Source organism: Magnolia sinica, chromosome 5 (assembly GCF_029962835.1).
Source record: "Magnolia sinica isolate HGM2019 chromosome 5, MsV1, whole genome shotgun sequence".
NCBI lineage: Eukaryota > Viridiplantae > Streptophyta > Magnoliopsida > Magnoliales > Magnoliaceae > Magnolia > Magnolia sinica.
The window spans coordinates 1,599,280-1,743,458 of record NC_080577.1 but is presented as its reverse complement, the minus strand read 5'-3'; the positions used below and the strand labels follow the sequence as shown (position 1 = coordinate 1,743,458).

General features: G+C 41.6%; 5 protein-coding genes across 13 annotated transcripts; 1 reads left to right on the top strand and 4 right to left on the bottom strand.

Moving 5' to 3' along the window:
• The first annotated feature begins 68,338 nt into the window (after nt 1-68,338).
• Nucleotides 68,339-72,226, top strand: LOC131245073 (plastid division protein PDV1-like). The gene is made up of 2 exons (XM_058244270.1): nt 68,339-68,694; nt 71,312-72,226. The coding sequence occupies exons 1-2, from the start codon at nt 68,464-68,466 to the stop codon at nt 71,840-71,842; spliced, it is 762 nt and encodes a 253-aa protein (XP_058100253.1). The 5' UTR covers nt 68,339-68,463; the 3' UTR covers nt 71,843-72,226.
• A 2,235-nt stretch (nt 72,227-74,461) lies between these two features.
• Nucleotides 74,462-86,623, bottom strand: LOC131245072 (plastid division protein PDV1). Of its 3 annotated transcripts, none has more exons than XR_009170769.1 (4): nt 86,097-86,623; nt 82,293-82,821; nt 75,924-76,035; nt 74,462-74,942 (listed from the first exon to the last, which is right to left on the bottom strand). XR_009170769.1 is itself a non-coding variant. In XM_058244269.1 (2 exons), exons 1-2 carry the CDS (start codon nt 86,373-86,375, stop codon nt 82,294-82,296), a joined length of 807 nt encoding a protein of 268 aa, XP_058100252.1. In that variant the 5' UTR covers nt 86,376-86,622; the 3' UTR covers nt 82,121-82,293. The 3 variants fall into 3 exon arrangements, 1 of the variants encoding a protein (XP_058100252.1); XR_009170770.1 differs by having other exon boundaries at nt 75,950-76,035; XM_058244269.1 differs by lacking the exons at nt 74,462-74,942; nt 75,924-76,035 and having other exon boundaries at nt 82,121-82,821; nt 86,097-86,622.
• Nucleotides 86,624-90,705: 4,082 nt separating this feature from the next.
• Nucleotides 90,706-93,711, bottom strand: LOC131247176 (mavicyanin-like). The gene is made up of 2 exons (XM_058247605.1): nt 93,433-93,711; nt 90,706-91,166 (listed from the first exon to the last, which is right to left on the bottom strand). Exons 1-2 carry the CDS (start codon nt 93,611-93,613, stop codon nt 90,850-90,852), a joined length of 498 nt encoding a protein of 165 aa, XP_058103588.1. The 5' UTR covers nt 93,614-93,711; the 3' UTR covers nt 90,706-90,849.
• A 5,731-nt stretch (nt 93,712-99,442) lies between these two features.
• Nucleotides 99,443-103,420, bottom strand: LOC131247175 (mavicyanin-like). The gene is made up of 2 exons (XM_058247604.1): nt 102,929-103,420; nt 99,443-99,969 (listed from the first exon to the last, which is right to left on the bottom strand). Exons 1-2 carry the CDS (start codon nt 103,104-103,106, stop codon nt 99,767-99,769), a joined length of 381 nt encoding a protein of 126 aa, XP_058103587.1. The 5' UTR covers nt 103,107-103,420; the 3' UTR covers nt 99,443-99,766.
• Nucleotides 103,421-112,925: 9,505 nt separating this feature from the next.
• On the bottom strand, nt 112,926-139,415 carry LOC131245071 (uncharacterized). 7 transcript variants are annotated; one of them, XR_009170768.1, is made up of 9 exons: nt 139,258-139,388; nt 137,689-139,066; nt 137,515-137,580; nt 123,286-123,430; nt 122,979-123,197; nt 117,633-117,849; nt 117,358-117,556; nt 117,042-117,220; nt 112,926-113,502 (listed from the first exon to the last, which is right to left on the bottom strand). XR_009170768.1 is itself a non-coding variant. In XM_058244265.1 (9 exons), the coding sequence occupies exons 2-8, from the start codon at nt 138,843-138,845 to the stop codon at nt 117,103-117,105; spliced, it is 2,121 nt and encodes a 706-aa protein (XP_058100248.1). In that variant the 5' UTR covers nt 138,846-138,944; nt 139,258-139,415; the 3' UTR covers nt 112,926-113,518; nt 117,068-117,102. The 7 variants fall into 7 exon arrangements, 4 of the variants coding, with proteins under 4 accessions (XP_058100248.1, XP_058100249.1, XP_058100247.1 ...); XR_009170767.1 differs by having other exon boundaries at nt 112,926-113,518; nt 117,052-117,220; XR_009170766.1 differs by having other exon boundaries at nt 112,926-113,496; nt 117,052-117,220.
• Between the last annotated feature and the right edge of the window lie 4,764 nt (nt 139,416-144,179).

The following is a 144,179-nucleotide window of genomic DNA, read 5'->3' as shown; positions in this document are numbered from 1 at the left end:
GGATCTGCCACGTTTCGACAGTACGCTCGTCCTACAACGTGTTGTGTGGAGCCCATGTTTCCCACACCCTATCCACTAATAAGGTGGGGCCCTTGAACTTCATTCCCTATTCTATTCTACGAATTAATCAGATCGAAACAAAGGTGGGTCCCACCATAGGGAGCCGTTAGGATGGTGGCATCCACCATTTAAACCTTCCCGAGTGGCCCACCAAAATTTATACATGCTGTCCATTTCCTTTTGCAGATTCTTCAACGGACGGCCATTCCCAAACTCAAATGGCCCACACCACGTGATTTTAAAATTTTCAGGCATATTTTAAGGGTTGTGATTTTTTGTCATTAGGGGGCAGCACCTGATGAACGGATTGGATGCCATACACACATCATAGTGTAATGTGGGTCCCACACACCACGTTATAACAAGGCATTTTCTTGAAACGATGTAGATGAACCGGCTGATTTATTTGATTCCAATCGAGGTTTGCTCACATACAACCCATGTATTGTAATGCAGTACGTATGGAATTTAGCCTTTGAATCTAGGCCATCTCCCAACGATCCAAACCGTTTATAAGACGAGTCTCACGTCGTACGGTGGAAAGTCAACAAATCAAACTTCTCAATTGGATGATTTCAACCGTTGGATAATTTGGCACTTTTGCATTGAATATGAACGGTCACCATAACAGTTGCATAATCAAAGGGCTGAAATATTCATCCTGAGATTATTTTTTTTACGCCGTCTCCTATCCAAGGAAAGCCCTATGAAACAAACGGTTTGGGTAATTTCAGAAACGGAAGCGGATTGCGTACTGAGTAAACTCTGTGGAGCCCACCGTCATTCATGCATTGTATCAACTCCGTACATCCTCTTTATCATATAATTTTAGGGCTTATAAACTAAAATTAATCATATTCAAAGTTTCAGTGGACCACACCATCTGAAATAGTGTGAATTTAAGTCTACCGTTGAAAAGTTCTTGGGGGCCCACAGAAGTTTTAGATCAAGATGATATTTGTGTTTTCCATTCATCCATGTCTGCGTGAGCTTATGAACAGTTTGGATGACAAATAAACATCACTGGGGGCCTTAGAAATGTTTCAACGGTGGAAATCAATACTTCCACTGTTTCCTTTGGTATAGTCTACTTGAGCTTTTGATACACTTCAGTTTTGGGCTCAACCACTAAAATGATCCGGAAAAACGTATGGACGGTGTGGATAAACCACATGAATTCACATTGGGCCCAACAGAGTTTACTCGGTACGATAAGAGCGTACCGAGTAACTCAGTACGCAATCGGATTTCTTCAGAAACACCCAAATCCAAGGACGGGGCTTGGCTACCGGCAGTCTGAGTAGCCACTTGCTATGGACGGTACTTTGTGGGCCCTACTAGGATGTATGCATTTTATCCACGCCGCCAATCTATTTTTATAGATGATTTTAGGCATGATACTAAAAATGACAAAGATTAAAAAATTAGATAGACCACATCACAGGAAACAGCAGTGATTGAATGCCTACCGTCAAAAACTTCGTGGGAGTCGCGAAAGTTTTGGATCAAGCTTATATGTGTATTTTCCCTTCATCCAGTTATTTATGACCTAACCAACCGGTTGGATGGAAAATAAACATTACAGTGGGCCCTAGGAAGTTTTCAATAACCACTGTTTTCCTATGGTGTGGCCCACTTGAGACCAGGATATATTTCATTTTTTGAGCTTATGCCCTAAAATAATAATCCGAAATTTATGAATGGCATATATATATATATATATATATATATATATATATATATATATATATATATATATATATATATATATATATATAGATATATATATATATTGTGGGACCCACAAAGCACCCTCCAGTAGCAACCTTGCTACTGACAGTGTCAGTACGCAATCCGCGTCCCGAATCCAACGGCTAGAATCCCTAGATAGCATGAGACGGATCGGAGCAAAGCTCATTCAAATATTCTTCCGTGTGACACGAGATTGCATGGAAAGGTAAAGAAGCGCACGCGTACACGCGCATGAATAGTAAAAGGAAGTAAGAAAAAGGAAAAATGAAAAGCCTTATTATATTCCTTTTTATTTCATTTCTTTATTTTTCTCAGTAAAGTAGAGTCAAAAAGCTAACTATAACACCGCTTTTGTTTTTTAAAGGCTGATTTTGGCAATTTGCTTTGTTGGTGAACGGTCAGCATTTTCACATAAAATCGGCAAAAGGGTAGTTATTTGATACTCTGGAAGAGTACGATGGTCGATACGCTGGCTTAACCATTTCAAAAGTAGATTGATTGAATTATTTTAACTTTTGATTAATAGACATTTTATTTTCATTTCAACTGTTATCTAACCATCCACCAATTGATGTTAGATAGTTAAATCAGTGAATGTTTCATTTTATATGAGTTGTCCACTTTGGGGGTAAGATAAAGAAAATTTCTTTTATTTAGTTTTTCCCTTTTTGGAGAATTTACAGCCGGAGCTTGAAAGTATTTGGGTGGAAAATACTCCCTACGAAAGTGATATTTTCTCCGAAGCGGATTGCGTACTGAGTAATTCATTACCCTTAGCGTACTGAGTAAACTGTGTGGGGTCCACTGTTATTTATTTATTTTATCCACTCCGTTAATCCATGTTAACAGATAATTTAGATCTTAATCCCAAAAATGAAGCAAATTAAAATTTCAAGTGGACCACACCACAGGAAACAGTTTGATTGAACCTCTACCATCGAAATTTTTTTGAAGTTTTGGATCAAGCTGATGTTTGTGGTTTCTCTTCATCCATGTCTTTGTGATCTTATGAACAGGTTGGATGACAAATAAAAATTACTTTAGACCCTTGGAAGGTTTCAACGGTGGAAATCATTATTCCACACTGTTTCCTGTGTAATGGTCCACTTGACATTTGGATTTACTTCAATTTTGGGATCAACCCCTAAAATTAGCATTAAAAATGGATTGACGGTGTGGATAAACCACATACATTCACAGTAGGCCCAACTGAGTTTACTTAGTACGATAAAAGGTACTGAGTAACTCAGTACGCAATCCGATTTCTATTTTCTCTAGGTTAAGAACTCATTTATGGGTAGAGGTGTACACAAACCGGGCTAGCCCGGTTAACTCGCTCGACTTGGCCCGAAAAAGCTCGACTTGGCCCGACCCGGAACTGAGTTCAGGTCAGGACGGGCTAGTTTCTGCAGCCCGAAACTGAGTTCGAGCTGAGTTCGGATACGTCCAAGTTTGGCCCGACTCGGTCCGAAACCCGACTCGACCCGTCCCCACTCGCTATATGTATATATACCCCTAAAAAAAAATCCCTAGGTCGCTTTCCCTTTCCCTTTTGAGAAAACGCCCGACCCCAGCCGTCCCCACCAAACCCTCTCCCCTGCTCGCTCTCTCCCTGCCCGACCCCACCAAATCTCTCTCTCTCTCTCTCTCTCTCTCTCTCTCTCGTCCGACCAGTAGAGGCCATCCGCCTCTCTCTGATCGTCCGACCAGCAGAGGTCGTCCGCATCTCTCTGCTCGTCCGACCACTAGAAGTCGTCCGCCTCTTTTTGCGAGGCCGTCCGCCTCTCTCTGATCGTCCGACCAGCAGAGGCCGTCCACATCTCTCTGCTCGTCCGACCACCAGAAGTCGTCCGCCTCTTTTTGCGAGGCCGTCCGCTCTCTCTGATCGTCCGACCAGCAGAGGCCATCCGCCTCTCTCTGCTCGTCCGACCACCAGAGGTCGTCCGCCTCTCTCAGTCTCTACTCGTCCGACCACCAGAGGACCTCCGCCTCTCTCTGCTCGTCTGTCCGTCCAACCACCAAAGGACCTCCGCCTCTCTACTCTTCTCGCCATCCGTCCAGCAGAGCTCGCTCGTCTTTCCATCTAACTGCAACGAGTATGATTTCTCTCTCTCTCTCTCTCTCTCTCTCTCTCTCTCTCTCTCTCTCTCTTTTTGGTGTTTATTTCATAATAATAGGAGATTCTGAATCCAAGATGCCAAACACGGCATGGCCGTTCATCGAAAGCCATGGTAAAACATCACCTTGATTGGATGAGCTTAACCCTTTTGAAGTGGGCCATCTTTTACAACCATCCATTTTTAGGTGTTATAGATCGGATGCATGGCATGATCAAATCTTGCTTCTTTTGATATATAGAATAGACATTTCAAGATGATGATTGGAACTATTTCATTTCTTTACTTGCTAGTGACTCCATTTTTTCATGACGCTAGGACTATTGTATAGCATGATTTTTACAATCTAACATTTGTCCCAGATGAATGAATGAATAAACGGTTGAAATTGATGACTGATCATGACACATGTCACATAAAAACATTAAGATATTGTTAATCTCTGATTAAAGAGGGGATGTTAGCATGTTTCATATTTAATAAATATAATAATATTATTAAAATTACTGACCCAACTCAAACTTGACTTGACTCGATTTTTAGCAGGTCAGAAAGGTGAGACCTGACTGACCATATTTTCTTAATGGGTGAAAACTGGACCCATACTTGTTAAAATCAGTCGGGTCCACCTGAACCCATGGGCCACAATGTTAGAAGCAAATGTGCAGAATAGGGGAACTTAGCCTGCTTGATAAGTGGGCCAGGGCATCTCCACAGTGGACCTACATCTGCATCAAACGTCGGATGATGATGATGCTAGAGTATCAAATAAAAGTAAATATTGTAGGAACGTAATTTAATATCATATTATTAATAATCAGGAATATTTGATTAGGCAAAAGAAAGAGAGAAAGAGAGATAATCTCTTAAAAAGGAAGTATTGAAAATCCTACTTTATTCACTAATAGATAATTGCACCATGCATTCTCTCCACAGCCAATTGTAGAACTCAGTGTAGTGGTGTAGTGCGGTCCACAGAATGAGTGAATCATATTGATTTTGAATATTATTAGATTTTCACAAGCATCATTCATTTTACAAGGATTGGATTTTACATACACGTGACATGCTAACACAAAAACAATGGTTGTATCATAAACTCTGCTGTAGCAGCTGTTTTTTATTTGTAGCAGTCCCTCAACTGCCTTATCTGTCGCGAATCCTGTCACCGAAAGTCCCAGAACTGAAAAGGACGGAGCATGCCCCAACGTTGATCTATGTTGAAAGACTCAAACCACCAATACGGGATCTTGTTGAGTTGAATGTGAACCGTTATTGTATTTCTCTTCTTAATCGTCTAAATGGTGGCCATAAATCAAAAGGTTAAGATTTTCCTATAGCACAGTCCATTCACGGTGAGAAAACCATGTGTCCCACTTGTGATTGTCGAGAATCCGAGTTTGTGAATCTGGACCGTCCAACTGAGCCAGCCATATGGATGTTCCGAAAACACCTTCTATACCATACAGACGCACTCAGCTTCTGTATGCATCACACACATGTACCTAAATCCAAACCGTCTAAAAAATTGGATCTACGCTGGATGGAATGTAGCTTGGCTTTCTTTTGCTTTTAAATAGGACTTCATGTATGAGTATATAGTATATACTAGAAAGCTCCACATGAAATCTTTTATCACAAATGTTTTCTGTTTTTGTTAGTTAGTCTTAATCTATGCTTATACCAATTGCCTATTAGATACATTTTTATTTTTTTGTTCTTGTTGTTGTAGTATAGGATAATCAATTGCCCATTTGAGGATTTCTATATTACCAGACATAAATTGAGTGTGTTCATGGATGCATAGAAATTCTCAAATTGTCCCTTTTTGGACAGTTCAATGTTGGATAGATAATAATGTTTTCATTTATTCTAATTTAAATGCACATGCTTGTTTCGGTTCGTCTCTCCTAATTCTCTCTGGATATATTTCTTGTATTTGCTTCTTCATCAAATATTCACACTTTATGTAGATAGTTGATGTGTGAATCAAATCCAAGATTAATATATTCTGGAGAGATAAGGGGAGATGCTGCCGAAATTTTGGCGTGACATTTAAATTGAATAATGAAAGCATTACTATCTATTCAACATTGAATGGGTAACTGATTTAATTATTTTTTATATTTTTGTTATAATATAGAATAATCAGTTACCCATTTGAGGATTTCTATGTTGCCAGACATAGATTGAGTGTGTTCATGAATGCATAGAAATTCTTACGTAATTGTCCCTTTTTGGACAGTTCAATATTGGATAGATATTAATGTTTTCATTTATTCTAATTTAAATGCACATGCTTGTTTCGGTTCGTCTCTCCTAATTCTCTCTAGATATATTTCTTACATTTACTTCCTCATCAAATATCCACACTTTGTGTAGATAGTTGACGTATGAATCAAATACAAGATTAATATATTCTGGAGAGATAAGGGGAGATGGTGTCGAAATTTTGGCGTAGCATTTAAATTAAATAATGAAAGCATTACTATCTATCCAGCATTGAATAGGTAACTGATTTATCTGCTTAGGAAATTCTTTACTAAGGTATAAAGATAAATGAAATTGTTTCATATCTTTAGATATGGCTAGTGAGGATGAAGTCCAACCTAACCCTAGTGCCGGTGCCGGTGCGTCAGCCACTTCACCACTTGTTGTTGAGGGAGAGGGGTCTTCAGCTGCAAACAAAGGAAAGAAACGATCAGCTGTCTGGGATGATTTTGAAGAAGTAGTAGTTAACAATGTCCCCAAGATTAGATGTATGCACTGCAAAAGTCTATATACCAAAAGTGTCGGGGGGTCGACGTCTCATTTAAACAGACATAGACAAAGCTGTGCAAGGAAACCTAGACTTCCACGTTCAGGCCAACAATTGCTATCGTTTACAAAGTCCAAAGGATCTGCTTCTGAAGGTACGCTTACCACTTATAAGTTTGAAAAAGAGAAACTAAAGGAGTGGTTTGCAAAGCTTATTATCATTGATGAGCAGCCATTTAAGATGGTAGAGAGTAAAATATTTATGGGATACAGCAATTACCTTAATCCTCAGTTTGAGAAGGTCTCCCATATAACTGCGAAGAGAGAGTGCATGAAGATGTATGCCAATGAGAAAATGAAGCTGAAAGCAGTTTTAGATTCGGTTTCAAGGGTAAGTTTGACGTCTGATATGTAGACGGCGCAAAATCAAAGAAAGGGTTACATTTCATTGACTGCACACTATGTTGATGAAAATTGAAAACTCTGTAAGAAAATATTGAACTTTTGCCACCTTCCACCTCCCCATTCCGGTCTGGTTATTTCAGATTGCATTTACAACTGTCTACGAGATTGGGGCATTGAAAAAAAAGTCAGTTCATTAACTTTAGATAATGCTTCGACAAATGACAGTGTCATACAATTCTTACGTAACCAGTTCAAGGCAACCGACAGTTTATTTTTTGAAGGAAAAATATTTCATGTTCGATGTTGTGCACACATTCTCAACTTAATTATACAAGAAGGGTTGAGATCAATTGACCAAACTATAGAGAATGTGAGGGAGAGTGTGAAGTACATAAGAGGCTCGCCGTCAAGATTGAGTATATGGAATGACATCGTCCAACGTTTGAATTTGACGTCTCCAAAAACGTTGAAGCTATATGTATGCACGCGTTGGAATTTCACTTTTGAGATGTTGAATTCAGCTCTGGAATTAAAACATGCTTTTCCAGAATATGCAGCGCGTGATAGAACATATGCTTAGTTGCCTACTGATGATGATTGGAGCAAAGCAAAAGAAGTTCACAAATTTTTAAAGGTTTTTTAGGATTATACGAAAATATTTTCTGGCAATAAGTTTCCTACAGCAAATATGTTTCTTCCATCTGTGTAGAGGATCAAGGATGCCCTGAAGAAAGCTGCTGATGACGGTCCATTTTTTCTCCAAATCATGACAGGTGGTATGCAAATGAAGTTCGATAAGTACTGGGATGATTGTCACCTGATAATGTCTTTAGCTGTTGTTCTTGATCCTCGGCGCAAGATGAGTTATGTTAAGTATATCTTCACGAGGATTTATCCTACTGAAAAGGCAATATCTGAAACCTCGAAGGTTCGTGACGCAATCGAAGCATTGTATAACGCGTACATAACCACAGTGTCCACACTAAGTGTTTCTCAAGTTAGATCGCAAGTTGCTTCAAGCTTCGACGATACTGATTTCATGTCTTTCTTAGAAAAAGAAAATATAGACACAAGCACGAAAGAATCAGAGTTAGATATGTATCTTAAAGAGTCGGTCATACTACGGCAGGATTCAGAGTTTGATGTTTTGGAGTGGTGAAAATTGCGAGTTAGTGAAGGAAAATATCTTACACTATCGACGATGGCACGAGATATTTTATCAATTCCTATTTCAACAGTGGCATCGGAATCTGCGTTTAGCACAGGGAGCAGGGTCGTGAGCAAGACTAGAAGTTCCCTTGCACCAGATACAGTAGAAGCATTAATTTGTACACAAGATTGGTTGCGTCCGAGTCTAGGAGGTGATCTTGATGAGGAAGATGAGGAAAATGTGAATGAAGCCACAACACATGAAACAACAGCAATATGATGGATGTTTGGGATGGATGTTATGATCTTGTTAGTTTATTTGAATTTGTAAATGTTGTAATGGGTACTCTTTTGACTTTTATTTTTATTTATCTGTTATGTTGAAGGATATTATGCAAGCTGCGCAATGCATTTCTACATCTGTCTGCTGACTTTTATTTTTATTTATCTGTTATGTTGATGGATGTTATGCAAGCTGCGCAATGCATTTTTACATCTGTTTACTGACTTTTATTTTTATTTATCAGTTATGTTGACTTTTATTATTTTTTAATCCATAAATTGCTTTTATCTTATGTCGATATTTCATTATTGTTAAAAAGCCTAAAATACTTTTCCAACACAATATGTAGATATGTTTTCAAGCAAACCATCGGTTAACGTTTGGGACTATGGTTCCTTAGTCCATTCTCCAAAGTCTGGAAAGTTCAAGATTTTGTGTAATTTGTGTGGAGCCAAGTTTGTTAATAAAACTAATCGGCTTAGATTACACTTATCCTGTCGGGGTGGAGATGCAAGACCATGTCCTAAAGCCTCAAAAGAAATCCAAGTTATTTTCCAAGCAGTTCTTGATTAAAACAAAAAAGCTTCCACTCCTCAATCCAAACTTTCTGAGGCAGAGAAGGAAGCTAAACTATTAGCATTGGAAGAAGAACAATTTCAACTCACCTTAAAGCGCAGTATGAAAGAAGCTTCTACACATCAGCGATGTCCTCCAAGACCACATGATGTCGAAGCAGGTTCAAGCTGCACGGGTAAAGAGAAAAATAGTAAGAATTCAGCTAAGTTTCTCTCTAGTCTGGGTGCGTTTTACAGGACGTTGGGAACTACGTATAAATCTTCTCACAAATATAGTTTGAAAAATCTAATTCAAACTATACAAGAGGAGGGCAATAAAAAGCTATCTCCACCTTCTGAAGAGGGAGAGGTGAATGAGTACGTATATGAAAATTTATGTAGCAGCTCGGGCTTAGATGAATCTCCTCGACAGTAGTTAGTAGTGTATTCAGTTTATATAAAATGTTTTATTTTATGCTTTGTCAAATGTATGTAAATGTAGTAAAATTATAATATATCTTCTCTCTCATGAACTTGTAAATTGTAATGGGACGCGGATTACCTACCAAAGCCCTTCCCATAAACTTACCATAAGGTTCGAAACTGGCTCGAACTCAAAGGTTCGAAACTGGCCCGAACTCGCCCGATTGCTGCCGGGCCGGGTTCGGGCTGGTGATGTTGGCCCGGTGACCAGGCCGGGCCGGGTTCGGGCCTGGTGCGGCTGTTGAACAGGCCTGGACGGGCTGAGGCCAGTTCGACTCGGCCCGACCCGTGTACACCCCTATTTATGGGTAAAAGGGCATTTTCCAAAAATGAATTTTTATAAAAATAAGTTTTAAAATAATTTCTAATAATTTCTTCTTTTTTTTTCTTTTCAATTGCCTTTTAGAAAAATAACTTTGAAAAAAAATATCACTTCCTACTTTTATACTCTAAGGTTGGGGACAGGAGATATGAGAAGTATCGCAATGCTTAATGGATTAATTCGGACGCGGATTTCTTTAGCAGGAAGTTCAAGCGGCGGAAAACTAGGTGGGGCTCACCGTGTTGTTTGTGAGAAATCCATCTCGTCCATTAGCTTTGTGAGATCATTCTAAAACTTGAGACCAAAAGTGAACAGAATCCAAAACTCAAGTGGGCTGAACTGAAGGAAAAATGGGCAGGGAAATTTCTACGGCTGAGACCTCCCTAGGTCGACCGTGATACTTAAATGCCATCCATACCGTTCATAACTTCATTCCTATTAGGATGAATTTAAAACACAAATATTAGCCTAATTCAAAACTTTTGTGGCCTCATGAATATTTCAATGGTGGACGTTCAATCCTAACGTTTTCAGCCCACTTGAGTATTGGATCCAGCTCATTTTTTTAGTTACGCCCTAAAATGAGCTTACAAAACGGATGAATGAGGTAGATTTCTCATAAACATCCCATTAGGCCCTACCTAGGTTCAGTGTGTAGAGAAAGGCTTTAGCAGGAAATCCGCGTTCGATTAATTGAATATTTTTTACGAGAGCGTCTGCCAGCTGGACTACAATTTGTGGAACTCATTTTCAGTGGCGTCCAAACAGAGTCTTTAAGGTCTCAAAATATCTAAGTTAGTTGTACAATTTTAATGCATTTTTTTTTTCTTATTTGTAGCTGAAATTGACAATAACCGCCCCAAATATCTTAATAATAAATAATTTTAAAATGAGGTCTCAACTCTCAAGTCCATCCCATTGGACCATTAAAAATAATAAAAATAAAAATAAAAATCCATTTGACAATAAGTTCCCATGCACCCAGTGGATAAAATCCAACCCGTCCACAACCTTTTGTAATAATCGGACACATTGGGCCATACTTGTGTTTGGTTATTTATCAATAGCTAGAAATTGTTTTCTATAATATGGCCTATCTGATGAGTGGACGGAGCTGATTTTTACACAAGGTAATCCTCATGGTGGGGCCAACTACATAGAAGACCTGGATGCAGCAGGTACATGATAGGTTTGAAGTTAGTTGTTGACATGAATTAGGGCGCGGATTATGTACTAACCCCACCTGTTCAGAGCTTGAGACAGGCTGAGGCTCCGAGTGCCATTGAGGCGCCACTCTGATGTTTGAATTTTATCCAAACTGTCCATTCATTTTTTTTCATATCATTTTAGAATAATCGACCAAAAATAATGAAAATCCAAAGCTTATGTGGACCACAACACAGGAAATAGCTTTGCTAGGGTCCACCGTGTTTTTTTATTTCCCATCCAACATGTTGATACGATCACATACACCTGGGTGAATTGAAAAAACAAATATCATCTTGATCCAAAACTTATGTGGTCTCCAAGAAATTTTCAACGGTATAAATTTAATCACCAACATGTGCTCCATTTGAGCCTTGTATCTTCTCAAATTTTTGGTTCATGATTTAAAATGATATAGAAAAATGTATGGCTGGTGTGGATAAACTTAAAACATCACAGTTGCCCCTCAGTGGCATTCATAACCTCCGCCAACCGGGGGTAGTACCTAATCCGCGCCCGTTCTCTTGCAATTTTCTCTTGACAGGTAGAAGCATATCAACGGCTAGAATTGAATATAAGACTGTGGCCCACTTAAGTATCCAATGTGGCTAAAAGTTAACCCTATAGTATTTTTCAAAGAGTCTGATGAATGGTTGGGATTTAAAAATAAAAATAAAAAAAATCGGATACTTTACCATGTGTCCGAGAGGTCGACATTATGGCCCACTCAAGTATCCATAGGCCTGAAAGTCAGGCCCAACACTGGCCCATTGCAGATGTAAAAGGGCCTAGCTCTGGGCTTGATCATGGCCCTACATAAAAAAATGTTCTTGGTAACGGCCCATATTTTGGACTGGTCCAGTTCGGCCTATCAGCCATTTTGCCTGGCCTAGGCCCAGCCATTCGACAACCTAAAAAATTACGTGGTAACCACGAGATCAGGGCTCAGACCATGATGTGGCCCATTAATGTCATCATCTAATTCAAACTCAGAACCCTATGTACACAAGGCTTCGGTTGCAGAATCCAACGGCTAGAACTTATGCAATAACATTAAATCGTAGTCTCACCAATGGCCATTGGTTTCTAGTTACCCATGGGGCCATTTCTTTGAGTGCGTGGGATATCTAACAAAAGCAAGTGGGCCCCACCATATGATGACCATTCAAGTCGAGGGGAATGGTGTTGACCAAATCACGACCGAAACCGAGTTAACTCGGATGAGTTAGATACGACTTAGACTGATGGCCAACCTGCAAATGATAATTCCATGGAAGAGTTGAGTCAGCTGACCATTAATCCTTTTTCTTTTACACACGCACACAGACCCCACACACGCACGCTAGTGGAATTTCACCACTCTGGATGCTCGAACCCTTAACCGGGTGTTGAAACTCTTAAGAGTCTACCACCCGAGCAAGAGCATGGATCCAGCTAATCATCAATTTTCAATTTTTTATTTGTATTTTTTTAAATAACAAAACACAAGTATGGCCCATCTGATGAGTGGACGGAGCTGACTTTTACACAAGGTAATCCTCGTGGTGGGGCCAACTACATAGAAGAGCTGGATGCAGCAGGTACATGATAGGTTTGAAGTTAGTTGCTGACATGAATTAAGGGGCGGATTATGTACTAACCCCACCTGTTCAAAGCTTGAGACAAGCTGAGGCTCGAAGTGTCATTAAGGGGCCACTGTGAAGTTTGAAATTTATCCAAACTGTCCATTCATTTTTTTCATTTCATTTTAGAATAATGGACCAAAAATAAGGAAAATCCAAGGCTTATGTTGACCACAACACATGAATTAGCTGTGCTAGGGTCCACCGTGTTTTTTATTTTCTATCCAACATGTTGATACGATCACATACACCTGGGTGAATTGAAAAAACAAATATCATCTTGATCCAAAACTTATGTCGTCTCCAAGAAATTTTCAACGGTATAAGTTTAATCACCAACGTGTGCTCCATTTGAGCCCTGTATCTTCTCAAATTTTTGGTTCATGATTTAAAATGATATAGAAAAATGTATGGACGGTGTGGATAAAATTAAAACATCACAGTTGCCCCTCAGTGGCCCTCATAGCCTCCGCCAGGCGGGGGTAGTAACTAATCCGCGTCCGTTCTCTTGCAATTTTCTCTTGACAGGCAGAAGCATATCTACAGCTAGAATTGAATATAAGACTGTGGCCCACTTAGGTATCGAACGTGGCTAAAAGTTAACCATGTAGTATTTTTCGAAGAGTCTGATGAATGATTGGGATTTTCAAAAAAAAAAAAAAAAAATCAGATACATTACCATGTGTCCGAGAGGTCAACATTATGGCCCACTCAAGTATCCATGGGCCTGAAAGTCAGGCCCAACACTGGCCCATTGCAGATGTAAAAGGGCTTAGATCTGGGCTTGATCATGGCCCTCCATAAAAAAATGTTCTTGGTAACGGCCTATATTTTGGATTGGTGCAGTTCGACCTATCAGCCATTTTGCCTGGCCTAGGCCCAGCCCATCGACAACCCAAAAAATAACATGGTAACCTAGAGATCACGGCTCAAACCATGATATGGCTCATTAATGTCATCATCTGATTCAAACTCAGAACCCTATGTGCACAAGGCTTCGGTTGCAGAATCCAACAGCTAGAACTTATGCAATGACATTAAATCGTAGTCTCACCAATAGCCATTGGTTTCTGATTACCCATGGGGCTATTTCTTTGAGTGTGTGGGATATCTGACAAAAGCAGAAGGTGGGCCCCACCGTATGATGACCACTTAAGTCGAGGGGAATGGTGTTGACTCAATCACGACTGAAACCGAGTCTACTCGGACTGATGGCCAACCTGCAAATGATAATTCCATGGAAGAGCTGAGTCAGCTGACCATCAATCCTTTTTTTTAACACACGCACACAGACCCCACACACTCACGCTACTGGAAGTTCACCACCTCTAAATGCTCAAACGCTTGACCGGGTGTTGAAACTCTTAAGAGTCTACCACCTGAGCAAGAGCATGGATCCAACTGATCATCACTTTTTTTTAATAACAAAACACAAGTATGGCCCATCTGATGAGTGGACGGAGCTGACGTTTACACATGGTAATCCTCGTGGTGGGGCCAACCACGTAGAAGAGCTGGATGCAGCAGGTACATGATAGGTTTGAAGTTAGTTGCTGACATGAATTAAGGCACGGATTAGGTACTAACCCCACCTGTTCAGAGCTTGAGACAGGCTGTGGCTCGGAGTGCCATTGAGGCACCACTGTGATGTTTGAATTTTATCCAAACTATCCATTCATTTTTTTCATATCATTTTAGAATAATGGACCAAAAATAAGGAAAATCCAAGGCTTATGTCGACCACAACACAGGAATCAGCTGTGCTAGGGTCCACCATGGTTTTTTATTTTCCATCCAACATGTTGATACGATCACATACACCTGGGTGAATTGAAAAAACAAATATCATCTTGATCCAAAACTTACGTGGTCTACAAGAAATTTTCAACAGTATAAATTTAATCACCAACGTGTGCTCCATTTGAACCCTCTATCTTCTCAAATTTTTGGTTCATGATTTAAAATGATATAGAAAAATGTACGGATTGTGTGGATAAAATTAAAATATCACAGTTGCCCCTCAGTGGCCCTCATAGCCTTCGCTAGGCGAGGGTAGTAACTAATCCGCGTCAGTTCTCTTGCAATTTTCTCTTGAATGGCAGAAGAATATCAACGGCTAGAATTGAATATAAGATTGTGGCCCACTTAAGTATCCAACGTGGCTAAAAGTTAACCCCATTGTATTTTTCGAAGTGTCAGATGAATGGTTGGGATTTTCAAAAAAAAAATAAAATCGGATACTTTACCATGTGTCTGAGAGGTCGACATTATGGCCCACTCAAGTATCCGTGGGCCTGAAAGTCAGGCCCAACACTGGCCCATTACAGATGTAAAAGGGCCTAGATCTAGGCTAGATCGTGCCCCTACATTAAAAAAAAAAAGTTCTAGGTAACGGCCCATATTTTGGACTGGTCCAGTTCGGCCTATTAGCCGTTTTGCCTGGCCTAGGCCAAGCCCCTCGACAACCCAAAAAATGATGTGGTAACCTCGAGATCAGGGCTCGAACCATGATGTGGCCCATTAATGTCATCATCTGATTCAAACTCAGAACCCTATGTGCACAAGGCTTCGATTGCAGAATGCAACGGCTAGAACTTATGCAATGACATTAAATCATAGTCTCACCAATAGCCATTGGTTTCTGATTACCGATGGGGCCATTTCTTTGAGTGTGTGGGATATCTGACAAAAGCAAAAGGTGGGCCCCACTGTATGATGACCACTCAAGTCGAGGGGAATGGTGTTGACTCAATCACAACCGAAACCAAGTCGACTCGGATGAGTCAGATACGACTCGAACTGATGGCCAACCAGCAAATGATAATTCCATGGAAGAGCGGAATCAACAAACCATCAATCCTTTTTTTTACACCCGCACACAGACCCCACACACTCACGCAAGTGGAATTTCACCACCTCTGGATGCTTGAACCCTTGACCAGGTGTTGAAACTCCTAAGAGTCTACCACCTGAGCAAGAGCATGGATCCAGCTGATCATCACTTTTTTTCTTTTCTTTTCTTTTTAATAACAAAACACAAGTATGGCCCATCTGCTGAGTGGATGGAGCTGACTTTTACACAAGGTAATCCTCGTGGTGGGGCCAACTACATGGAAAAGCTGGATACAGCAAGTACATGATAGGTTTGAAGTTAGTTGCTGACGTGAATTAGGGGGCGGATTAGGTATTAACCCCACCTGTTCAGAGCTTAAGACAGGCTGAGGCTCGGAGTGCCATTGAGGGGTCACTCTGATGTTTGAATTTTATCTAAACTATCCATTCATTTTTTTCATATCATTTTAGAATGATGGACCAAAAATAAGGAAAATTCAAGACTTATGTCGACCACAACACAGGAATTAGCTGTGCTAGGGTCCACCGTGTTTTATATTTTCCATCCAACATGTTGATACGATCACAAACACCTGGGTGTATTGAAAAAACAAATATCATCTTGATCCAAAACTTATGTGGTCCCTTAGAAATTTTCAACAGTATAAATTTAATCACCAACGTGTGCTCCATTTGAGCCCTGTATCTTCTCAAAATTTTGGTTCATGATTTAAAATGATATAGAAAAATGTACGAACGGTGTGGATAAAATTAAAACATCACAGTTGCCCCTCAGTGGCCCTCATAGCCTCCGCCAGGCGGGGGTAGTAGCTAATCTGCGTCCGTTTTCTTGCAATTTTTCCTTGACAGGCAGAAGCATTTCAACGACTAGAATTGAACATAAGACTGTGGCCCACTTAAGAATCCAAAGATGGCTAAAAGTTAACCCCGTAGTATTTTTCAAAGAGTCTGATGAATGGTTGGGATTTTCAAAAAAAAAAATCGAATACTTTACAATGTGTCCGAGAGGTGGACCTTATGGCCCACTCAAGTATCCATGGGCCTGAAAGTCAGGCCCAATACTGGCCCACTGCAGATGTAAAAGGGCCTAGATCTCGCCTTGATCATGGCCCTATATAAAAAAATGTTCTTGGTAACGGCCCATATTTTGGACTAGTCCAGTTTGGCCTATCAGCCATTTTGCCTGGCTTAAGCCCAGCCCATCGACAACCCAAAAAATGACATGGTAACCTCGAGATCAGGGCTCGACCATGATGTGGCACATTAATGTCATCATCTAATTCAAACTCAAAACCCTATGTGCACAAGGCTTCGGTTGCAGAATCCAATGGCTAGAACTTATACAATGACATTAAATCATAGCCTCACCAATGGCCATTGATTTCTGATTACCGATGGGGCCATTTCTTTGAGTGTGTGGGATATCTGACAAAAGAATAAGGTGGGTCCCACCGTATGATAACCACTCAAGTCGAGGGGAATGGTGTTGGCTAAATCACGACCGAAACCGAGTCAACTCGGATGAGTCGGATACGACTCGGACTGATGGCCAACCTGCAAATGATAATTCCATGGATGAGCTGAGTCAGCTGACCATCAATCCTTTTTTTTAACACACCCACACAGACCCCACAAACTCAAGCTAGTGGAATTTCACCACCTTTGGATGCTCGAACCTATGACCGGGTGTTGAAACTCCTAAGAGTCTACCACCCGAGCAAGAGCATGGATCCAGCTGAGTATCATTTTTTTTCTTTTTTCTAATAACAAAACACAAGTATGGCCCATCTGCTGAGTGGACGGAGCTGACTTTTACACAAGGTAATCCTCGTGGTGGGGCGAACTACATAGAAGAGCTGGATGCAGCAGGTACATGATAGGTTTGAAATTAGTTGCTGACATGAATTAGGGTGCAGATTAGGTACTAACCCCACCTGTTCAGAGCTTGAGGAAGGCCGAGGCTCGGAGTGCCATTGAGGGGCCACAATGATGTTTGAATTTTATCCAAACTTTCCATTCATTTTTTCATATCAATTTAGAATAATGGACCAAAAATAAGGAAAAATCCAAGGCTTATGTCGACCACAACACAGGAATCAGCTGTGCTAGGGGCCACCATGTTTTTTATTTTCCATCCAACATGTTGATACAATCACATACACCTGGGTGAATTGAAAAAACAAATATCATCTTGATCCAAAACTTATGTGGTCTCTAAGAAATTTTCAACGGTATTAATTTAATCACCAACGTGTGCTCCATTTGAGCCGTGTATCTTCTCAAATTTTTAGTTCATGATTTAAAATGATATAGAAATATGTACCGATGATGTGGATAAAATTAAAGCATCACAGTTGCCCCTCAATGGCCCTCATAGCCTCCGCCAGGCTGGGGTAGTAACTAATCTGCGTCCGTTCTCTTGCAATTTTCTCTTGACAGGCAGAAGCATATCAACGGCTAGAATTGAATACAAGACTGTGGCCCACTTAAGTATCCAACGTGGCTAAAAGTTAGCCTTGTAGTATTTTTCGAAGAGTCTGATGAATGGTTGGGATTTTCAAAAGAAAAAAAAAACTGGATACTTTACCATGTGTCCAAGAGGTTGACATTATGGCCAACTCAAGTATCCATGGGCTTGAAAGTAAGGCCCAACACTGGCCCATTGCAGATGCAAAAGGGCCTAGATCTATGCTTGATCATGGCCCTACATAAAAAAATGTTCTTGGTAACAGCCCATATTTTGGACTGGTCCAGTTCGGCCTATCAGCCATTTTGCTTGGCCTAGGCCCAGCCCATCGACAACCCCAAAAATGACATGGTAACCTCGAGATTAGGGCTCAGACCATGATGTGGCCCATTAATGTCATCATCTAATTCAAACTCAGAACCCTATGTGCACAAGGCTTCAGTTGCAGAATCCAACGGCTAGAACTTATGCAATGACATTAAATCGTAGTCTTAACAATAGCCATTGGTTTCTGATTATCCATAGGGCCATTTCTTTGAGTGTGTGGGATATTTAATAAAAGCAGAAGGTGGGCCCCACCGTATGATGACTACTCAAGACGAGGGGAATGGTGTTGACTCAATCACGACCGAAACCGAGTCGACTCGAATGACTCGGACTGATGGCCAACCTGCAAATGATAATTCCATGGAAGAGCTGAATCAGCTGACCATCAATCCTTTTTTTTTACACAAGCACACAGACCCCACACACTCACGCTAGTGGAATTTCACCACCTCTAGATGCTCGAACCCTTGACCAACACAAGTATGGCCCATCTCTTGAGTGGACAGAGCTGACTTTTACACAAGGTAATCCTCGTGGTGGGGCCAACTACATAGAAGAGCTGGATGCAGCAGGTACATGATAGGTTTGAAGTTAGTTGCTAACATGAATTAGGGCACGAATTAGGTACTAACCCCACCTGTTCAGAGCTTGAGACAGGCTAAGGCTCGGAGTGCCATTGAGGGGCCACTGTGATGTTTGAATTTTATCCAAACTATCCATTCATTTTTTTCATATCAATTTAGAATAATGGACCAAAAATAAGGAAAATTCAAGGCTTATGTCGACCACAACACAGGAATCAATTGTGCAAGGGTCCATCGTGTTTTTTATTTTCCATCCAACATGTTGATACGATCACATACACCTAGGTGAATTGAAAAAACAAATATCATCTTGATCCAAAACTTATGTGGTCTCCAAGAAATTTTCAACGGTATAAATTTAATCTCGAACGTGTGCTCCATTTGAGCCCTGTATCTTCTCAAATTTTTGGTTCTTGATTTAAAATGATATAGAAAATGTACGGACAGTGTGGATAAAATTAAAACATCACAATTGCCCCTCAGTGGCCCTCATAGCCTCTGCCAGGCGGGGGTAGTAACTAATCCTCGTCCGTTCTCTTGCAATTTTCTCTTGACAGGCAGAAGCATATCAACGGCTAGAATTGAATATAAGACTGTGGCCCACTTAAGTATCCAACATGGCTAAAAGCTAACCCCATTGTATTTTTCGAAGAGTCTGATAAATGGTTAGGATTTAAAAAATAAAATAAAATCGGATACTTTACCATGTGTCCGAGAGGTCAACATTATGGCCCACTCAAGTATCCATGGGCCTGAAAGTCAGCCCCAACACCGACCCATTGTATATGTAAAAGGGCCTAGATCTGGGCTTGATACATGGCCCAACATTAAAAAAAAAGTTCTAGGTAACGGGCCATATTTTGGACTGGTCCAGTTCGGCCTATCAGCCATTTTGCCTAGCCTAGGTCCAGCCCATCCACAACCCAAAAAATGACGTGGTAACCTCGAAATCAAGGCTTAGACCATGATGTGGCCCATTAATGTCATCATCTAATTCAAACTCAGAACCCGATGTGCATATGGCTTCAGTTGTAAAATCCAACGGCTAGAACTTATGCAATGACATTAAATCGTAGTCTCACCAATAGCCATTGCTTTCTGATTACCCATGGGGCAATTTCTTTTAGTGTGTGGGATATCTGACAAAAGCAGAAGTTGGGCCCCACCGTATGATGACCACATAAGTCGAGGGAATGGTGAAGACTCAATCACAACCGAAACTGAGTCAACTCGGACTGATGGCCAACCTGCAAATGATAATTCCATGGAAGAACTGAGTCAGCTAACCATCAATCCTTTTTTTTACACATGTACACAGACCCCACACACTCACGCTACTAGAATTTCACCACCTCTGGATGCTCGAACCCTTGACCGGGTGTTGAAACTCCTAAGATTCTACCACCCGAGCAAGAGCATGGATCAAGCAAATCATCACTTTTCTTTTCTTTTTTTTTCATAACAAAACACAAGTATGGCCCATCTGATGAGTGGACGGAGCTGACTTTTACACAAGGTAATCCTCATGGTGGGGCCAACTACATAGAACAGCTGGATGCAGCAGGTACATGATAGGTTTGAAGTTAGTTGCTGACATAAATTAGGGCACGAATTAGGTACTAACCCCACCTGTTCAGAGCTTGAGACAGGCTGAGGCTCGGAGTGCTATTGAGGGGCCATTGTGATGTTTGAATTTCATCCAAACTGTCCATTCATTTTTTCTAATCAATTTAGAATAATGGACCAAAAATATGGAAAATCCAAGGCTTATGTCGACCACAACACAGCAATCAGCTGTGGTAGGGTCCACCGTGTTTTTTATTTTCCATCCAACATGTTGATACGATCACATACACCTAGGTGAATTGAAAAAACAAATATCATCTTGATCCAAAACTTATGTGGTCTACAAGAAATTTTCAACGGTATAAATTTAATTGCCAGCGTGTGCTCCATTTGAGCCCTGTATCTTCTCAAATTTTTGGTTCATGATTTAAAATGATATAGAAAAATGTATGGAAGGTGTGGATAAAATTAAAACAACACAGTTGCCCCTCAGTGGCCCTCATAGCCTCTGCCAGGCAAGGGTAGTAACTAATCCACGTCCGTTCTCTTGCAATTTTCTCTTGATAGGCAGAAGCATATCAACAGCTAGAATTGAATAAAAGACTGTGGCCTACTTAAGTATCTAACATGGCTAAAAGTTAACCCCGTAGTATTTTTCGAAGAGTCTGATGAATGGTTGGGATTTTCAAAAAAATAAAATAAAATCGGATACTTTACCATGTGTCCGAGAGGTCGACATTATGGCCCACTCAAGTATCCATGGGCGTGAAAGTCAGGCCCAACACTGGCCCATTGCAGATGTAAAAGGGCCTAGATCTGGGCTTGATCAAGGCCCTACAAAAAAAAATGTTCTTGGTAACAGCCCATATTTTGGACTGGTCCAGTTCGGCCTATCAGCCATTTTGCCTGACCTAGGCCCAGCCCATCGACAACCTAAAAAATGACGCGGTAACCTCGAGATCAGGGCTCAAACCATGATGTGGCCCATTAATGTCATCATCTAATTCAAACTCAGAACCCTATGTGCACAAGGCTTCGGTTGCAGAATCCAACGGCTAGAACTTATGCCATGACATTAAATCATAGTCTCACCAATAGCCATTGGTTTCTGATTACCCATGGGGCCATTTCTTTGAGTGTGTGGGATATCTGACAAAAGCAGAAGGTGGGCCCCACTGTATGATGACCACTCAAGTCGAGGGGAATGGTGTTGACTCAATCACAACCGAAACCGAGCTGACTCGGATGACTTGGATACGACTCAGACTGATGGCCAACCTGCAAATCATAATTCCATGGAAGAGCTGAGTCAGCTGACCATCAATCCTTTTTTTTACACACGCACACAGACCTCACACACTCACACTAGTGGAATTTCACCACCTCTGGATGCTCGAACCCTTGACCGGGTGTTGAAACTCCTAAGAGTTTACCACCCGAGCAAGAGCATGGATCCAGCTGACATCACTTTTTTTCTTTTTTTTTCTTTTTTTTAATAACAAAACACCAGTATGGCCCATTAGTTGAGTGGACGAAGTTGACCTTTACACAAGGTAATCCTCGTGGTGGGGCCAACTACATAGAAGAGCTGGATGCAGCAGGTACATGATAGGTTTGAATTAGTTGCTGACATGAATTAGGGCGCGGATTAGGTACTAACCCCACATGTTCAGAGTTTGAGACAGGCTGAGGCTCGGAGTGCCATTGAGGGGCTACTGTGATGTTTGAATTTTATCCAAACTCTCCACTTATTTTTTCATATCATTTTTGAATAATGGACCAAAAATAAGGAAAATCCAAGGCTTATGTCGACCACAACATAGCATTATGCTGTGCTAGGGTCCACCGTGTTTTTTTATTTTCCATCCAACATGTTGATATGATCACATACACCTGGGTGAATTGAAAAAACAAATATCATCTTGAACCAAAACTTATGTGGTCTCCAAGAAATTTTCAACGGTATAAATTTAATCACTAACGTGTGCTCCATTTGAGCCCTGTATCTTTTCAAATTTTTGGTTCATGTTTTAAAATGATAAAGAAAAATGTATGGACAGTGTGGATAAAATTAAAACATCACCGTTGCCCCTCAGTGGCCCTCATAGCCTCCGCCAGGCGGGGGTAGTCGAATACTTTACCATGTGTCCGAGAGGTTGACATTATGGCCCACTCAAGTATCCATGGGCCTGAAAGTCAGGCCCAACACTGGCCCATTACAAATGTAAAAGGGCCTAGATCTGGGCTTGATCATGGCCCTACATTAAAAAATGTTCTTGGTAACAGCCCATATTTTGGACTGGTCCAGTTCGACCTATCAGCCATTTTACCTGGCCTAGGCCCAGCCCATCGACGACCCAAAAAATGACTTGGTAACCTCGAGATCAGGGTTCAGTCCATGATGTGGCCCATTAATGTCATCATCTAATTCAAACTCAGAACCCTATGTGCACAAGGATTCGGTTGCAGAATCCAATGGCTAGAACTTATGTAATGACATTAAATCATAGTCTCACCAATAGCCATTGGTTTCTGATTACCCATGGAGCCATTTCTTTGAGTGTGTGGGATATCTGACAAAAGCAGAAGGTGGGCGCCACCGTCGGATGACCACTCAAGTCGAGGGGAATGGTGTTGACTCAATCACAATGGAAACCGAGTCGATTCGGATGAGTCGGATACAACTCAGACTGATGGCCAACCTGCAAATGACAATTCCATGGAAGAGCTGAGTCAGCTGACCATCAATCCTTTTTTTTTTTTACACACGCACACAAACCCCACACACTCTAGTGGAATTTCACCACTTCTGGATGCTCGAACCCTTGACCGGGTGTTGAAACTCCTAAGAGTCTACCACCCGAGCAAGAGCATGGATCCAGCTGATCATTACATTTTTTTTTTAATAACAAAACACAAGTATGGCCCATCTGTTGAGTGGACGGAGCTGACCTTTACACAAAGTAATCCTCATGGTGGGGCCAACCACATAGAAGAGCTGGATGCAGCAGGAACATGATAGGTCTGAAGTTAGTTGCTGACATGAATTAGGGCACGGATTAGGTACTAACCCCACCTGTTCAGAGCTTGAGATAGGCTGAGGCTCGGAGTGCCATTGAGGGGCCACTGTGATGTTTGAATTTTATCCAAACTGTCCATTCATTTTTTCATATCAATTTAGAATAATGGACCAAAAATAAGGAAAATACAAGGCTTATGTCGTCCTGAACATAGGAATCAACTGTGTTAGGGTCCACCGTATTTTTTATTTTCCATCCAACATGTTGATACGATCACATACACCTGCGTGAATTGAAAAAACAAATATCATCTTGATCCAAAACTTATGTGGTCTCTAAGAAATTTTCAACAGTATAAATTTAATCACCAACGTGTGCTCCATTTGAGCCCTGTATCTTGTCAAATTTCTATTTCATGATTTAAAATGATCTAGCAATATGTACAGACGATGTGGATAAAATTAAAACATCACAGTTGCCCCTCAATGGCCCTCATAGCCTCCGCCAGGCGGGGGTAGTTACTAATCCGCGTCCCTTCTATTGCAATTTTCTCTTGACAGGCAGAAGCATATCAACGACTAGAATTGAATATAAGACTGTTACCCCTCTTTAGTATCTAACGTGGCTAAAAGTTAACCCCATAGTATTTTTCGAAGAGTCTGATGAATGGTGGGGATTTTCAAAAAAAAAAAAAAAATCGGATACTTTACCATGTGTCCGAGAGGTCGACATTATGGCCCACTCAAGTATCCATGGGCGTGAAAGTCAGGCCCAACACTGGCCCATTGTAGATGTAAAAGGGCCTAGATCTGTGCTTGATCATGGCCCTACATAAAAAATTGTTCTTGGTAACGGACCATATTTTGGACTGGTCTAATTCGACCTATCAATCATTTTGCCTGGCCTAGGCCCAACCCATCGACAACCCAAAAAATGACATGGTAACCTCGAGATCAAGGCTCAGACCATGATGTGGCCCACTAATGTCATCATCTAATTCAAACTCAGAACCCTATGTGCACAAGGCTTCTGTTGCAGAATCCAACGGCTAGAACTTATGTAATGACATTAACTCGTAGTCTCACCAATAGCCATTGGTTTCTGATTACCCATGGGGCCATTTCTTTGAGTGTGTGGGATATCTGACAAAAGCAGAAGGTTGGCCCCACCGTATGATGACCACTCAAGTCAAGGGGAATGGTGTTGACTCACTCACGACCGAAACCGAGTCGACTCGGATGAGTCGGATACGACTCGAACTGATGGCCAGCCTGCAAATGATAATTCCAGGGAAGAGCTGAGTCAACTGACCATCAATCCTTTTGTTTTTACACACGCACACAGACCCCACACACTCATGCTACTGGAATTTCACCACCTCTGGATGCTCGAACCCTTGACCGGGTGTTGAAACTCCTAAGAGTCTACCACCAGAGCAAGAGCATGGATCCAGCTGATCATCACTTTTTTTTTAAAAATAACAAAACACAAGTATGGCGCATCTGTTGAGTCGACGGAGCTGACTTTTACACAAGGTAATCCTCGTGGTGGGGCCAACAACATAGAAGAGCTGGATGGAGCAGGTACATGATAGGTTTGAAGTTAGTTGCTGACATGAATTAGGGTGTGGATTAGGTACTAACCCCACCTGTTTAGAGCTAGAGACAGGCTGAGGCTCGGAGTGCCATTGAGGGGCCATTGTGATGTTTCAATTTTATCCAAACTGTCCATTCATTTTTTCATATCTATTGAGAATAATGGACCAAAAATAACGAGAATCCAAGACTTATGTCGACCACAACACAGGAATCAGCTGTGCTAGGGTCCACTGTGTTTTTTATTTTCCATCCAACATGTTGATACGATCACATACACCAGGGTGAATTGAAAAAACAAATATCATCTTGATCCAAAACTTATGTGGTCTACAAGAAATTTTCAATGATATAAATTTAATCACCAACATGTGCTCCATTTGAGCCCAGTATCTTCTCAAATTTTTGGTTCAAGATTTAAAATGATATAGAAAAATGTACAAACAGTGTGGATAAAATTAAAATATCACAGTTGCCCCTCAGTGGCCCTCATAGCCTCCGCCAGGCGTGGGTAGTTACTAATCCGCGTCCGTTCTCTTGCAATTTTCTCTTGACAAGCAGAAGCATATCAACGACTAGAATTGAATATAAGACTATGGCCCATTTAAGTATCCAACGTGGCTAAAAGTTAACCCCGTAGTATTTTTCGAAGAGTCTGATGAATGGTTGGAATTTTCAAAAAAAAAAAATCGAATACTTTACCATGTGTCCGAGAGGTCAACATTATGGACCACTCAAGTATCCATGGGCCTGAAAGTCAGGCCCAACACTAGCCCATTGCAGATGTAAAAGGGCCTAGATCTGGGCTTGATCATGGCCCTACATAAAAAAATGTTCTTGGTAACGGCCCATATTTTGGACTGGTCCAGTTCGGCCTATCAGCCATTTTGCCTGGCCTAGGCCCAGCCCATCGACAACCCAAAAAATGACGTGGTAATCTCGAGATCAGGGCTCAGACCATGATGTGGCCCATTAATGTCATCATCTAATTCAAACTCAGAACCCTATGTGCACAAGGCTTCGGTTGCAGAATCCAACGGCTAGAACTTATGCAATGACATTAAATCGTAGTCTCACCAATAGCCATCGGTTTCTGATTACCAATGGGGCCATTTCTTTGAGTGCGTAGGATATCTGAAAAAAGCAAAAGGGGGGCCTGTAACACCCCGTACTTTCAGTACTCAGGTGTTACCTTTTAAACCCACACTAAACTAAAAATTATTTGGGTTAACCAAAATGTGAACTCGACATACGCAGGATGGGGATTCCCATCGACATTAGAGCCATCCATCAGGGCCTCCAGGAGCCAGAATACTCTCTATGACAATCAGGAAGGTGAGACCACTTGAAACTCTCAAAGTTAAAGCCATTATGCTAGTTAATTCTGGTGTAACACACTTGTCACTAACACTTTAGAATTCGTTAGCTACAAACGAAGCATTCATCATAAGTAATATCCTATATTAACTGTTGAAAAAGTCTATCAGGCCCACCTGATCAATGGATCACGACCTATGGGCCAATGATGGCCCAAGGATGTATGTAACAGGCCACCCAGGACTCACTATCAACCCAAAGTGAACCAGGATCCCTGGGTACTGTCCCCCAATGCAAATGAACGGAGTAGATCATGGTAATCACATTTCAGCAAACCCCTACACAATGCATGTACACAAAGGGTGCTTGGGCACGAGGTGTACTAAACCCAATGCTCGGTCAAACTAGCTCTGATCGAGCATTTGGTAAATATCTTCCGCTCTCTGTTTCAAATCGACCGACTTCAAGCCTGTAAGTGGGCCACCACAACCGTTTTCCGAGCATTATAAACCATTCAAATCTTTCATGGGACCCACACGATCAAAACGGTATAGCCGTTTGATCATTTGTAAACGAACGAAGGAGATTGAACGCCACCGTCCAATCCATGCCAAAAACAGTCCGACCGAGGGCCTGTGAAAAGAGGGAGAGAGAAGCCGACTTCCTCTTAGGGAAGGCCAAAGCTCGGCCGTCCACTGTGAGGACAATCACAACCGTCCGTCCCTCTCTCACTGGCTATAAAAGGAGGGCACTGTAGCCCTTAAAATCTATGCCAAGAGAAAGAGAAAGAGATTGTAAGAGAAACACGGAGTTGGGAGCTGAGTGTGTGAGAAGGTGAGATAGGCTACAACCATTCCGGGGGGAAAACATTTTTGCCTTGTCCATTTCTCATTTCCTGATAGCTTTTCCTTAGGTTGTTTCTCATTTTTTTCTCCTTTGTAGCATTAGCTAGTAGTGATGCACACCTGGAACCGAACGATGGCTGTAACTCGGGTCAGAGATTAGCCAAGTAATGGCTAAAATCAGACCAAGAGATAGGCTAGAAGACAACCCAGTCTCAGACCCTGATCAAGCCAATCAATGGCTATGGAATGGTCTGAGGAAATAGTGATGTTGGGTCTCTGTTTTGAACTAGAAACTGAGCCAACCCACGGCCCTGTTCCGGGCTGAAATCCAACCCAACTGAAACCCTGTTTCAAGCAGGAACTAGGCCAATCAATGGCCTTGGTTCTGAGCTAAAACCAGGACCAAATGTTAGTCATGCGGAGCTCTGTTTTTGAACAGGAAGCGTGCTTCAAACAGGCCCATTTGGAGCTTTATTTTGAGCTCTCTGTAGAGCTTCGAAACTAGCTCGGGTTCGGGTTAGAGACCAGCCAATCAATGGTTGTGAAACAGTTAAGAAAAATAATAGGATTGGTCTCTGCTTTGGGCTGAAGACAGGCCTCATGGCGACCCTGTTCAGGAGCTGGAAACAGCCAAACAATGGTTGGGTTTCAGACAGACTACGGGCCTTGATGGCAGTGGAGAATGAAGCCTAGCAAGAGCCCTGGTTGTGTGAAGACAAGCCAAGCAATGGTTGTCTTCCCAATTGAGCAATCATGGCTCGCCAATGGTGGTGAAGATGGACTGAAACCAGCTCTTTTAGCTGCTGCCGAGTTGCACTCCAGATAAGGTTTTCATCAGGCCCTGCTTGAGGCCGATCCACGACCCAAATGGTCCCAGCTTGGGATTGAATAACGGTCAAGATCGGACCACGTTCATGCTGAAAATCAGGGCTAGGAACCACTCCAACAACATGCAGGTGGAAGACGGTTTCCACGTCTGAAGGCTGTTAGGCTGTCTGGCGTTGGGCCCTGCAAATTGCAGGTGGGCCTCACCCAAAATGACAGTGGGCTGCACCAACCAGGGGCCCTATGCTGACTGTAGGCCCCACCAATGTACTGATAGCTTGCACTGGTCATAAACCCACCCTGAGGTCAGGATCCACCCCAACCATCCATCAAGGGCATTGCAAAGATCCCTGGGCTGGACGTCCCTCAAAAAGCCCACCTATGAAGTGCATAAGTGGTGTGCGTGCACCAGAACTGGAAGCAGAGGACGTCGAACGCTCCTCTGCCAATTAGTTCACGTAAACTGATTTGTAAAAAGTGAAGATCTCATCAGCTATGATGAGTCTGGGAAATCCGAATGGTCTACATGAAGCAGCACCTCATAAAACCCCCTGGTTCCCATTTTTACGTTGAACCGAAACTTAGGTGGGCCATGGTTAATGCAAACAGTTTCTTCCCTTGAAAGTGCATTTATCTTTGCTATGGCCCACCAGAATCTTAGATCAGGATGAAAATTTACCTCCCAGGGTTTCTTGGGATTCCACATCTTATGGATCGTTCGGATTCAGAACCCATGTCACAAGTGTGAAGGAACGCACGTATATTCATATTTGCATGGTGAATCCTACATGTGTGGGACCCACTTTTGTGCACGCTGGATACAGACCGTCCCGGGGTATGTATGTGGTGTGCCTGGACACACATCCACACCGTCCACACAGAACTCGTGTGATACATGTATAATACACATATATATGTACGTACGTACTGTAGGTTTCAATATCAAATACATAACGGATATAGGGATACATTGTGTGATGCATATGTACTGTATACAGTGTGTACATGTATACCACGTGAGATGTTATGTATGTGGTGTATACATTATATGCCATGGATACATACCTCGGATATATAGGGTATGCATATATATATGTATATATACATACATACATATATATATATATATATATATATATATATATATATATATATATATATATGCTATGTGCTACGTATGTAATGTATACATGTATACCGCATGATGCAAATATATTGTACATAATGTATACACAGATATACCATGGGATGTATATAGTGGGCAAGCTCATCTATATGGCAGTGGGCCACATATGGGGGCCCCTCCATGATATAAATGCTTATCTGCCCATCTTGAAATGGACCCCACCAACTAGGTAACTGTATCTTGTGCCCACTTATTGGGACAAGTATTATTAGGCTTGTACCCTCTCAAATAAACACCAAACCATCATGATTTGGGCCATTCGACCAACCAGGGCGTCCTAGAATCTTAGAACTTATTAGCTAATGTAAGGGATTTTTCTAGGAATCTGTTCAAGTGGCGCAGAGACGCTAGCTTCTCGAGAGGGCTCACACCAAAGGATGCCCTACAACTTGTCTGGTGATGATTCTTCCCTTTGAGCTTTCCATCTTCTCATTAACTTAAGTTATAGTTGTTATTTAAATTCATAATTAATATCTCTCTTTATAATCACATGTGTTAGCTAGTGGAAATTGAATTGTTGTATTATATGCTTTATGATTATCCTGTATAATTGTTCATGCTTGTGGATTACTTATGGAACTTAAACTGGTACATTAGTGGAAAATTCCCATATATGAATGTACACCCATACTTGGGATGTAACTTGACAAGTTGTGATCGTAATGGACCTTCGACTTGGTGGTTATTGAGCAGTGGTCTAGATGGACCATTGATGTGGGCCTACCATCCAGGGTTGTTGTGCCTAATGGTTTTTAAGGATGGTATTTATCGTATGGTTTTGATATCGGCCCTATGTGGCCTACTTTGACATCGCCCTATGTGGCTTTGTTCTAGTATTTCCCTATATGGGTTCGATGTTTTATTCTGTGCAACCATGTGATGGTAAGTCCCATATATTGTAATGTGATTGGTCACTAGTCAATGGGGTTCCATTAAACATCCTAAGGTGGTAGTCTCATGGGCCGGAGATGGTGGCAATGGGACACTATGCCCGAGCCGTCGGCCTACGCTAGGCCATGTGCTCCCCGTAGTGACCTTTGAGCTTACCTAAATTGGCTGGTTGTAAATGGATTAATAATGACTTGGCTAATCATGCATACATGGCATATTTCGATGACTTGGATCACTCTACCCTGCGATTACACTGAATGTTGCGCTTATGACCAGTCATTCGATGACGATATTGACTTGGATCACTCTGCCCTGCGATCACGCTAAATGTTGCGCTTATGACCAGTCATTCGATGATGATATTGACTCGGATTATCATGCCCTGCGATTACGCTGAATGTTGCACTGATGACCAGTCTTATCCCTGGGTGACGACCCCAATGTCCGTCCGGATGTTTTTCCCGGGACATTGCCTGTCTGGATGTTTTACCCGGGGCACAGACCATCTGAATGTTTTACCCGGGTCGATCATTACATTCATGCATCCATGCATCTAACAAGACTGCATTTACTCTGTTTTGGCTGTCTGTATGTTTTATATTATTTCTTACCTAATGCGGCGGTGTGTAATCTTGAGGGGAATTCACACTGAGTTGGCCACTCATCCATCAAATATAAAATCGTACGGGTAGTACAGGTGGCTTAAGTGATATGCATGTTCAAACTTGATAAGGAGCAGGGTACGATCACCAGGAATGTTTGACTGTATGCTTGGAGGAGCTGTGTAATCTTGCAGCTTATATTTATATGCTTTCTATTATTTTCTCATATATCAGATCATGTAATTCTTGTATTTGTAAATTTTGGAGACATTGGTTTGTATAAGTCATTATGGGCAACTTCTTGTAAATTTGAATGATAATGAAATTTTTCTTTATGTCGATTTGTCCACACTACACTCATTTGCTTACTCTGATGAAAGAAAAAAATATATATACTCGAATTTGACCATCCTTTAAGGTTAACACTCAGGTTTTTAGGAAACGGGTCGTGTACTCGGGTCCTGAAAAGTCGGGGCGTTACAGGGCCCCACCATATGATGACCACTGAAGTCGAGAGGAATGGTGTTGACTCAATCATGTCCGAAACTGAGTCGACTCGGATGAGTCGGATACGTCTCGGACTGAAGGCCAACATGCAAATGATAATTCCATGGAAGAGCTGAGTCAGCTGACCATCAATCCTTTTTTTTTTACACACGCACACAGACCCCACACACTCACGCTAGTGGAATTTCACCACCTCTGGATGCTCGAACCCTTGACCGGGTGTTGAAACTCCTAAGAGTCTACCACCCGAGCAAGAGCATGGATCCAACTGATCATCACTTTTCTTTTCTTTTTTAATAACAAAACACAAGTATGGCCCATCTGATGAGTGGACGGAGCTGACTTTTACACAAGGTTATCCTCGGGTTGGGACCAACTACATAGAAGAGCTAGATGCAGCAGGTACATGATAGGTTTGAAATTAGTTGCTGACATGAATTACGGAGCGGATTAGGTGCTAACCCCACCTATTCAGAGCTTGAGATAGGCTGAGGCTCAGAGTGCCATTGAGGGTCCACGGTGATGTTTGAATTTATCCAAACTGTCCATTCATTTTTTCATATAAATTTAGAATAATGGACCAAAAATAAGGAAAATCCAAGGCTTATGTCGACCATAACACAGGAATCACCTGTGCTAGGGTCCACTATGTTTTTTATTTTCCATCCAACATGTTGATACGATCACATACACCTGGGTGAATTGAAAAAACAAATATCATCTTGATCCAAAACTTATGTGGTCTCCATGAAATTTCCAGTGGTATAAATTTAATCACCAATGTGTGCTCCATTTAAGCCGTGTATCTTCTCAAATTTTTAGTTCATGATTTAAAATGATATAGAAAAATGTACGGATGGTGTGGATAAAATTAAAACATCACAGTTGCCCCTCAGTGGCCCTCATAGCCTCCGCCAGGTGGGGGTAGTAACTAATCCACGTCCGTTCTCTTGCAATTTTCTCTTGATAGGCAGAAGCATATCAACGGCTAGAATTGAATATAAGATTGTCGCCCACTTAAGTATCCAACGTGGCTAAAAGTGTACTATGTAGTATTTTTCGAAGAGTCTGATGAATGGTTGGGATTTTCACAAAAAAAAAAAAAAAATCGAATACTTTACCATGTGTCCGAGAGGTCGACATTATGGACCACTCAAGTATCCATGGGCCTGAAAGTAAGGCCCAACACTGGCCCATTGCAGATGCAAAAGGGCCTAGATCTGGGCTTGATCATGGCCCTACAAAAAAAATGTTCTTGGTAACGGCCCATATTTTGGACTGGTCCAGTTTGGCCTATCAGCCATTTTGCCTGGCCTAGGCCCAGCCCATCGACAACCCAAAAAATGACGTCGTAACCTCGAGATCAGGGCTCAGACCATGATGTGGCCCATTAATGTCATCATCTAATTCAAACTCAGAATCCTATGTGCACAAGGCTTCCGTTGCAGATTCCAATAGCAAGAACTTATGCAATAACATTAAATCGTAGTCTCACCAATGGCCATTAGGTTCTGTTTACCCATGGGGCCATTTCTTTGAGTGTGTGGGATATCTGACAAAAGCAGAAGGTGGGCACCCCATATGATGACCCCTCAAGTCGAGGGGAATGGTGTTAACTCAATGACGACAGAAACTGAGTCGACTCGAATGAGTCGGATACGACTCGTGCTAATGGCCAACCTGCAAATGATAATTCCATGGAAGAGTTGAGTCAACTGACCATCAATTTTTTTTTTTACACATGCACACAGTCCCCACACACTCACGCTAGTGGAATTTCGCCACCTCTGGATGCTCGAACCCTTGACCGGGTGTTGAAACTCCTAAGAGTCTACCACCCGAGCAAGCGCATGGATCCAGCTGATCATCACTTTTCTTTTTTCTTTTTTAATAACAAAACACAAGTATGGCCCATCTGATGAGTGGACGGAGCTGACTTTTACACATGGTAATCCTCGTGGTGGGGCCAACTACATAGAAGAGCTGGATGCAGCAGGTACATGATAGGTTTGAAGTGAGTTGCTGACATGAATTAGGGCGCGGATTAGGTACTAACCCCACCTGTTCAGAGCTTGAGACAGGCTGAGGCTCCGAGTGCCATTAAGGGGCCACGGTGATGTTTGAATTTTATCCAAACTGTCCATTCATTTTTTCATATCATTTTAGAATAATGGACCAAAAATAAGGAAAATCCAAGGCTTATGTCGACCACAACACAGGAATCAGCTGTGTTAGGGTCCACCGTATTTTTTATTTTCCATCCAACATGTTGATACGATCACATACACCTGAGTGAATTGAAAAAACAAATATCATCTTGATCCAAAACTTATGTGGTCTACAAGAAATTTTCAACAGTATAAATTTAATCACCAACGTGTGCTCCATTTGAGCCCTGTATCTTCTTAAATTTTTGGTTCATGATTTAAAATGATATAGAAAAATGTATGGACGGTGTGGATAAAATTAAAACATCACAGTTGCCCCTCAGTGGCCCTCATAGCCTCCATTCGGCGGGGGTAGTAACTAATCCGCGTCCGTTCTCTTGCAATTTTCTCTTGACATGCAGAAGCATATCAACGGCTAGAATTGAATATAAAACTGTGGCCGACTTAAATATCCAACATGGCTAAAAGATAACCCCGTAGTACTTTTCGAAGAGTCTGATGAATGGTTGTGAATTACAAAAAAAAAAATCGGATACTTTACCATATGTCCGAGAGGTCGACATTATGGCCCACTCAAGTATTCATGGGCCTGAAAGTCAGGCCCAACACTGGCCCATTGTAGATGTGAAAGGGCCTAGATCTGGGCTTGATCATGGCCCTACATAAAAAAATGTTCTTGCTAACGGCCCATATTTTGGACTGGTACAGTTCGACCTATTAGCCATTTCGCCTGGCCTAGGCCCAGCCCATCGACAACCCAAAAAATGACGTGGTAATCTCGAGATCAGGGCTTAGACCATGATGTGGGCCATTAATGACATCAACAAATTCAAACTCAGAACCCTATGTGCACAAGGCTTCGGTTGCCAAATCCAACGGCTAGAACTTATGTAATGACATTAAATCGTAGTCTCACCAATAGCCATTGGTTTCTGATTACCCATGGGACCATTTCTTTGAGTGTGTGGGATATCTAACAAAAGCAGAAGTTGGGCCCCACCATATGATGACCACTCAAGTCGAGGGGAATGGTTTTGACTCAATCATGACTGAAACCGAGTCGACTCAGATCAGTCGGATACGACTTGGACTGATGGCCAACCTACAAATGATAATTCCATGGAAGAGCTGAGTCAGCTGACCATCAATCCTTTTTTTTCTTACACGCAAACACAGACCCCACAAACTCAAGCTAGTGGAATTTCACCACCTCTGGATGCTCGAACCCTTGACCGGGTGTTGAAACTCCTAAGAGTCTACCACCCGAGTAAGTGCATGGATCCAGCTGATCATCACTGTTTTTCTTTTTAATCTTTTTTTAATAACAAAACACAAGTATGGCCCATCTGTTAAGTGGACGGAGCTGACTTTTACACAAGGTAATCCTCGTGGTGGGGCCAACTACATAAAAGAGCTGGATGCAGCAGGTACATGATAGGTTTGAATTAGTTGCTGACATGAATTAGGGTGCGGATTAGGTACTAACCTCACTTGTTCAGAGCTTGAGACTGGCTGAGGCTCGGAGTGCCATTGAGGGGCCACTATGATGTTTGAATTTTACCCAAACTGTCCACTCATTTTTTTCATATCATTTTAGAATAACTGACCAAAAATAAAGAAAATCCAAGGCTCATGTCGACCACAACACAAGAATCAGCTGTGCTAGGGTCCACCGTGTTTTTTATTTTCCATCCAACATGTTGATACGATCGATGCACCTAGGTGAATTGAAAAAACAAATATCATCTTGATCCAAAACTTATGTGGTCTCTAAGAAATTTTCAACGATATAAATTTAATCACGGATGTGTGCTCCATTTGAGCCCTGTATCTTCTCAAATTTTTGGTTCATGATTTAAAATGATATAGAAAAATGTATGGACGGTGTGGATAAAATTAAAACATCACAGTTGCCCCTCAGTGGCCCTCATAGCCTCCGCCAGGCGGGGGTAGTAACTAATCCGTGTCCGTTCTCTTACAATTTTCTCTTGACAGGCAGAAGCATATCTACGGCTAGAATTGAATATAAGACTGTGGCCCACATAAGTATCCAACGTGGCTAAAAGTTAACCCCGTAGTAGTTTTCAAAGAGTCTGATGAATGGGTGGGATTTTCAAAAAAAAAAATCGGATACTTTACCATGTGTCCGAGCGGTCGACATTATAGCCCACTCAAGTATCCATGGGCCTGAAAGTCAGGCCCAACACTGGCCCATTGCAAATGTAAAAGGGCCTAGATCTGGGCTTGATCATGGCCCTACATAAAAAAATGTTCTTGGTAACGGCCTATATTTTGGATTGGTCCAATTCGGCTTATCAGCCATTTGGCCTGGCCTAGGCCCAGCCCATCCACAACACAAAAAATGACATGGTAACCTCGAGGTTAGGGCTCAGACCATGATGTGGCCCATTAATGTCATCATCTAATTCAAACTCAGAACCCTATGTGCACAAGGCTTCGGTTGCAGAATCCAACGGCTAGAACTTATGCAATGACCTTAAATCGTAGTCTCACCAATAGCCATTGGTTTCTGATTACCCATGGGGCCATTTCTTTGAGTGTGTGGGATATCGGACTAAAGCAGAAGGTGGGCCCCACCATATGATGACCACTCAAGTCGAGGGGAATGGTGTTGACTCAATGATGACCGAAACTGGGTGGACTCGGATGAGTCGGATACGACTCAGACTTATAGCCAACCTGCAAATCATAATTGCATGGAAGAGCTGAGTCAGCTGACAATCAATCCTTTTTTTTTTACACAGGCACACTGACCCCACACACTCACGCTAGTGGAATTTCACCACCTCTGGATGCTCGAACCCTTGGCCAGGTGTTGAAACTCCTAAGAGTCTACCACCCGAGCAAGAGCATGGATCCAGCTGATCATCACTTTTTTCCTTTTTTTAATAACAAAACACAAATATGGGCCATCTGATGAGTCGACGGAGTTGACTTTTAAACATAGTAATCCTCGTGGTGAGGCCAACTACATAGAAGTGCTAGATGCAGCAAGTACATGATAGGTTTGAATTAGTTGCTGACATGAATTAAGGCGCGGATACCCCACCTATTCAGAGCTTGAGACAGGCTGAGGCTCGGAGTGCCATTGAGGGGCCACTATGATGTTTGAATTTTATCCAAAATGTCCATTCATTTTTTCATATCATTTTAGAATAATGGACCAAAAATAAGGAAAATCCAAGGCTTATGTCGACCACAACACAGCAATCAACTGTGCTAGGGTCCACTGTGTTTTTTATTTTCCATCCAACATGTTGATACGATCACATACACCTGGGTGAATTGAAAAAACAAATATCATCTTGATCCAAAACTTATGTGGTCTCCAAGAAATTTTCAACGGTATAAATTTAATCACCAACGTGTGCTCCATTTGAGCCCTATATCTTCTCAAATTTTTGGTTCATGATTTAAAATGATAAAGGAAAATGTACGAACAGTGTTGATAAAATTAAAACATTACAGTTGCCCCTCAATGGCCCTCATAGCCTCTGTCAGGCGGGGGTAGTAACTAATCCGCGTCTGTTCTCTTGCAATTTTCTCTTGACAGGCAGAAGCATATCAACGGCTAGAATTGAATATAAGACTGTGGCCCACTTAGGTATCCAACGTGGCTAAAAGTTAACCCCGTAGTATTTTTCAAAGAGTCTGATGAATGGATGGGATTTTCAAAAAAAAAATCGAATACTTTACCATGTGTTCGAGATGTCGACATTATGGCCCACTCAAGTATCTGTAAGACCCGTATCCTAGTCCGTACTGGTCCGTCGAATCCTGTGATCCTTCCTGTCGAATTTCGGCAACCTGCAACCGATAATCAATGTTTGCGCACAACCCTAAGTCGTATCCTGTAGAATTGAGTCGGCTTTATCCGAGACTTGTACCATTACAACCGCACCGTCGCCGCGGTTCCAACGCCACGACTCCTGCACCGATCCGATACCCTGGCGAGGAGATGTGGGCCGGCGTTTAGTTAGAGAAAACACTGCACGTTTGCAATCCCAAGAGAATCTCTACGACATGTCCCTCAATCAATCACTCCATCAATCAATCAATCCCATCAAGGGTCAAGTACACCATCACCTCACACTCATCCCCAAGCAACCCACAAGTCAAAAGTTTCTTATACACCTCATACCCTTCTTACATCATCTACCCCTAAAGTCAACAAAGTCCTTACACACCCATCCCTCTCTCCCATCTATCACTCCATCACCCATCACTCTCTCTCCTTACAACCCCTTCTCTCTCTCTCTCTCTCTCTCTCTCTCTCTCTCTCTCTCTTTCTCAACACTCTATCCCAAGCTAGCAAGAGCATCATACGTCCAAGGAATTTCAAGAGAGAAAGTGAGTTGTGTGGCCCACTTTTTCATCCCAAAATCCCTCATCCTAGCCATTCATTTCCCATCTTCCACCGTTAAAGTGAAGCACAAGGAGTCCGGCGTTCCAACGGACCAAGAGGATCGACGGTGGGTGCTCATTAGGCTAGATTTTTCTTATTTTGATGAAGGGCCAAGTGAGGCCTACCGATTGATGGTATGGATCTCAGTTTGGACCCTAGGTGTGGCCGATGGCACACCTTGATGCTCATGATCATTCTATGATGGGGCCATTCTCCATGGACCCCATCATGATGTTTATTTTCCTTATATGAAAAGAGGTCATTTAGACCTTACATTTGGTGGAGAAAGGATCTTCACCATTGATTTTTGTTTTAGTGGGCCACATGTATTAGGACCCACTTGATGTATGATTGAATGCAAGGAGGGCCCATAGTGTCGGGGTCCCTCCATCACACGTATGTGCCACTCTTTCTCTCTCTCTCTCTCTCTTTCATTTTCTTTATTCCTATTGTATGTGATGATGTGGCCTTGTGGCCCACCCGGTTGGACCCCACCATGAGGCATGACTTTTACCCAAGCCATTTATAAGTGAGGCCCACCTTATATGTGTTGCACCCACACCATCCTCCATGTGGTGGCCCACCTAAGCCGGGCCCACCTCGAATGTATGTGTTACGTCCAACCGTCCAGCGTCCAGGGACGCTGGACGTGGATTGGGAAAAACACAAATATTAGCCTTGGTTCAAGGCTATTTGGAGTGAACCGCTCACACAGGCCCCACCCTGATGCATTGATCCGATCCACGCCGTCCATCTCATTCCCTGGATCATTTTAGGCGTTGAGCCGAAAAATGAAGCTGATCCGAGTATCTGGTGGGCCATAGCATGGGAAACTGTGGTGGTTACCGTTGAAAAACCAACTGCTGTTTCTATTCACCAAAATATATTCAATATTGGGCTTGTTTGGCTTGTATTAAGCCATGGGACCCAACGGTTGGGTCGGATTCACTTAAAGCGGGCCCCATGTATGGAAAACCGCGATAAAACTCAGTTTCAAAAAAATATATATATACATGCAGTAGACGCTGCTACTGTCAGAGACGCAGGCAGCGCCTGCTGTTGGCAGGCGGGCGGACGACAGCAGACCCACAGCCCTAGCCGTGGGCCCCACCATGATGTATATTTTCCATCCAACCCGTTCTTATGGTGGGCCACTTCCAGCAGTGGGCCCCCTCCAAATTTCAGACACATCCAAGAAGTTTTGGATCAAGATGAAATTTGTCTTTCCTTTTCATCCAGGTCCGCCTGACCTTACCAGCGGGTTGGATTGCAGGTAAGCATTATGGTGGGTCCCACGTGGGACCCACAGTGATGCATGCGTTTTATTCCCACCGTCCATGCGGACAGTGGAGCCCATGGTAACGTATGTGTTTTATTCAAACCGTCCAGCCATTTTGCTGGCTGCTGGATGGATAGTGGACTCGCCCTGATGCATATGTTGCATCCAAACCGTCTATCCATTTTGAAAGACCATTTTGTGGCATGAGTTAAAGAATGAGGCAGATTTAAGTTCAAGTAGAACCCACCATTTTAAGTAGTGGTCAATGATGCCCGCCATTCAAAAACCTCTAAGGGCCATAGTAGCTTCCCATTAAGTTGATATTTGTTCCCCACTTCATCTATCCCTATGTTAATTTATGATTAGGTTGGATGGGAAACATATTTTATGGTGGGCCTTAGGGATTTTAAATGGTGGAATTCATTATCACCACTCATTGTGATGTATCCTAAGGCCCATGGGTTATGGCCCATTGCAATGTACCTAAAGCCCATTGGTGTGGCCCACTTGATTATATAAGGCCCATATGATACGACCCATTTAATGTATTTGAGGCCTATGGGTCGAGTGTTCACACCCCAAGTGCAGGGTTGTGATGTAGTAATAAACTCGATAAGACCAAGGTCAAATCCACAGGGACTGAAACCTGTACGTTATCTGAAAATAACCAAAGCTAGAACTAGGCTAAGATGAAATCTAAACCAATTATGATTTGAGGAATAATGGTGAAATATTAATCTAAACTTAAAGAATTCAGAGAAAGGGAACTAGGGATTCAGAGGATCCACTTGTAGAGATCAGGGAGATCTTATGCCTGCTTCATGGATATTATACTGAACTTACTTGATATAGTTTTCAAGAGATGAAAGGTATAAGAATTAGGTATGATTCCATCACAAATCCATGCCTAAGAGACAAGGTAAACAACAGAACTTAGACCAATCCATAACCAACTAAAAGATGTATGAGTGTTAGGAAGGATTCCATCATCCAACCATGTCTATGCGACGATGGCGAACAACAGGGTTTCCGAACATCAAAATAAAAGGAAAGGAATTATTCAAGCCATCACAAATCTACTGTAATTTAAATCACAACAAACCATTAATGACTAAAAGAATTTCTTAAATCAAAACAGAGTCAATCAGGTCAGTTTAAATCAAACCTGTAGAAGCCCTCATCACGCCACAAGCTTCACCTCTTAGCCCTAGCTAAGAGATTTAACCTAACATAATCATAGGAAAAGGAAGAAAAATAAAGAAAAAATCTATAAAAATTCCAAAACTTCTCTCTCCGTCTCTCTTTCTCTATCTGACGTCCCCTGTTCAAGCACACCCTCTTCTCCACGTTTGAAACTCTTTTTATAGCTTTTGGAGTGGTGAAAATCGGATTTGGGAAGCTATCGCACGCGCAGCGAAAGCCTTTTCGCAGCCAAGTTCGGGGCTTCATAACTCTCGCATTCCTTGCGTTATTTCTATAAAATCAACGTCTCTTGGAAGTATTTTGGCTGGCCTACACGATGGACGGTTCAGATCTGCTATATGATCATAGATGGTGGGCCACAACTGCCTGGAAAGTCAGATTTCGTGAACGTGCGTAGCCTTTCGCACGTCCGGCGCTAACGTGATTGGTGGGCTCCATAGAGGTGTTTTCAAGGAAATCCACCCCGTCCATTAGATTTCCCTCGAAATTTCGGTAAGAAACGGATGGTTTTTCATGTCCATTGACTCAGAATCAGAGAAGAAATCATCCAAACATCAATTTGAACGTTGAAGGGCAGTCCACTTATGGCCTCTGTATCGCACATGTGTGCTTGCATGAGTCCAAAAGTTCAGCATAGGTTTGAAGAATTTATGGCCCTCTACAAGATGGACGGTTCAGATTGGTCGGACAGGCCATGGGTGGGGCCCACTAGCGTCCGCAAAATGGACAGCGTCCGTCCATTACACGGCGTCAAACGGCAGTTGCTGTTTTTTGGAAGAAGACGGGGGTCAGCAGGCGCTGACCCGCTTTAGTTGGTTTGGTGCGGCTCGCGTACGTGTACACGTGCAGCGTACACACCTCACATACGAGCCCCACTGTGATGTGAATCGAAAATCTGATCCATCCATTTACTTTCTCATCTTATTTAAACCGTCGAGACCAAAGTTGAGACAGTTCCAAATATCAGGTGGGCCCAGAATCAACTGTTTATGGGCTGATCTATCAATTGGGATACTTTCATAGTGATCCGAGGGCTGAAATTTGATATGTACAGTTAATTTATGGCCCTTAGGCCATGTATGAAGTTTTGAGCCAATCAGATGGCGAGAACTATGTGATCTTGCATTTTTCACCAATTTCGGGCCTCTTTAACGTGAATGGCTTGATTTTCTCGGATCCCTGGCATGTGAATTCTTTAGTCTTGGTTCTCTAGAGTGTCTCCCTTACTCTGCTGACTTCGGAGTATTAAATCCACACTTCTAGCACCCTTTTTCAGTCCATGCTGGTAAATACACTCTGCATCACAAACACGATTAAATCGGGCCATTAAACGATATCATGCTTGTAAATCCATGCAATAACTGGGTCTGATATGCAACATTTGACCCTCAACATCGAGGCCCAATGAGATGTATATAGGTCCATTGCAATATGTGATTCCTCCATGGTTTGTGTAATGATGTTTTATGACGGGCTATGACTTGGGAACAATGTTGGTTTGACGTCCACGTTGTAAGAATAATGTTGGTTAAATGTTCGCATTATAACTCTCCCTAGGGCCCATTGGTAGGCCTATATTTGTTAATGGTTCACCACTTTGTAACATGCTTAGTATATCTCCATGATTCATGCCCATACGCATCATATGTATGCTTGATATGAGGAATGTTTGATCATAGCATAAGCCGTTAGGCTGAGACATTTATAGGACTCCTTATGAGACGGAGTGCCCCACATGATCGCGTGGTACGCGCAGGATTACTGCATGACTGACGGTGTGACTCATGCATTTCGCATTGTGTGTCGTGATCACTGCACGCCCTAGCGACATCAGGGCCGTGGCTCCACAGACACATCGTGGATGGCCGTATCGGATACCGAAAATGCTTGGTTCTAACACTGTGGGCACTTAGGATGTCATTGGGTGAAAGTCTCAAAACCATTTTGGTATCAGGAGATGCTTCAACGTTTAGACTGAGTGGATACATAAGCACCCGAGTGCGGAATACCAATAGACCGCGTCTCCCACTGTGTCGTGGTCGATTGGAAGGGGGTGTGGCCTTATCCGCCCAAGTGAGGGGGCTATAAGCTAGGCTGAGTTTGACCAACTCACAAATGAGTCCGCTATTGACGAGCCGGGTAGGTATTGACAGACTACTGGTCAGGCGGATAGTGTGGTCTCTTCCACTTGCTTGACTGTGCGATTAGGGAGGAGGCAGTCAGTGTGAGGTGTATTAGACCCCAGTGATATCCAGAGAGAAACTGTACTGATATGTGTACTTAATGAGGACTGGCATGCTTGCTTTGCATCTCGCATATGACATTTGGCTCATAGGCCTCGCATCGCATGGCCTTGGTATGGCCGATAGCATTCATGCCTTGCATCACATCATTTTGGTATAGCTGATTGCATTCGTGGACTTACCTGCATATTTTCGCATTACTCTGATATTGTACACTTGGCGCTTGCCTTGCGCACATACGTACAGCACCCTCTAAACTTTTGTAAGCTTATGCACGATCGTTGCGTGCAGGTGTCGTTGGGCAACAGCAGCATTGAGGTAGCAGCGCGCATCTGATCATTTTGGAGTTTTTTAATCACCTTGTATTTTTCTTCCGACTTTGTACTTAAAGTTTTTGATATAGTGGATATGTGGTGATGTTATTTTATGACTTGGTTATGCTTGTGGTTATGCTCTATTACAACAAAAAAAAATTCATACTGAAAATCCTCCTTGTAGGATCCCAGGATCGGAATCTGGCATGTGAGTGTCGGGATCCGAGAATGGGGCACTACGGAGGCTGTCGGTGCTAAATTCGGCGATAGAGAATTTTGTGAGCCCGTTTTCCAAATTTGGGGCGTGACAGTATCCATGGGCCTGAAAATCAAGCCCAACACTAGCCCATTGCAGATGGAAAAGGGCCTAGATCTAGGCTTGATCATGGCCCTATAAAAAAAAATGTTCTTGGAAACGGCCCATATTTTAGACTGGTCTAATTCGACCTATCAGTCATTTTGCTTGGCCTAGGCCCAGCCCATCGACAACCTAAAAAATGATGTGGTAACCTCAATATCAGGGTTCAGACCATGATGTGGCCCATTAATGTCATCATCTAATTCAAACTCAGAACCCGATGTGCACAAGGCATCGGTTGTAGAATCCAACGGCTAGAACTTATGCAATGACATTAAATCATAGTCTCGCCAATAGCCATTGGTTTCTGATTACCCATGGAGCCATTTCTTTGAGTGTGTGGGATATCTAACAAAAGTAGAAGGCTAGCCCCACCGTATGATGACCACTCAAGTCGAGGGGAATGGTGTTGACTCAATCACGACCGAAACCGAGTCGACTCGGATGAGTCCGATACGAGTCGGACTTATGGCCAACCTGTAAATGATAATTCCATGGAAGAGCTGAGTCAGCTGACCATCAATCCTTTTTTTTTTTTTACACATGCACACAGACCCCACACACTCACGCTAGTGGAATTTCACCACCTCTGGATGCTCAACCCCTTGATCGGGTGTTGAAACTCCTATGAGTCTACCACCCGAGCAAGAGCATGGATCCAGCTAATCATCACTTGTCTTTTCTTTTTTAATAACAAAACACAAGTATGGCCCATCTGATGAGTGGACGGAGCTGACTTTTACACAAGGTAATCCTCGTGGTGGGGCCAACTACATAGAAGAGCTGGATGCAGCGGTTACATGATAGGTTTGAAGTTAGTTGCTAACATGAATTAGGGCGCGGATTAGGTACTAATCCCACCTGTTCAGAGCTAGAGACAAGCTGAGGCTCGAAGTGCCATTGAGGGGCCACTATGTTGTTTGAATTTTATCCAAACTATCCATTCATTTTTTCATATTATTTATAATAATGGACCAAAAATAAGGAAAATCCAAGGCTTATGTCGACCACAACATAGGAATCAACTGTGCTAGGGTCCACCGTGTTTTTTATTTTCCATCCAACATGTTGATACGATCACATACACCTGGGTGAATTGAAAAAACAAATATCATCTTGATCCAAAACTTATGTGGTCTCCAAGAAATTTTCAACAATATAAATTTAATCACCAAAGTGTGCTCCATTTGAGCCCTATATCTTCTCAAATTTTTGGTTCATGATTTAAAATGATATAGAAAAATGTACGGACGATGTGGATAAAATTAAAACATCACAGTTGCCCCTCAGTGGCCCTCATAGCCTCCGCCAGGCGGGGGTAGTTACTAATCCGCGTCCTTTCTCTTGCATTTTTCTTTTGACAGGCAGAAGCATATCAACGACTAGAATTGAATATAAGACTGTGACCCACTTAAGTATCCAACGTGGCTAAAAGTTAACCCGGTAGCATTTTTCGAAGAGTCTGATAAATGGTTGGTATTTTCAAAAAAAAAAAAATCGGATACTTTACCATGTGTCTGAGAGGTCAACATTATGGCCCACTCAAGTATCCATGGGCCTGAAAGTCAGGCCCAACACTGGCCCATTGCAGATGTAAAAGGGCCTAAATCTGGGCTTGATCATGGCCTTACATAAAAAAATGTTCTTGGTAACGGCCCATATTTTGGACAGGTCCAGTTTGGCCTATCGGCCATTTTGCCTAGCCTAGGCCCTACCCATCGATAACCCAAAAAATGACGTGGTAACCTCGAGATCAGGGCTCAGACCATGATGTGGCCCATTAATGTCATCATCTAATTCAAACTCAGAACCCTATGTGCACAAAGCTTTGGTTGCAGAATCCAACGGCGAGAACTTATGCAATGACATTAAATCGTAGTCTCACCAATAGTCATTGATTTCTGATTACCCATGGGGCCATTTCTTTGAGTGTGTGGGATATCTGACAAAAGCAGAAGGTGGGCCCCCGCATATGATGACCACTCAAGTCGAGGGGAATGGTGTTGACTCAATTACGACCGAAATCGAGTCGACTCGGATGAGTCGGATACGACTCGAACTGATGGCCAACCTGAAAATGATAATTCCACGGAAGAGTTAAGTCAGCTGACCATCAATCCTTTTTTTTTTTTACATGCGCACACAGACCCCACACACTCATGCTAGTGGCATTTCACCACCTCTTGATTCTCGAACCCTTGACCGGTTGTTGAAACTCCTAAGAGTCTACCACCCGAGCAAGAGCATGGATCCAGTTGATCATCACTTTTCTTCTTCTTTTTAATAACAAAACACAAGTATGGCCTATCTGATGAGTGGACGGAGCTAACTTTTACACAAGGTAATCCTCGTGGTGGGGCCAAATGCATAGAAAAGCTGGATGCAGCAGGTACATGATAGGTTTGAAGTTAGTTGCTGACATGAATTAGGGCGCGGATTAGGTACTAACCCCACCTGTTCAGAGCTTGAGACAGGCTGAGGCTCGGAGTGCCATTGAGGGGCCACTGTGATGTTTGAATTTTATCCAAACTGTCCATTCATTTTTTCATATCATTTTAGAATATTAGACCAAAAATAAGGAAAATCCAAGGCTTATGTCGACCACAACACAGGAATCAGCTGTGCTAGGGTCCACCGTGTTTTTTATTTTCCATCCAACATGTTGATACGATCACATACACCTGGGTGATTTGAAAAAACAAATATCATCTTGATCCAAAACTTTTGTAGTCTCTAAGAAATTTTCAACAGTATAAATTTAATCACCAACGTGTGCTCCATTTGAGCCCTATATCTTCTCAAATTTTTGGTTCGTGATTTAAAATGATATAGAAAAATGTACGGACGGTGTGGATAAAATTAAAACATCACAGTTGCCCCTTAGTGGCCCTCATAGCCTCTGCCAAGCGGGGGTAGTAACTAATCCGCGTCCGTTCTCTTGCAATTTTCTCTTAACAGGCAAAAGCATATCAACGGTTAGAATTGAATATAAGACTGTGGCCCACTTAAGTATCCAACGTGGCTAAAAGTTAACCCTGTAGTATTTTTCGAATTGTCTGATGAATGGTTGGGATTTATTTTATTTTTAAAAAAGAAAAAAGAAAAATCGGATACTTTACCATGTGTCCGAGAGGTTGACATTATGGCCCACTCAAGTATCCATGGGCCTGAAAGTCAGGCCCAACACTAGCCCATTGCAGATGTAAAAGAGCCTAGATCTGGGCTTGATCATGACCCTACATAAAAAAAAAAAAATGTTCTTGGTAACGTCTCATATTTTGGACTGGTCCAATTCGGCCTATCAACCATTTTGCCTGGCCTAGGCCAGCCCATCGACAACCCAAAAAATGACGTGGTAACCTCGAGATCAAGGCTCAGACCATGATGTAGCCCATTAATGTCATCATCTGATTCAAACTCAGAACCCTATGTGCACAAGGCTTCGGTTGCAGAATCCAACGGTTAGAACTTATGCAATGACATTAAATCGTAGTCTCACCAATAGCCATTGGTTTCTGATTACCCATGGGGCCATTTCTTTGAGTGTGTGGGATATCTAACAAAAGCAGAAAGTGGGCCCCACCGTATGATGACCACTCAAATCGAGAGGAATGGTGTTAACTCAATCACAACTGAAACCGAGTCGACTCGGATGAGTCGGATGCAACTTGGACTGATGGCCAACCTGCAAATGATAATTCCATGGAAGAGCTGAGTCAGCTGACCATCAATCCTTTTTTTTTTTTTTACACATACACACAGACCCCACACACTCATGCTAGTGGAATTTCACCTCCTCCGGATGCTCGAACCTTTGACCAGGTGTTGAAACTCCTAAGAGTCTACCACCCGAGCAAGAGCATGGATCCAGCTGATCATCACTTTTCTTTTCTTTTTTTTTAATAACAAAACACAAGTATGGCCCATCTGATGAGTGGACGGAGCTGACTTTTACACAAGGTAATCCTCGTGGTGGGGCCAACTACATAGAAGAGCTGGATGCAGCGGTTACATGATAGGTTTGAAGTTAGTTGCTAACATGAATTAGGGCGCGGATTAGGTACTAATCCCACCTGTTCAGAGCTAGAGACAAGCTGAGGCTCGAAGTGCCATTGAGGGGCCACTATGTTGTTTGAATTTTATCCAAACTATCCATTCATTTTTTCATATTATTTATAATAATGGACCAAAAATAAGGAAAATCCAAGGCTTATGTCGACCACAACATAGGAATCAACTGTGCTAGGGTCCACCGTGTTTTTTATTTTCCATCCAACATGTTGATACGATCACATACACCTGGGTGAATTTAAAAAACAAATATTGTCTTGATCCAAAACTTATGTGGTATCCAAGAAATTTTCAACGGTATAAATTTAATCACCAACGTGTGCTCCATTTGAGCCCTGTATCTTCTCAAATTTTTTGTTCATGATTTAAAATGATATAGAAAAATGTACGAACGGTGTGGAAAATTAAAACATCACAGTTGCCCCTCAGTGGCCTTCATAGCCTTCGCCAAGCGGGGGTAGTAACTAATCCGTGTCCGTTCTCTTGCAATTTTCTCTTGACAGGCAGAAGCATATCAACGGCTAGAATTGAATATAAGACTGTGGCCCACTTAAGTATCCAACGTGGCTAAAAGTTAACCCCGTAATATTTTTCGAATAGGCTGATGAATGGTTGGGATTTTCAAAAAAAAAAAAAAAAAATCGGATACTTTACCATGTGTCCAAGAGGCCGACCTTATGGCCCACTCAAGTATCCATGGACCTGAAAGTCAGGCCCAACACTGGCCCATTGCAAATGTAAAAGGGCCTAGATCTGGGCTTGATCATGACCCTATATAAAAAAATGTTCTTGGTAACGGCCTATATTTTGGAATGGTCCAGTTCGGCCTATCAGCCATTTTGCCTGGCCTAGGCCCAGCACATCGACAACCCAAAAAAATGACGTAGTAACCTTGAGATCAGGGCTCAGACCATGATGTGGCCCATTAATGTCATCATCTAATTCAAACTCAGAACCCTATGTGCACAAGGCTTCCGTTGCAGAATGCAATGGCTAGAACTTATGCAATGACATTAAATCGTAATCTCATCAATAGCCATTGGTTTTTTATAACCCATGGGGCCATTTCTTTGAGTGTGTGGGATATCTGACAAAAGTAGAAGGTGGCCCCACCGTATGGTGACCACTCAAGTCGAGGGGAATGGTGTTGACTCAATCACGACCGAAACCGAGTCGACTCGGATGAGTCTGATAGAACTTGGCCAAACCTACAAATGATAATTCCTTGGAAGAGCTGAGTCAGCTAACCATCAATTCTCTTTTTTTTTTTTTACACACGCACACAGACCCCACACACTCACGTTAGTGAAATTTCACCACCTCTGGATGCTCGAACCCTTGTCCGGGTGTTGAAACTACTGGGAGTCTACCACCCTATCAAGAGCATGGATCCACCTGGTCATCACTTTTTTCTTTTTTTCTTTTTTTTCACACACACCCCCACACACTCACGCTAATGGAATTCTTCTGCCCATACTCTTACTAGCTGCACACGTGGCACATAAATATCTGAAATCGAACTTCTAAAGTGTGGGCCCCACTTTAGAGCAGGGCATGTTCTCAATTTCAGGTTGATTGGATTGTCCTTACACCTGATCGATGGACATTTGTTTGTTAAATTTGTGCCCTTGGTTACTTTCATTTTAACAGTCTATTAGATGTCCACTAATCAACCAGTTGGGATTACTGGTTCAATATCGTTTTTAGATCTTCACCCACCTAAACTATTTCCGTGATTTGGACGGTTTTAATTTGAGTTACACACATGACACATGTACTATTGTTGTGCATGAGTATGAACCAGAACACTCTACTAGAGCATCAAAGTTTAAACAGTTGAAAAAAAATATAAGAACTGACAACTAATAATCACTGTAACAAATGGACCATCTCAGGTCCCTCAAGGCGTGCTCCTGATGGGGTCCACAACGCATGCGTATAATATGTGGTCACTCAAATCTCATCCACCGGTCAGATAAACGGACAGGATTATCACACAATGCTCGGGCGTACGATCTTCTTTTCAAATTGATCGAGTGGAGCTCATGCTTCGGTGATCCAAACCATTGGTACTAGGATCCATCCATGCACCAAAGAAGAGAAATTTGCGACTGTACGAGCCATTTATGGCCCATTTACGAGACCAGGCCCACCTTATTTTACTCTGCAAAAGTAAACACGGCTGTACGGATGGCTTGCCAAAGGTCGAAAATGGCCCTACTTTTTCCTTCAAGCCGATCGGTGGTGCTCGAAGCGAGCGCTGACACTCCTCGAACTCCGAGTTGTACGAACGGTTCAAAAGATATCAAAGTTACATGGCCCCACAGTTACGTATTTATTATATCCACAACGTTCATCCATATTTCGAGATCATTTGGGAGCATTATAAAAAAAAAATTTCATATCCAAAGATCAACTGGACCACACCACAAAGAGCAACGGGAAAATTGATTTTCACCGTTAAAAATTTTGTAGGGCCCACCATAACATTTATTTTCCATCCAATCTATTCATAAGGTCACAAAGACTTGGATGAAGAGGAAAAACAAATTTCATAATAATCCAAAACTTCTGTGACCCCTAAAAGGGTTTCAATGGTAGACGTTCAATACTCCACATCCTTTTACAGTGTGGTCCACTTGGTAGCTAGATCTGTCTTATTTTTCGTCTCAAGCCTTAACACGAGTTCATCGAATATATGGACGGTTTGGATATAACATATACCTCATAATAGGACCCACAAAAAGCGGTGGGGATTACAACAGTAAAAAAATAAAATAATAATAAATAAATAGGCCAGGAACTTATAGCTACGGTGTTTTCTATATCTACGGATTATAACCGTAGCCATAGCCGTAGCCCCTGCCGTCTCGATATGTCCTTTTATATGTATCAAAGGTCTTTCGATATGTCTTTCGATGTGTATCGAAGGTCTTTCGATTAATCGAAAAATGTCCAAAACTGTCAAGCGAGTTTGCCTCAAAAATCCTACAATTTTCAATACATATCGAAGAGTATTTAATGTATCGAAGGTGATATGACCAATAGCTACGGATTATAACCGTAGCCATAACTGCAGTCTGTGCCAGTTTATGATATTTTATTTATTTATTTTTATTTTTATTTTTTTTACATGGATAAATTTATTCTGTCTACAATTTTCTCTAATACATATTTATATAAATATGTATATATGAGCATATAAAAAAAATTTCTCTCTTTTTTTCATTTATTTCTTTATTCATTTAACAAGAACATCTCCTAAACCAAAATTAGTTACTTGACGTACCCTATATGATTTTGGGGTAGGAGAAGCTACTTTAGCCAACCAACCTGGTTATTTTTCAAGATTTCATCAAATCTATGGTCGAAAATCCATTTCATTCACTTCGCGGTCAATTTCATTCATTTCATTTACTTTGTGATCAATTCCATGCATTTCATGGTTAATCCCAGCGATTCCTTTTTGATTCACGGTCATTTTCATGCATTTCACAGTCAATTCTCTTCACTTCATGGTCATTTCCTTGCATTTCGCGGTACAATCGCCTCACTTCACAGTTATTTCCATGCATATCATGGTCATTCCCGCCTATTCCGTGTTGATATACGGTCATTTCGGCACATTTCACGGTCATGCCCCTTTACTTCTGTGTTGATTCACGGTCATTTCGCGGTCCAATCTCTTCACTTCACAGTCATTTCCAGTAACTTGCTATATGGAGATATTCCGCTTTCGACATCTAGGCTCAAATAGCTTGTTATACGGAGATATTCTGGTAACTTACTAAGTAGGACCTTGTAATGAAACCCACCTTTGTTTTTAAGTCTATCAAGGCTATTGCCATGTTATTCTTGGCAATCACGAAATTTAGAGACACTGTCAAACACCTAACACAGCAAAACATCCATCACTAAAGATAAATATCAATCAAAATGCATCAAGAGTCATGCACTGTTTATGATTACAAATATGAGAGTAGATAAGCGGTGGACTACCTCTCGTAGCAAGCAATAGCTGATTCCAAGTCCCTACGGTTTTTATATATAATACCCATGTTGCAATATGCTTCGACATACATAGGCCTTTGTATTACAGCTTTCTCATAGTAGCTAAGAGCCAAATCATATTGCAGCATCTCATAATAAACCACCCCGAGGTTGTAATATGTAGGCTAGATTTGAAACACAACACAGCAAGAATTAAGTTTCCTCACTTTGAAAGGGAGAGATGATCTTAAGGCTGATTGGTCGATAATGACAGCACCTTCCAACTTAGGAATAAGGGATAAGAAGGTACTTCCCATTTTAGAGGACAAACAATTAGCCTCAAAGAAGTTAACCATAAAGCTCGCAAGATCTATCTTTACCAAGTCCCAAAAAGACTAGTATAAGGCTAGGGGAAAGCCATTAGCCATTAGGACCAGGAACCTTATCCATACCCAAATGCCAAACTGCAAATTTTATCTCAACAAGATGGAAAGGCTTCTCCAAAAAAGTCACGTCTTCCTAAGAGATACAATTAAAGGCCAAACCATCAATGTAAGGATGAAAAATATTTCTCGACGACAGTAAATTAGAATAAAAATTAAAAATAGAATTGTAAATACTATCCTTATCAGAAATTCTTTCACCATCAACAACCAGAGAGGAAATAGAATTTACGAGCACCTTTGCATGGCTATTCCGTGGAAGAACTTTGTGTTACAATCACCATCTTTATGCTAAATTGTCTGGGAATGCTAGCCACCATTTTATTTCCTCCTCTTTTAATATAGCACAATTGACAACAAATGCCTATTATTTAGACCCCTACCATTTTGTGTGTTCACTGCAGCTTTATTTCTCTCTAGATTTAGTAAATTGGTTTCTTTTCCTCTATTGCCTTGTTTCATGATTGTTTGGAAAGTGATGGGATCAGTTTTTGAACTCTTCCGTTCAAACTATGCAGCCTCTTGCAACATGCATGCACAACTTACAGATTGTGAAAAAAGGCAATTAGTTTACAAATTTCTGAACCATGGCCACGTGAATATCAGGTTGTACCAAATTCAGAAACAATCTTTCACAGATTTGAATCTCTCTTATTGCACTACTTTCAGTTATACTTGTCTCATCTTAGAGATTCATTTACTCTTGCTGCCTCATTCAACACAGAATAGTTTGGGATGACCGTGAAATGCATGCAAATGACCGGGAAGTGAAGGCAATTGACCGTGAAATGCCTCGAAATGACCGTGAATCAACACGGAATAGTTTGGGATGACCGTGAAATGCATGGAAATGATCATGAATTGCAGCGAACTGACCGTGAAATGCATGCAAATGACCGTGAAGTGAAGGCAATTGACCGTGAAATGCCTCGAAATGACCGTGAATCAACACGGAATAGTTTCGGATGACCGTGAATGTATGGAAATGATCATGAATTACAGCGAACTGACCGTGAAATGCATGCAAATGACTGGGAAGTGAAGGGAATTGACTGTGAAATGCCTCGAAATGACCGTGAATCAACACGGAATAGTTTGGGATGACCGTAAAATGCATGAAAATGATCATGAATTGCAGCGAACTGACCGTGAAATGCATGCAAATGACCATGAAGTGAAGGCAATTAACCGTGAAATGCCTCGAAATGATCGTGAATCAACACGAAATAGTTTGGGATGACCGTAAAATGCATGGAAATGATCATGAATTGCAGCAAACTAACCGTGAAATGCATGCAAATGACCGTGAAGTGAAGGGAATTGACCGTGAAATGCCTCGAAATGACCGTGAATCAACACGGAATAGTTTCGGATGACCGTGAAATGCATGAAAATGATCATGAATTGCAGCGAACTGACCGTGAAATGCATGCAAATGACCGTGAAGTGAAGGCAATTGACAGCGAAATGCCTCGAATTGACCGTGAATCCACACGGAATAGTTTGGGATGACCGTGAAATGCATGAAAATGATCATGAATTGCAGCGAACTGACCGTGAAATGCATGTAAATGACCATGAAGTGAAGGTAATTGACCGTGAAATGCCTCGAAATGACCGTGAATCAACACGAAATAGTTTGGGATGACCATGAAATGCATGGAAATGAACATGAATTGCAGCGAACTGACCGTGAAATGCATGCAAATGACCGTGAAGTGAAGGCAATTGACCGTGAAATGCCTCGAAATGACCGTGAATCAACACAGAATAGTTTGGGATGACCGTGAAATGCATGGAAATGATCCTGAATTGCAGCGAACTGACCGTGAAATGCATGCAAATGACCGTGAAGTGAAGGCAATTGACTGTGAAATGCCTCGAAATGATCGTGAATCAACACGGAATAGTTTCGGATGACCATGAAATGCATGGAAATGATCATGAATTGAAGCGAACTGACCGTGAAATGCATGCAAATGACCATGAAGTGAAGGGAATTGACCGTGAAATGCCTCGAAATGACCATGAATCAACACGGAATAGTTTCGGATGACCGTGAAATGCATGGAAATAATCATGAATTGCAGTTTCCTAGTAAGCATATTCATAATGAGGAAGTGTCACAACTCAAAAGCACTGAATGTAATTGCAACTTAAGAGACTAGAATAAGCACACTACGCACACAACTTGGCTAACATGGAGTGTGTGCCGACATGGGTGTGTACTAACAAGCTAACCTAAAAAAGAAAAACGAATAAAAAAAACTTTAGAAAAGAAGTAAAAATTACCTTTGATATATCGAACTTTACACGATATATCGACAGTTGATGCATTTCGTTATATCGAATATCATACAATATATCGAAAATAGTCTAAAACTGTCCAGAGACGAAATGATGTTTTAAAACAATTTTTCGATTATATCGAGATTGTTTCGATATATCGAAGGAAGAAATTTCGAAATCCATCAAAAGACACGCGATTATATAAACAGAATCCAATGAATTTTAAGGAAAAAACATAAGTATGATCCGATATTATCGAAATCTAATCGATTACAAGTAGCTTAAGTTGTCGATTACATTGAATTCTAGTCGATGATATCGTACTAAGTCACGTGTCGATATATCGACTATATTTCGATTTATCGAAAATAGACAAAAAATGTCCTGAGACAAAATGCTTTTTTATAGGAATTATTGAGAATATCGACTACAGTTCGATACATCTAAGACACGATATATTGAATAGAGTTCGATATATCAAAAATGGTCAGCAAGTTTTCAGAGACAAAATGCTTTTGTAACAGGATTTATCGATCATATCGACAATATGTCGATATATCGAAGTAACGATATATCGACTAAACTTAGATATATCGAAGAACATCAAAAACTCTCCAGAGATGAATGCTCATTTAAAACGAATTTTCGAGTTTATCGATTAATATTCGATATATCGAGTATCTTGTCGATATATATCGAAGTAGTCTCGATTGAAAAATATTTGAAAAGCCATAAACCCTTTGCCAGACCGTTGAAATTCTTTGTAAATATATCGATTGGCATTCGATATATCGAATTTGTGCGTGTATTTAAAAGTCGGCGCCTCCATTCCATTTCACGGTCAATTCGCTTCAATTCATGATCATTCCCATGCATTTCACAGTCATCCCAAACTATTCCGTGTTGATTCACGGTCATTTCGAGGCATTTCACGGTCAATTCGCTTCAATTCATGATCATTTCCATGCATTTCACGATCATCCCAAACTATTCCGTGTTGATTCACGGTCATTTCGAGGCATTTCATGGTCAATTGCCTTCACTTCACAGTCATTTGCATGCATTTCACGGTCAGTTCTGTAAGCCCCATATCCTAGACCGTACCGTTCCATAGGCTTCCGCGGTCTTCCCGATCGAATTCCGGCAACCTTCGACCCTTATCCGGTATTTGCGCGCGACCCTGATTCTCGTGCCGTCAACCCGAGTAGACTCAACCCAGGGCTTGTACCTTAGCAACCGCGTCGTCGTCGCAGTTCCGATGCCGCGACTCGCGTGCTGATGCGATGCTCTGGTCGGGAGTTGTGGGCCAGTGTTCGGTGCGAGGAAACGCCGCGCGTGCGAATTCGGAGGGAATCTCTACAAGGTGTCACATCAGTCAATCAATCCCATCATGTCAAGTACACATCACCTTTCACCCTTTCCCAAGCAAACCCCAAAGTCAAAAAGTTCTTACACCACCCATACCCTCTCTTACAACTTTTGCCAAAAAAGTCAAAAAGAGCTCTTACACCCATCCCTCTCTCCCATCCATCACTCCATCACCCATCACTCTCTCTCTCTCTCCCTTACAAGTCTCTCTTAATTTCAAACTCTCCCATAAGCAAAAATCCATACGTATGAGCCCTCCCATGGTGAAAAAAATGCAAGTGTGACCCACCTTTCCATCCTTAGATCTCTCATCTCAACCATCTATTTCTCATCTTCCTCCATCAAAGAGAAGCACAAGGAGCTAAGGAAGCCAAGGGAGCAAGAAGATCAAGCGGTGGGTGTTTTGATAGGATAGTTTTTGATGTTTTTAAGATGGGCCAAGTGAGGCCAACCGATCAATGGTTCGGATCTCACTTTGGACCCTAAGATGTGGCCAATGGCCCACTTGGATCATCATGATCATTCCATGATGGGGCCATTCTCCATGGACCCCATCATGATGTTTATTTCCTTGCATGCTTAGGGTCATCTAAACAGTCTATTTTAGTGGAGAAGGGATCTCCACCGTTGGATTTCGATTTCATGGACCCATATGTAATGGGACCCACTTGATGTATGATTTAGTGCAAGGGAGGGCCCATAGTGTCGGGGTCCCTCCATCACGCGGGTCTCACTCTCTATCTCTCTCACTTTTTTTATTTTTTTATTTTTTTTGTGGTGATGATAATGAAGTTGTGTGGCCCACTTGAATGGACCCCACCACAAGGTATGTGTTCCACCCAAACCATGTTCAAGTGGAGCCCACCTTTTATGTATGGTACCCACACCACTCAAGCATGTGGTGGCCCACCTGAGCAGGGCCCACCTCACTGTTTGTGCTAGCCCCAAACCGTCCAGCGTCTCTGGACGCTGGACAAAAGGGAAAAATGCAAATATCATTTCATCACAAGCTTTGGGGTGACCACTCATGTAGGCCCCACCTTGATGCATGCTTTCAATCCCTACCATCCATTCCCTTCCCAACCACCTTTTAGGCGTTGAGCCGAAATATGGGACCAATCAAACCTTCGGGCGGGCCATACCATAGTAAATGGTAGTTTTCACCATTGAAACCTTCCCTGAAACTATTATACCCCAAAATATGTCCAATATTGGACTTGTTTTGCTCCTGTTGAGCCATGGAAGGCCATTGGACGGAGTAAATCGTCAAAATGTGGACCCCACCGGTGAAAACCACACAAAACCTGTAAATCAAAAAAAATTTAAAACTAACACAGCAGCAGCGGCTGCTGTGTCAGACGGCAGCAGGCAGCGCCTGCGCACAGCGTCCAGGGGACGGACTGGCGGTCGGGCAGTCACCCACGGCTGTAGCCGTGGGCCCCACCTTGATGTTTATCTCTCATCTGACCCGTTCATCGGGTGGGCCACCCCCTGACAAGGGCCCACTCCAAAAATCACCTTGATCTAAGGCTCAGGTGGCCCACACCGTATGAAACAGTGGGATTGAACCTCTACCTTTGAAACCCTTTTGGGGCCCACAGAAGTTTAGGATCAACATGAAATTTGTTTTTACCCTTCACCTAGGTCCATGCGACCTTATCAAGGGTTTGGATGGAATATAAACATTATGGTGGGCCCCACGTGGAGCCCACAGCCTTGTGTGTTGTGCTGCCACCGTCCAGGCGGACGGTGGAGCCCACTGTGATGGTTGTGTGCGTGCGTGTGTGGGCTTGTTGTGTGCATGCAGGGCGTGGTGTGTGCGTGTGTGTATATTTATATATATATATATATATAATATTATATTATATTATATATAATATTATATGTACTATATATGTATATTATATATTATATCATATTTAACATACAGGTGGTGGGAGGCCCATTTCAGTTCACTTGTGGGCTATGATTGAGGCCCACTTTGATGTATATGCAAGGCCCATTTAATGCATTAGGGGCCCATGGGTCGAGGCCCATTAAGATGTAATGGGGCCAATGGGTTGAGGCCCACTTGATGTACATATGGGGCCCAATTGGTGTGGCCCATTTGATACTCATAAGGCCCATGAGATTAGGCCCATTTGATGCATTCTAAGGCCCACGGGTTATAGCCCATTGCAATGTACATAAGGCCCATTGGTGCGGCCCATTGATGTGGCCCACCTAATGAATATAAGGCCCATGTGATTTGGCACATTTGATGTATTTAAGGCCCAATGGAATGTACCTAAGGTCCATTGCAATGTGTGATCCCAACATAATTTATGTAATGATATTTGTGGCAGTCGTGCCTTGGGAGCAATGTTGGTTTGACGTCCACATTGTAAGCATAGTGTGGTTAAATGTCCGCATTATATCTTTCCCTAGGGCCCATTGTTAGGCTAGTACGTGTAATGTGTAGGCCGTCTAGGCCCATCTTCGTTATGATTATCATCCATCCCATATAACATGTTTAATTCCATGATTCATAATCATACGCATCATACGTATGTTTGATATGAGAAATGACTGATCATAGCATATGTCTTCGGCAGGTGGTTTAGGGGCTCCCGTACAGGGGGTGTTGCCCTACATGAGCGCACGATACGCGCATGATTGCTGCATGACTGGATAGTGTGATTCATGCATTCGCATTGTGTGATATGGTTACTGTACGCCCTAGCGACATCAGGGTCGTAGCCTCCACAGACATATCGTGGTTGGCAGGATTGGATACCGAAAATATTGTTCTACATGGGGTGCGATAAATATCCCTGGGTGAAAGTCCCTAAACCCTTATGGTACCAAGAGGTTACTCCAACATCTAGACCGAATGGGTGCATGAGCGCTGAGTGCCGATTACCAGACGGTTGCGCTTTCCAATGTGTCGTGGTCGGTTGGAAGGGGGTGCGGCCTTACCCGCCCGAGAGTAGGGGGCAATGCTAGGCTGAGTCTGACCAGCTCGAGGAATGGGTCCGCTATTGACGAGCCGAGCCCGATATTGGCAAGCGAATAGTGAGGTCTTTTCCACTCACCTTATTGCGCGCGATGGGGCGGCAATCTGGCTTGGAGTGTACTAGACCCCGATGATATTCCAGATTTTGAGCTGTATTGATATGTGGACTTAGATGAGAATTTGCATGCTTGAGTTGCATTTCGCATTGCATGGCCTTGGTATGGCCGACATCATTCTTTGCACCGCATGGCCTTGGTACGGCTAATGGTATTCTTGGCATTCATCAGCATGTTCCGCATTACTCTGATACTGCATAACTGCATTGCCACCTTGAGCATACACTTTCACCACCCTCTAAGCTTTCTATAAGCTTATGCACGACCGTTGCATGCAGGTGACGTTGGATCGTAGCAGCGCTGAGGCTTGGACACATGGCAGATCTTTTTGGAGCTTTTGGTCTATCATCATTGTATTTTCCTTATGCTCATTGTACTTGTAAAGTTTTTTATTGTAGTAGAAATGTGATGGAGTTTTTGATTGTTGTTTGTGGGTTATGCCTTTGGTTATGCTTATTACGAATCAAACTGATGTTGAAAATCCTCCTTGTAGCATCCCAGGATCGGAACCTGGCGAATGGGCGCTGAGAGCCGAGAATGGGGTTCTACGGAGGCTGTCGGCGCCGGATTCGGCGATCGGGAATTTTGTGAGCCTGGTTTCCGAGTTTGGGGCGTGACAAGTTCGCTGCAATTCATGATCATTTCCATGCATTTCATGGTCATCCCAAACTATTCCGTGTTGATTCACGGTCATTTCGAGGCATTTCACGGTCAATTCCCTTCACTTTTCAGTCATTTGCATGCATTTCACGGTCAGTTCACTGCAATTCATGATCATTTCCATGCATTTCACAGTCATCCTAAACTATTCCATGTTGATTCACGGTCATTTTGAGGCATTTCACGGTCAATTGCCTTCACTTCCCGATCATTTGCATGCATTTCACGGTCAGTTCGCTGCAATTCATGATCATTTTCATGCATTTCACGGTCATCCCAAACTATTCCGTGTTGATTCACGGTCATTTCGAGGCATTTCATAGTCAATCGCCTTCACTTCCCGGTCATTTGCATGCATTTCACGGTCAGTTCGCTGCAATTCATGATCATTTCCATGCATTTCACGGTCATCCCAAACTATTCCGTGTTGATTCACGGTCATTTCGGGGCATTTCACGATCAATTCCCTTCACTTCCCGGTCATTTCCATGCATTTCACGGTCAATTCGCTTCAATTCATGATCACTTCAATTAGCTATCAAGTGGACCACACTGTAAAAGGCTGTGGAGGATTAAACGTCTACCATTGAAACCCTTTTAGGGGTCACAGAAGTTTTGGATTATAATAAAATTTGATTTTCCTATTCATCTAGGCTTTTGTGACCTTATGAATAGATTGGATGGAAAATAAATGTTATGGTGGGTCCTTCACGGACAATTCCATGCATTTCACCATCAATTCCCTCCACTTCACGGACAATTCCATGCATTTCACAGTCAATTCCCTTCACTTCACGGACATTTCCATGCATTTCACGGTTAATTCCGACGATTCCATGCACTTCGAGTGTCCAACCTTCCCACACTTGAAAGAAATCGAAATTGTCCATGATCGACTACCTCCTGTCATCCAATGCCTTTGTTGGCCAGGTTAGGAACATTTCCTTGGCTATGCTACCACACCGTCTGTGGTTGCCAAATGTGACCCCAAGTTCTTCGATCTGTTAATGATGGCCCACCTTGTCAACTTCACTTCCTGTACTAGGCAACGGTTGGGATCCTTTCCCATTTGATGTATTGAATGATGCACTCTCTCGCCCATTGACATCTCCTGCACCCCCATCTGTATGTAAACCGGGCTCCTTGCTAGGCAAATGGTAGGGAACCTCCACCACTTGGAATCCTTCACCAGAAGATGATGACGGCCCTTTATCTATGAATCTATGGAGTAATATACCCTCCAGTGCATTACCATTTCCTTCTGCCCCTTCATGTAAATCAAGACCCTTAATTAGTGGATGGTGGCTTCCTTCCGCCTCAAATACTTTTTGAGATGATGATAGCGGTTCGTTCTCTATCGACCCATGGAATAACACACTCTCTAAATCACTACCATCTCCTTCTCTCCCTTCATGCAAATAGATATTCTCAATTTTAAGACGGTGGCCCACCTCCTTCACTTCAGATCCTCCACCAGATGATGAAACTGGCCCTCTCTCTGTTGACTCATCAAATGACATATCCTCGCGTTTGTCATCATCTCCTACCCCTTGTTCATGCAGATTGATCTCGGTGGATGGTAGTCCACCTCCACTTCAAATTTTTCACCTGATGATTTCTCTATTGACCGATGCAATATCACATCCTCCAGTCCATTATCATATCCTTCTTCGAGCACTTCGATCAATAGAGATTCTTTACCAGATGATGATGGACAGTCATTCTCAGTTGACCCATACAATAACACACCCTCGATTCCATCACCATCTCTTCCCCCTTCTTCATTTAAATCGAGCTTCTCGATCAGTGAATGGTGGCCCACCTCCTCCACTTGAAACCCTTCCCCAGTCAATGAGATTTTGGTTGCAGTAAAAATGTCTATAACTGGACCAGGAGTCGAGATCATCGTAGACGAGACATCTGCAGAAAGAACCGATGAAATTGTCATCTAGAATTCAAGAGCATGGTGAAAATTATAGATCGCTGCATAAATGAACTACAAATAAAGATTAGAAAACTGGTACAGAGAAAAGTCATTCCCATATTCATTGACGAACCACCTTGGGTGATGCCAAAACTAGAGTGAAACCACTAGGCAGACACAGTTCCACTTTTTGGCCGAAATGACCGTGAATCAACACGGAATATGCAGGAATGACCGTGATATGCATGGAAATGACCGTGAGGCGAAGCGATTGGACCGCAAAATGCCCGAAAATGACCGTGAAGTGAAGGGGCATGACCGTGAAATGCGCCGAAAGGACCGTGAATCAACACGGAATATGCGGGAATGACCGTGATATGCATGGAAATGACCGTAAAGTGAAGCGATTGGACCGCGAAATGCGCGGAAATGACCGTGAAGTGAAGGTGATTGGACCATGAAATGCGCTGAAATGACCGTGAAGTGAAGGGGCATGACCTTGAAATGCGCCGAAATGACCGTGAATCAACACTTCACGGTCATTTCCATGCATATCACGGTCATTCCCGCCTATTCCTTATTGATTCACGGTCATTTCGACGCATTTCACGGTCATGCCCCTTCACTTCACGGTCATTTCCACGCATTTCACGATCAATTTGCTTCACTTCACGGTCATTTCCATGCATTTCACGGTCATTCCCGCATATTCTGTGTTGATTCACGATCATTTCAACGCATTTCACGGTGAAGTATAGTGATTGGACCGTGAAATGCGTGAAAATGACCGTGAAGTGAAGAGGCATGACCGTGAAATGCGTCGAAATAACCGTGAATCAACACTGAATAGGCAGGAATGACCGTGATATGCATGGAAATCACAGTCATTCCCGCCTATTCCATGTTGATTCACGGTCATTTCGACGCATTTCACGGTCATACCCCTTCACTTCACGGTCATTTCAGCGCACTTCACAATCAATTTGCTTCACTTCACGAACATTTCCATGCATTTCACAGTCATTCCCGCATATTCCGTGTTGATTCACGGTCATTTCGACACATTTCACGGTGAAGTGTAGCGATTGGACCGTGAAATGCGCGGAAATGACCGTGAAGTGAAGGGGCATGACTGTGAAATGCGTCGAAATGACCGTGAATCAACACGGAATAGGCGGGAATGACCGTGATATGCATGGAAATGACCGTGAAGTGAGGCGATTGGACCGTGAAATGTGCGGAAATGACCGTGAAGTGAAGGGGCATGACCGTGAAATGCACCGAAATGACCGTGAATCAACACGGAATAAGTGGGAATGACCGTGATTTCCATGTATATCACGATCATTCCCGCATATTCCGTGTTGATTCACAGTCATTTCGACGCACTTCACGGTCATGCCCCTTCACTTTACAGTCATTTCCGCGCATTTCACGGTCAATTTCCTTCACTTCACGGTCATTTTCAAGCATTTCATAGTCATTCCCACCTATTCCGTGTTGATTCACGGTCATTTCGACGCATTTCACGGTGAAGTGTAGCGATTGGACCATGAAATGCCCCGAAATGACCGTGAATCAACACAGAATAGGCGGAAATGACCGTGATATGCATGAAAATGACCGTGAAGTGAAGCGAATTGACTGTGAAATGCGCGGAAATGACCGTAAAGTAAATGATATAAATGAAATTAACCACGAACTGATTGAAATTGACTGCAAAGTGAATGAAATGGATTTTCGACCATCGACCTGATAGAATCTTGGTAAATAACTAGGTTAGTTGGCTAAAGGAGCTTCTCCTACCCCAAAATCATATAGGGCACATCAAGTAACTAATTTTGGTTTAGAAGATATTCTTGTTAAATGAATAAAGAAAGAAATGAAAAAAAGAGAGAAATTTTTTTTTTATATGCTTATATATACATATTTATATAAATATGTATTAGAGAAAACTGTAGGTAGAATAAAGTTCTCCATGTAAAAAAAAAATTTAAAAAAATTTGTATAAACTTTTACGGACTGCAGTTATGGCTACGGCTATAATCCGTAGCTATATCTTCGATACATATCGAATACACTTCGATTAATTGAAAATTGCAGGATTTTTTATGCAAAGTTGCTGGACAGTTCCGGACCTTTTTCGATTAATTGAAAGATATTCGATATATCGAAGTACATATCAAAAGACCTTTGATGCATAGCAAAGGACATATTAAAAAAGCATGGGCTGCGGTTATGTCGACGGTTATAATCCGTAGCCATAGATTCTGGCTCTTTTTTTTTCTTTTGTAATCCCCACTGCCTTTGTGGGTCCTTTTATGAGGTATGTGTTATATCCAAACCGTCTATCTATTTGGCGAACTCGTACTGACGCTTGGGAAGAAAAATAAGACAGATTTAGCTATCAATTGGACCACACTGTAAAAGGCAGTGGAAGATTGAACGTCTACCATTGAAACCCTTTTAGGGTCCCAGAAGTTTTGGATCATTACGAAATTTGTTTTTCCTCTTCATCCAGGTCTTTGTGACCTTATGAATAGATTGGATGGAAAATAAATGTTATGGTGGGCCCTACAAAAGTTTCGACGGTGAAAATCAATTTTCTGCTGCTCTTCTTGGTGTGGTCCAGTTGCTCTTTGGATATGATTTTTTTTTTGTTTGGATAATGCTCCGAAATGATCTCGAAATATGGATGAACGTTGTGGATATAATAAATACATAACTGTGGGGCCCATGTAACGTTGATCTCCTTTCAACCGTTCGTATAACCCGGAGTTCGAGGAGCGTCAGCGCTCGTCTTCGAGCAGCGGCCGATCCGCTTGAAGGAGAAAACAGGGGCATTTTCGACCTTTGGCAAGCCATCCGTACAGCTGGGGCTTATTTTTGCAAGGTAAAATAACGTGGGCTTGGTCTAGAATATGGGCCATAAATGGGTCGTACAGTCGCAAAATTCTCACCAAAGAATTTGGAGATTGAAAAATGCTAACCGTTCAATTCTGACAGGTGGGGCCCATGGCTGGGTAATCCAGACCACTAATATGTTGAGTCCCTACTATTGATGGGCTATGATCTAAAAATATCCAAGACAGCAAGATTATACTGCTAATATTGGGGCTTAGATTCAGTTGAATGTGGACAGTTGTATTTCCGTAGGCATAAAATCTGTTGGATTGTTTTATTAAGAAGGTCTAAGGGCCATGATCCATCCAGTGGGAAGGAAAAGAGCTCAATGGTATAGATTACCAAATCATGGAAGTTTCTATGGTGCACATACTCCTCCATTGTTCCCTTTATTGTGGCCCAACTGAGTCATGAATCAGGCTCGAATTTAGGATTTACAAATAATATGTGACTGCGCATCTAATGAACGGTTTGGATGCCACTCATACATCAAGGTAGGCCCAGATTTAACGTACGGTAATTAGTATGCGTTCTAATGCACGTAATCATTCACCTGAAAGGTCTGTCCACCCCTCCAACGGAGAAGGAATTAAAGGATCCTCCACCCAAGCCTCGCACAGTACATTTATATTTTCAGTTCTGATCGGTGGAGCCCATGATTCGGTAATCTCGACCGTTGGCATGATACCTCACATGTTGGATGGATAATGCCCTAAAAATCTCTAGATAGGTTAGTCCCAACCTTTCGAACTTTAGCCTTTAAGTAGACATCTATAAGAACAAAAAAAGGAATAAAATAAAGTCCCAGATCCAATCTAAAAGAGCCTACAGATTGGCGGCTAGGATATTCCAATTAAAGAAAGAATTGGGGCATGCATGGTCCGTTCATACTGGATATCAACTGACCAATGGTCTGGATTACCGAACCGTGGGCCCACTTGTTAGAGCTAAAAACCCAAGTATACAGCTGATTAACCCTAAAATGTATAGCTTTATTTTATTTAAAATTTGCATACGTAGGGTGGGGCCTATACTCCTCAATCTTAATCGTTGATTCAATAACTTTCAAGATTGTAAGATCCGAGCCATCAAATCTTTGGCCTTCCCTAGGTTTGAAGTGGGCCATTGTTTCATCTCTCTGTCTTTCTATCTCTCTCAACCAGCCAACTTGCCTGTCACCAGTTGAAATGAAAATGACAAAATTGAATAAGGGCTTGAAATGGGCTAGGACTGGGCAAAGAAAATGTTAAAACGGCCCAGCCCAACTATTCAAATGCCTGGCCTGAGCCAACCGCTGGCCCGGCTCTCCACAGCACGTACCTAGGCCAACCAAACTCAAATTTTCTAACAAGGCCTGAGGCCCGGGCCGTTGTCAGCCCCAATCAGGTCGTCCACATTTTGCAGGATATGTCCATTGCATTTCTCCCTTTGTTGTGTTCCCCGTTGAAAGATTCAGTTCATGCATCAACGCAACCACATGGAACATGGATTCCCAACTTGTCTGAGGCGTACCTAACTCATTGGAGTCAACTCAGACTCAGTGAATCAAGGCAGTTTAATTAGTACCACGAATAAAGGTGGGCATCGAGTCAAGTCGGACTGGATTGGGTCCAACTCGACTCAATTCAATTTTTCAAGAACCTGACCCAAACACGATCCGATCCGGGACCAAGTCCAGCAGGGCTGACTCGAACCGATCCGAATTGTTGCTTGCTTGACCCGAACCGAGTCCGACTCAGTCTAGGAAACTGAATTGAGTCAGATCGAGTTGAGTCTAGGCAGAAAGAGGGAGAGAAAGGAGGAGAGAAAGAAAGAAATGTGAGAAACCGGGAGAGAAGGAGGAGAGAAGGAAGGAGATGAGGTAAATTGGGAGAGATGGGTGGGTGCGGCACTTTCTTCTGGTAGAGAAAGAGGGGTTAGGGTTCGTTCGGATTTCGAATCGGATCGGTCTAAATTGACCACGATCCGAATTTAATCCAACATACAATCCGATTTAAGTGGTCCTACTTGATCCGCACCGATCCAGGCCTTCGGTTCGGATCGGGCCGGATTCTGCCCTAGCTCTAACCACGAATCACCTCTGACTTGGGCAAGTTAGCCTATTTCACCCAACTCGGGTGAGTCACATGACACCGAGTGAGTTGGCTTGTGATTAATGAAAGGGTCACTGTAGCATGTAAGCTAGACCGGTGTCGGTGATATTCAATCATGTGCTTACCACTAACAAAAAATTTCTATTTATTGCAGTTTGATCGTGACACATGGTTTCACTTTTCATTTAATGCAATAATAACAACCATCTAATGCAATAATAACAACGTGGACTGAGAAAATACCATTCTTCTGTGTGTCAATGAAGGAATCGGTATCGGTGTTTGTTTGCCATGACTAAGGGAATATTGGATTGAAGGTAGATGTTGCATGCTCGTGGGATCCTATTGTGGTCAGATGATATCAACCATCTAATGGGTGGGCCAGCTAATGGACGTTGAATGGGAAGTGATCAAAAGTCCAGATCCAACGGACAAACTTGTATTTCTAAGATTGTGAAGATTGGATGACACATTTTAGGGAAGGCACCGAACAGATTTGAATGGTGACATCTCATTACTGTACATGTAGCACACGTGTCACCATTTCCTACATTCAAATTGTGGATTTGGCATTGCTTGAAAAAGCAAATTGATGGGACATCCCGGCCATCGTATTTCAGTAGTGGAAGTTAGACCGTAACCATTGACTTTTCAACTGTGAAATTGTGGCCACTAACTGAATGTGCTAGGTTCAACCATCAGTGATTTGAAGGGCCCACCGATCAAATTGCAGCAGCCCACACCATAATCAGTACAGAAAGCTCTAGCAAATTCACAACACGTCATGCACGTGACATTTGATTTTTCATACATTGAGGTCTTGGTATGGATTCCCTTGTGGGGTTGGGAACTGACAGTGGGGTGTACTAACAAGCTAACCGAAAAAAAAAAAACCTTTCATATGCAGTGAATGTTGACCGTTAACTATTTTTCTCTATCACCGTCCATTTGAAGATTACAGATCTGATGGTTAGGATTAACAGATATATGTATGTTTTGAATGATTTTCAATCCAAACCATGGGGACCTAGATAAACGGTCTGGATGGATACGCCCCCCTGCATCAACACCAAAATTGCCCCGGTGGCATATGTATATCAAAATAAATAATCGAAACGCCCTACTATAGAGGGCTCATAAATCAGAAAATACACTGAACAAATGATCCTAGCTGGGTAACTGATGTATATCAAATGGACGGTTGGAAGGGAAATTTTTCCACCGTCCAATTCAACGAAAAGAAATTCATTGACCAGCAGTCCGGTTCGTCCAATCAATCTGATCTTTGCGCCTCTGCCCTACCTACTGTGGGTCCCACTATTTCGGAAGTCTGATTTAGGTACACATGCCACTGTACAGCTTCTGCTTGCATGCTTATCAATCATCACACCGTGATATATGGATTTTATCCACACCGTCCATCCATTTTTCCATATCATTAAAGGGTACACCAACAGAAAAGAGGCATTCCAAGGCTCAAGTGGACCACACGGTGGGGGATTAAACACCTACTGTTGAAAAATTTTTGGAGGCCACAGTAGTTTTAGATCAAGCTGATATTTGTTTGTTATTTTTTTTTTTTTTCCATTCCTGTGGTGTGGTTCACTTGAGCTTAGGATCTGCCTTATTTTTGGATTTGAAACCTAAAATGATATGGAAAATTGGATGGACGGTGTGGATAAAATCCGTACATCACGTTGGCCCCTCAGAGCCCCTCTCTGTTACTTGCTTGGGACGGGAGGGGTAGTTCCAGATCCGCATAAAAACGATATAAAAAGAAAAGTCCAACTACCGAGAATGATTTTCTCAACTGGTTACTTTTTCCTCTGTCGCGACTGAGATTTTCAGCATGCGTCGCCACGTCGCCTATTTAAATTCTGAGGTATTACGATCATCAGAACCGTCTATTTTCTGTATGCTATGCTATTAGCCCACGAAGAGAATTACACCAATCCATATTTTGTCCATATAATTTTTATCGGTTCATGTTCATATACAAAACTAAAAGACAATATTTATCAATGAATTCGATTTTTTGATTATATATTAAATATGGTAATACAAAGAAATTGAACAGTACAGATCATCGAAAATTTCCGATATTTTGGTCCATTGAGGCGTCAGCTACTGGAGACTCTTAGTCGCGGCGGAGGCAAACGAACTCCGTTCCAACCGGATTCAAGAAAAGAAAGGAAGCTGACAACAGTGGCAGAGGGCCCTGCATTCCATTACCAATGCCACACACAAAAATTAAAAATTAAAAATTAAAAATAAAAAGGGAAAAAGGAAAATGCCACACACCACTCTTTCATTGGATTCTGTTAATGGGTGGGATGGAAGTAGAGGAAAACCTGGAATCTCTGATTGAGAGAGCTTGGGCTTTGCATGACAAGATCAGTGATGAAATCTACATCAGCTGTATTGAATTTCGAAAATTTCATCCCCAACATGTCCCTTATGGTGGATTTGCGGAGAGCTCATCTGCTGAGACAAAGAGCTTGACTGCTATCAGGGAAGCATTACAAGTGCTTGAGAATATGCTCTTGTGTTTGCAGGTTGGTGGGTTCTTTTAGCCTTTCCTTTTCCTATTTCTCTACATACCTTTGATGAGTTTTTTAGGTGAAGCTGAATGGAATTTAAATGCATTGAGTTTTCTTCTTTTTTGGGGTTCATCGTCTATCTTGTATTGTGTGTTTTGGGGTTGTTGAATTTCTCATATTGTTAATGATTTGGATTGATTAGAGTCTTTATTCGATAGTATCTGTCATGTTACAGAGGAAGATTTCTCTGATGGGCCGTGAGTTTTTGGAAAGATTATGAAGATTCAACATAATGAGGATTGGATGTCCCTGGATTATATACATGTATAATCCAAAAAATCGAATGGACTCAATGGTCTAATCATTGAATTTAGTTACACATTTGGAATATATTGAGCATTTCATCTTCAATTATGTGTTTTGGGTTGTTGAATTTCTCGTATTGACGCAGATTTGAATGGATTAGAGTCTTTGTTCAATGGTATCATTGTGTTACGGATAAAATTTTCTTGATGGGCAGTGAGCTTTTGGAAAGATTATGATGATTTAACATGATGAGGATTTGATGCGCCATGGATTATTTACTTGTATAATCTGAAAAATCAAATCGACCCAATGGCCTAATCACTGAATTTAGTTAGTATTCGTAATATTATTCAGCATTCCAGTCATTCATTCGTGATAAGCAAATCAGACAATGCTACAAAAGATTAAGTGATTGGGCTTAGTTTAAGGACTGTCACTTTTGCTTATGGTAGTTCAGGAGCATTTTCAATCTAGGCAAGCATTTGAGATTTGTTTTCATCAAGGCGTCTTCTGTAAAAGACCATTTGATTGAAGTTACGCGAACAATTCCACAGGTACATGACCTCGCACGCTACTCTGCTTGTGAGTCTCGTGCTCATTAAGGCATGTTCATGGCGGGCTGATGAATCGCCACTTCAACCTTCCCTTGAATGAATTGCCTCGCCACACCTCTTAATCCAGATGTATCACCTTTCATGATACATACCCACCAGGGTAAGGTGTGTTCATGGCTCCCATCTGATGAGTGGCCATTATCTAGCACATGCCGTGAATTGCCTCTTCAGTATTTCCTGCATGAATCACCTTAGCATACCTCTGTAAAATGTATCATATTCCATGCTCTTGACTAAGTTTCCTAGGTATAGAATTTCCAACCCTTCATGTTGGAAGCCACTGCTAACTCGATCTCTTTTACAATCACCTGATGAAATCTCTTCAACATCCATCACACTGGTTTTTTCTCGCTCTCTCTTCTTCTTCTTCTTCTTCTTCTTTGTTAAAATTTATCAGCAAAAGGCGAGGACAAGGCTATACAAATCCAATATGTGGGGAAAGCCTTCCAAATAATCGATAGAGAACAGTATTATGTGCTGCAGCCCAATCTTGAAATCATTAATAGTAGAACCAATGCATGCATGAATTCTCCCATCCATATATGAATGGAAACTGATATCCTGGATTTCCAGATTATGCTTGGAGAAAGTTTGCATTCTTGGCCTTCTAACCTATACCCTAGTCCTGGAAAGAGTGTCACTTTTAGGTCCTGTTTGGATTCAGGCAAAGTTGCATCACGAGTAGCAACCCAATGCATGAGGTCGGCTCAAGCAAGTCATGGACATGTTGTTGCGAACTAATTATTTAATTCTTTGTTCGTCAAATACACACTAGAAGAGGGATAAGATAGATTGCGGCACATATAGGGAATTCAAAACATTAATTGGTAGCACATTTTACTGCATTTTTTAGTATTTGAGTATTGAAGGTGGTACATATGCACATGTGAGATGTTTAGACTTTGGCAATCGTGCAAGTGGTATAGTGGAATATGTCATGTACATGCACATATATAAGAGTGATTCTCATGTGCACCGAAACTATAAAGTGTCAATGACAGGTAGTTCCACCTCTCTGCCAAGGACAGCAAATCCATGGTTTGATGGTCATATCTCAATGACTATTTTTCCAAAAGTACCTAAGTTCCATGTACAATAGGGTTAACAAATCATGGACACGTACTTTTGTCCATGACTACTAGTCAGAACACAACTTTGCCCAAATCCAAGCAGCCCCTTATATTGTGACCATCGACTAAGTTAAAAACTATTATTCAGTGAAGAGATTTCAGTTGTGAAATGAGCTACCATCCTTGTACATACTTGTATGCATGTGGATGCGAAATAACCGAACTACTCTTCAGAGTGACCAATTGATCAAATAAAATTTAAAAGGCTCCAACCTACCCATGGGAAAGACACAGAAACTGCAAAAAGCAGGACGTGTTTTCTTGAGGGGATGGATAAGTTGTAAGTCTGATATATTTCAACAAGATCTTGTTGGTTGATATGATAGTATATACAACACAAACATGTATGTAGATAGATAGACTCACACAGTCTCTATATTTGATGTGCGCAGAGATATTGAGCATATGTTTGGGTGCAAAAGCGGGAAAATGCTAGCCTGCTTGATCAGGCTTCCTTTTCTGCAACACCACATACACCAAGTCTATAAAGCTCAGTAGGGAAACCCCACCAATCACAATTTGGCAGTGCACCCAAATGCTGCTTTATTTACATCCTTGTTAATTTCTTCTTACTGTTGTCAGAGATTGCAATCACAGCAGCGAACAGAGCGAGACACGGCTCTTATGCGACTGGAAGAAAGCAGATCATCCCTCCTAGAAAGGATAGCTGAACATCATGGAAGAACACTGGATGTGATTGAAGATTTGCTAGCATTTGTGATGAACAAGAACACCATTTGGGATTCAAAAAACCCAATCAAAGAGAAGACAAATGTCACTCTCCAAGATGGATGCTCCATTCATGCAACGGAAAACCGAATCGTGGCTTTTCTCAAGTCCTGTCTTCAGTTTTTATCATATCCATTGAAATTGAAGAAAGCTGCTGGAATGGCGGGAAGATTGGCAGTGGTTGTGGCAGGCATGGTTTCTGTCATTCACTTATATCAGACTAGGCAACATCATATGATCAGAAGAAAGGAAACAATGCATCGAGTCAAAAGTTCTTATGGAAGGCATGAGCATTCCCTCATGAAATCCACGGTGTTAGGACAAATGGGTTTCATTGAAAACACTCCAAACAGCCATTTGGATGTCTTCTATGGGAGGGGGTGAAATCTACCTTCATAAATTGGTCTATAGATTGGTCTGTGCAGTTGGGTTTCTTTGCTTCTACGGCTATTTTCGATTTGTCCATGAGTGGAGAGCAATCTGTACAGAAATTGAGGCAACAGGCTGCATTTATCTCTAGTTTTGCAAATTTTTCAATGACCTGAGGCCTGATTTACAACTTTCTGAGCTAAGGTTCGGGTTGAATAGCGTGAAATTTCAGTTGAAGAAACTGGCATTGTCTCTCTAGCTTGAAATTCCTCCATCACATGGATTGATTGGATTGGTGTGATGAGGAGTTGGTTTTGATTTGATAAAATAGTGTATAGGCCGTTTTTAGATTCGTCTATTGTATTTATGCATTCCATTGATTTGGATTGTTCATTGAGATATCTCATTGTGTGTATGCATTTCATTCATTTTGGCTTGTCATGTAAAGAGATGCGGACAAGATCATGCCCCCTTGCCGAGGAAGATGGTAGAGATTATTGCTTTGTTTCCAAATTCATTGTCTTCCTCAATCACAATCTTATTTTTTATCCTCAATTATGGAATTTTCACTTCCTTGGTACATGGGGTCGTTTGGTACATGGGGTCGTTTGGCAGTATGGATTTGGATTCTGACTTAAGAACCAAAATCAACCCAAATCCTGGATTTTCAAACTTGGATTTTGCACTCTTGATTGTGTTTGGCACACTGAACTTTTTATCCCGTGGAATTCAGAAATTATGTTTGGCAGCCTAAATTCTTTACTTAGGGGACCTTAAAGAGGGGAGGAGAGTAGTTACAACAGTTTGAGAAGATTTAAAATCCTGGATTTTACAACCCACCTTTTTCTCATGGATTTTAAAAGGGACCATTCCCAGGATTTCGGGGTTGCCGAACATGATTTGTATTGGAAATCTCGGATTCCAATTTCTAGCTGCCCAAAAAACCCTGCTGCCGCACGGTAACTTAGCTTTTGCAGAGTTGCACTGACCCTGTCATAGCAATGCCAAGGGTCCATCAAGGCCAGCCAAGGTCCACCACACAATTTATTTTTGGGGGCTTGAAAATCAGGCCAGACCTGGATGCACCAACCTAAAATTTAGAAAACACACACAGCCCCAGACCCTCTAGGCCAGCCCAGCCCAGCCCATCGACTGCCTGACTTCATGTAAGCTGGAAACCATAGTCCCAAAAAATGCCATATTGCCCCCACAAAAGCCCACAAAAACGAGATATTTTTCTGAATTTGATCTGGGCCTGGTATTTTCTTACAGGACCTCCACACCCTTTCCTAGCTAAGGCCCAACACATGATCAACCCCAGCTCTTAATGGTTAGAGATTGATATATTGTCAAACCACAACACAAAGTTCAGTCTACACTGATTTGCCTTTCGAGAGAGTGGTGAGGTGCAGGGGACTCCATTTAATCGGGTATAAAGGTAGCAATGAAAACCGTTTCTGATTACCAGGCGTATCCAATGCAAGCACATCAGATTCAGACATGAGACTTTACCTGATTACCGGACTGCCACGTGGGTCAGATACAGATAGGGTAATATCTGTATCCGCTCACCCGATTACCTAAAGTCATTTTTGTAATATGCCTAGTCAATAATATTTTTAACTAATACTGAATACATATATGATATATTAATTAATTACGTATAGGAAATAGTATTGCAATGCTGTAAAATAGCACAAAATTGGATAAATTGCCAGGCACGCATTTTTGTTCATGTTTGAGGCAACTGGATGGCAGCTCACCAGTGGCGAATGTATGATCTTGTAATATCTTCTTGAACCATCCCCACCATTTATATGTGGGTCCCAAAAAGAAACGAATAGAGCACCAAATACAGTAAAGCTGTACTTTTTCCTCATTTTGTCTAGTGTAAGCTTGGAATAAATGAGTATGGCTTCATCCTCTCATTTCTTTTTTAATCTATTTTGTTTCTCCTTTACGAGAAAGGTAGCTTCGGAGAGGGATGCAAGACAATGGATAACAAGATATTTTTTAACACAAGTAGTTAAAAGAGAGACAACAAAGCAAGGAAAACGAAATTCAGAAAAATACCAGAACAACGAGGAAAACGTAATCACGACGCCAACGCTCACAGCGTTCACATCACCATGCACCCACCCGTCCATTGTCTTTCCCCATTTAATAGATGGTTGGCGGGAATCTATCAGCATTTCAAAATGTACATGTTTGAGATTCACGCCCACAATGGGTGGCATGGAGATGTAGGTGCACCAACTACAGGTACAATCTTGGCACATTTAATCTTTTCTACCATTGAAAACCATTGTAAAGGTCACTCAAGACACATTTCAGGACAGACAACTAACCCCCTACAGGCTGGCTGCAGCACAAGAAGAGTATAATGACTTTTCAGCCACGAAAAACCACTTCACGGTGCGGGATTAAACAAAAAATTATTCCTGATTTTTTTGTGGCTGAAAATGCAGTGTGCGGCTCTCGCAGTGCAGCCAGACCATAGGTTGGCATGCCACTTATTACAGGAAAGGCATCAGATCTTTAAAATGATGACGAATAAGGAAATAAATTGCACTATTGGGCTTCCATTTTTTCTTTCTTTTTAAGTCGATGATAGGTACGGACAAACACCAACCAAACACAATTGGCAATCAGAGATTCATGCCAATTGATTTGAACTAGCAGACTATCCATCAATGTCTATAGACTAGATATATCATGACGCGTACATATAATGAGAAATGCAAATTTACAACAGAAACTTTAAACACTGGACACAATGCAATGGGGATAAGTTACCAAGTTGGAAGATGATCAGGTACCATGAGGATTGAGCTTGGCACCCGTGTGCACATGGTATGTGTTGAGACCCAGGCCATTTGGCAGGTAGGTGCCCATCACGAACATATGCAAGTCAGCTCACCAGGTGAGGCACACGTGTGCATTGAATGTGGACCATTTATCAACTTGATGTAGCCCTCTATTCTTACCATAAACTCACAGCCTTAGACCTTTCGTGGTATCAGCATGGCGGATGAGATACCATTTCAGTGTCCTCAATTCCCATTAATGGGCCATATAGAGGTTGCCTACGACCACCACGTGCCCATGCCAAGTACTAGATGGCATTTTATCAAAAAAAAAAAAAAAAGGATTAGAGAGTGAAGCTCGGACAAAATTTCAGAGATCCTTGACAAAAGCACAGAAAGCCACACTAAAGAGTACAGTAACTATAAATAATTAAAGAAGAAATCTTTGAGGTCAGTACAAACGGATTTGGAATAAAGCAAGTTTGACTTGTTCATGTTTCATTCATCTTCCATCACAACTTCCCAGCCATGTTTCAAGACCATGGATTCCATGCCAAACAATGGAAAGGGAAAAGGTTTTTTCTTGTGTGGCGATTTGTGATGTTTAGATAGAGCAGGGGAAAAGGTGGATTCCACCAAGCAATCGTCACACTTCTCCATAATTTGAGCTTATGGCACAAGAGACTAGGTGAGTTGAGTACTGAGAGAATATGAGATTTCCACTTCCTATCCAAACAAGAACTCAAAATTAGAATACATGCTTCTTTAGTTCTAATGCAAATCATCATCAGATGATTATTATTTTTACTTTCTTTCACCTTGGATTCCAACTTAGGATATGTGGAATCGAAGGGAAAAGAAAGGGAATGGAGAAGGTTTTCCTTTGATGTGACACCATCAACCTGATGTTTGGATAGCAAAGAAAAGGGAAGACTTCAGATAGAACATGTGACCGTTGTTTCACAAATCTGAGTTTCTTACTCACCATCCGAACAAGACCTCTGATACTGGAATCCATTTCTTATCCGGCCATTGGAAATAATAATATAGTTATGAAATTAGTGTTTTCCCTATCCATTTCCAGGTCTCTGAACCTAACCTAAACTTCCTGCATTCAGGTTGCTTTTTTTTTTCTCAATTTTCTTTTCTGTAATTACCATTCAGATTCATGGATGTGTAAATGTAACATTTGACTTGGGATCCATGCAGAGAAAATAGCACAGATGCTAGATAACAATAGCATAAATAAAGTGATAAAACAAGAAGAGCAAATCAGATAAAGAGCAAACCTTAGGTTGGGAAGTTTTGGGCCCACCTTACAATGTTCATGGCCAATCAGTCTGGCAGTCCAATACATACCAGAGGGCTGTAATCGTAACTCCCTCCAAAATGGACTTGCATCTGGAATGCAACAGAGGAATGAGAGTAAAAATTTCCAAATGATGCATTGAACAGCTAATGTCATACGTATTATATTCATATATTAATTATGAGGGAAGGCTCAACACCTATTGATTGATTGTCACAAAAGACGTAAAACTTTTCACAACAAGCCCAGACCAAATTACAAAGCTCTGTACCTTAAGCTTAACATAGAAATGCATCTACATGCGTCGAAGTTCATCTAAGTGGATTTAAGCGTGTAAATACATGATGTAAGTGTGTCTAATTGCATTATATGAAATTTGCATATAAAGCTTAATGTAGAAAGCATTGTATTAATCCAGCTTCTTTCAAGATACTATTACTCTTCTAGCTAAAAAGGAAAAAGGAAATGCTTATAGATCATCCTGCAAAGACAACCTAGATTTTTTTGCTAAGGCCCCGTACAAGTAAAACATTGCCCATTTACAAGCTACCACATGGGAATATAGAAAATGTGTGTGAGATGCTGAGAACTGGGCATTCCACCAGGTAGGCCACACTGATTATATGACTTTTATCTTCTGGATCAGAAACACACTACTTCAATCCTCAGAGGGGTGGCATGCACAAGACAAATTGATGGCTAAACAACTTCTTTAGCACTTCCATTTTTTAGGAGTATCCCTTTTCAGTGCTCAATGGCCCACACGAGGAGTGCAACAGCCTGGTTTTTAGGACAAAAGATCTAAAAGTGTGGACCACCTGGTGGAAACCTCGAATCTCACACAAGTGTACCATATCACCACATGCTTAAGGGTAGATGGACAGGGTTTCATATACATTTGGGCCTAGCAAATCTCAAACAAATTACACATATCAATTGCAGCATAACTGGTTTTTATGGTCCTTCCAGCAAATTAAAAAAGGCTTCACTACCATAGGACCACACATGGGAAGTGGCACCGCATAGAACACCGGGAGGCAATCAGCACAAGCAACCGTGGAAGGATCAAACTGAGAAATGACTTGATCTATCCTTGAGCCAGAGAGCATCTTGTCTCACTCACTACTATCCAGAACATAAAGGATGAGCCTGTTCAACAATCTTACAAACTCTTCGATTTCCCCATCATCCATATCCCACTGACAAGGAGGGCACCAGACCAAACAGAGATGTTCCTAAGACAGAATAACAATTGGAAACATTAGTCAAAGAGAGCCTCGCGATGGTTGGGAACAAGGCTTGGAGAGGAAGGTCTCCCGCCCAAACATCTTTAAAAGACAATTGCTACTTGGAAGAATCATAGCTCTTTTTTAAGGTTATCTATGGTGAGATCTCTCCTTTCGACCAAGCAACCGCAACCAAAGGCCGCAATACCCTTTTTTTCTTTTTTGTTGTTGTACCACACATGAGACATGAATTCACATCATTCATCCCTATGAGTGTTTTTTTTTTTGAAAGATGAAGGATATCATTAAAAGAAAAAGGCAGAAACAAAGACAGAGAAGGGCTGCTGAGAAAGCAGACCATGCCTAAAAAGAAAAAATCATGGCCATAAAGATCCTTGACATTAGAGGCCCACTCTATCATATAACGCTTAGCCCTTGTAGCTATTGCCCCAGCCATATTAGAAGTATTCCTGAAGCATCTGCTATTCCTTTCTCCCCAAACCAACCACCAGACTGCAAGGACTGACATCCTCCAGATGATAGTCTTGTCTTTTCCTATATGCACCCCGTGCCACGCTTGAAGGAACTGATTCACTTCGCCTGGGAAGCACCAAGATAAGTTAAAACTGAGCATAATCTCTGCCCAAATGGACTGAGCAAAACGGCAATGGAGAAGCAGATGGTCGACCGACTCGTCTGCCCTCATACAGCATAGGCATATATTAGGGAGGATCATCCCCTTTTTCCTCAGATTATCCACCGTTAGGATTTTCTTTTTCCCTGCTAGCCAACCAAATGCTAGGATTTTCGGGGGGGCGGCATATTTCCACAGAAAAGAGAGATTAAGCTTTGGTTCATCCCTATGAGTGCTAGTTAGCCACTTGTAGAAGGATTGAACTGAGAAGCAAGCCGAATTATCCTTAAGTCAAACCAGCTTGTCCCAATCTTCTCTTAATCAGAGCATGCAAGAGGATCTGATCCAGCATCTTCACATACTTCTCAATTTCCTGGTCAAATAAATTTCTGCAACGAGGAGACTAAATAATACAAGTTCCCACCTGCGAAAAACAGTCAGAAACGAAAATATCCTTTCCCATTGAGAGCTGCGCTAAAGCAGGGAATGCCTCCTGAAGAGAAGAATTGCCAGCCCCAGTGTCTTCCCAAAAACGAATTATCACGCCATTACCAAGGGAGAAAACAACCCCGATTATAAATTCCTTCTCAAGCGACGAGATAGCAGAGGTATACAGAGATGAACTCTTACTGCGCCATCCTCCAATGTTACATCCATACTTTCTTGCAACTCTCTCCCTCCACCACGAGGTTCCTCCCCAAATCTCCACAACCATTTACCAAGAAGCTCTCGATTTATCATCCTCCCAAGGGCATGTTTGGATGCATGGAATTCAAGGGAAAAGAAAGGAAATGGAGAGGGTTTTCCTTTGTTAGATGAATGGGTAGAGTCAGTGTAGTGGGAGTGATCCAAGGTTCAATCACTGGTAGTGTTACCTTTCAAAAAAAATTCTATAGTAAATCAAGCAACCATGTGATCATTCTCACAAATTTGAGTTTTTTACTCACCATACTGGGCTCTATCAAGCTGGTGGAAATAATATTTTACCAATAAAATTAATGTATTTCTTTTCCATTTCCAGTGGGTCTCCAAACATAGCCTAAACTTCCTGCATTCAGGGTTTTTTTCCCTTTTCTGTAACGACCATTCAGATTCATGAATGTGTAAATGTAACATTGACTATGGATCTACGCAGAGGAAAGAACACAGTTACTGGAAAACAATGGCATAAATAAAGTGATGAAAGAAGAAGAGCATACCAGATAAAGAAGCTGCCAAACTCTGTTGGGACAGACATCTGTCACAGAAGTAATCATGAGAATACCAAGACACAACTGCATACTGAGATGTAACCATGAACTTTGCCAAGCAATCATGATAAAGTTGAACGCAAATAGTTGGGACAATGATGATCCGGCATCTCTAACTGATGTACCCAAGCCCACAGTCACGATGATCAGCAACTTGTGATCAAATTAATGCCCCACAAGCAACTGCATCAAATTGCTGGGCGCCACAGGCAGTCAAATCAGGTTATGGACCCTACGTGTGTGCATTTTTCATACACATGCATGTATTAACCACAATTTTCATTTTTTTAATAGTTATTTTCTATTTCTCATGCTTAGCAAGTTAATTGGCATTTCAGTCAAAAGTAAGAAAGTTGTTAGCATGCAGAGAATAGTATTAACATTAAATTAAACTGGGAACCTCATGTACAAAGGTCAAGAAAACACAATAGGACCATACATATGGGCTATACTTTATGTTTTGGTTATTGAGTAGAATTTTTTAAGGATTCCACTCATTGATTTCTTATTCTCTCAACTAGAAGATGGTTTTCTTCTAATTTTATAGTCGATTCACCACTAGAAGGCAGTGGGAAAGATTTCTAGTCCTTTGTGGCTCTTGGTATCTCTTGTGTGGGGTGTGAAGAAGACTGGCTACAAACGGTATGCATCAGATTCAAGTTCCTTTCAGTTTCTCTTGATTCATATTCTGCACCGCACCACTAACCATGACATTTGTAGACATGATAAACATAAACAAAAATGGGCAGCAATAGAAACATTGGTTACTCTGTAAACAAATTACCCACACATAAAAACACGTGAACATACACGATTGGTTTCTCTCACCATTTTTTTCGGGGGAATAGGCTCAAAAGTTACAGCTAACATATAATGGCTCACATGCAATCATGTATATGGAAACAACAAAACAAACAGTATCCACCAGCATGGCATAACATTATGAATCAAACCAGCTAATACATTGTGTACCCATGTACATACATGTAGACATATTTACTACATTTAAATTTGTTCAGCTATGATCATGTCGGATAAGAAGGTAGGCATATTAAGTGTAAACATTTCTGGATGTAGCCATATATATTGTCTAAGTCAAAATGTGATTCGCCATTGTATTTGTACCAAACAAGCTTTATCAGTCATCTGAATTCTCAAAAAAATCTTCTTTAAAGATTTTTTGGATTGGATCATCATACATGCAAAAGGGTAGATAGTGGACTGGTCCAAGTAATTAAAAGCATGCCATGATAAATAAATAGTAACAAAAGGTCTAGGCATAAAGGCATATATAAGGTAGCCAATCTACTTGCCTCCACATGCGCATGGGCAGCAGATAGAGCTGGACACGGACCGAGCTAGCTCAGTTAACTCGCTCGACTCAGCCCCAACTTGACTCCGTTCAATTCGATTTATTGACCTTAGTTAAGTGTGTGGGTGTGTGTGTAATATACCTTCTTTTTACAAATATAATTAACTCGAACTCGGCCCAAGCTGCTGAGCGAACCAAGCCGAGCTGGCCAGTACGGCTCAAGGACCAAGCCAAGCCGAGGTAAGCTGCTGGCCAAACCAAGTCGAGCTTGGCACAGCTTGGTGTCCAGCTCTAGCAGCAGATGGGGGGCAATATCTGAACTGTACATCACGTGGAACTGACCATTTTGATGGTCTAGCCCAAAACTTAGGCTGGTCCACTTTAGAAAAAAAAAAATGGATGGTCAGCTAAATTGGCAAGTTTATTTCAGCTTTCCAAAATTTTTCATAAGCTGCAGACCATCTGAAAAATGGACCATAGGTATTTTCTGGCCAGGGCATATAAATGAACTGATGGATGGCATGGATCCAATACCCAATGCTCCATGCCTACAAATACAGTAGGTATAAATGGTTTGCCTTGTATATGGGTGCCGGTGATGTAGGAACTGTTAGAGTATGGCGTATTAATTCATTTATCTCATAGCCCAAGCCCCACATCTCATGGGTTAAGACCTCGGCCGAACCCCCCTCGTGGGCTCGTGGGCCCCAAATCACATGGGCCGCCCACTCCAAGTATGTCCCCGCATCCCACGGGCTACCCCACTTGAGCCCGGTGTGAAATGCCCCTGCATTAATCACCCTCGGTAAGGAGTCTCGAACACGAGACCTCTCGCTCTGATACCAATTTGATGCAGGACAATTAACCACTTGCTCTAAAAGCTCGAACTGTTAGAGTATGGTGAATTAATCCCTTTATCTCATAGCCCAGGCCCCACGTCTCATGGGTTAGGACCTCGGCCGAACCCCCCTCGTGGGCTCGTGGGCTCCAAATCACATGGGCCGCCCACCCCGAGTGTGTCGCCGCATCCCACGAGCTCACCCCATTCGAGCCTAGTGTGAAATGCCCCTACATTAGCCGGCTTAGCAAATATCATAAAACAATATAGTGAATGAGTACTTACACAGCAACAAGCAAACTAAATATCCTTATCTTTGCTCATACTGACATTTGGAGCAGAACACTGCTTTCTTCTTAAATGTTCTTCATTTCTTACAGACCATATGAAAATCCACTTTAACCATGTGAGATATTTTCCTTCTAAATAAGCCGGGTGCTTCGTATGTAGATGCATTGATAATGTGTTCTTCATGAGGAATGCGTGAAGGACCGCATTACGATCATGCATGCATACATGTCATGAAGGTAGCATCTACCGAACAATAGTTGAGCAGAAAGATGTGCATATACATGAAGACAATGCATACATACGCATGGCTCACAAGTCACAAGAGATGAAAAACACAAACTTTTTAGATGGTGCTTAGTATCTTATTACTGCACTAGTTGATAACAATTGAAAATTATCTGAGGATATAGGACTTCTCTCTTATTTTAAAAATAAAAATAAAAAAGCAAATGCTTAAGCCTCCCTTCATAGATTTTGTCAGTAGCATGGCTCCGTCAATTAGGGAAGAGGAATAAACAAACATCATGTATCCACAACCAAACTCAGATACAAGGAATCCATGAATGTAGAATCACACATAAAAAAAGAAAAGAAAAGAAAAGAAAACCGTATAGCAGGCTAGAAAATGACATTTAATCAGGCTAATTCTATGCCGAATACCATTTAAGATCTCATGGTAAAACAGTTACAAGCAGAAGCATTGACACTGTCCATGCGCATTGTACTAAGATGCACATCTTCTAACATTTCAAAATCGCCATGTACATGCACAACTTGTCAAGAAATCAATCTTTTCACCTTAGCCCCTAGCCAACAACACATCCAAATGCTTGGCACAGCCACTTGAAGAAGAACCCTCCAACTGAGAAACATTCTCGTTTCTCTTCCTGTAAAAAGAATCATCTTCTGCTTGTGGAACTTCAAGAACAAAATCGCTCTTGAAGGTTACTTGATGCAGCTGCAGTAAAGCAAGCATGCTAACAGCAACCAAAGCAGTATGTCCTAATACACCACCCATATGCTCCAATTTAAGCGATTTCTTAGCAAAGGTAAAGCAAGACATAAACATTTGCATCAAAACATTTGACCCTTTTCTTTCACCATCTTCCAAGTTCTCAGCAGACTGACTTCGTGGCATTTCAAACAGATTTTCTGGTGAAACAAAACGGCCGGCCTCGTGCACATCCCCCACAAATGCCAGGGCTTCTTCAATGACTTTGTATTTCTTACCGTGGTGGTCAGCCAATCTCATTGCAAGAACAATGCGACTTTGCTCTAACCGTGCTATTGCAGCATCTCTTTCTGCTCGTTGTTGCGACTGAACAGTCTGCAGCATAGAATAATTGATTGTTAATGATGTAATGTAAATTATTTTACTATCATTTTAAAATACTGTTATTAAAGGGACATATCGGCTCCCCTCGATACATGATACAGGGCGAGTCCAGCTGTCTCAAAGAAATGGGTCGTATCCACACAGATACAAAATGATCTGGAAAATACAGCACAGGCCCAAAATCAATTTTTTTGCTCTCAGTTCCACTTATTTCTTTATTTCAACCATGGAGGAAGATTGCGAATTCATTTTAGGCTAGCTCTATGCTATTTTGGAGATCAAAACAGAATATTTGAGTGGAATTTGATGACTCAAAGCACAATTGGTCATTTCGGGGGAAAAAAAAAAACAACGGGTTATGCATCACTTTTATTCCATTTTTCGTCTTCTTTTTGTTGAATTTCAATGTAATGGCCCTAATCCACCAAATCATGCTTAAATTGTATTGCACTATCTGATTGATTTTCAGCAAGTCAAGCCAATAAACAGCATGCTCATTAGAGAATGGTCTGATATACCATTGAATACATGTTAAAAACACAAAAAGGAAAAGATAGATTCTTGTGTTTTACAATTTGTTTTTCTATTTTTCCTATATTTCTTCAATTTTTGGGGGGCCAAAAGAAGATATATGGGTATGATATGGTCTAATGTGCCTAGTGTCATATTGTTTTTGGCCTTGGCCGATACACCAATATTCAGAACCTTGATTTTACCATTATCCAAACCCTAATACGTAACCTAGGAAAAACAAAAGCTGATCATCTATGCAAGGAATATGGACTCTGTAATAAAGACAGTCCATTTTCTAAAAATCCCATCTTAGACACGTGTCAAGCACATGTTACCTAAATCATCAATCCCTTACATTTTCCATTCTAAATCCTAAGATCTGAATTATGGTTCTCTGATAGTCCAGACTGCTAGTTTTACTAACCCTAAAGTATGGATTGTATTTTATTGTTGATAAAAACTCATTGATTGAAATCAACCAATGAAATAGACTATTTGATAGACCTAAACTGTAATCAACCTATGTAACAGTCTATTACATCGAGCCTGCGGGAGTTTTGTGTTCTCATTGCTAGTCCCAAGCCCGGATGAGGGAGGAAGGCCGCGTCATATTGGACGTTGGTGTCAAACTTATGCCTTGGTTTCTAACATGAACCTTAACAATATGATTCTTATTGTTGATTACGTTACAATTCAAATTTATATTTCGAATCTGAAAAATGGCCTACACAGCTAAATCTTACGAGGGCATGAGTGAAGTTGGATTCCAAGGGCATGTTTGGATGTGTGGAATCTAGGGAAAAAGAAAGGAAATGAATAGGGTTTTCCTTTGATGTGACAACATCATCCTGAGAGAAGGGAGGATTATGTTTGGCAACTAGTGTCCAACTTATGCCATAAGTTATAACATGAATCAGAACAATATGATTCTTATCGTTGATTAAGTTGCAATTTAAATTATATTTAGAGTGTGGAGATATATTCTTTGATTTATAGTACCAAGCATCTATAATTTAATACTACACATGCCAGGTTCTAGTAATAGCATTCATTGCATATATAAATTACAATAACGACTCTGGATATATAACCATGTCATGCATACTTAGTAGGAATGGTCATCCATATGATCAAACGCTTAGCATGCCACGTACCAAAGGAAGTGGTGTTACCGCAAACCCATAACTTACCACGTATCAGTCTATCAGAGCAACCCGTGATTCCGGTAGTCTACTCTTCTAGTAGGAAATTTGTAATTTATCCTTCTTGTATTTTAAGCTTTGACAAGGACTGTGTCCTTTCTTCTCATAATCTCACATCTAGAGCTAGAGATTGTAGATTTGACCCACTGTGCTCTGTCCAAAATCAGATATTCTAGCCATAAAAATTATACTTTTCTTAAATAACTCTTAGAGTACTTCTAGTTGTGAAGTTAAAATCTTACACATACTTTAAGTAAAATGTATATAATGATACAGTTTTCAATATCACCATGTATCAATATGGACATGTTAGGTTCTCCAAGGTTCTCGTGAGTCGTGACTAACACCTTGTGTGTGTCCGAGACCAACTCACACATCCATGTCCAAGATGCAAGTGCGCAAACGCACACACCATTGATATGGAGTGTGAAATAGTGCACAGGCCATGGACTGAGGGTTTACCTAATGAGATGCTCTTTGGTCCAAGGCCTGCAAATAGATGGTTAAGAAGAAAAACCCAGCACAGATCCACGTTAAATGAAAATGGCAAAGATTGGTGGGCTCTTATCTAAGGATCGGGAGAATTGTTTTAAATGTAGTCCACCCAAGTGGGGCCCAACACCATCGGACCCAATAGACCATCAACCCAATCACCAAAACATGGGCTCCACTGGCACATAAGGTTGAGGATACCACACATTTCCTGAATCTTAGGATCATATAATTCCTTGTTGCATATAATGGTTAAACTACCATTACATTCCACTCGTCGCATGCACGAATTGAGAGAGACATTCGAAACACTGGATTATAAATTGAACTACCAAAATATCATTAAGAGCGGGGTTAATTGTTAGTCTGTTATGATGGCATAGGAATCCATGCACATGCATACAACCACTTAGCATGTGTATCTCAACCCTGTCCAAATATGGGCCCACTGTAGATGGGCTTAAGATAAGATTGAACGAATGATCCTCTGATTAACTACATTTTTTCATTGAATTTGAACCATTGACAAAATGTTTCATGTTAACCTACTGTTTGTGGCCACCAATCAGGAAGTTAAGATTCCACATTGATCCTGTTTAGCATGATCCTTGACCCATTTACATCATGATTGGACTGAGGCACGCAAACAAGATATGTACAACAACTGTATGCATGTCAATGGATAGTAACACTCCTATCAAGCAATTCCTCTGAACATACATGAGGAGAACATTACGGTATCTAGGTGGGTGTTCGATTTCTGCCCAAACAAACACCAGCTAAATTCATAAAGAGGAAAAAATATGCTGTTTGGGCACCGCATGCTTTACAAATTTTAAACCAGAAATGGCATATTTCTACCCTAGATAACGAGTGTCATTGTTTAACATTTTACTGGCATCTGTGCATCCATCATTTCTTTCACGATAAATACATAGAATTTCAGGAAAATTAAACGCAGAAACGTTAAAAGGATCGTTTGGATGCCTGTAGGGGAGGGGGGGAAAAAAGAGAGAACGTGTGATTATCTTTTTTATCATGCGATAGAGAGTGACTTACATGGAAGAACTCGAGCTGATCCTCGAGGTTCTCGAGTGCCGTCCGAATAGCGTTGAGGCTCCTCGCCTCGGCGATTGCAGCGTCATCATCCGACGCACGAAAATCCTTCGCGTAGACGAAGCCAGCGGACGAACGGTCATATTTTTGGAGGGATTTGATAGAACTGAGGAAATGAGATCTGGAGATGGCGTGGATAGCATCACTGAGCTTATCGTGTATGTCCCAGATCTTCTCCAGCACCGTCTCGATCTCCTCCATCTCCATCTCCCATGAAATCATCACAGTATAGTGAAAAAGTTAGGGTTAGGGTTTCTTCTTCTCCTCCTCCTTTTCTAGGGTTTGGTAGTTTTCAGATAGAGGAAAGAAAAAGGGAAAAGAGAAGACAGAGAAGCCTAAACGGATACAGAGAAAAGGACGGGAATGAATGGAGGGGTTTGAGCTGGCTAATGAGAGATTCCTTTCGTTTCGGGACGTCGAGTGCGCAGGCTAACACCCTTTTACCCCTTTGCGTATGATAGTAATTAGTAAAGTTTGGATATGTGCGCGGCAAATCTCCTTTTCTTTTCAGGATTGAAACTGGGACGCGCGCGCTTTAGAACTTTTGGAAGGGACCCGCGGACACACGTGCTAACGGGAGAATCGAATACGTGTAAGAGATCTTATCCGCTCATCAACATTTAGCTGTTGATTTCGGGCGCCATTTGGAATAAATGGGCTTTCAATGCACGTCGGGTCTATAGAGAGAGGCATGCACCCACTATTTTTCGAAAATGTCTAAAATGGTTATTAAAGGGATACCAGAGAGGATTTTTACATATTTGGGGTTAATAGACCCACTTTGGACAATACCCTTGAAATGACCGTTACAAGTCCAGAGGACATCCAAATGCCATTTTATGTCGTGCATTCGTATACACTTAAACTCTCGTTTCATCTACTGCTAGATCAAAATTTGCCAAAACGAGGATTGTTGTATTTTGGCGGTTGGCTGAAAATGTATGTGGTAACTTTTTTTTTTTTTTTTTTTTAGAAAACACCTATTTGGGGATTTTTCATATAAATAGTGGCTTTGTTACGCATAAATGCAATTGTAGAGTAATCAAAAAACACCACTTATTGCAATTATGAGTAGAGCTGTACATGAACTGAGTTAGCTCGGTTAGCTCACTCAACTTGATTTGAAAAGGCTCGTTTCGACTTGGTTTGAAGCTGAGTTTGAGCTGAGTTGGGCTAATTTTTTGAGTTCGAAAAAATTTCGAGCCAAGTTCAAGCTTCTCTGAGCTCCACTCACATAGGATTGAACCCCAACTTAAATTGAACCAGTTCGGTGACTCAATTATTTTGATATTTATGTTGCTTACCAAGTATTTGATAAAAATGAATCAACGAAGCATCGGCTGGTGGCGAGGAAAGTATGGATAAGAAATTAAAGGTGCATTCCATGTGTTTGAGAAAATGCCGCACAGGTTCAATCTTATATTGAACTTGTCTCGAACCGGCCCGAGCTACTAATTGAATCGAACCAAGCTAGCCAGTCAAGCTTGAGGACCGAGTCGAGCCAAGTTCAAGCTAGGGTCAGCTAGTGGTCAAGCCGAGTCAAACTGTACCAAGCTCAACTCATGTATAACTCTAATTATGAGACAAAAACCACCAATTTAGCATGGTAGATCCAACGTGGAGGGCACTAGCCCACCACAATTAGGATTAAACCTAACCCCAACCGTGCAAAATCCCTTAATCAAATGAAATGCTCACAATAGATTATATGGTAAAGTTCAACTCAGCTGCAAGCCCTTATGGGAATTTTTATTTTTATTTTTTAAGAAAACAACTTTATATGTAAAGGTTGTGAACAGGGCCACCCCTATATCTATGTGGTATCAAACCCCTATATCTATCTGGTATCAAACTTATCAACGTTGAATGCTAGGATTGTATTCATGGAGCTTTTTTGTTTAACTTATAATATAAAATATTTGAATTGAAGTCGCCATTAGTTAATTAACTCATAATTGTACAGTGGACTAGAACCTACAAAAAATATAGAAATAAGAGGATTTGATGATCCCCTATTTTAGGAGTATAGGAGGAATCTCCAATATTGGGAGATCCGGGAATATGCGGATCTCCTCGATTGCATTTATAAATCTTCACCAAATCCCTTAAATCGAAGATGAGCTGATACGGAGGATGGCCAAATCTAGTAAGTTCTCGGTTAAATCATTCTATAATCAGTTGGATATTTCTATTACAAATGATGATCTTTTGTGTAAGCAAATTAGGAAGTATTCGGTTCCGCCTAAGATGATTGTTTTTGGTTGGCTGGTTTGTGAGAAGAGGATTCTGACAGTGGACAATAGGAAGAAGAAAGGGATATACTTAGTTAATATTTGCCTCTGCCGTATGAAGATGGAAGAATCGGTCGACCATCTTTTGCTACATTGCCCCCTCATCTCTTTAATTTGGGCAGATTTTTGCGATCATTTCAAGATCAGCTGGTGCATTCCAGAATCGGTGGTCTCCCTTTTCAAGGCTTGGCACGAGGTTAGGTTTGGCAAGCATAGGTCTCGCTTATGGAGAATAGCTATTCTCACAGTTTAGTAGTCAGTTTGGGAAGAAGGAAATTAAAGATACTTCAGGGATACCGCAAATACCACTCTCATTATTTCTTTTAAATCTAAGCATTTAATTTTAGAACGGGCTGCTTAGGTAGATTTTCTGAAGGATTATGACCTTCTTTTTCTTGGAGTTTATCCTCGTTTGCTCTCTCAGCAGACCTGCTACTCTCTTCCCTATTTTCCTTCTTTTCATTTAATATAATATGCGTGATGTTTAAAAAAAAATTAAATTGATCCCATATTTTATAATGACTCAAAATCTGCGACATGTGATTCTTAACAAGGAATATCGGCAAAGAAGAAAGGTGTTAGGTGCTCTATCATCACGCATGTGAGCACAATCTATACCTTGTGGAATTTAATGGATTTTAAGTGATTTATTTAATTTAGCACTTATCTATGCCTGCAAATAAAATAAATGCTGAGTGTCCGACTCACGATTGAAAGTGAGAGATGGATTGCATGCTATTCATCGACACCTATTTTTCAAAGAGAGACGGTGGATAAAAGAAAATTGAATGAATGATTGTTTTATAGACCCTCTATTATTATTATATTTTTCTATCCAAGCAACACAAAAGATCATATCAATGAAAATTTCTTTTTCAATTTCCCTACATCTGATGGTTTTCCCGTGCCCAAACATGCCAGCAGTGAACTCTTCTAATAAAAGGACTCAAGTGGACAGCCCAGCACAACTCGAAATCTTTTTTCTTTTTCTTTTTCTTTTTTTTATAAAAAATTTAAATCAAGCTCAGCTTGACTACCGTCTAACTCATAGGACCTAATTAAATGCTCATCTAGCATGCGAAGATAGGCTCGGCCTAGGTGCTTATCTCATGGGCTAGGTATGCATAGGCCTCAACCCAACTAATTCACACCTCTTTGTGCATCCAGCAGCCAGACCTCATCTATGAAATATCATTGGAGTCCATTGCTTTTAAAAAAAAAAAAAAAAAACACACCCTCACACTCATGCCGTAGTGGGATTTCACCACCTATGGGTACTCAAACCCTTAATCAGGTGTTGAAAATCTCGAGAGTCTACCATCGGAGCAAGAGTAAAGAACCATTCGAGTCCATTGCTTAAATACATGCGTGTGTGAACCTGATATAGACGGCACACTCGGTTGTTAATATGTCCAAGCTTAGCCCATAGCTCAGATCATTTGTCTATTAAGATTCACTCGAAAATTAGGCCACCATGGAAAAAATCTTCACTTGGCACAGTCATAACCATTCAATTTTTGGGGTCCGATAATAGATGGTTCAGAAAGTAACGCAACAACCCTCTAAAGAATGACCAAAGATCAGATGGCTAGGATGCCTGGAAAATGTTTCAGGCATAATCCATCCACATTGGGGACCAACTTATCATGGGCTTGGAATATGGATTACACAACCATGGGTGCTATTTTTACAAGCTCAGAACCCTGAGTGGGAGATTCGAACCAGCTTGGTAGGTTGTGAGCCAAGTTGTTAGATCAGCCTAAAATGATTTAGAGCCCAAGCTCCACTTAAAAAGTTAATCAGGGTCCATTTTAGTTGGATCGTAAAGCAAGCACACGAGAAATGTGTAGTTCAAATTAAACGGTCCAAATAGTGAGCCCATCTTAAATGAATCATAAACCAATATAAAATGATATTTTAGTTCCCAGATTAATTGATGCTTGATTGATGTTATTTTATATATTTAATTTCAATTTTAAAATTCCACATTATTTTTAAATCAAGAGTTTAGAGTTGCTCTATAGGAACATGTGTTTCCCAAATTGGTATCCAGAACTAAACTTAGATTATTACCTCTTCTTTTTTCTTTTTTCTTTTCAATCCTTTAAAAAAAAAAAAAACCCCCTTCTTGTATCCAAAAACATCTGTTTGATATACATACACGACGCAAACTACGAGTAATCCCAAATTTCAGTTAAGACCATTTACAAGTTTTTGAAATTGTATGTCCAAACGCACACAAAACTCTTAAAAATAAGGGAAAAATAAAAATAAAAATAAAAGTTGCCTCGACGAGATATCTTCTTCACAAAATTCTAATCGAAACGATGGCAATTTCTTGTGGAATTTTACACATGGGGCCGCAACAATGATCCGATGCGGGACATCGCGACGGACTTCCTCCGTTACATGATCAAAAAATACAATATTAAGAATAATAGCAAAGAAAGTGTGCCACGTTGACGAATCAAATTGGCTGAAGATGATGCACCGTACACACCATCAGTGGGTTCTGGCTCAGTTACAGCGATCTTGAGCTTCTGCCCAGCCTTGCAATGCGCCCCTATTCCACAGTAGAAGTAGTGGTTCCCTTGTGTGGTCAGGATCACCCTCGTGGGCCCACTGAAATACTCATCCACCATCGATCCTTTGTTACACCCTTCGAAATCGCTCTCATTCGATACCTCTGTCACGCTGTGGAGGCCCGTTGTGTACAAAAACACTGAAATTTCGGACATGAGAATCAGACTGCATCTCTAACCTGCTCTGCTATGCATTGTATCTTATGTTTTTTTAACTCTTAAGGCTCTCAAAACAAAAGGGTACCTGGTGGATCCGTTCCCGGACCTGAGTAGTATAACCCAAGCTCTTTGGGGCTACCATGTTTGCACACGTGAAATTCACTACTTTCATCAGGTGATAGCCCTTGTTTTAACCGTACATACAAGAGGTCAGGCTAATAAAAACCCACATGGGCCACACTATAGAATTGTGGCCCGCCTGAGTTGTGGATCAGGTTGATTTTGGTATATTCTCTTTATCTGACGGATTCACACCCGATGAACGGCTTTGATGAAATATAAACACCATATTGGCCTTACACATAAACTTATGGTTAGCATTAAAGGTGGGCATCGAGTCGAGTCGGATCAGATTGGGTCCAACTCAACTCGATCCGAATTTTCAAGAACTTGACCTGAACTTGATTTGATGCGGGACCAAGTCCAGCAGAGCTGACTCGATCCGATCCAAATCCTTACTGGCCTGATCCGAATCGGGTCCAACTCAGTTTGGGAAACCGAATCGAGTCGGATCGAGTTGAGTCTAGAGAGAGAGATAGAGAGAGAGAGAGAGATATGTGGAAAACTGGGAGATAAAGGAGGAGAGAAGGAAGGAGATGAGGAAAATTGGGAGAGAAAGAGGGAGAGAAAGGAGGAGAGATGGGTGGGTGCGGCGCCTCCTTTAGGTAGAGAAAAAGGGTTTAGGGTTCATTTGGATTTTGGATCGGTCCGGATTAATCACGATTTGAATTCAATCCGACGTACGATCGGATCTGAGGGGTCCTACTTGATTTGCATCAATTCAGGCCTTCGGTTTGGTTCGGATCAGGTTGAATCCACCGGATCGGGTCGAATTCTACCCAACTCTAGTTAGCATCACAACCACGTTGTTCTAGGTTAGTCGAAGCCATGGTGTTGTGTGAGAAAAATATGGATGGCCACACCACTAAAATCATGGCGCTTGGACCATCTTAGGCATTCCATGGGACGGAATTTTGCTTATTGAATGTAAACCGTGGTTATTTATTTGTTATTAACCCTTTGACTGTTCTTGAACGAACAACGTTTCATGGTACCGGAATCCTTCGCAACACTTACTGTAGCAGGTAATACGACTAAGCTCTACGGGGGTAAACCGTGTTATCTGTGTAACATCCGCTCCGTCCATCAGGTTTGCCTTCTCATTTTTACCGTACATACCAAACATAATCCCATTGAAATTTTAGCTTGGGCCACACGACAGGGAAACTGTAAAATCATGCCTAAAACCTCTAATTTCATGCAGTATGGCAATCCTGATTTGCATCTTTCATGCATTTGTTCCTCCTGGTGAGACTCACCTGATGAATGGATTGTATCGAGTATATATAACGTGTGCGGCACATACGAAATCTACCTGATGAATGGGTTGTATCAACATTTCAAATCCCAATCGAAACTGCTGCATGCAGGCAGAGCGCAAGAGTCTGAGGGCGTTCCATCCGTTTGTTACACTGCATGTACCGGTGCTCAAATCCATGCTGGTCCGCTCATCGGGTGGGCCACACTTTATATAAATGGAGGTGAAAATAAATTGATGGATAGCCCATATGAAGATATACGTGCGGCTCACCTGATGAGCGGAGCAGCCCTCTCGGCCAGATCATGTCCACGGTGGGACCCAAATGGCCCAGATCATCCACAATCTCCATACACATACGTGGGCCATGTGGACCCACCATGATCTCTATCCTCACACCGTTCGCGATCCTCAAACGAGAATTCCAAGAAAATTAAGGAAATCTGTCATGTACATGAATGGTCCAGAATCCTGCTGCGATTCTTGTTGATGGATTCCCTTGCGAAGACGGCACACGTGAAAATGATCCAGGCCATTCGTTACATGGGGGCCACCGAAAATATACCCCGTCCCGAAAACCATATGGATGGACTTGAGATGGACGGAAAGAAGACCGATGGCCTATTTTCAGTGCACACATGTGGCTAACTGATGAATGGACCACGTCGTTTCCTCGGCCAAGGAACTTCCACGGTGGTCCCCACCCGATCATGGCCCACGCCCAGCACACGTCTTCCATCTCTTTCTCTCTCTCAACATTTCTCATTTCTGTAATTTGTGTTTGATTTCGTTCTTTTAAAAAATTTAAAAAACGTACCAGATCAACGATTTTAAAAGATCAAACGGGTCGAAAAGGCCTGTAAACGTACCCAGTCTGTCACCGACGAAAAACGTCCGTTTTTCGGCCCATGCCTGGTAGAAGGTGGCATTGGAGACGATGGTCCACCCAGTGCTCCCTCCCACGATATGATCCATCGCGACCGACGGTGCCACCAGAACACAGCCCATTGCTGATAAGATGAAGAGAAAGGTAGGAGATATGGGTGCCATCTCTTTTCTTTCTCTCTCTAGCTCTCTCTCTGTTTTTTTTTTTTTTTTTGGTATTATCAGCGTAATGGGCCTTGTGTTGAATGAAGATGGTGGACAAGGCCCTTCCAAAGCGAAAGAGAAGACACAGATTTCGGTTTTCTCCTGTTAATCATTCCAATTCCTATTGATAGGGTGTATGTGCGACTCACGCGGAGGAAGGAGGAGAAGGAAAGAGCAAAGATTGAGAGAGACGTGGAGGGACCGGATTAGAAAAGCTCTGTGGCCCCACCATGATATTTGTGTTTTATCCACGTCGTCCTTCTATTTTGTAAGCTCTCATGCTCTAAATTGAGGCACATCTAAATCTCAGGTGGACCATACCACAGGAAACAGTGGTGATTGAACGCCCACCATTAAAAACTTCCTGGGGGTGTTCAATCACCCCTGTTACCTGTGGTGTGGTCCACCTGAGATTTGGATGTGAGCTCATCCCTTAAAATGAGCTGGAAAATGGATGAAGGGCGGGCCTCACAGAGCTTTTCCGGTAGTACACAGTACCGGTGCTGTGTTATACTCTAGCTTAGTGTGATGGATGATATGCAGGCACCTAGAAATTAAACATGTAGTATACAAATAGTCAGATTAAGGATAGATATGCATGTGAACCAAATATTAAGCTTGTTCAATTATCTTACCATAAGAATGGTGGACATTTATTGAAAAGTAAAAAAAATAATGAAAATTATCCAACAGTCCTACTTTTAGAAGCAAAAACTTTCATCGAGTTAATATGTGCTGTGTCCCAATTTTGAGGGATGTGTATCAAAGTATCCATGTCAAACAGTTCAGTCTAGGAATCATTGAGTTAATATGTGCTATGTGTTCATTTCCTGAGCACGTGTGCATCAAGTGTCATGCGTAGCTTAAGTATCATATAATTCCTGAGTGCATGAATGTACTCTAATTCGGACTTTCTTGGATAATCATAATCAAATGGTGTGAAAAGCGTGTCACGTGGCAATTATATAATTATAGATAGTATAAATGTTAAAATTTTGTCAAAACAACTCTTTAACAAGCTTTAAGAGATGTGATGGCTTTAACAAAGTTTTCTATACGTATTGCTTGACTTGAACAGTAAAAGTCTTATCTAATCTAGTGTATATATATAATTTAACGTAACAAGTTACACTTATATAGAAGACCAAGGAAAATTGCATGAAACCTCTCATATTACGGAATGCTACCATGGCTACATGCCAACACAAACACACGCTCAATCATCATATCATTAAGTTTTTACTTGATACATTTTCAATTATATTTTGTTGACCACTATGACTATCTCATGATCATTTGGTGTTTCCATGACTATCTTATGGTCATTAAGATTTAGATCACTGTCAAGATTACAATCGTTTTCGTCATCATAGACCATTGTAGGTAATATATTATGCTTAATTTATTTGAAAATAATGGTGTCGATTGGTGCGCTTGTGTGCCTCGGATGCAATTGAAGGATAATGCCACGCATCCAGCACCAACTCTTCTACCTTAATTAAGATTCAAATTCCCATGCGGCTCCCAAATGGCGCACCATTGCCAAAATGAATTTCACATAGCTCCAAAATCATCCAGATCGAATGATCACAACCGTTCTAACAGTAGATTGAGAAAATATGCGGTAACCCATTTTTGACAAGTTTAGAGTCTCTTGATTGAATGGCCCTGATGATCCAATCAGGGTGACATTTGGCCATGTGCAATCCACAGCCGAACCTCTCCTATCCCATGGCCATCATGATCATAGGTGGGCTAGCAAAGGAATTCGTATTGTAATAAGATGAGTATTTTGAGTGAGTCATTGCTGTCCCATTTGGAATTGTTGGATTTGAAATAGTCAGCTAAGCAAATGGCAAATGCGGTTAAATTCAACGGTCAGAAATAGCCGGACAGACGGTTGGAACAGTTGAAAATTACCTCTGAAAATTTAAACCTGACTTCCGGTACACAGCGTAATGGTAGGGAATCCCAACAGGCGTTTCAAAATGGATTTTTGAAAATCTCATTTAGGAATGTGATAGGGGATTCTCAACCAGGAATTTGTGTATGCCATTTTCCTGCCGTAGGAGTTGGATGGAGTCTGTGTAACAAAAATCTCCGTGGGACCACCTGGATGTGTGCGTGTGTGACATCCACTCCGTCCGTCCATTTAACCAGCTTGTGTTAGGACGTGGCACCAAAACTCAGTCTGATGCGAAACTCAAGTGGGCCGTAAACACAGGGAATGATTGGCATGGGACGCCCACCATTGAAACCTTCTTGAGCTAACCGTGATGTTTGTATGCAATCCAACCCGTTCACAAGGTGAGGATGAAGGGAAAACAAAAATATCATCCTGATCTAAGACTTAAGTGGGCCCATGGTTCAGAGATCACGACCATTGATCTGTAGGAATCTGCGATGGGCCGGTGATTAATTCCTTAAACGTTGTCCATACTAAATGTCCTAACCCCGGATGGCTGGTCTACTAATAAACGGCTTGGGAATAATAGAACAACGGTCTAAAATAACAGTCAGTCAGTCATTGATCAGATGGACCGGAAACGTCTAATAAGGAAAATGTCAGAGAAATATGGAATCCATGGGAGAGGGCAATCGTATCAATGGTATGGATCATCGATTCATTCATGCATCAGCTGGGTCACCCTCTATGATAAGATCGGATGATCTAGAAAAACTTGCCATCGATCGCATGGCCCACCTGATGAGTGGGCAATCTTTATTTTTGCAAACTTCCACCTCCTGCACTATTCGTAGGCACCATACTTGCCAGGCTGGCAGGATGATGCATGTAAAGACAGGATTGAAGGAGGTGGGTATTTCGCGGCTGACAAGCCTCATGTAAGTATTTTTCAGTGGGATAGAGTGTAGCCCATGGTTCAATGATCCAAACCTTTTTCATGCTAGGCCCCACCTTGGATGGGCTACACCCTGAAAATCTACCTGGCTGAAAGATAAACCTTGGGCCTCTCTTCAATTAGCCCTGGCTATCATGTATAATCATTGAAATATGACCCGGGTCCAACAGCTAGAGGTAGGGCTGTCGATAGGCCAGCTAGAGGTAGGGCTGTCGATAGGCCCGGCTCGGGCCGCCAAAATAAAAATTTTGAACCACCGTGGCTCGAACAGTTCGAAATCTGAGCCAAGCCAACCCAGGATTGGTCTGATGACAGCACTAGCCACAAGCCCTGTATATATAGCCGGGTGGAGATGGTTTGTGAAGCACTAGTGGGAAGAGGAAATGGTTTGCATGCGAGAGGTGGGAGAGAGGGAGAGGATAAGGGGGTTAGTTGATATTCTGGCAGTGATGACACTTGATACTCGTGCATCCAGAACTTGTACATGTTTTGTTGAGAATTTGATAATCTAAAATTATAAATTTATAATTACTGTATAATAAAAGGAAATAGAAAGCTTAAAAATATAATATTAAATATAGGTGGAAGCACGTGTGAATGTGATCACATTGCTTTTAAAAGCGTTATTCGCCCATTCTTAAAATAATTGAGACCGTTGATATATTGGGGTCAAATAGCTTTCAGGATACGGCAAGCTGATTATGTGTGGTTATACCTTAAGCAAACATGAAGGAACTACTGATAGAACTTTATAAACATGGTTTTATGATAGATGAAAACAAACAAAAACCTAACTAAAAGACAGAAATTAGTAAAAGATTTGATTTATTGAATTAGACAACTATCTTGTGAATTTGTTGGATTAGACTACTACACTAGTCTGATTCTTGTAGAATTGCATACTTAGATTTGTATTAAACATGTTGGCTTGATTATAGAACACTTGCTTATTGACACATATGAGAGAATAAGTTGAATGGTTTGTAATGTTGAAATAAACCAACTAAGCTTGATTTATATAGGCAAGGGTGACTAGACGTTTTGGTCAATAGTCATTATTGTGATGGATCGATTCTGACCATAGATGAGAAAGCAATTGTTAGTTGGTAGTTTATGATAGTTTTGCATGTACGAGACTATCTGCATGAGAGTGGTTTAGACACGGTGGCTAGCTATTCTTGACTGTTGGGCTAGCCACATGCGATAGTTTTTGCATGCATGGCTCGATTAATTACTGTATGAATAGTCACACCAAGGCTCTTAAACACTTAAGTCATATAAATGGCAGAGAGACCTTTTACCTACAAGACTTTAAACCCAACTATCAAACCCATCTCTCTTAGTCACTGTTGTACTGCAACTCACACCTGACTTGTGTCGATTCATGTAAAGTCGGGAAGAAGTGACCCATATGCTATACGATGTATACATGTGGAGTGTCCCATTAGCGTAACTATAGCCACACTGCCTCATATGCCCACGCCCTCGCATTGAGTCTATAACCGAGCCTACACGTGTGTGTGTTCCATTAATTGCAAGTTTCGTTACTCTTCTATCTCACCAAGTAAATATTAAGATACTTAACACGTTTCTTTTAAAGAGATTTTTTTTTTCTTCTGTTTTATCTAATATAATACTATATATATATATATATATGAAAATGTACTATACGCTCGACCGTATTATACCTTCTATAAGGTCGAGTGTTGGCGGCACGTTATTCGTCAGATGATGAAATTTTTTAATCAGAAAGACGGAACAACTTTGAAATTGAAGGATGTCAAACATCTATAGAGTTTGAAACGGAATTTGATCTCAATGGGGCAGTTAACAGATATCGGATATGTGACGACATTCACTAGTGATTCCTGAAATATCACAAAAGGTGTCTTGGTGATATCTCAAGACAAGAAGGAAGGTACTTTGTACGTGACTTTAAGATTGTATAGTTCACTCGCAGTGGCATCAACTAGAGTGAACGGGCAGTTATGACATCAGAGGTTGGGATATATGAGTGAGAAATGGATGAAAGTATTATTATCAAAAGGGAATCTATCAGGGCTGAAGTCTATTAACTTGGAATTCTACGAGGACTGCGTATATGACAAGCAGAAGAAGATAAGTTTCAAGAAAATAAGACCCGCTCCAAAGACACATCTATTGGAGCTTGTACACACTGATGTATGGGGACCGGCACAGGTGTCATCTCTTGGTGGCTCACATTATTTTATTTTGTGGATTGTTTGAAATGCTTTTATTTTTCTTCTAGATTATATTTCTTTCTGTTTATCGTTTGTGGGTGAGACTGAAGATTGAATCTCGGTTCACTAGCGTTGTTGGCGTACTGCGCAACACACCCAACTCGATTTCGACATCCCCTCTCCTCTCTCTCTCTCTCTCTCTCTCTCTCTCTCTCTCTCTCTCTCATCCACTCGTCTGCATAGCAGCACCCGTCTAGCTTCGAGCTCCTCCTCCTCCTCCTCCTCTCTCTCTTCTCCACTCGTCCACACAGCAGCACTGGTCCGGCCACCTAGCCCATTCTCAAGCTCGAAATTTCAGGTATTTATTTATTATTATCCTTAACTTCTTTTATATATATATATATATATATATATATATATATATATATATATATATATATATATATATATATATATATATATATATTGAATTTTTCAAAAAATTAAAAAATTAAAACAAGAAAAGACCCGATCCGAATCATACCCACCTTAATCCGATGAATCGAGTTAGGGTCAGGGGGTTTGCAAACCCACGCACGCGTAGTGGGATTTCACCACATATGGGTATCAAACCCAAGACCTCGTGTTGAAACTCCTCAAAGTCTCCACTAAGGTAAGTACTCAAATCCATGTACATCCAGCTTCCAATCCTTACAAACAATCTCCACTAAGGTAAGTACTCAAATCCATGTACATCCAGCTTCCAATCCTTACAAACAATCCCCACTATTTAGTGATCCAGACCATTGATATGCTGGTCCATGTTTTTGGAGACATGAAATAAACACGTTATAGTGTGGAAATGCGAGACAAAAAAATGTCAACCGCTCATCAAATGTTATACATTGTCACCATTAACATTTTATCAAATCTCAATGGCAAATTACAATCCAAAACATGGACTTGTTATTGTTACAATCATCAACCAATCTAATTTGATGCAAGATAGCAAGAAATTTCATGATATTTGTTACAACCAAATGCACCCAAAAAATAAAAATAAAAAATCACTGTTACTCAACGTTGATAACGAGCTTCTGGGCACCCTCGCAGTGGATACCGACACCACAGTAGAAGAAATGTTGGCCGGGTTCCTTCAGTGTAATTTTTGTCGGCGACTTGTAGTACATTGCAATTGGCTTAAACTGCGTGCATGAATCGAAATCATCCTTCGTCACCTCTAGCACGTTGTGCACACTTGTCTTGTATTCGAACACTGTAATTTTGATTTTATTTTTTTTCAAGAATCAGATCATGGCTATGTTAACATAATATGAGACGACAAGATTAACTTATACTTGATCAAGCTAGAAATTTCTGGCCCACCGAAATCACATAAGATGGGAAGCGGATTGCGTAGTGAGTAACTCACTAAGCTTAGGGCGTGTTTCGCCCGCACTGGACAAAACTAGATGGTATTAAGTGGGATATGATCGTGATCTCCATCCAACCGTCTATTTGGATGGGTGGATGTTACTCCAGCGCGGTGTACCTTGTAAACTGCACTAGCAGCCCAAGGGATTCTTGAAATCCTTCCTTCAAACTTTGCCCATCCCTTAATACACTGTGGGATATGGGATGAGACCACATGTGACCCACCGTGATGTATAACTTCGATTCATACCGTCCGCACACCGTCCGCACGTAAGGTCCATTTAGTATAAAGAACTGGACCAAAACAAAGGTAGATCTAAGGATGCCGTGGATCACACCATAGGAAGCAGCGGTGCTAAGGACGTCCACTGTTGAAAAATGTATAATGTATTGCAATATACTTTGCATTTCCAAACACTCCCACGAGTTTACAGCCGGATGATGGCTGAATTCCATCACCCATTCAAACAGAAAACCCAAATCATCCCAGGCTCTTCCAATCCACCAGAAGTCCTGGACAACCACTGATAGTTTTCTCATCACCTTAAATCTAATTCCATGCTGCGTAAGGCAATACTCTAATGCAATATCTCAAACAGTCTCTTAGAGCATTGAGTAAACTCTGTGAAGTCCACCATGATTTATGTATTTTATAGGCTCTATCTCATATCACTTTAAGGCTTGAGCCCAAAAATGAAATGAAACATATGCAATTTTCAAATGGACCACTCACAGGAAACAATTGAATTGAACTTCTACCGTTGAAAATTTCTTAGGGGCCACGGAAGTTTTAGATCAAGCTTTTATTTGTGTTTTCGGTTCATCAATGTCCATGTGATCTTATGAACAAGTTGGATGATAAATTAATATCACTGAAAGGCCTAGAGAGGTTTCATCGGTGGTAATCATTATCCCTGCCATTTCCTGTGGTATGATTCACTTGATCTTTGGATATGCTTCAATTTTGGCTCAACCCCTTAAATTAAATGAAAAAAAAGGGATGGATGGCATTGATAGACTACATACATTCAAAAGTGGGCCCAACTCAGTTTACTCGGTACCATAAGAGTATATTGAGTAACTCAGTACGCAATCCGATTTCCATCAGATGGCACAACTGGTTTGATCTTTGGGTTGTGTGACCACCACTGTGAGGCTCCAGATAAGTGGTTGGATTACCAGAAAATTCTGTCGTCCGTCCTATTTTTTTCTGGTGTGTTGTTTTGGGGGAGCATGCATTCCATACACAGTGGATCTTCTGATACGGGAGTTTTTTGGTGCATTTCAGGGAACGGCATGAATTGAACGGTCTGTCTGGACGCGGTTTGGCTAGTGACGCTGACACTAGCAAGGTGGCTAGTGGTCGGTGCTATTTGGACCCCACCATGATGTATGTGTTTTATCCACGCCGTCCATCAATTTTGAAAGATAATTTCAGGCCTGATCCAAAAAACGACTTAGATCTAAATCTCAGGTGGACCACACTATTGAAAAACAGTAGTGAATGAATATCCACCACTAAAAATCTCCTAAGGCCCACTGTAATGGTTATTTGACATCTAACCTGTTTATTAGGTCATCCAGACTTGGATGAAGGGAAAAAAATACTTTGATCCAAAAGTTTTGTGACCACCAAGAAGTTTTCAATCGTGGGCGTTCAATCAATATCGTGTGGTCCACTAGAGATTTGGATCAACCTCATTTTTGGGCTAGTACCATAAAATAATCTGGAAGAATGGGTGGACGGCATGGATGGAACACATACGTCATGGTGGAGCCCACAGAGCACCGATCACTAGCCAATGGCTAGTGGCAGAGTCAGTACTCAGTAGCGAATCCGTTTCCGGTACGTAGAAATGAATCACGCGCCCCAAAAGTAAAAAAACCTGGGCCCGTGCTCGTAGGGCGCGGATTAGATGCGACTCCGGATCCAACCAGGTGGGTGCAACTGAACATGGGGCCCACCTAGATGCATAGGTTATAGATCCACGCCGTCCATCCGTTTTTCCAACTTATTTTAGGCAGGTCTCAAAAAATGAAGCAGATGAAAGTCTCATATCGACTATACAGTAGGGACTGAATTCCCACCATTAAAATATTGTTGGGAGCACGGAAGTTTTGGATCAAGCTGCTAGCATTTTTCTCTTCATCAGGTCTGTGTGACCTCATCGGCAGGTTGGATGGTAAATAAACATTACGGTGGACCCTATGAAATTTTTAACCGTGAGTGTCAAATGACCACTGTTTCCTGTGTTGTAATCCAACTGAGATTTGTGTCTGCTTCATGTTTTTTATCATGCCCTAAAATAAGCTAGCAAAACGGATGAACAACATGGATATATAAAGTATATATCTAGGTGGGCCCCACGGTAAGGGTTGCAGATAATCCTCATCCACTCTCGGGCACCATCAGATACATAAACCATAGAAGATACCATACAACATGGAGCATGCTAGACTCGTGCGTGCATACAGCATTGAGGACTTTTTAAAAAATTATTATTCAATGGATCGAGCATTTTCTAAGCCAAAATGACTTGTATATCTGGGGCCCACATTTCTGTCCCCAAAATTCTCCCCCATGAAGCAATTCTAAACGGTCTTTTTTACCATTCAATTTGGACCGTTGGTTGTAAATTTCATCATACGGCTATGATCATCCAAATTGGAGATACCCTTACATGGCCCATCACAACAACAGCAACAAAACGGATTAATCTGTTACCGAGAGATTTCCTGCAAGATCAACCATTCCTGCAATCCAGGCCGCAGGACAAAAAAATAAATAAACCTCAACTTACCCAATACATCGCCCACGACGAATTTCTTCGTTTTGGCCCACTCCTCATAAAAGGATGGATTTGGGGGGAGGGTCCACCCAGCTTTGTCCCCGACTTGATGCTCGGTTGCGATTGCTGATCCGATCAGGACACAACCAACGGCTGATAATAAGAAGAGAGACAGAAACGATGATGCCATTTTTTTTTCTTTAAGATTGAAATGATTGGTGGGCCTTGAATTGAAGTTAAAGGAACTGGTCTTTCAAAACAAGAGAATATATGACTGTGTTTTCTCCTATTATTGGAATTTACCATTGTAATTACTATTAATAACATCACCACCATCACGATTTCATTTTCAATTTTTAAGTTGTGGTGTTTCATCTACCGTTCACGTGGGATGTGTAAGTCAATCTGGACGTCCAAATGGTGGGATCCACTAAGGATGTAGCATAGCCGAAATTCTTACCGATCAAGAGAGCTTATGTAGCTCAATGAATTTGGACGGTGGAACATTTTATTTTAATCATCCATTGGATGACCATGTTGGATGGTTAGGATCATTTAATCAGAGTGGTTTTCATGGCATCAACAACAATGGTTCCCACAGATCAGTTTGAAAGGATATGTGTGTACGCCACGTGGACGGTGGATGATACACCACAACATAATAACAAGTAAAGATGTGGGTTTTGTTTTAAGTTGGATTTCACTGGGAAGACATGTAGAGTTTGAAAAGGTCAAGATAAATACGGTTAGACTTTCCTCTCTATATTTAGGGGCTGTCTGTTTTGTCTGGGACTACAGAAAATGGAGGGGCCTGACTCGGTGCGCACGGTGAGCACCGAGAAAATTGTGAGCAGAGTATCGTTTTTCAGGTTTATTGAACTCAGACCGTTGGCTGTTTTCATCGCGACGGTTAATTAAATGCCAAAAAATTGGGCACTTAAAGCACTATTGCAGCCTCAGATTTAGTTAATCGACCTATCTGCAGTTGGTCCACAATTTAGACGGTTTATTTTGACTTTATTTTTTTTTCTGCATTTAAAAGTTTTGAATGGATGCTTATGAAGCATCATACTCTGACAGAGTATCTACATTTTTAGATACATTCGGGCCCACATGCTTAGATGGTCCTATCATTTGAACATCACATGTTCTTTACTACAATAAGTACGCTATTACCATATAATCGTGCTTCAGTGACAATCCTAGCCTTTGATTTTTAGAGCTAAATGCAAGCCATTGAAAACATTCTTTTCATTGTTCTAAGTTCATCTATAAAATAGTAATGGTCAAAGCTATCCGTTCACCGTAAATTTCATGTTGTATACCGTATATCATATAGTCCCTGCAATGGACGGTCCGATTGTAAGATCACTCAACATGTGGGTCGCAGTAGACAGCCACACATGCTGGATTCTTAGTCGCTACAAAGGCTCAACAGACTCAGTTAGAAGCGGAGATCATAAGCAAAAACGGTCAATTTGAATTGACCATGGGCCGTGGCCTGATGCATGGGCACACATGGGGTTCTGGTCTGTTTAGCAGGGCCAAGTATCAATCAGGACCGTCCATCTTGTTTCTGTACTGTAAATGGCAAATTGTCCAGAAACAGACATCCATTAGATGATCCTGCCCATGTAATCAGTGGCCTTCAAAGCAACGAGCCAACGGCTGTAAACAAAATAGATAGCAGTCAACATGAGGAAGTGAAGAATGGTGATGTACATGATTTCCGTTCTTTATTCCATGAATAGTTTCACTAGATGAACGATTCTAACCAATGCATCACTGGTTTACTTCGGAGAGGTGGATCTACCGCATCATCTCGTCCATTTATTTACCCCTACTTGGATGTTAACGGTTAAAAATACACATGTATCGGTTGATTCTAGCCATCTGACCGGTGACCTCAAATCAACGGTAGATACAAAAAATGGTTAACCGTCAAACACTCAGTCCCGAAAGTCGGATTGACTAATAAGCGTAACATTTTTAAACATGAGCCATCCATGATAGTGCCCACTAGACGGACGGACCCGATCGACACATCATCCTGCCACGTCAGAATTGGTCCCTACCGTTGAATTATCGACTAACGATTTTTCAGTTACCACCAGCTGTTTGAGGAGACGAGAGTGTAAAACCCTAAACCCCAACCAGCAGCAACGAACGAAATCTTCTTCAGATAAAAAACCCTTTCGCAGCAGCGACTAGGGTTTTTTATTTTCTTTCTTCCGCCTGAAAATCCTCTCTTGGGTCTGAAAATCTCGGATCTCATCATCTTCTTCGTTCGTGCGAGGCATGGATGAATCTCAGCCGCAAATCGTCTGTGCGAAAGAGGCTCTGGACCTGTTGAACTGCGTGACGGGTCCCTCCTTCGACCAGGAGAAATGCCTCTCGCTCTTAAATTCTTTGCGCAATTGCGTCCTCGAAAAGGTCAGCCTTTCTGTCTGTTTGTGTGTCCATTTCCATTTAATTTCTGATTAGTTACTCCAAATGCACGATTAATTAGATTCGAAGATCAATGTCGTTCGTCATCTATTCTGATCTGTGGGAATATCTAATTTAGATTCCAATATTTTGTTCTGATGCGCTTAAGGGTTTGTCTTATGGATCCCAGTGTGGATTAGATATGCCCTCAATATCTCTTCATTGGGCAATCTTAACAGTCTGATTGGTGGCCCTCCAAATGGGGCTATTTAACAAACAGTTCACATTCAATAAGAATAAACCCACCAATCATGTGTATAGCAATTTTTGGTTGGGAGCTTCTTTTAGGGCAGGACCCGCTGATGGTGGCTCCCACCACATGAATGGACTACTAGTTCGGAGGAAGGTGGCACCCTTTACTGTTGCTGGCTGAATGAAAAACATTGTTTTGTTCATACAAGAATTGTATGTTACTTTCTGTGGTACAAACAGATCCTTAAATGCTGTTTTAATAGAGGCTACTCCACCTAGGGGAGCAAATCCGTCGAGTTGAACCGATGGGTCATTGGAACTGACCTGGCAATGAGTGGGTATAGGGCTAAAAATTGGACTCATGGAGCAGGGATGGGTCCAAAAGTTTGACCTGAATTAGTAAATGTGTTGGAATTGGGACCTCTCAAAATTGACCTGATCTGGACCTGCTTTTTAAATGGGTCCAATTCGGGCCACCCTATAATGGACCCAACCTGGGCCCATACCCGATCCAAAACCTAGGAAAGAGTAGTTGATTAATAATAGTATGGGAAAGTCTAAATGTGTGATTAACTAACTAATACTACTTAAGTAAGTGAGTGATTAGAAACCCTTGGATGAGGTCCAATGGTCAATGCTAAATCCATCTAAGCTGGAATTGAAATAGGCGTTTTGTTTGTGAATTTTATTTGTAACGTTACGTGGATTAGTTTATTGGAGACAATTTAAACTTAGATTTTTTCCCCCTCAATTCTTCTCAATGTTATCTAAGATAGCAAAGGACCATATGCTCTTGGAGCTCATTGATTTGAACCTTGATATAGGCATGAACTATTTGAACTCTGGGTAGTGTGTGCCATACTTCCATCTGCAATTTACCTTGATGTTTCATAGACATGTAATAAGCTGATGAGCATGCTTTGGGTGTTCCACGTCTACAATTCACAGGACAATAAATTGCTTCTCAAACCGCCTTTCTTTCTTTCTGGTTGCCCATGAGAGCAAGGTTTTTTATGGGTGTGTTATGTAATAGTATCTGTGGTGAACGTATCATCCACCACTTGCCTGTTTCTCGCTGATACGCCTGTATTATTCATGGGCTATACTGGTACGTATCAGGTGATACGTACCAGTTTTGGATGATACTTTAAACATTACGCAAGAGTCTCCAATCTTGTTACTACATATCTTTTTTATCTGATTTTTGTAATGCTGTGACTGAACTTTATGTTCTTCACTCAAATGGGTCTTTTGTTTCTCTTAAGCTGTCTATAAGTTTCTTAATATTCGGATTGTCACTTTCTTCATGTAACACCATAAAGCAACTTGGCCTTGTGTGCACAACTTATTTTCAAGTATTTCATCACCGGGGCTCATATTCTTTCTTGAATACATTTTCCTTTGTAGAGTTGTTTTAAATGCATTTCGAATAGTAAGATTGCCGCTTCTTGTAATTCTTCACTTAGGATTTGGGGCTCCATTAATTGTTGTTTTTTTTTCCCTTTCTTTTGGCTCTTTCCTTTCCTTTCTTTCTTTCTTTCTTTCTTTCTACTTCTTCTTTTTTATAATGGTTAGAGCAGATATGTTTTAAATGAGAAGTGCCCCTTTGAAAGAAAAGAAAATGAAAAAAAAAACTACTATTGAGTCAATGCAGAGAAAGTGCCAGTGTTCAATTTGTGGAGCCAACTCAGGGAGACAATTTGCCTATTATTTATGACAGTTGGTTGATGATATTTTAGTATGTTATCAGGAAGAGAGGATGTTGATAGTTGCACTTGGCATTTTCTTATGAAGAATCGCCTTAATCTTTGTTGCATTAGACCAATCGGAGCCAAGATCTTAGTTGTTCTTGGTGGGCATCTGCATGTGGAATTTCATTGCCAAGTAATAAGGTAAACAAAAGGTTAGAGTTTAAAGGTAGAGTTGCATTATGTCTGGAACAGGTGGTGCATGTCATTGGTTTACACTACTTTGATGCAACCATGTATCTCTGAGTTGAAGGCATGTGAAATCTTGAGCCAGTCAACAATCAATTAGAACTAGCTGTTGCCGTATGGAGACAAAGGATCCTGATCGAGCAAGGGAAGTTCAAGTGTGCCTTTATATCGTATGGTATAAAGCATAGAGGAGCTAGTGTATTTTTGTAGACAGACAATATAGACTAGAACAACCACACAAGATGAGAGCAGAAAGCAATATTTACAGAGGATTGCCCAAGCGAGTCCAAGTGATGATAGCCAATCCCAATTAATAGGAAAAAGTCTTAGATGATGATGAGTCCAATTGAGTATAGGAAATTAGAATCCCAAATTGGATCATCCAGATGCTGGCAGCTTCACATCCATTACCATTCAAGACTTCGTCGATGGGAAAATGTATATTTGTGCCAGCAGCTACTCCAAGAAGATTTATGAAATCAAGAGGAGGGTTTAGGAAGGGCTCTAGACCACGGTCTTAAATAGCAGTTTCAGAGAGCAACTTGCCTGCAGGCCAGAACAGTATGGCCCATCCAGACTCGTTTTATTTCATTCATTTCAGTCCCTGTTTTGGTCATGGACTCATGTGGGAAGATATTTTGAACTGTGCTCTTGACTGTCAAGAAAAGAAAATAATGTGTAGACCAAAGGTGAGCAAATTGGTAAAGAAAAGGATAACCATAGGCAAGACACGATGCGATGATTTCGCAGCAGATTATGTGACGATGCATTGGAGGAGGCTATTTAAAGCATTACAGTCTTGAGTAATGCTGGAGTCCATTGACAGCCTCTTCGGGATCAAGTGGAATGCAGGATTAAATGGTATTGAATTGCATTGGGTGGAATCAACACCATTATTGCACAATGATTATGTATGGAAATACCATGGTACTTTGACAGTCCAATCCCACATTTGGGATCAAATTCCTCCTTTGAGAGAGAGAAAAAAAATACTGTAGTAAGTGAAACCTGTGTTTGGTAGACCATAGAATTGTAATAAACGACTAGATTTCACAACCGATGGCGGTCACCTGTATGCATTTACAATTGTCACGTATAAAGGGCACATATGGATGGACAACATGGATAAAATATATGCATCAACTTGGAGCCCACAGATGTAGTGGATTTCGAAGTCCCGCCTTATCTCCTGCTGGGACTGCATGATATAATACCTGTATTAATCCAATCCTTCCCATCTTTTCCAAACGCCGGATGGAATTTACGTTGGACCAAATGCAATTTCATACCACCTAATCCCACGTTCCAAACAGGCCCTTGTTATTCTGGGTGTATTGGTTTCTTGGGTTTCCCCAGTTGTGGGTCTGGGTTTGTTGTATTTTCTTTCTTGCCTTTTCCTTTTCCTCTTGTGTGTGTGTGTGTGTGTGTGTGGTTTCTGCTTTGCTTTTGTTCTCCTTTGCTTTGTTTCTGTTTGTTTCTTCTGCTTCTGGTTTAATAAATTTTTTCACCTTTCGAAATAAAAAAGCATTACAGTCTTGAGTTCTGCAAGCACCCGAGATTTACTGCTGAACATTTCGTGTGGTATCTACTTGTGGATCTGTTGAGATAAAAATGCCTTGGATTTTGGTGTGAGAATTGATTGCCCACAGGCGGAGGTACGCTAGCCTGTCATGGAGGCTCATCTTTCCCACTAATGTGCCACTTGGGTAGGACATCCGTACCATGCAAATGGTAGGATCCACCATGAAGATATATCGTCTTAAAAATCGGACTGACCCATTCATTTGGTGGGCCACACCTGTATTTCGAGTCAGACCATCCAAGTCCATTGCTTCCAACAGTGTGGCGCATCTGAAGAGCAGATCAGCCTGATTATTTTGCCAGCTGATGTTCATGGTAGGGCCTACCATTTGCATGTTATGGATGTCCTAAACAAGTAGCATGTTGATGGGAAAGGTTAGGTAGGCATGCACGACAAGCTAGTATACTTCCACCTGTTCCTCAGCTTAGGCCTAGCTCATTGACAACCCTAACCTGAGGTTCTGGTCAGTCAACTCAAACTTCTGGATTTCTAATAAATTGGTTTTCTCAATAATTGACTTGGCTGTTGTCTTTTAAAATCTGAGAGCTCTCAGTATTTGGTGTATGGGAAAATTAATTTGACTTGGTTGATTTTGAGTAGATTTATGAGATTTTGAAACACTCTTGTAATGCCACTAGCTCCCAAGAACAAGGCTTAAAGTATCGTCTGAAACCACTAAATATCGCCTGACACTTGCCGGTATCATCTGTGGACAAGATAGGCTGTGATCAGTCCATATCGACCTGAAACAGCCTAATACAGACCGATACAGGGGTGATGCAATCCCATTTCAGTGCTAAACGATAGCATACCCAAATATTGATTAGGCGCATGACAAGTTAGCATACCTCTGCCTGTTGCTCAGCCTAGGCCTAACCCATTCTGGTCAGCCAACTCAAAATCCTGGATATCTAATAAATTGGTTTTCTCAAAAATCAACTTGGCTGTTGTCCTTTAAAATTTGAGTTTGAGCTCTCAATGTGCATGAGAAAATCAGTTCAACTTGGTTGATTTTGAGTGGATTAGTGAGATCTTGAACACTTGTGATGCCATTAGCTCTAGAACAGGGCTTAAAGTATCATCTGAAACAACTACATGTCACCTGATGCTCACCGGTACTGTCCATGAATGAGAAAGGCCGTATCGGCCTGAAACAACCCAATACAGGGTGATGTGGTCCTACGGGGCCCCTTCTAAGGTTGCAGCATTGGACGGCTTTTTGGTCCTATGGGGCCCCTTCTGGGATTGCAGCGTTTACTTGGTTAGTAAGGGAAGAATTCTGACCTGTGATAATCTGAGGAAAAGGGGCCTAGTGATTGTCAATGCGTGTCCCCTATGCTTAAGAAACGAAGAATCAGTGAACCACCTTCTGTTGCAATGCCCGTTTGCCAGTGAAGTTGGTGCAGCTTTTTGGCTTTGCTTGGGGTCCAATGGGTTCTTCCTTCTTCAGTTGATGATCTCCTAGTCCAGTGTTATAGAGGTGGCATTGGGAAGAAGGGTCGTCTGATCTGGAGGTTAGCGCTGCTAGCGGGTCTTTGGTGCATTTGGTTAGAAAGGAACAACAGATGTTTTAAAGATTCTTCCAGAGATGCGAAGTTGCTATTCCATATGGCGCAGTCTTTTATTTCGGGATGGGCAGCTGTGTCCAAAAAACTTATAGATTGTTCCCTTTCTAGTTTGGATTGGTAGTCTCTTTGATTTTCTGTTTTCTGTGTATTCTTTTGCGGCTTGCCACCCCCTTAATAAAAATTTTGTTACCCTAAAAAAAAAATACAGGATGATGTGGGGCGATACGATCCCGTATTGGTGGGTGAATGATACAATTTGCATAAGCCGATTATTAGCTGTGTCATTCCTTTTCTTTCTGCTATCTCTTCTTATTGTAATCGGTTTCCTACGTTTACCCTGCAGAAAGTGAAGAGGTTTTCACTGGCTGAAACAAACCGCCCGGAAGAGGAATCCAACAGCAAGAAAAATAACTGAGTGTATTTAGCAGGAATCATGGGAAGCCATCTGTAGCCATTTTGGTGGTTTCTAGTGATATTTTGTGGTGAGAACTGAAAATTTTGTTTTGGCTTGCAGTCTAAATGGGAATTTTGTATGGAAAAAAGAGAAAAGAAAAGAGAAAATAGCATTCAATGTTTTGATACCTGAATGTGATAGTGATTACAAATAAAGCAGACAAGGATCCTTTTACCAAATTTCGAATCTTTTGGATTTGCAGTAAGGTCCATCCATGTATTACTAATCCAAACAGCTGATATTTGCAACCTGTGTGGACGGCTCATGAACCAAAATCATCTTGACTGCAAGAATCCTCACCCTTTAATAGGTGGCCCATTGCTGAAGAAGGCATTCTGTTCCAATCCTCAGATTGCAAAATAGGATTTTCCAATCTAAGGATTTTTTGGGGCAATGACCATCAACAATGATATGTCATGTCCATGGTTTGGATCACTTAACCATGATACCCGCTTGTACAGACTGATCTCATACTCTTCTCTTTTTTTCTTTTTTTCTTTTTTGAAGGATGACAATTTATTAATGGGCGAAAAAACCCTAGAAGAATACAAAGAAAAGAGCAAAAAAAAAAGAAGAAAAAAACTAGAGTGCAGAACAATCTTGGACAATAGACCACAACCGCCAAGCTTGGCATTCACAGCTTTAATCCCGTAGCATACCCTGAGGCCTCTCTAAAGTGTCTATTGTTCTTTTCACCGGAAATGGGAGAGCCTCCAAACTGCTAGACTCGACCCACTGCCCAAATGCCTTCTCTGTGCCATTGGCTAAAGAACTCCACCGTGGAATTAGGCATAACCCAGGCTACCCCAAAGGAAAGAAGGAACCTATCCCACAGTTCTTTTGCAAAAGCGGATTGCAGAAAAAGATGGGAGGACCGACTCCTTGTTTCTTAGACAGTGGGCAGGCGTGTGCTTGTTCCAAATAGTATTCGAAGAGGGGCTTGAAGCTAGAGATCTCTCAGTTTTATGCGGTTCTGATTCTCAGCCTCGATTTCAGCACATCCAAAGGCACCTCAAGGTGCCAATGAGTTCTCCAGACCAACAAAAGTCTTATGAGTTCTCATCAATGGTGGCACTCACTGGGCCTCTATTGGACACAAAAGTGGGGCCCACATAAACAGACCAGCCCGTCACCCTTTTTCAGCAGACTGTGCCTTAAGCCAATGGAATTAGGAGGGACAATATTCTTGACCCAGAATAACTTTACGTTTGTTTGGTTACGTGAAATTTCGTGATAATTTGCAGCAAATCAGGCAATCAATCATGAAATTTCATCAGTCCTCTTCTTTCTTTCTCTTTTTTAACCCACACCATCGCACCAGTGGGATTTCACTCACACACTCACGCCAGTGGGATTTCACCACAATGGGTGTACTCGAACCCATGACTTGCATTGAAATTTCATCATTCCTGGTGAAAAAAAGAGAGATTGCCTAACAGGAAGAACGGGAAACTGCATACAAAAGCCCAAAGGCCACACGCAATTTACCAATGGGGAGTAATTTGATAGTCTGGCAGCCTGACGATCAACTGAATCAAGCATTCATGATTTGCAACCGCAGCATGCATTAACTGAAATCAAACCTACTAAATTGTGTAACCACCGCATACATTAACTGAAATCAAACCTTCTAAATTCTGTAACCACTGCCGTTGAATCACAATCCCAAAAATTAAGTTGGTTGAAGAATTCTAATCTCAGTTGGGTGGACACTTGTTTGTTGAAACAGGACTGTTTGATGTTTTCACTTTTAACCATCCACTAAATTACCACCATTCCAATTTTCAGATCATTAAATCGTCTTAATGTTTTAATCCATGATACATTTAAACTGAAACCATAATTTGGACAGTTTAATTTGGATTTGCTCATATTCCACGTGTTCAATTTCTAAGCAATTCCCAGTAAGAAGGTATAAACAAAAACAAGGCCATCACAAGGAAAACTCAGATATGAAAGTTCCATATCTAGTTAAAACATAATGTACAAGTATGGATGATGAGAAAGAAAAGGGATGTCCCTTTCTTGTTGTGGATCTCTGCTTTTGAATGCTGTTCCGCATGTCTTCAGCTAAAGAGAAACTTCTGCTGTGCCAGGCTGGGAGCATTGCGATCCTGGTGTCTAGCGCTGTCTCTTTCCCTCCTCCTCCATCCAAGTTGTTCCGCTGCTGTTCTCGTATCATTTTCTTAGATTCCAGTCCTGATCTATGATGTTTTCATTGTTCATGACAGCCAGAATTCATCCAAACGTTCTCTGTTTTCAGCTCATCTTAAACATAGGTTGCCTTCTTTGTTTGCCCAGGTTCTCTTTCAAACTCATAAAGAGGGTAGGTGCAAAATCCATAGATCCACATATTACTTCTGCATCTATCCATCTGGGTTCCTATATAAGAAAAATATCGAATCACTTTACAATAGAACTAGCTGTTATCAAATATCCAAAGATGGGAAGCTTTTATCTAAAATGCTAAACCAGCAAGCCTTAAAAGATGGGGTTTTCTTCTTTAAATACATTGAAGAACCAGGATGCAAGTGTCCAATTTTAAGTCAATGCTATACAAATTCAAAAAAAGGGAATGTAGTACTGACAAGTCTTTTTCTTTTTGTGAAACATAGCAATGGAAGTCATCAAACCTTACAAGGAAGGTTGTGGAATCCTGTTTTCAACCATGGAAATTAAAGATATCCTCCTACGTGATATTTGAACCTGTTTGCGAAACATATTTAGCTGTGGAAATCAATTTCCCTTTCCATGGTTGGATTGCAAATTACATCAGTATTGTAATATAAAGGTGCCATCATTACGATTTTATAACGTTTTTGGACATGTAATTCAGCAGTCAAATGCAGATGTAATAGGAGACAGGTAAAGATATTTGTAATCATTACAATTTCACATTGTATTGAATTGGAAATCTCATATCCAACACGCACATCAGTGTGTGTGTGTGTGTGTGTGTATTCTGTTGATTTGATATTTCAGTAATGTAAAAGTATCAACATTACAAATTTACCACCCCTTTTCAAACACAGGAGTTGTCGATCAAATTACCAGTGTTTCAGGAGACAAGTATTGTAATTTGTAATCATTGCACTTTTAAATACATTACTGATCTAATTCGCAATCCAAACAGGCCCTGAAAAACAGTGATATCCATTTCCCCTTTAAAACATATTACACCATCACTTCCATATTAACAACGACACCAACAAACCGTTGGAAAGATTCAATACTCCCAAATACACCAGTGGCATCTGCAAGAAGCTACTCCACCTCTTTCCTCCCCATGCCTGTGAGACCTTGTCGCAACAGAGGGAAGAAAGGTCTGTGACGTCCATCCCTAGCAATGGGTCATTTTCAGACTCAAGATACTCCATGTAGCCATGGAACCACATAGAATGGATTACGGTTTTAAGATCTGAGAAGGATTTCGGCTTGATTTGGAGTTCTGCTTTTTGGGGTTTGTTTCCCTCTTTTATACATTTAGTCATTTTTCCCCCTGGTGTACCAGCATCGGTTCCATCTTCAATCAAAGCTGAAACCCATCTACTGAAGCTTGTAATTGTCGCTTTGAGAAACTCAATGGCGGAGCTGATCATTTTCAGACTGACCTCCTCCATGCAGTCATGGAATCGCAAGGATTCCAGCGAATGGATCAGGTTTTCAGCTCGAAGGATGAGTTTCATGAATCGAAATGGATTAGGTTTTTTTCCTTTTTATATGTTCAGTTGGGTTTTAATTTGGAAGTATTTCAGTTTAATTTGGGGTTCTGCTTTGCAGGCTTTTGTGTTTAGAACAACAGTTTGGTTTTTCTCGTGTAAATGCATAAGTTCCATATTCAATGGTACTATTAGGAGATACTTTAGCTCTTGCTCAAATAGACATTAAGAGAAGCTTAGCCTTTCTACAAAATGTCTCAATTGGGTTATACTATGTCAGCTCCAGGGATAGGTTCTTATCGAGCTGCTTTATTCAGGAGGACTCATCTTTTGGTTGTTGATAGAAAATACTTGTTTGGATGCCCTTTGGCATGTCTATTTTATATTTCGGCTTCTCGCCTGTGCGGCTGTTTACTAGATTGCTTGGTGTGAGTTGTTCATGGCTGTTTGGTATTGTGGCTCGTGTGCATGAGCATGCACTGTTTGGTTCCTTCTGCTTTTAATAATATCTTCATTACCAATCAAAAGAATATCCGAGTTGACTACTGTGGAAATAGCACACCTGAGTATGAAGTTCTATTCAACAGTGTCTAGACCACATCGGTTTCTCAGATGGAGTACTTGTATAATTGCACAACCTATCTAGACCTGAAGAAAAGGTGAGGAAGTTGGATCTCATGGGATCATTCCAGAGATGATGCAGAATGAGTTTGATGCTGCAGATGTAGAACTGATAGAGAGTGTATGCACTTGGGCTGCTTCTTATCAAGTTAGTATCAGTCGCACCCACACATAATAGATTGCTTGCTAGTCAGACCGTTCAATAGACAGGTGGATAGTTACTCTATGCATAGGGCACGGAAAAGAAATAATTAACTAGGGATGCAACTTGGGTTTGGGTTTACCGAACCCAATTGACCAGACCCAAGTTTGGGTCGGGTAGTCAGTGTCCTCAGGTCAGGTTAGGATTTGAAAACTCCAACCCTATTTGAAATCGAGTTGGGTTGAGGTTGAGTAGATTTGGATCAGGTTAGGTTGGGTTGGAAATGATCACAAGTATTTGGGTTGGTTTAGGGTTGACTATAGGGGGAATTCGTATTAGGTTCGGGTTGGGCACCTCGGGTTGGACCTTGGGTCAGGCGGGGTCGGCATATTCGAACACATGCATCTGTTTCCATAGCTATAAAACCCCATTTGCCCCATCTGGAACATCTCAGGAGGGATAAGCTTTGGGAGTTTTTCAGATATACTTTTGAGGGTTGTTAGTCTTATTATGTTTTTTTGGTTTGGGCTGGATGTGTAATCAACTTAGGAACTGCTGTATATGGGACCACGGTTGGTAGGAAGTTACTTTTTTGGGCTACTTTCGACATGACAGCAGGTCGCTTACATTGATATATGGGTTGTAGCTATCTATTTTTGGACAATGGTTGGTTAATATTAATCAGTGCACAAGTGTTGATTTCACCAATCTTAAGTATGTCTCAAGGTATATTGTAGATGGATTTTTTAGGACTTGTTCTATTATCTTGATTTGGTAATGCACTATGCTTCAAGTTTGTTTGGAATTTTGTATGTTGCTTCATAATATGGTCAGCTATACAGGCTTATCATGTTTGTGTGCACAGGTTTTGTTGAATGGTATGGCCCATGCTGCAAGCTGGGCTGGTTTTGCTGGATGATAAATGGGGCATGCAGAAAGCTGCAGCCACTTTGTTGAATGATAAATGCCCCAAAAGCGAGGTGACCTGATTTGTTGAATGAAAATGCCCAACTGCTTGTATTGTTGAATGATAAATGGGCCAGTAGGTGAGATGGGGCCCATTCTGTTGATTGATAAATGGGACCATGCAGCCCGTTGGTCAGGTTTTCTCAAATGACCAATGGACTTAACAGTCCTTACTCCTTACTATAGTTGGGCCTCAGATAAATGGACCTAACACATTGATGGGCAGATGTAATGCTAGTCTACAAGCTTATTTAGACCTACCATTACACTCTCACGAACTGTACAAAATAAGTTTGCACATGTGGACTACAGGACATTTAAGTCTGATTTCCATTGTCAATCTGTTGCAAACCAAGCAGTGGAGTTGCTGGTAAATCCAGAAATGACTTCTGCTAAAACAAAAGGGTTTAAAATGGATTCTTTTTACAGATTTCCTCAGATGGGAAGTTTTGGATTCGAATCATCCAAATAAGCCCTAACTGAACATGTGAAATGCTTCAAAATCAAGCTGAAAAACAAAATCTTACAGGAGGAATGATGTACCATGTGCATTGGCAGAAACAATGGGAATTTTTCAATCAATCCTCATCTGAACCAGCTTTATGCTTCTTCCACTTGTAAGCTGCTTCCAAAATTTTAAGAGTCGGAGCCCCTGCTGCTTCATCAGGAAATATGTAGTCGTAATATTCCTCGTACCTGCAGAAGTTCATTTCGCATCAGTGAAGTTTCACCTCATTGAGGGAAGAATATATATATATATATAAAGATGTTAAGAATCAAACTAAGGCCAATGTATATTAAAATAGCAGAGAAAAGGAAGTGAATGGCCATACCCAGAAGGGGCGCCATCCTCAGATGCAATAGCCCTCTTCCGTTTTACTTTCCTCGGTAATTTCTTTTGAACTACACTGACATCTCCGATGCTGCCAAAACTACTCTCCATATTTAGCCACTCCTCCAAAAGCATAGCTCTTTCTTCTTTTAGTTCTGGCGCAGCTGTTCTGAAGTAGTCAAAAGCCCTCTCAAAAACACCTGGGGAGAGAGAAAGTAAGACATCTGGCTCTGGACCAAAATTGCAAAGGTTCAAGGAAATTTAAGCTCCACCTACCTCGAGAACGTTGGAGCTGCTGAATTTTCTGTTCATGAAGAGAATCCTGATCGACATCTTCTTGCACCCCAGGATCCCTGCCTTCCTCTTCTGCAGAAGCCTCAAACTTCGCATAACTGATCCAAACCTTCAAGTGCTTGGTGCGGTCTAGCAGTCTCTCATAAAGTTGCCTGGTTCTTTCAAATTCACCCTCTGATATCTCAAAATCTATGTATGCCTGTCATCCAAGAAGCCAAAAATCTGTTGGTTCTCCCTGAAATGCAAGAAGGGAACAAATGTGTTGCATAAAACTATGTGATGAGTAATGGCATCTTTAAATGAACTCAACCACCCCTTCCCTTGTACTCTGTTTCATCATCAGCAACTTAGCCTTCTCCCAAATGATCCATGCATGAGCAATTTCCGGGAAAAGCTTAAGAAGACAAATGCGGGAATGTAATTTCCCTTTGTGTGTGCGTGGGGATTTTAACACCATTCTCTCTAGGGTTATGAGAAACTGGGGGGAAGCAGAGTCACGATTTCTACTAGGAAGTTCGCGGAGTTATTGATCTTAAATAACCCTGTGGGCTCAACTGTCTGAAGTGAGGAAAAGATATGACGTATTGACGTACCATGGTTTGTGGGGGGCGACTTCAACGTTACAAATTTCACTTTTGAGAAATCTAACGGAGGCAGAATTAATCTCAAGTATGAAGGACTTTTCAGTGTGGGTGATGTCCCACAAGTTGATTGATCTTACGATGGGGGCAGTTAAATATGTGGTCAAACGGGCAGGAGAGACCGATTATGTCCAATAACAGGTTTCTGGTATCTCCGAGGTGGATGTTAAAAATTCCCGCTGGTCTAACAAAGGGGAATGCCAAAACCAATGTCCAATCACTATCCCATTTCGCTATAAGTGGACTGCAGGGCAAGAATTGGCGGCTGAGACCATTCAGATTCGAGTAATTGTGGTTGGAGGTTGTATGCATTTTAGGGTTAGTAAAGGAGTGGTGGAGGTCTTTTGAAATAGAAGATTTTGTTGGATTCAAGCTATGCCAAAAGCTGAGGCTCCTGAAAGTAAAATACATGATTGGAAGAAAGCGTTGCAGAAGGGTCGGGAGGCAGAAGTTGGAAATGTTCTTAAGAGCATTCAAGAGATGGACATAAAGGAAGAATGATCGAAACTAACGAAGGGCAATAAAGTGTTGAGGGTGAAATTAACCCAAAATTATAGGAACCGGTTTAAGGAGGAAGAAATCTAGTGGCGCCAGCAGTCTAAAGCAGTCTGACTGAAAGAAGGGTGCTAAAATATGAGCTTTTCCATAGCATTGCGAGCGCTAAGGCCAGAAGCAACAAAGATAGTGGCATCATAGTGAATGGGAAGAGAATAGAATTGAAAGCCTAATTGTTTGAGGCAGTGTCCACTTCTATGAAAGAATGCTAACCGAGGAATGTTGGCAACGACCGAAGTTGGATAACTTGGATTTTCATAGGTTATCAAGTGTGCAAGTTGAGTCACTTGAGAAACCATTTTCCGAGGAGGAAGTCAAAGCAGCTGTTCATTTGCTAGTAAGAGACAAGGTATCAGGCCCAGATGGCTTTCAGATAGCTTTTTTACAGGTATTTGGGATGCAGCGAAAGGCGACATCATGAGCTGCAGAGTTCTTTAATAGGGGCCATTTGTTGGCAAATATAGAAGCTTCCTTTATAGCAATAATTCCTAAGGTGACAAGTGCTGAAAAAAAATAAGGACTATAGACCTATAAGCTTGATAGGTAGGCCTTACAAGATCCTCACAAAAACTTTAGGCACCAGATTGGGGTGGTTTTGGAAAGTGTAATCTCCAAAACCAGTGCGTTTGTTGCAGGGAAACAAATTATGGACAGTGTCCTCATTACTCACGAATGCATTTACTAGTCTCCTAGTGTGCAAGTTGGACATCAAAAAGGCATACGGCCACGTCGACTGGGGACTTTTGGAGAATATGCTAGGTCAGCTTGGATGCAGTAAGAAGTGGAGATCGTGGATGAGGGAGGCATCCGATCAGCTAGATATTCTTTTCTAGTCAATGGCTCGCTCAAAGGTTTCTTCAGAAGCTCGAGAGGCATTCAGCAGAGGGGATCCTCTATCCCCATTTCTTTTTTTAGTAATGGCAGAAGCTCTGGGCAAAATGTTGGAAAAAGGGCAGGAGGCTGGCCTAATTTGTGGGTTCAAGTTTGACAGAAGCAGCCCTCCTATCTCATCTCCAGTTCACCTACCAAACTATTATCTTTTGAGATGTACATCCAAATATGTTGGACAAGCAAAGAATGATGATAAGATGCTTTGAAGTGGTAAGGTGAACATAGCAAAGAGTGAAATGCCAAGGGTCTAAATACCAGTTGACAAGGGGGAGCAGTGGGCTAGGGTGTTTGGATGCAGAACGGGGTCTTTCCCCTTCTCCTATCTAAGCCTCCCTCTATGTCAGGAAGCCCGCAAAGCATTTGTGGAACATAGTAAAAAGGTTTGAAGGAAACTATCAAGCTGAAAGACCAATATTTATCAATGGGTGGTTGGATAAACATGGCAGATTCCAATCGGCGAGTTTCCAGCAAGGAAAGCCTAGCCATTCTAGCTCTATAAATGTCACTTATTAAAGTAGCTCTATCAAACATGCCTTTTTTTTCTATAATATGTCCTTGTTTAAGTGCCTGAAGTCGGCACTGATTCTTAGAAGGGACTTCTTGTGGCAAGAATCAGAAGAAAAGAAAAAATTTCACCTATTGGCGTGGGATGGGGCCTGCCAGCCATATAAGGAACTGGGAGAGAATGGTTTGGCATTGTTGGGAAAGTGGCGGTAGAGGTTTGGGACAGAGGAAGACTTGTGGAGAAAGATGATAGCAACTAAATACGATTGTGAGGAAACGGGTAGGTGGACTAGGGACTCTCCATTATATAGAGCGTCGGATTTATAGAAAGGTGCATCGAGCATGAAAGTGAAGTTCAAGGAGAAGATTTGGTTCTCTATTGGAAACGGGAGAGTGTTTGATATTGGAATGATACATGGGTGGGTGTAATGACTTTCCACGATTGGTGCGTCTAACAGTGGACAATGATATTCTCATCTCTGGGTGTTTGTCAGTATGTGGAAATATAGTGGTGTGGCCAGCCCCATGCCAAAGGGATTTAACTAATGAAGATATTGAAGATCTGGTGGTGCTCATAGACAAGATCCACCTTTATACTCTATCAATGGGGGAAACGGATAGTATCGTTTGGCAAAAGGATTGGTCTAACCGATTCTCTTTTTGGTCATTCTATAAGATGCTCTATTCTCCGCAGTTGGTAGACAGGCCAGGCTCTGCTGTATATGTTTTTCCTTTTTAATGCAATTTCGTTAATTCTCAAAAAAAAAAAAAAAAAAAAAAAGGGAAGAAGAAGAAGAAGAAGAAGAAGTCAGGCTTTGACTTCCTTGGTGTGGCATTATGGGAGCCCCCCCGAAGGTCGGTTTTCTCATGCTTGGTTGGGAGAAACTGGGTCTTGACCATTGACAATCTCCATAATAGAGCAATGATTATTCCCAATATTTGCATATGTGTATTGGAGATGTTGAATCACTGTACGATTTGTCTATTCACGATCCCTTCACGCACTTTGTTTGGTCTAACCTCCTCGACTCTTTAAGTGCCTCATGGGTGATGGCGAAATCAATGACGAAATTGCTTATGGCTTCGCATGGGGTGAAACTAGGGAAGCCAAGTGGAAACTGGCATTGATGGCTGTAATTTGGACCATTTGCATCAGGAAAGCTTGCCACATGTCTATTAATGAGGTGGAATCAGTGAAACCACTTATTATCCATTGTCCAGTTGTGCAAACAATTGGAGGAAATTCCTTCCCATTCTCGGCGAGCAATGGGTGATGCTGGTTGATATCAACCCTCCCAAGCGATTGGCATGGAGGCAGGAAGGGTTGCAAGAAGAGGAAAACAATTTGGTTTATGTCTTTATGTGTTGTGCTTTTGGTGGTTTGAACAAATAAATTGTGCCTTTCATGATAATATTAGTAACTCAGAGGCGATCTTCCTTAGTGTAAGCATCTTGTGTTTGTACAGGCCTGTGGGGCCAATATTTCTGGAAATATTTTGGTAATGATGTCAGGGGCTCGGGCTGTTTTCTTTTGTTCCTGGATGATGCCTTGTCGGCCTTTTTTAAAAAAAGAATTAAATTGATGGTATCCTTTAAAAAAGAGAGTAAAGGTTTGGAGAAGATTCGGGCACTTCGTGGAGAGACATCATTGCTGGCAAATATGGAGAGTCGGGAGGGGGATGGTTCCCCAGATCTTCGCATAGCATGGTGGGGTTGTAAGTGCAGAAAAATGTTGGCATGATTGGTAGAGATCCCAAAACGATGGGGCAATCTATCTCCAGTGAAGCGGGAGGGCTGTTTGAGGAGACTCCTTTCGTGGCTGGGTGCAGTGACAGGATTCATGTCCGGAAAGTTGTTTGGCTCGGCAATACGAGTTTGCAAGGTCCTTCCCTTCTTTATCTCTATAGCCATTAAGAACGAGGTTAAGGTGGCAGAAAGCTAGGACATCTTGGGAGGATCAATGGTTTGGAATGTGACCCGTTGAAGAAATTTAAGTGATGATGAATCAAGGGATTTCGCCCCACTCATGTGCACATTGCCTTCATGACAAGGTTGCGTGAGAGATTTGGGATCACTTCTTTGATTTGTCCATTGTTCAGTGGGTGATTGGGCGATCAGTTTTTAATGCTATCATTGCCGTTGGGTGGTCTGTTGACCCTTTCTCTTCGTGGGGAAAAGCAATTTAGATGATGCTCCCTTTCACTAACCTTTGGGGTGTGTGGAGGGAGAGGAATTCTAGAACATTTGAGACGCCAAAGCTGCTCCTCTTTCCTCCCTCAAGTCGAGCATGGCTTTGCGGGTCCTTGAGTGAGTTTTGGTGTGGCCAAAGTTCACGGGGATATTGACGGCTCACAGTTGAGATACTGTGTTTCAATTGTTTTTAGTTAGCCAGTCTTGTCTAGTACAGCCTATTTCTTTTTAGGGTTTTATGTTTTGTTCCATTTGTTTGTTTGTTTCTTTGTTTCCTTTTGTAGTGGAGAGCAATGCATTTTGACTAAGAAGGTCACCTGTGCATCTTGTTTCACTCTTTGTTTGTATCTCTTTGGTAAAGCTTGATGATATGGTTATCTTCTCAAAAGGAGGCAATAAATTTTAAATATATATATAAAAAAAAGTTTTTAAAAAAATTTAAAAAAAAAAAAAAAAGAAAAAGAAAAGAAAAGCAAAACAGATAAAATGTAAGATCAAAAGGATCATTGACACTAAACGATCAACTGAAGAACTCTAACATACATACCTTCCATAGCACCTCTGGCATATCCAATGCAGGTTGGGCTATAGCAAGCTCAAATATTGCTCTGGCGCGCTCGGTCTCGCTCAATGATCTCTCCAGTTCAGCAAATTTGCTCCAAGCATAGCAGTTTGCTGGAGCCCACGCTAGATACTTTTCATATAGAGTTCTGCAACGGTCGATGTTCCCAAGTTGTAACTCTATCTCAATGTATTTCTTGAATATCTGCTTGAAAGGATGACAACAAATATAATTTCACTTAGTATCACAACTATACATCAATGATTTATACATGCAAGATTCTAGCTGGTACCTTATCTTTTGGAGCCATCCCAATTGCGTTGCCCAAGATCATCCGTGCACCCTTAAGGTTCTTTTGCCGTATTTCAAATTGTGCAGCCAAAAGCCAAATCTTTGCAAATGAAAACTTCTTGTGTGGAATCAACTTAAGACATTCCCTATATTAATGAAAAAAGTGAATGAGAAAAGCACTGATCTGAACTAATAATATTCATGCAGGCAAGATACTTAAAACAAAATGCCATTCAGCAATTCCACTGAAAATCCCTCCTAAATTAGGTTTACTGCAAAACAAAGAGTCACAAAAAAGATGATCTTCATTGCAAGAAGAATAGATGGACATAAATATATAGAAAGAAAATGAAAAAGAAAAGTCAACAAACATTGGTCAAAGACACTGTAACAAATGTTTCGATTTGCAACCAAAAGTAAGCAGAGATTAAGGGTCCAATAAAAATTCTATCAACGCCCATATTTATTTTTTCAGTTTGAAAAGGATCAACAACCTGAACGCACTACAACTGAAAGGAAAGAACAAGAAAACCACTTCAAAATGCAAGCCCTATCAATTTGGGGGTATCGCCCACATAGTGTCCACTGTGAATGGACCATGCCCCTAAAATCTCCCAGACGGGAAGATCCTAACCATTGGTATTGGGACTTTCAGTTGAATGTGGACACTGTATTTCTCTTCCTAATACTTGTAGGTAACAAATTGAAAGTTCACCATTGTCCAATCAAGGAGATTTTTTGGGCATAGTACATCCAAATTGAGTCGTAATAGGTGAGTGATCAAGATGAAACAAACCATAGGCCCCACTTGTCAGAACTGAAAACCTCATTTCCTGTGCAAGAGACCAGTTGGGTACCATATAATTCATCCTTTTGTAATGTCTCCGTTACGTCACTGAGAAACACAAATTGCACTCATGTGGATAAGTTCAAACCATTCATCAAGCGATCCTCACTGTACTGCAGATTCCATGCATCTAATCTGGGGTAAATATGATAATGTTAGGCGGGGCACGTGTATACAGAAGTTGAACCATTGGTCAATCTTCTTTTAGCCATTCATTTATTTTCTACAGGTGTGGCACATCTGATGATCGCATATGCCTAGGCACCCCCATCTGGCATCTAAATACTTAAGATTGCTGTATAGGCAGCTCCAATAAATGCGGACTCCAGCAAATGAGATTAAAATTCCTTATATTTCCCCTTCACAAAAAGGAGATTCTGAATGCAACAATCTTGCGGTGCTTTTTTTACCCAAAATGTAATGCAAATCTGATGTGGTGTGTGAAGTGCCCACCAGATTCAGGATTCAATTGCAAAATCTGATGTCCACAGAACCATAGGAAATTTTGTATAGATAAGATACGGTCTTGGGAAGCTTTGCTAAGCAGCATGCCCCTCTTCCTGTGCAAAGCATCAAGCAAGCTCCACCCATATATACAAACTATCCCAAGAACCAGGCACATTTAAAATAAGCTCCAAGTAGCACATTCAAGTTTCAACATACACATGTCGCCCATTTAGTGACCAGACAGTGCTATTTTCAAGGCAAGATGCTTACTACATAGGTCCACCATATGGCTTGGATAACTAGACAAATGGGCTGGTCCTGGGTTTGTTTCAACACAGATTTCAAATTGATCGAGCCACGCCTTGTGATTTTTCCCAGCCCAGGCCTAGACCATTTGAACCACCCACATCCCAGCCTGGCACTTGGCATGTGTGGTGTGTGGGCTTAAGCATAAAAATCTAGGGTAGAGACAGCACTCTTAGGTTTTCCTGAGCAAATGAAATTCAAAGATTTACAAACACAAGTTTAGAGACAGCATGCATTGAAACACGCTGCAAATAAAGAAGAAGATGAGAGTGACTCTTTAGATTAACAGAATTTCCAAGACATGATTCTTATTTACTTCAATACCACAGTTACCAATATCAGTAATGCAAATGACTATATTAAAACTGCAATTACCAACTCGAGCGCAGTTTTATACATATCAGATGGATGCTAGTTGAATTTAATATATGTTAGTAGAATTATCTAATTTTGTTGCGGACTCCCACACATGAATCTCATTTGTCTCAGCACAAATACTCAGGCTTCAAGATCAAAACCACAACAGCAACTCAAACAGTTCTCTATATCTTTTCCTCAAAATTCCGCCCATGAAATCCAACAAACGCAGTAGACCGACGATGAGCGATGAGCGACGACGACAATGACCGAAGACTGGCGAGAGTAGACCAATATCTGGCGATCGATGGGCATCGACGGGACTAACAGGAGAAGTTGGGATGCCTGCAGACGAGGTGGGAGATGTGGCAGGGACGGGAATGGCGACGCTGCCACCTGATGAGATGCGCAGTATATGTGACAAAGGGAAGGGAGCTATGGAGCCCTTGAATGGGCAAGCCTCTCCGGAAAAATGGGTGGTGGTTCGTAAGAAAACCAAGAAAGAATCTACCCCTAGGAAGACCAGAGATGTTGCAAGTTACCCTACGCTGTTTGTTAAAGGTTACCCACCTGGATGGCTCCACATCAATTTCGAGAGGGCTTTCGGTAGGGCAGGCATTGTCATGGACGTGGTTATGCCTAGGAACAAGGCGAATGGAGATTTTAGGGGCTCACGCTGGTTAGAATGAGCTCAGAGACGGAACTACGGAAGGCGACCCAAACCTTAGATGGTGTGAGCTTTGGGGGGAACAAAATGCGAGTTCAGCGGGCGAGATTTGGCCCAAAACTCAGGTTTAAACAAGGTAGAAGGCAACAGAGGCCTATCTCGCCTCATATTTTGAATAGGAAGAGTAACCTCTTCCAGCAGGGTGCCCCGTCCTTCAAAGAGATTCTGATCAACAACAGTGCTGACCCTGTCTCCCGCGAGACCCTCCCAGTCCCAGCTATAGCAGATGGTGGTGGTAAGTCTGAGGTAAGGGATAATGACGATTCGGGTTTCAGCTTCTCCACTCAAATCCCCGTCAATCTATCAACCTTTCTTAGATCCAAAGCAGCTATCCAGAACTCGGTGGTAGCCATCACCAAGGACGGCGCATCCTTATCCCATGTTCGTCAATGGCTTGCCGAATGTGTTAGAGCTCCGGCATCCTGCTACTCCATCAACCCCATCGGATTCAACAAGCTATGGATCAGGATGAGTCCAGAGTACAACCCGAACCTTCTTATTATGGCTGGAGTTCTCCGCAAAGAAGGCCCTATCGTTTCTGTCCAAAGATGGGAGGAATTTTCGATGTTCGGGTACGAAGCGGTCTGGATTTTGATATGGTCAGTCCCTTTGGAACTATGGTATGAAGAATTCTTCCAGCCAGCCACGTTGGCCCTGGGCCAAGTCATCGAGCTGGATTCCAAAACGTTGCAGGGTGAGGAGGTGGGAGTCATCGGAGCTAGGATTCGCAGGAGGAAGGGGAAGCCACTTCCACTCTCCTTACAAGTGATGATCGATCAAAGATTGGTTGATCTTTCGATCCAACAGGAACCGAAAGATGTCCCCATTCCTAGATGGGGTGACATTTGGAGATCGAAAGAAAACATGCAGCCGCAGTTCCCGTCGGGCACCATCGGAGTAGCAGATGAAGGAGTACGCCCTCGGTACTCCTCAATCCCACCAGTTCGGCGCGTCAAAGAGGTAGCGTGCTCCGCAGGCCTACCGGTAATATATCAAGATACCTACCCTCATTGTAGTGAAGTAGATCGCCAGGTGGAGGGCGACGATCGCTCCGTTCGGATAGAGCAGGATGTCGACATTTTCCGTACAGATGTCGACATTATCCATCTTCTGTGCAACACGTGTCATAAAGAGGAGCCAGAATCTTATCATAGTGAAGTTGATCGCCACGTGGAGGGCGACGATCGCTCTGTTCTGATAAAGCAGGATGTTGACATTTTCCGTACAGGTGTCAACATTATACATCTTTCGTGCGACACGTATCAAGCAAAGGAGACTATATCCCCTTCCCCGCACAAGTGTTTAGTGGGTTTCGAGGTTGTGGCACGTGTTTCTCATTTGCCACAGCCACACGGCGTTATCGCAGACTTTCATCCAACGGGAGGTCTGGACGCCCTCTTCTAGACTCGGGTCTGAAGGTAGTGACGCGTCCATCGATAGGGCAGCCCTAAACCAGCTCTCCTTTAATCTCAACCTTTCCCTAAGGTCTGATCTGTCAGTCGAGCAGCAATTCGATCCCGACCCTGCGTGTTTGCTCTCCATCTCTCCAACAGCGAAGTCCAAGCTCTCGCTACAACTGTTCTCAAAACGCCTCACAGAAGAAGACTTCCTACCAAATACTCTATGCCATTCCATCCTCGATCCATCTCGTCTTCTAACACTAGAAGGGGGTTCCTATTCTGCTGATAGTCAGCAGTCACCTCTATCAGAGCAAGCTGAGATGCAGAGCTACTCTTCACCCCGATCGGCCACCCAATCAGAGATTTTGACTGATTCAACCCTTTCCGCTCTTTTCCAGGTTCACGATGGGGAGGATATTATCAAAGCTGAGCCCCTTCAGATGAGGATGGGGTCTCAGGTTCAAGCCTCCGAGGAAGCAGAGAAGGCAGAAGTTCTACTCGCGACTCATAGGATCGAGTTAGCTGACTCTATTGGGGACAAACGATGGATTAGGGAAGCCCTGGGCCACGTTGGAAGATCTTTGGGTCTCTCCTTCGAGGACAATCCTGAAGACTATTTGGCACTCTTCAATTGCATCGAGATTCGCAGGCGTCCCATTCTATGTGCGAAATCTCCAAAACCCCAATCTCCCAAATGGCGGTAACAGAGAGCTACGGAGTTTGCTATCTACCTCTTTCAGTTGCAATGAAATCACGATGGGTAGGTCTGGAGGAGGACGACGGGGAAGATCAGTTTCCTAGATGAGAATCCTCTCGTGGAACGTTAGAGGGGTGGGCTCAAAGAAGAAGCGCAATCTAATCAAAGACATCATTAGCAGAAGCAAAGCCAAAATCATATGTCTGCAGGAAACTAAAGTTCAAGCCTTCAACTCTAATCTTATGGGTTCTCTTTGGAAGGTATCTGACGTGAAATGGGTGACCTTAAACGCGATAGGAAGCTCGGGTGGTGTTCTTTTAGCTTGGAAGTCGTCTTTGTGGACTCTGGAGAGAAGCTGGACTGGTACTTTCTCAGTTTCGACTATTCTGAAGCAGGTTAGCTCCGACATCTCTTGCCTTATCTGCTCCGTGTATGGCCCTAACCAAGAAGATCGTAGAACAACCTTCTGGGAAGAATTAAATGTGGTGAGGCAAAGCTTTGATGGCCCTTGCTGTATTGGTGGAGATTTCAATGTCACGCGTTATGCTGAAGAGAAATCAAAGAAAGGTAGAGTTTCTCCAGCCATGCGCTCGTTTTCTCGTTGGATAGAGTCTCACGCTTTGGTGGATCCCCCCCCTGATCGGCTCCAGATTCACATGGTCCAATCAGAGATCGGATCCGACTCTGGAGTGCCTTGATAAATTCTTTCTGTCTGGGGAATGGTTGGAAATGTTCCCTCTTCTGTCACAATCTGCGCTGCCTCGGCCGACTTCAGATCACAGCCCTATTATTCTATGGAGGAGCACAACTGGGGCCCAAAGCCATTCAAGTTTGATGTTTCCTGGCTGAAAATAGAGGGTTTCTCGCAACTGATAGCAGATTGGTGGAAAGGGTTCAAGATCTACGGCTGTGCAGGGTATAGATTCAGTAAGAAGCTGAATATGTTAAAGGAAAAGCTTAAAGGCTGGAAGAAGGTAGATCTTTGAAGAAGGCAGGAAGAAACCGAGGCAATTCTGCTCAAGATTCAATCCATTGATGCGGCGATAGAAGTGAGTGTGCCTGACAGTGCAACCTGGGCCAGAAGAGCTAAGTTAGTGCAGGATTTCTCAGCCAGGGTGTCTGAAGATGAAATCTCTTGGAGACAAAATCAAGGAGTAGGTGGACAAAGGAAGGAGATAAAAATATTAAATTCTTTCACTCTCTAGCCAGCGTGCGTGCCAGAAACAACAAGATTAACAGTATTTTGGTGAATGGAGAGCGGATTGAAGAGAAAAATCGTATCACTGAGGAGGTCATTTCTTTTTACAGTAATCTTCTTCAGGCAGAAGACTGGCGCAGACCAACCCTGGACCTCCTCTCCTTTTAGCATATTTCTCAACTGGAAGCCTCCTTTCTTGAATTAGAGTTTTCAATAGAGGAGGTTAAGGGGGCAGTTCAGGCGTTGGGAGGCGATAAGGCTCCCGACCCTGATGGATTCCCCATTCTCTTCTTTCAACATTTCTGGGATGTTTTAAAAGATGATCTTATGGCTTTTTTCAAAGACTTCTTCAACGACGGAAGGGTGTCCAGATCTATGGGGGCTTCTTTTATCGTGCTTCTTCCTAAGATTCGAGGTGCGGAATCCCTGCAGGACTATATGCCGATCAATCTCCTCGGTGGGCCTTATAAAATTCTGGCCAAGGTTTTGGCGACTCGTTTGAAGGGCGTGTTAGGCAAAATTATTTCCCACAATCAAAGTGCGTTCATCCTTGGAAGACAAATCATCTACAGCGACCTGATTGCAGCCAAATGCCTAGATTCAAGTCATAAATCTGGTGAGAAGGGTCTTCTATGCAATCTGAACTTAGAAAAGGCATATGATCACGTTGACTGGCAGTTCCTTCTGTATATGCTCAATAGGATGGGGTTCGGGTCGAAGTGGATATCTTGGATAAAGGAATCCATTGGGTCTGCTTTCTTCTCGATCATTTTAAACGGGTCCCCCAAAGGCTTTTTTCAGAGTTCGAGGGGCCTGCAACAAGGAGATCCCCTTTCTCCTTTCTTATTCTTTATTGTGGGTGAGGCTTTCTCTAGCATGTTAAGCAAAGGCCAGACGGAAGGTATTATTGGGGGTTTCAAGATGCATGGTTTGGAATCCCTCATTTCTCATATTCAATTCGCAGATGACACGCTCTTATTCTGTGAGGCAGATCTTAACAAAGTATCCAACCTCCATACTTCTATTCGTTGCTTTGAAGCGGTGTCGGATCTTAAAGTGAATATGAGTAAGTCTAGAATGATTGGTGTTAACATGGAAGTGGCTGAAGCTAAAGTGTTTGCTGAGTTTTTTGGTTGTGCTACGAGCTCCTTACCAACAACCTTTGTTGGCCTACCATTATGCGTTGACAAACCTCCGTTGGCTCTATGGGATAAAGTGATCGAGAGGTTTGAATCTTATTTAGCCAGGTGGAAATGCAGATACTTATCGTTAGGTGGGCGTCTTACGTTGATCAAAGTGGCTCTATCTAACCTTCCCTTATATTTCATGTCTCTTCAAGTGCCCGGATAAGATTCTTGCGATTCTGGAACGATTAAGAAGGGACTTTTTATGGCACGGAATGGAAGATAAGAAGAAATTTCACCTCCTCGATTGGAACGAGGTGTGTCGGCAATATAAGGAAAGGGGGGCAGGCATTAGGAATCTAAAAGCTACGATTCGGGCCCTTCTAGGGAGTGTTTGAAATCTCGGTATCGCACAATGTATCGCACCCTTAGGATACAAATACATATCGGTTATCGCGCGGGATATATCGTTTGTATCGCATAGTTTATCGCACTTTTTGGGAAACATGGGGAAATATTGGGAAAATGGTTGAATTTTTTAATGAAACTTTGGGGATTGTTAAAAAAGACCTCCATACGCACTTTTAAATCATAAAATCTCAAAAAAGAATGGCACATAATAGGTTTCCTTTGTAGAGGGTCCTAAGCTCTGGGTTGTCCGATTGAACTAAGACAACTATATCCAATATCCACCCCGTCTATCTGTTTTTCTATATCATTTTAGGACATTATGCAAAAAATTAAGCAGATCCAATAATCAGGTAGGCCATATCATAGGAAACAATGGTGATTGACCATTAGTGGGCCGCTTGAACTTTGGATATGCTTCACTTTTTGGGCTAAAATCATAAAATTATATGGTAAAATGGATGGACGGAGCGGATAAAATAAATGAATTATAGTGGCCCCACAGAGTTTACTCACTACGTGGTTCCCACCCCAGACGGACGCGGATTTCCTGTGAAAGCCTTTCCCAGGAAGTTCTTGCACTGGGAAACCAAATGGGGCCCATTGTGATGTTTGTGAGAAATCCTCCCCTTCCATCAGTTTTGTGAGTTCATTTCAGGACAATATGCCAAAAATAAACCGTATATAAAGCTCGAGTGGGCCATGCTAAAGGAAAATGTGGTTAGGGAAGTTCCTACCGTTGAAACCTACCTGGGTTCGACAGTGATGTTTACATGCCATCCATACCGTTAATAACTTCATTCCTGCAGGGATGAACTGAAATCACAAATATTAGCATAATTCAAAACTTTCATGGCCCATGAATATTTCAACTGTGGACATTCAATTATCACGTTTTCGGCCCACTTGAGCTTTGGAAATAGTTCATTTTTGGCATCGTGTCCTAAAATAAACTCACAAAACAAATGGACGGATAGGATTTCTCACAAACATCACAATGGGCCCCACCTGAGTTCCCAGCGTAGGAACTTAATGCAAAAGTCTTTCGCAGGAAATCCGCGTCCGTCGCAGACGCTCCTCCGCTCAAGTTGTCTGGACGGTTCAAAGTTAAATGGGCCCCATAGTAATGTATTTATTATATCTATACCGTACCGTTCATGCATCTGGAGAGATCATTTTAGATCAAATGAGTAATATCCAAAGCTTAAGTGGACCACACCACAAATAGCAGTGGGGACTGATTCTTATCGTTAAAACATTTGTAGGGCCCACCATAATGTTTATTTTTCATCCAATCCATTCATTAGGTCACACAAATCTGGATGTGGAGGAAAAACAAATATCATATCGATCCAAAACTTTTGTGACCCCAAAAGGGTTTCAATGGTAGACCTTTAATCTTCCACTGCTGTTTTCAGTGTGGTCCACTTGATCTTTGGATCCATCTTATTTTTTGGCTCAAGCCTTACGACGAGCTCGCCAAATGGACAAACGATTTGGATATAACACATACCTCATGAGGGGACCCACAGAACTCGGTGACGACGTCAACACACCCGTCGGTGGTGTGTGGTACACCACTTATTCCAAAAAAAGGGCCAAACGCCCTTTTTTCCTCAACAAAGAGGGTTCCGGCCCCAAATATCTCCCAAATCTTGGGATTCCGACGAAGATACTCCAGATTTCGACGAGGATTTCCCCCGATGTCACCCAAATACCCAGATTTCTTCGGATTTTGACGGATTTCTCTCCCAAATCGAAGATTTTGCTTGCACTAACCTACGAAAGAAGCTTCAATTGGAATGGCCCACCAAATGGAAGCTTTCGATGATGATGATCTCTTGTACAGGTACTGAAATCTAGTTTCTTGTTTGTTTTTTTTTTCGATTTTTTCGGATAACAATAGTTTCGATTTTTTTTTTCGATTTTTTCGAGGAAATCGCGCGATATCGTCCAAATATCGTGCGATATCGACGATATATCGGTCGACATCTGAATTTGGAATTTTTTAGTATATTCCGGGGGTTATCGGGGGTGTATCGTCTCGCATGGGTGCGATAACGATAATATCGGCCGATAGTATCGATATTTCGAACACTGCTTCTAGGTAAGTGGTGGTGGAGACTTGGGAATGAAGAAGGGGCTCTTTGGAACAAAATAATCAAAGGCAAATATGGGCGCACGTCGGATGGCTGGTGGTCTAAGGATTCCTCCTCCTATAGAGCTTCTTCGCTATGGAGAGGGGTGCTAAGTTTTAGTAAGGAAGTGCGTACGAGAATTGGTCATGTTGTTGGCAAAGGAGACAAGACTCTCCAGTTTTTGGGAGGATATTTGGGCAGGATCCTCGCCTCTTAAGGACGACTTTCCTTCTATATACCATTTGGCTCCCAACCATTCCATTGCGGTCGCCGATTGTTTCTCTTTACATGGCAACGAAGTGGTGTGGCATCCCCCTTGTAGAAGGAATCTTCAGGACTGGGAAATTGAAGAACATACGGCTCTTCTCGTGCACATTGGTAACTGCCATCCGAACATCCAGCAGAACGATAGGCTTCAGTGGAACCTGGATAAAAAGGGTTTATTCTCAATGAAATCTCTTTACCATTGCATTGGGAAAAAATTAGTTCTTCCTAATGAGGTTATGACTGCAAAAGTGTGGAAATTCAAAGTGCCTCCTAAGATTACAGTTTTCGGTTGGTTAGTGGGGAGAAGGAAAGTTCTTACAGTGGATAATCTTAGGAAAAGGGGAATGATTATTCCTAATATCTATCTGTGCTGCATGGCAAATGAAGAAACAACAGATCACCTTTTCATTCACTGCCCTTTCTTCCAACAGGTTTGGTCCGTTGTGTTGGCTTCGTTCGCGGTCTTGGTCCTTTCCGCAGTCCACGGATCGCCTTCTCGCAGCTTGGCACGGTGTTTACTTGGGAAAAGACATATCTGTGGTTTGGAGAATGGCTATTTTAGCCGTTTGGTGGGCAGTTTGGGAAGAAAGAAATAGCAGATGTTTCAGGGACGTTTCTAATTCAGCGGGGAACATAGTGAGAAGGGTGCACCATTTTGTTCTCGAATGGGCCTCAAATGTAGTCAATTTATCTTCCTGTAATTTTTCTCTTTTTTGTAGGGAGTAAGGCCCGCTATCTCAGCACACCCCTCCTCTTTGTTTTCTTTCTTTCTTTAATGAATTTCGCAGTTAACTCTCAAAAAAAAAAATATGACGTTCGTACATTTCAATACATCATCCTCAAACCATTTTTAATACATATACTCAAACTTCAATAGCCTAAATCAAGGTTATATAGAGAGAGAAGCCTGTTTAGACTTGCTTTCTCAGTTCTTTTTTCTCATCCAATAACCGAAATCATCCATGATTTTCTATCATTAAAATGGAAAGATGAGCAGGAAAGATTGACCTTTCATCAGGGATTTGCTTGGCGGGTTTCAATTCTTTCAGCAATTTTTGTTAGTTTCATCTTACAATTTTCACTGACTGTTCAAGGCTTGTTCGTGTATAGTAGAATTGCCAGATAATTTGCCATTTGCTGAATTTTTTTCATTGGCAGAAAATGAGTGCGTTACAAGTTCAAATTGGTTTGCAGAACTTTCTTGATTAATTGTATCAAGCTTAGATGATGATGACTACTCTACTTTGAACTGGCGGCCTGTCCACCTAAATTCCTCACTTTGTCGATTTCTATCCCCAGCAATCTTAGACTAGTTAACAACCTCATCCCAATAATTAGGCAGCTCAATTTGTCCCAGAACAGAATCTTATACAGCCTACAGCTAAAGCCTATCCAATATACAGTCCACAACCTGTTTCCAATTTGCTGTAAACGGTCCTTTAACCTGAACTAAAACCACACACAACACAGATCTGTGCAAAATTTTCTGCCCAAGTTTCCAGCCCCATAAACCTAAAAAACCAGCTGACAGTCCCATGTTCTCTTTAAAACTCAAACCACAGACACTTTACACCCTCCTTACCCAACACTGTGTCAAAATCTCAACCCTGAAACCAACTAAAACCCCAATCAGTCTATAACCCTAACAATTCATAAAACCCCAATCTCAGTGCAGCACCCTGCAGCTTCTACCAGTCCTCAGCCAGATTCCAGACCCCAATCCATAAACAATAAAGTGCCATGTATGTTCAAACAGTCCCAAAACCTAATCATTAACCCTTGCACAGGCTCTATGCCACTCAAGTTTCTAAATCAGATCTGCATGGGCCCAAATCCAATAGTCCCAACCTCTATTTTCAGTCCCTATATTCCTCCAACACATTCTGAAACCAGTAGGGTGGAAAATTCAGATCAAAATCCACTTGAAAACTGTCCCACAAGTGTTTGGCTGGCTTGCCAACACAAGAGGGAGAGGGCAGATAGTATGAGGGTAAAGCCCCAGCCCTACAACTGAAAACCTCAGCAAAGCCCACAACTTTGACATCTGACAGGTGGAACCCAAGAATCACACTCTTAGGAAGATTAACTGATGCAGGACAATTAACCACTTGCTCTAAAATCTCGAACTGATAGAGCATGGCGAATTAATCCCTTTATCTCATAGCCCAGGCCCCACATCCACGGGTTAGGTCCTTGGCCAAACCCTCCTCGTTGGCCCCAAATCCATGAGTTCCGTCTCGCACAGGTCGCCCACCCCGAGTGTGCCCCTGCATCCCACATGCCACCCCACTCGAGCCCGGTGTGAAAATGCCCTTGCATTATTAACCTTCAGCCCCGAGACCACCTTGAAGCACCTCACACTTTTCCTAAATTGTCCACCTCATACTCAACAACACCATAGAAGGTAAGGGTCTACCAGCAGCAAACTGCATATTGGAAATGGGAGGGTCAATGTTCTGGACCTTGAAACCACCAAACAACCCCACAGATTGGCCCTTACTCAGCATCCTGCCAAGGGCTTCTGACGCATCCACAAACAAAACGGAAGTGTGAGGGTCCCCTTGCCGCAACCTGTGAAACACCTTAAAGAACCTAAACAGGGAGCCATTGATAAGAACCAAAAAAAAAGGAGGCCGAGCTGACGCAGGCCTGGATCCAATTCCTCCATCTAACACCACAACGCATGCGGCACATCATATAGTCCAGAAATTTCCAGTCTGTGTTATCGTTGGCCTTTTCCATATCCAATTTATAGATCAAACCCTTCCTGTTAACCCGATGACAAGCATCAATACACTCATGAGCAATCAAAGCACTGTTCATGACCTAACATATACAGTCAAAACAAATACTATAGCCACCACATTGTTTGAGATGACAGAATGATCAAAGGTGCACCACTGAAAGCCAATATGAAAAACAGTGGTACCAAAGCACTCAAACCAAGCACAAGGGGCCTACATAAGTGCGTATAATAATTTCTTAAAACGACACACTTTACCAGACGACTCCAAATGCAAGAACCCAGGCGGGGGATGCATGTAAATTTCTTCATGAAAATCCCCATTCAGGAAAACAATTTTCACATCAAGCTAATAAATAGGTCGATGAAGAGTGGTGGCAATGGAAAGTAGGACGCGCACCAAATTGAGTTTGGCAATTAGAGAAAATGCATTGGTAATAAACTCTGATCGTCCATGTAAGGCCCAACTTACGTTTGCAACCAAGATACACGAGATGGAAGATTCCGACAACCACTTGAGATAGTTGTGGCCATCCAATTTCATGGTAGTAATACATAAATGTTGGCGTTAGTAAAATCTAACTTTTTGATCCTCCATTACAAACGATAAAGTAAACACAGTAACAAAAGATTAACTAGCAAAAATTGAATGGCCACATGCACAAACTTGAAGAGAGAGGAACGAGCTTACATAATTTTGGAGACGGCCTGGTCGTTCAACCCCAACAAACCAATGATGGGTAGATCGCTACCACGAGGAAGAGAGACAGCAGCGGAACTACCACAAAATATACATGATACACTAACAAAACCCAAGCTCCAAAAAGCCCTAGAACCTAACACTCCCAACCCTAGGCCGTCCAAAACCTATTGCTCACTACTCCATTCATGAGTCATGACCAGCCCCTAAAACCCAACCTATAAACCTGTTTGCCAAAATCACGAACCTGAATCCTATGAACAGTGTGTCCAGTAAATGGCCAAAATACAACAAAGGAATTAGCACTAAAAATCTCCTACAAACAGCAATCTATTGCCATCTGCATGATACCCATGGCCAAAGTTACCATCCCCCTTAAAAAAGCAAATTAAAAATCCAGTAAAAAATTAGAAGAAGAAGAAAAACTCACTGAAAAAACAGATAAGTCTCCAACCCAGAAAAGGGTGGCCCATCTGAAGGTTCTAAATGACTCTGTAAATCTATCAAGGAAACAAAAGAACAGCCATTATTTCCTTCCATGTCCAAAACTTTGTAGTTTAGTCACTGTGTAGCTAGCCATATTCAACAAAGCACAAAAAAAAATAGAAGTAACACTCTAGTAGGTTATTACCCACTTCTCTTAGTATTGCCTATCTAAAATTCCTTAGAATCTCTTCAATTAGATCAATGCACATTCATTCAATGTGTGTGTTTAAAAACCCAAATTCAAACTTGGCATGAAGCCTTCTAATTTCCACAAGCCATGATTTCATTCACTTGGCAAAAAAGAAGACAACAAGAGAATTGTGATAACGGCAATCTCAATCCGCAATTAATGATAGATCTCTATGAATAGGTGAAAATAAAGTACCTGTAAACTTCTCTTGTCCGCTCCATGTCATCAGCATCAAGCTCTTCATGCAAGGCATAATTAATCCTAAACAGACCAAGAAAGGAACAAGCTGAATTAATCTACTAACCACTGGCAGCAGCACATAATGAAATTTCTAGCATGTTCGAAGTGAAAATCCATTGAAAAACTCACCACAAATAGATGTATCGCTGCCAGTACCGCTTCTCCTCAGCAGGCGGGACATTCGCAATGGCCCTCTCATAAACTTCTCTAATCCTGTCTTTGTTCCCAACACTCTCTTCCAAGCGTATATAATCAAACCATGAATCATAATTGAGAGGATTCTTCCTCACCTCTTCTTCATATTGGAACCTTCTCTTCCCCACGATTGCATCCTCAATCCCTTCCCGGTCCCCGTACTGCTTTTCGAATGCGACAAACTTCCTATACAGATCCTCTGCCCGCCCTTTTGGTATGTGATCGAGTGCATACTTGTAGATGCAGCGGGCACGCTCTGTCTCCTTGCACCGCTCCTCGAACTCGGCAAACGCAACGAAGAGCTGCTCAGCCTCCTCGTCGTCTGCCAGCTGCTCAACAGCACGCTCATAAACGGCCCTTGCCCGGCCGACCTCCCCGTTCTTCATTTCAAACTTGGCATACCGGACCCAGGCAACAACCTTAGGGTGGCACTGGACAAACCGCTCGAACACAGAGCGGGCACGCTCAACCTCATTGTACCGGAGCTCGAACTTTATGTAGGAGAGCCACCCCTGCTGGTCGGGCATCCACGCCATCCAGCGCTCGAAGACTTGCCGGGCGCCAGCAACATTGCCGAGGATCTCCTCCATGTGTATGTACTTGTACCAGAGCTGGTCGACGCGGGGGAGGAGGGTGACGGCACGGTCCCAGACATTGCGGGCGTGGTTGATGAAGCGGTTCTTCATCTCAACCTCAGCGTACTTGAGCCAGAGGGTGTGATTGCGATAGTCGACTTCGAGGGCACGCTCCCAGATGGAGCGGGCACGGGCAAAGTCCTTCTGAGACTCCTCCCATTGGGCATACTTGATCCAGACGGAGGTATTCCACCGGACACGGCGGATGAGGTCCTCAAACTCCTTGCGCTTGCGGAGGCGGTAGTCATCAAGCTCTGTGGGATCAGTGATCTTCTGCTTGGGGGGGCGGATCTCCGACTCCTGGCGCTCACGGGCCTCACGCAGAATTTGTTCTGCGGTGATCTGGATAGGCGCTGGGGTCTTGTTCTTGACACGCGTTGGGCGCGGGAGCTTCACCTCCGTGTCCTTCCTGGTCAGGAACCCTAGCGAGGGGTCGGCGTCTTTCGATGACGCCATCTCTCTCTCTCTCTCCAAGGGGTCGTTTGGACGCCTGTGGGTTGGATTAGTGGGAAGCAACTCTCTCTCTCCCTCTTCAATTAGGGGTCGTTTGGATGCCTGTAAAATCATTAAATGGTAATCCGATTACAGGTAATCCAATTACATGGGGCGTTTGGGTGGGTGTATTTGCTTGTAAACAGATAGCAGACTGTAATCCGATTGCAGCTTTTAGCTGTAATCTGCAACGTGACAAAGGGTCATGTTTCAGATTACAGATAAAGGGATTTCAGACAACGGCTCTAATTTTTGAAAAAATTCAATATGGGGAGAGTTGTGGATCTTCCAACGGCTATGCAAGGACCCAAAACGTTAAAAAAATAATAATAATAAATAAAAATGAAGAAGAAAAAGAAGAAGGAGAATAACTTACCTTTCCTCCGGCGAGTGTCTGGACCTCAATGCGTCCTCCCCGTCTCTCTCCGTCTCTCTGAAACCCTAGAATTTACGAAACCCTTCAAAGCAGCAGCGGGGCGGGGATTGGGTACTACCCAACCGGAACTAGTTCGAGATGGACGGTCCTATCAGGAACTCTGTGGGGCCCATCATGATGTATGGGTTTCATCCACTCTGTCCATCCATTTCGAGAGATCATTTTAGGTCACGAAGCAAAAAATAAGGCATACCGAAGGCTCAAGCTGACCACAGCATAGGAAGCAGTGGGGTTTGAACACCTGTCGCTGGAAACCCTTCGGGGGTCACAGAAGTTTTGGATCAAGCTGATATTTCGTTTTGCCCTTCATCTAGATATATGTGGCCTTATGAACAAGTTGGATGGCAAATAAAAATTTCGGTGGGCCATAGAAAAGTTTCAACGGTGGAGTTCATTATCACCACTGTGTGGTCCAATCTAACCTTGGATCTGCCTCCTTTTTTATTTCATGCGCTAAACTTATTTTTCAGAGTGGATGGACGGCTTAGATATGATACATATATCAATGTCGCCCCACAGGGCTCCTTTTGATGGTATCAATACAATAATTTCAGCCATCGATTGGATGGTCCATGACATGTAAACAAATGATATTGTAAATTGATTACGTGTGGGCTATATCTATCCAGCAAATATGGTTTTAAACTGTTTGTTTTTTTTTTTAATCAGACTTTTTGATGCATGTAAATTAAAAGACTAATTATTTATATTGATGTATAGGTAAGTTATGTCTATTTCAATGATTGAAGATTAATTGCTAATTTAATATTAGTTTTTATATATATATATATATTGAAGACACAGGGTGTCCTCACCTCTTTTTTGAAGTGAGACTAATCCTTCATATGCAATCACCCACAATTATGTTTATCGGGTAAAGTTAATGAAGGGATTTGAACCCTCACCTATAATTAATTATTTATATTCAAAAGCTTCTTATCATTTTTTTTAAAAAAAAAAACCTATTTTAGTGAGCCTACTTCTGCAGCCCATCAAATGATTGGTTTAATACAATGATAGGTCACAAGCTTTATTTAGTTGGACTTATCCTAGTAATCTATTTTAAATAAAAAATTTATATGTTATTCAATGGTTTTTAAAGGATTAATTATTCTAAATTCTGTAATATGTGAATATTTTATTCCATATTATGAACATATCACAATTTATCCAAGCACAAATAATTATTCACGTGTAATCAAATTACAATTTAAAGTCAAATAGTATAGGTTATAAACATTTTACACCTATAATCGAATTACAACTTAATATTTTACAAGCCTCTGAATGGTCCTTTGATTAGGTAAGGGCAGACACTATAAGAAACGAGGCTGAGGTTTGAAACAACGGTGGTAAAGAAAATAAAAATAAAAAGGGAGCAATGATCCACATTCAACCGAAAAAGAGAGAGACTGTAGACTATTAGTCACTTAGGATTCAGGGAAGGCATGACCTTGGGGCCCACCTTAATGTATGTTTTGTATATCCACACCACCCATTAATTTTTCCAACTCATTTAGAAAGTTAAGGATATCCAAATCCCATGTGGCCAACCATAAGAAATGGCGGTGATTGAATGTGCACAAATAAAAACTTTCTGTAGGCCACGATAAGATCAACCATAAGATCGAGCTAATATTCGTGGTTTCTCCTCATTCTGGTCCATGTGACCACATCAAAAAGTTCCATGGCAAGTAAACATTGTGGTGGGCTCTGGAAAGTTTTTAACAGTGGGAGCCCAGTTATCATTGTCTTTTATAGTGTGGCCAAACTAAAATTTGAGTCCATGCCCTAAAATGAGCTGCCAAAATTAATATACGGTGTAGATATACAAAACACACATTAAAGTGAGCCCTACCGGCGGGTGATTCAAATGAAAAAAAAAAAAAAAAACATCATAGGCTGTCCATGTACCAGGTTTGGGCCGTGTAAATGAAAGTTTTTGAATGGGCCGGGCTTAGGCCAAGCAAATGCAAAATTTTCAATGAGCCACACCCAAACAGTTCAAAATCCAGTCCGTTGACAGTGTAGTTGTTTTCAGATCTTGTTATTTGACACGGAGTCGATGGTTGGGTCCTCGCAGGGGGGGTAGAGTCAAGGATTGGAGAATTGGCCGGGTTGACTCAGTCTCGATGAAGTCCAACCTAGTGAGAGAAAAACAGAGAGAGAGAGAATAAAAAGCAACTTCACCGAATCTCGACTCCATTCGAGACAGAATGAGTCTGTCCAGGTCCGAGTCAAAATCCCTTGATTTCATCGTAACTCCTTTTTACTTATTTTTCCTGTGGCATTCTCTTTTCGGTAGGTGTAATCACTTCCACCGAAAATTCCAAGGTAAGTGGACCTGATCAACTAGTTTTCACTTGAAATGACCAGAATTTCTTGATTGGTGGGCCCCATGCACACGGTCCACTTGAAATCAACTCTAATGGCAAGACGCTGAAAATACAGTTTGCGTTTGTAATGGTGGCAATGGGCCACGCATAAGGCATGTTAGGGTCCAGCCCAGGCTTGATATATTTATTAGTCGTCCTTCAATTTTGGCATAAGTGACCGTTTGAACGGTGGTAGATGGTTTAAGTTATAAATGATTTATCAGTAAATCATTTACAAGCAATGAACGATTTACAACTTGTTTGTCTGACTTTAAGCTGGAATCATTTACACCCCCAGTTGACACCTTGGATTCGGTGGTAAATGAGTGTATTAAATATCCAAATTGTTGCTTTTTTGAGTCCGGCAACTTTGGTTTTTGGAGGTAAGTGGAATTGGAGATTTTTCTACTCTACTATCCGGTGAGTTTTGAAATCCCAACAAAAATTTAATATTATGGTATAATTTAAAAAAAAAAGAAAGAAAAAAAAAAGAGGTGTTTTTCAAGGAGCAGATTAGGTTTGTTAGGCTCGGAAAAAAGTTTGGGTTTTTCTCTTACCCTCCTTAGCTCGCAGTTGCCTTGCATACAAGGGTAATGGGCGGTTGTAATTCATGTGTATCTTCATTGGATGCGCTGGAGGGTCTTTATTTGAATGAGAATTCACTCCCAAAAATATCATTGAGCCCGCCTTAGTTAGTGTGATCTCTTTTTTTTAAATATTAAAAAATAAAATAAAATACACACGCACACACACCCCCACACACTCACGCTAGTAAAATTTCACCACTTACGAGTACTCAAACCCTTGACCGGGAGTTGAAACTCCTGAGAGTCCACCATCTCAAGAGTTTCAACTCAGTACAAGGGGTAAAATCATTCTAAATCTTTTCATTCTTAGTACGAGGCCGCATTCTCTCCAAATTTCCTTTTGAAATTCCCATTGTGGTTGATCTAGTGAGCTTAAAACTTTGGGGGCTTATGGCCCGAGTTCATTGCCTTGTGGTTTATGCATCCGTATTTATAGAATAGCTTAGCGAAGCGACTCTCCTACTATTTAGCTCTACCATTAGGTAACTCAGTGAAGTCAGCTTCGAGGCTTATCTCTTGGTTGGACTTATCACTTGCTCTGCCTTCTGAATTGTACACTCTTTTCTTACGTCGATTATATATTTACTATATGGTAGACTAGTTTAGTTTTATCCACTGTTGTGGGGTCGCGGAAGTACACAAAGATAATTTTAAGATGGTAATCTAATAGTACTACCAAGCAAACACAAAGAGAACATAGAGATTTTTATGTGAAAAAACTTTTTTGGAAAAAATCACGGCACAAAGCAACAGATGATCAATATAAAAATAAGAATTATAAATAGAAAAGGCTCACCTGATTTGAACAACCTCGAATCTCACCTTTGCTACACCATTTGAAACTCTTATACGAATTAGAAACCCTATCATCACCTCCCAATCCCGCTTACACCTATATATGTAGCATATAGAAGTATCCCAAGCAAAATTGGAAACAAATCCTGCAAAATTGCAATTCTGCGCAAAATTGCGCAGAAACTATTGATGGCATCGAAATAATACCTCCACTGTCGAGAGCTAAAACATGATTTTTCAGAATTTGTCAATAACATCTAACACTTATCGATGATATCGAAAAGGCGCCCAGTTAGTCTAGCGACTAACTGAATAAAATCCAAAAAATATCGATGGGATTAATAACTGTTCGATGCCATTGAATGTGACATTGAATAGGTTGTCGATAGCATCGACAAACCTAGTAACGAACTTGATTTAAGACATATATTACAACACCCACAACAAACCTATTTAAGGGCCTTAAAATTAGAAGGTTGAAAGAATAAGCCTATTTGTGATGCTTTTCATTAAGGCCCTGCTTACAAAATAAGCTGTTGGGTGCTTAATGATGGTTACTAAGACTTCTCTGAACATAGAACCTTATTAATTAGGAACTTATTTTCAACATTTAAAAAAATAAAAATAAAAATGGAACCATAGTAGGTATTTAGGCCGTGTGTAGTCGATTTACGTTATCTATTCTTCATAATTCTATTATCCATCTAGCTTATACATTTATAAAAATTTAAAGTATGTTACACTATTTAAAGGCAAGTAGCAACAATCAAATGGCACAAATCAATTAAACTCCATGTTTAGATTAATACATGTACGTTAAGGAAGTATTAATGGAAGACAAAATCGACAATTCTTTTAGAAGGCACGTTCGGGAGCTTGTATTTTGAATGCATTAGATTTTAAAAAAAAAAATCAAAGTGATTTCCAATCCTCTATTGTGTTTGTTGGTTGGTAATCAAAATGCACTAAAATCTGTACATTGAAATTTTGTATTATATCTGTTGATACAAAAAACTGGCGTGTCCACCTCCGTCCTATCACCTGCACAAGAAGGAGACAAAGGAGACCCTGACTAGAGCCGGGGACCATTTGATGCTAAAGTCAG

Excerpts from the sequence above, each read along its gene's own strand:
- LOC131245073 (XM_058244270.1), top strand. The coding sequence starts at position 68,464 with ATGGGTGGGATGGAAGTAGAGGAAAACCTGGAATCTCTGATTGAGAGA. Across the intron at positions 68,695-71,311 it reads ATATGCTCTTGTGTTTGCAG|AGATTGCAATCACAGCAGCG; the intron begins GTTGGTGGGTTC and ends TACTGTTGTCAG.
- LOC131245072 (XM_058244269.1), bottom strand. The coding sequence starts at position 86,375 with ATGATTTCATGGGAGATGGAGATGGAGGAGATCGAGACGGTGCTGGAG. Across the intron at positions 82,822-86,096 it reads ATCAGCTCGAGTTCTTCCAT|ACTGTTCAGTCGCAACAACG; the intron begins GTAAGTCACTCT and ends TCTATGCTGCAG.
- LOC131247176 (XM_058247605.1), bottom strand. The coding sequence starts at position 93,613 with ATGGCACCCATATCTCCTACCTTTCTCTTCATCTTATCAGCAATGGGC. Across the intron at positions 91,167-93,432 it reads TTTCGTCGGTGACAGACTGG|TGTTTTTGTACACAACGGGC; the intron begins GTACGTTTACAG and ends CCGAAATTTCAG.
- LOC131247175 (XM_058247604.1), bottom strand. The coding sequence starts at position 103,106 with ATGGCATCATCGTTTCTGTCTCTCTTCTTATTATCAGCCGTTGGTTGT. Across the intron at positions 99,970-102,928 it reads CGTCGTGGGCGATGTATTGG|TGTTCGAATACAAGACAAGT; the intron begins GTAAGTTGAGGT and ends TCAAAATTACAG.
- LOC131245071 (XM_058244264.1), bottom strand. The coding sequence starts at position 138,956 with ATGATTTTACAGGCATCCAAACGACCCCTAATTGAAGAGGGAGAGAGA. Across the intron at positions 123,198-123,285 it reads GGATGGCTCCAAAAGATAAG|ATATTCAAGAAATACATTGA; the intron begins GTACCAGCTAGA and ends CCTTTCAAGCAG. Across the intron at positions 117,221-117,357 it reads GAGGATGGCGCCCCTTCTGG|GTACGAGGAATATTACGACT; the intron begins GTATGGCCATTC and ends GAACTTCTGCAG.